Source organism: Tauraco erythrolophus, chromosome 2, assembly GCF_009769465.1.
Source record: "Tauraco erythrolophus isolate bTauEry1 chromosome 2, bTauEry1.pri, whole genome shotgun sequence".
Classification (NCBI taxonomy): Eukaryota; Metazoa; Chordata; class Aves; order Musophagiformes; family Musophagidae; genus Tauraco; species Tauraco erythrolophus.
This window is the reverse complement of record NC_141466.1, coordinates 1,598,665-1,738,660: the sequence shown is the minus strand read 5'-3', so window position 1 is coordinate 1,738,660 and position 139,996 is coordinate 1,598,665. Positions and strand designations below refer to the sequence as shown.

The 139,996-nt window shown below is 41.6% G+C and overlaps 1 protein-coding gene and 1 long non-coding RNA gene across 8 annotated transcripts; one reads left to right on the top strand and one right to left on the bottom strand.

Annotated features, from left to right (window-relative positions):
- Positions 1 to 18,742: 18,742 nt before the first annotated feature.
- On the bottom strand, positions 18,743 to 135,574 carry ZDHHC14 (zDHHC palmitoyltransferase 14). 7 transcript variants are annotated; one of them, XM_086631184.1, is made up of 9 exons: positions 134,599 to 135,574; positions 71,023 to 71,195; positions 56,394 to 56,552; positions 43,596 to 43,733; positions 39,544 to 39,592; positions 33,826 to 33,928; positions 32,013 to 32,122; positions 30,343 to 30,445; positions 18,743 to 20,022 (listed from the first exon to the last, which is right to left on the bottom strand). In XM_086631184.1, exons 1-9 carry the CDS (start codon positions 134,847 to 134,849, stop codon positions 19,621 to 19,623), a joined length of 1,488 nt encoding a protein of 495 aa, XP_086487310.1. In that variant the 5' UTR covers positions 134,850 to 135,574; the 3' UTR covers positions 18,743 to 19,620. The 7 variants fall into 7 exon arrangements, with proteins under 7 accessions (XP_086487310.1, XP_086487312.1, XP_086487311.1 ...); XM_086631186.1 differs by having other exon boundaries at positions 18,743 to 19,977; XM_086631185.1 differs by having other exon boundaries at positions 71,035 to 71,195.
- Positions 135,575 to 137,144: 1,570 nt separating this feature from the next.
- Positions 137,145 to 139,517, top strand: LOC147529128 (uncharacterized). Its single transcript, XR_015223039.1, has 3 exons — positions 137,145 to 137,227; positions 138,290 to 138,876; positions 139,035 to 139,517. It is a non-coding gene; the product is annotated as an uncharacterized LOC147529128 (long non-coding RNA).
- The last annotated feature ends 479 nt before the right edge of the window (positions 139,518 to 139,996 follow it).

Genomic DNA, 139,996 nt, shown 5'->3' with positions numbered 1-139,996 from the left:
CAGAACCTGCATGTAAAAGTGAAGCAGACTCCATGTATCCAAACAACTCCAGCACAACAGATCCTAAAGCGCAGAACTGAGTACAAATAATCTCCTTATCTAGACTTAAAAGGGGTATTAGTTAATCGCTGTAGAAATAAATGTTCCTCATTTTCTACCTTCCTCTCCCCTTCTCCTCCCCCATTAGTCTCCAGCAGACCTCCGTTTCTGAATGAGATGAAGACACGACATCCATGGCAGACACGGAATGAGATACACAATGGGTAGTCAGACCATAGAATCATAGAATAGTTATGGTTGGAAGGGACCTCAAAGATGATCTAGTTCCAACCCCCCTGCCATGGACAGGGACACCCTCCACTACACCAGGTTGCCCAAAGCCTCATCCAACCATCACACAAACACCTCACAGAAGCATCCCTTTTCCAGACCACAGGAACTATCAGGACCATACACACGATCCATCCAGCTTTGCAGCTTTTCTGAGAGCACTTTAGCTGAGAGCATCCAACAGAGATGTACCAACGCAATGCCTCTTCTGTCACTACGGAGTGTTGCCTAACATAAGATCATCGCCAACAGACTCTCACCAGCGTCTGGAAAATGAAGTCCTCCACATTAGCTGTCTTTTCATAGCAAAGAATGAGTATCTCTGTTGTACTGAAACTTTATCACAACTGCATGATGAAGACAAGATTTATTTCCGAAGAATCGTGCCAGTTGTCTTATGAATTTTGGATAAGCTGGCATAAACAGACTGTCACAATGCATCCATTCAAACCAAGTTATTTAAAATTTCCATCATCTTCCTTAAGCTTTCAGGTAACACAGTAGGATCTAACCGCTTGTTCAACTTTTCTTCACTTCGATCGCAGTTTAAAAATGCTGGAAATCAAATTCAGTAAGATGTTGTGAATCTTCTGTAAGATGTTTCATTAAAGACCTTTCCAAGCAGAATTAATGACGCCTCGCACGCCCCCCTAAAGAATTCCTTTTTTACAGAACAGTCCCAAGTGTCTCACGGAAACAGCGAAGAACACAGCTCAAGGAAGTAGAGCTCGCTGGGTAGCAGTTCTTCAGCAAAGGATTTAGATTCATAGATTCATAGATTCATAGAGTTCTAGGTTGGAAGAGACCTTAGAGATCATCGAGTCCAACCATCCCTAATCCCCATTAAACCATATCCCCAAGTAGATCATCCACCCTATTCTTAAACACATCCAGGGATGGGGACTCAACCACCTCCCTGGGCAGCCTGTTAGAGCTCAGTTAGAGCCTTACTTTTGGCTTTCCACAGGCCTTGCACCTTAAAGAGTGCTGCCAGCCTGGCGAGAGCTGGGACAAGGGGAATGAGTGTGGCCAGGGGGCTGGAGCCCCACCAGAGCAAACCAGCAGCGTGTCAGCCCAAGGAGGAGAACCCAGTAGCCGGTGTTGAAAAAAGCACTGTCTGCCCAACATACCCCAAAGAGCCACGACGTGGGGTAATGGGAGTGAGATACCTTGCGGGACATTGAATTTAGACACCAAGAAAACGTGTCTAGTGGTGAGGCTAGTGAAGCAACAGAAGGTGTGAGCCTGGAGAAGGTGTGAAGTCTCCCTCATCACCCACAGTATGAGCAAAAACTGTTCAGGTGTTACAGAGACAGGGATTCGGATGTGCCGGGACACAAGGGTGGGTTAGACATTCAGAATCCCTTCCAGCGACACTTCGTAGTGATGATTTCCTGAATTTAACCTGGGGTTTGACACTTTCAACCCGTATCTTTTGCTATCTGTGAAATGCAATCTACTGCAGTGCTAATACCAGTTTAACGACTTTACTGGACCACACACCTCCAGTTTTGTTTTCTCACAGTGAAAATGGGGGTGGGGAACAAAGAACAAAAAAAACCCAACACACCCTTACAAAATATATTTGACTTCCTGGTAGAGCTAAACTTTCTCTTCCCAGAGCCTAAGACATGGGTTAAATTAGAACAAATGGCCTCAATTTTGAGATTGGGAGGCTTCAAGCAGAAAAAAAAACAGAGTTAATTTGCCGAAAGACACAAAAGCGTCTCACTTTCTTGGAAATGATAAAAGATAAATAAAAGTGCAAATCCAGGATTTACTCAGGGAAGCATTAAAGCAGCAAACAAGAGAGGACAGCAAAATGTGATCTGTTTACTAGCTCACACATGCCTCTAACTCTCGTCACCGCAGAGTACTGATTCCAGATTTTAAGAATTGAACTTGGCATCCATGTAAAGCCATTTACTTAATTGCTCTTGTAAAACATTAGCCTGAGGCACCAGTGATTCAAACTTTGGCAGATGCAGCAAGAGAGAGCTCATGTGAAAAGGGATTTTTTTCCCAATTGTTGGTCTTATCTAAGTCCAGTTGATGAAATCACCGGATGAGGAGGTTTTGTACCCTACTATGTGTGCAAACTTCCAGTACCTGTTACACATGGTGGGTAAAACGACCAACTGCTTGGCCAACGTCACAGTGTTACAGGTGGGTGGGAAAACACATTAAGACCACCTTGACTGCAGAGAAAATTTTATCTCTTAGAAGTGGGGTCCTTTTTTTTGCTCACGAGAATGATGACAAAACTCTTTCCTGTTCACTAAATAGCTGCCATACACTACCAGCCCCAAAACCAGTTTGCTAATCATGTGGCGTTTTTTCATGGCTGTTTTTGTTTTTTTTCCTCCAGAACATGAATTCTTCAGTTATTGCAATTTAGTCAAAACATGGTTTTATAGATGTAATGCTTGCCAATACAGGGCACAATAGTTTCCAAAAAGAAAAGAATGCTGCTCCTAGAGGAATTAGTCCTTTTGCAATACCATCCTGTTGTAAAAATGATTCTGAATGGTGGAGGTGAGTTTCCTGCGGTCTCTTAATTCTTCATTTGTCTGAAGTATCTTCTACATAACTGTCTATATCAGATCCTGAAAAGAAGGAATTATTTTCCTTTGATTGAGAAATATTAATTCCCAGTGAAACTCCCATTTCAAGAACAAGGTCTTCACATCATAAAGACATACAGACTACAGTTATGCACAAGTGTCACGTGGGTCCACTTCACAGAAGGTTTTTTCACCAGTTTAACTAAAACTGCAACAGAAACTTCCCATGTTGTTGCAAGTGGGCACAATTATTGCCTGGAAACTTTCCTTTTAAGATTCAGTAAATAAAAATTTACTTAAAGAAATGGAAGAGCATGCATCCTAAGATGATCTGATAAAGAACACACAGGTTTACAGCACAGATATCTGCTGCAGATACCGATTTTCACAAGAAAAGAACCATTACATTTTCTGTAGGTCTGAACTAGCACATCGTTGAACCCAACTGGACTACAATAAGCAGTTATGCTGAAAGAAAAAACAACAAACCACATTTGTTTTTATAATCCAGGACATATTAAATGCTTCAGTGTAACAGTACAATTAAACAGAGTTGTTACTGTTCCTGCTGCCTTCTAGGCCTGGCTGGATAATCCTATATCCCTGACATTATTGACCACAGAATGATGAACATTGAACAATGATGAAAGAAAAAAAAATTACAAGCAACAGATTTGCTCTAATACTGGGTGAACCATATTTCTTTTTGTATGTGCCTGTTCACTCAAGTGTTAAGTATTTTCTGAATTATAGAACACATGACCTAGTTTCATTCCTTCTGGAAAGACAGGTACTAAATCATTTATAGGTTGAGTCGTCCACCAAGCCACTTACACGAAGTAATCTGCTATCTGGAAGCTTTCAGGAGACTTTCAAATGAGCTCAAGGAATTACTTTAGGCAAAACTCAGAAGCACTGAGGAGCTGCAGAAGTACATGGAAGGAAGCTCTTTTCTAAGGCATATTGTCTTCAAACAGGAAAACAAAGTTAGATTTTAGTCAGCAGTAGATGTACGTGGCTGAAAGTCCATGCTATAGTGGACTTATATGTAAAGAAAACCAAAGTATAAAGCAAAATTGTACAGATTCACAGAATCCCAGAATGTCAGGGATTGGAAGGGACCTCAAAGGATCATCCAGTCCGATCCCCCTGCCGGAGCAGGACCACCTGGATCAGATCACACAAGAACGCGTCCAGGAGGGTTTGGAACATCTCCAGAGAAGGAGACTCTTTAAGAAGGAGATGGTTTAGAAGGGTTTTCTCAGGAAACATTAACTTGGGCAATCGTCCTTGAGCTTGTATGTACGCACATGAGCATGCATCTTCCTAACAACCTCGAAGCCACCAGGAACGATGACAATAGACTGTTGTGGCAGGGCGGAGGTGGGGGTTCCATCCGTGTGCCGAGGGCAAGGCTGCCATTCAGAGGGCCCGAGGCAGGCTGGAGGACTCACAGCATCTTTCTGGAGTCCAGCGAGAACAACGCAGAGCCCGGCAGCTGGAGTGGCATCCCAAGGCTGTGTGTCACGCTGTGGTGGCAAAGAATCACAGAAAATACAAGTCTTGGGCAGGAAATTGAGAGCCTGGGGCCTCAAGGTGAAGTTCATGCATCACTGGGAAAAGTTAAATTTTATCTGCTCACTTGATCATAAATACGATTGCATCTTGGTTATACTTGTGAATTCCTGTGTTCACTAAGGAAACTAAGACAGACCTACACGAACCGAGGGGAAAAAAAGAAAAGCACCTTCAAAGTCCTGTCCCAAACAGAAGACATGACATTTGAGGCCCAAATGAAGGCTGCAGACCTCATAATCTCCAACTTCAGAACTGAACATCTGAAACTCTACTTACAATTGATTTCCCTTCCAGAGAGGTGCAATCAGAAATCAAAGAGGACCGTTGCTAAATGGCCCTTAGAAGAAACTTTCTAGTAGAACATCCTCCTGACAATGAAAGCAGAAAAACAAAGCAAGGCCAGAGCAACATCCAGAATCAGTCATTGCCAACTGCCAGAAGAAACTGCAGGACAAATTTTGGAGGCAAGTGTTTATGCAACTCAAACCACAGAGAAGAAATATGAGAAAACATGACCTGCTCCTTGCTTGGGGCAGAACTGCAACTGATCGTTGTCCATTAGAAAAAGATTTACCAGCGAAAATAATGAAGCAAAACGCTGCCAAGATGGGTGAGAACAGACAGAAAAAGGACCTCAGATCTACACCATGACACCGTCTGTGGACAGCAGCTGGCTCTGCGAAGTCAGCACAGCACCCTGGTGAGACATTGCTGTGGTTTCACCCCAGAGAGCAACTTCACACCACGCAGCCGCTCGCTCGCTCCCTCCTGCCCCCCACCTCCCCGCGACGGAGAGGAGAACATCGAGCAAAAGGCTTGAGAGCCGAGATAAGAACAGGGAAGGAGCACCCACCAACCACGGCCCCAGGCAAAAAAACTCGACTTGGGGACAAATCAATTGAATTCATTACCAGTCACGTTCAGAGAGGATGAAGAGAAACAAAGCCAGATCTTAAAAGCACCTTCCTCCCCACCCCTCCCTTCCTCCCGGCTCTACCTCCTCCCCCAGCAGCGCAGGGTGATGGACTTTTTGGCAAAGTCATGGAACAGGTTATCTTGAGTGCTACTAATGAGCACATACAGGTTAACCGGGTGATCAGGCCCAGTCAACATGGGTTTATGAAAGGCAGGTCTTGCCAATCAAACCTGATCACCTTCTGTGATGGGGTGACCCACCTGGTTGACAAGGGAAGGGCTGTGGATGTAGTTTTCCTTGACCTTAGGCTGCCCAGGGAGGTGGTTGAGTCCCCATCCCTGAATGTGTTTAAGAAAAGGGTGGATGATCTACTTAGGGATATGGTTTAATGGGGATTAGGGATGGTTGGACTGGATGATCTCTAAGGTCTCTTCCAACCTAGAAATCTATGAAATCTATGAATCTATGAATGGGGGTTGGGGGTCGGTCCATCACATGTTTCTGCCGCTCCTTCCTCCCCAGGGAGAGGACTCCTCACACTCTCTCCCTGCTCCAGTGCAGAGTTCCTTCCCATGGGAGACAGTTCTCCACGAACTTCTCCAACATAAGGTCTTCCCACGGAATCCAGTCCTTACCCATCAGATTGCTCCAGCACAGGCTCTTCTCACCGAGTTACAGCTTCTTCAGGTGCAGCCACCGCTCTGGCATGGAGCCCTCTATGGACTGCAGGTGTATCTCTGCCTCACTGTTAATCTCCAGCAGCATGGGGTCCTTTCCCACTGGAAACAGTCCTCTACAAACTCCTTTGGGCACAGACACCCGCTCCAGCGTGGAGTTCTCCACAGGCTGCAGGTGGATCTCTGCCCCACCGTTTCCCTCATGGCATCGGGGGGCGGGGGTGGGGGGGGGGTTGCTGCCATCTCGCCACAGGCTGCAGGGGACTCTCAGCTCCAGCACACCTCCTCCCGCTCCATCTTCGCTGACCTGGTGTCTGCACGGCCGTTTCTCTCAGATCTCAGTCTCTCCCTGCTGCGGCCACATCAGGCCCAAGTGGACCGACGGGCCTTGGCACTCCTGGCAGGGCAAGCTCCGCGGAGCAGGCGCCCTGGGAGCGGGGCGCTTCGGAGCACTTTGAGCCGTGCCACCGCGGCCATCTCCAGCCGAGAGGCGGTGGCCCAGTGCGGGCAGCCACCTGGGTGGGAGACGGGAACCAGGTCCCCCACCTCCCCTCTCTCTTGGCTGCAGGTCCTGCATGGCGCACGTTTCTTTGTCCTCTTCTTAAATACGTTTGTTCACAGAGGCACTGATGGCTCAGCCCTGGCCGGAGGTGGGTCCAACTTGGAGCTGCGGAAGCTTCCGGCAGCTCCTTACAGGGGCTATCTCTGCAGCCCCTCCCCAGCTACCAAAACCCCACCACGCAAACCCAGCACAGACATCAAACCTGACATATTTGTTTTATTGTTGATTCGGGTTATATATTATCTGGTACAATAGACACGGAGTGTTGAAAAGCTGTGTTTAAAAAAAATGATAAAACCAAACAGACTTTCTACACTCAAGAATAGTACCCTGTTCTTGTCATCTCTTACCTTATTCAGAAAACATGGCTCATTTAATTACAAGTCTACATACGTCAAGAATAATGTTACACCAACACAGTGTTTGCCATTTAAGTACCCCTGAAATGGTAAAAACAAAATAAATACAAATCTTCTAATTAAGGGGGGGCTGCCTGAGTCTGGGTCAGAGATTTTTTCCTCTGAGATGTACTTTTCTGTTGGAAATTCCATGACTTATCTAAACTTACCAGCAGGCTAAAGACAAACATCCAAAATTCTGATTTCACACACGGGACGCACATCTGGTTATATTTCTAAACTACTTGCAAATTGTAAAATTAATCTTAATCATAGAATCACAGAATGGTTTGGGTTGGAAGGGACCTCAAAGATCATCCAGTTCCAACCCCCCTGCCATGGGCAGCGACACCCTCCACTACACCAGGTTGCCCAAAGCCTCATCCAGCCTGGCCTTGAACACTGCTAGGGATGGGGTCTTAATAATCTTAATAACTAATAATTAATAACTAAACATTTTACACTGCATGTTCTTTACTGTATGTTAGCACTCACAAGCATTTTAGTGATATAAAATTGCCTAATTATGATCCTGAAGAACGATTTGAAGAGCTCTTTCTCTTTTTTTGAGTGCCACTATCCTTTACACCACATGAATTCTGCAGAAGGAAACAGGTCAGCAAGCGAGAAGCAGTGTCTGGCTCATACACTCCAGTCCAGTTCAGGGCAAGAGTCAGACCTGGGTACCAGTCAGCACGAACTGGGTGGATGAGCAGCACGCAGAGGTGCAGCTGGGAACGGATAACCTGCGGGTCACTGCGGAGCGGGCTCACGAGTCCTGCAGGCTGCCACCCCACACAGCAGGGAAACAAAAGGCTCAGGGATGGTTGTGTCTCTGGGTGGGGAAAGGGAGAAAATAGCTTTTGGTACCAAAGATAAGATCTTTTTTTTTTTTTTTTTCCCTATGACAAATAAGCAGAAGACAGCTTCAAAAAAAGCAAAAGGGAAATTTCTGTGTGTTTTGAGACTGATTACTTACAGTGTGTTTCATTGCAGAATTCTAAGTATGAATTAGAACTCATTCTAAGTATGAACACGTTTATAACACAGATGTTCAAGCACTGATAATATGAATAGCACGCCGGGTCAACAGCTGATATCTAGAATAAGATAAAGCACTAACAAGTTGTACTTTTGGGGACTGCACGCATGCTTAGTCGTGAATCACGTAACAGGCTCCACGCAGCATCCCCACTCTTATTTTCCTCCTGGTGTATCTGCATCTGTCACTGTGCTGGTGCTATTAACAACTTGTTGCTGTGTATCTCAGCGAAAAGACACTAAATTAAAGACTTTGAGGCTACCCCTTTAAACTTACATTGCTTTACATTCCCACCAACACCAGTGACCACAGACAAGTATCGGTTTGTACGAACGTGATGCTGCTCACGTGAGACTGGATGGAACCCAACACACTGCGCCACGTTTCTATTTTATCTGATGTTTGTTCCTTACAGGCAGTGAAAGAAATGCACATCTTTAGGACATTTTATGTATGCATTCTAATCAGCGCCGTGCTCCTTAATTACAGATTGAAACATATGTTGGAAAATCCTGCAGGATGCTATCGTCATCACAACTAGTGGAAACATGTAGGAGGAAGAATTGCAATCATCAGGCTCAAAACACGAATCCGTTCCTCAGGCACCAGGATTACTAACTATTATCTCAAGAATGTAAGATCAGAGCAACTGACTATCGAGCAGATATGGCAGGACAGGAGAGGAACAAAACTTGTCATAGTTCAGAAACAACATAAATAGTTAAAATAATACAAACTTTAATCTCTTCGAGTAGATTTGCATAAATTAAAACAAAGCCTTATCAGCAGAAACCAGCTTTCTATAACAAATCACATTAAGGCTCATGAACTAATCAAACTGATGTGCACAAGAAATCAGGCCCTAAGATTTGCAGAGGACACGGCGTCAGAGCGAGTGGGAGCTTCTGGAGGTACATGATGCTACTGCACATCTCTGAATTGCATGTGTAAGTCTTGCATCTTCTGGGTACATCGTTAATGACTTCCTCACTTAAGAATATTTTAGCTATATTTTAAAGAAATACATCCTGTAAACTCACAAAAGCTAATTTTAACTAAGTATTTTCATACTTTTAAGTAAGGAAGAGCACAACATCAGCAAAACGAACAACAGGAACAACACGAGATCGTTATGAAATCTATCCATGGTCATGTCTATGTTCACAATAGACAATCACAACATGCGTAGATTTCTGTAAAAATCATCTGGTGCTGATGACCTGATGTCCACTCTGTATGTGTTTTAGAGATAGAAACTCTGGACTAGTTCCAGTCTGGTCCTGTTAGCGTTTGGATCTCATCAGATATGCTGCTGCAACCTATCTTTGGTTTATTTTTGATTTAAAAGAAATCTAGTTCATATTACAAGACTGCTTCATAACATGAGCCAAAGCTCTAAACAGAGATAACAGGAAAATTTATGTCAAGTGTGCATCGAAACACTAACGTGGATACATGCAGAACCAAAGGCCAGAAGAAATTAATCTAGTAAAAAAGTTCTCATTCCCTCCTCACCCATATATACCTTTCCCATATTTTAGCCTATCAATGCAAATTTTTAATAATTCTTTCAGCCTGGTTTCCTTTGCAAGTATATGGCCAGGGTACGTCTGTCTCCATGCCCCTAAATAAGAATGTATTTCAATCAAATTATATAAAAGGGCAGGAGTCTCGAAAACACAAAAATCTTGTGCGTTTTAGAAAACAAGTAACTGAGCAACTCCTGCTGCTCCTGTGTGCCTCCCGTGCCCTCCGAGGAGAGCTTCCTGATGAGCTCAATGATAGTATTAGTTCACAGAATCACGGAATCCCAGAATGTCAGGGATTGGAAGGGACCTCAAAGGAGCATCTAGTCCAATCCCCCTGCCGGAGCAGGACCACCTAGATCAGATCACACAAGAACGCGTCCAGGAGGGTTTGGAACATCTCCAGAGAAGGAGACTCCACAAACTCTCTGGGCAGCCTGTTCCAGTGTTCTGTTCCCCTTACTGGGAAGAAGTTCTTCCTCATGTTTAAGGGGAACCTCCTGTGTTCCAGCTTATATCCATTTCCCCTTGTCCTATCATTGGATGCCACTGAGAAGAGCCTGGCTCCATCCTCATGACAGTCACCCTTTCCATATTTATAAACATGAATGAGGTCTCCCCTCAGTCTCCTCTTCTCCAAGCTCAAGAGACCCAGCTCCCTCAGCCTTTCCTCAGAAGGGAGATGCTCCACTCCCTTCATCATCTTTGTGGCCCTGCGCTGGACTCTCTCCAGCAGTTCCTTGTCCTTCTTGAACTGAGGGACCCAGAACTGGACACAATATTCCAGATTCTAGTTTCAAGAGCATCCCCACAGGAAAGAGCAGAAGGAAGTCAGGCTTGCTTTCTCGCAGAGCGAGGGTTTCCCAGGCGCCCCAGAAGCACGGGGAGCTGCGCACCAGGGTGCTGGGTAAGCACAGAGGGGGCTGGGGTGACTACAGGGGTGAAGACCGAGTCAGATGCATCTGCCTGTGAAACTGGTGGATCCTGAGCTCATTTGCCCCAGGATTTTCTGAGGAGGTGGGCAAACAGGACGATGGAAGGGAAAAGATACCCTAAAACAGAAGACATGAATTTTCTATGCCTCTCTTTGATGTCAGAACCTGGAATCTGGAGCAAGTCATCTCATATCAACTGCACTAATTCTATTACTATTGTGCAGTAAAGTCTTGTGACACTAGTACTAAAAAAATAGTGTGGGTTTTTTTTTTTTTTCAATTTAATTGTGTAAACTGTTTTTAGTGTTCTGGACTTATCCTATCACAACTTTGATTATTAACTAATTAAAAAAACAAGGTACCATGTGTCACAGAATATTGATTTAGGGATGGAAGAGGATTTTAATCTTTGCTGTGAGAGAAACCATATTCAAGAGTAAGACAGCAATATTGGAGACAGCTGCTACTCATGTAATTATGGAAGAAAGTGTTTAACTTTGTTTTCTTCTTCAAATGTAACAATGATAAAAGACTGACATTGTGAATATGCAAACGACAGTAGGAGTTTGAGGTGCTATTTTAATAATAACATAAAAAGATAAAAGATAAAAAAGATAAAGATGAAAAGTCATACAGGCAATAAATTAAATACTACTAATAAATTAAATACTAAATACCTAAACCTACTATTTATTTATTAAAGATTAAACATCACTTGTGTTCCAAATCGTTTTTCAGTCGAAGTTTTCAGAGTCTGTAGAAACTTTTAAGAACCTTGTTTTTCCTTTCGATTTAGTAAGAAAAGAAAGTCCACAAAAATATTTTCGGCACGCTAGGCAGTGAGATGCTTAGTCAGCACTACTGAGCATGCTTTTAACTTTCCTAACTAGACGGAAACTTAACACTTTGTTAAAAAAAGAAAAGAAAAGAAAGCTTGCCAAGCTGTGGTTGCTGCCAGGAACTCCTCCCTTTCCTATTCCAGCCAGATGATCAGCTGCTGCACTACGACAGCACCAGGCACGTAGCAGGGCAGAAAAATGAGAAATCCTGGAACCAATTTTCTCTTCATTGCAACCAAGTTGTGGTTCACCTGCAAACTCATGCAATAACTGCACATGCATTAAGTTCACACTCTCATCTACGAGTAGCTTTTTTAAAAAAAAAAAAAAAAAATCATAGAAATGAACTTTGCTGGTGCCAAACTGTGCGAACCCGTTGCGCACCAGTGCTCTTTCCTGACATGGGGGGAGACTTGGGAAATGGGTCACAGGACTTGACCAGCTTTGCTGTCGAACCCCTCGTGCTCTGCAAACACACACGCCGCAGGAATCGCTCACACCCTTCACACCGACCCTGCTCTAGCTACAGTGCCACCACTTGGAACTTCCCACCATCCTGTGGAGCTGGGTGCCTAACAAGTACAGCACCTAAGTTCTGCACCTTGTCTTCCACCTCACAGCTGGCAGTTGTGACTGATTTGAGATTTAAATCACAGTGGAGAGAAACTTAGTTTTGTTTTTCCAAGTTTCCAGAAGAGGCAACGTAGCTGAAGTTGGGAAGGGCATAAAGTACATCAAGGTGACACTGGCATTATTGTTTTGTTGCAAGTGGAGCTGACTTAAGTCTATACTGCAAAGCACATGTCTCTGTGGGACAGATTTTTTGGTTTGTAAACCACCAAGTTGTCCAGAGGAGGCCACGAAGATGATCAGAGGGCTGGAGCACCTTTCCTATGAGGACAGGCTGAAAGAGTTGGGGCTGTTCAGCCTGGAGAAGAGGAGGCTCCGGGGTGACCTTATAGCGGTCTTCCAGTACCTCAAGGGGGCCTACAAGAAAGATGGGGAGAGGCTGTTCAGGAGGGCCAGTTGTGATAGGACAAGGGATAATGGTTTTAAAATAGAGGGAGGTAGATTCAGATTGGATATTAGGAAAAAATTTTTTACCATGAGAGTTGTAGAACACTGGAACAGGTTGCCCAGAGAGGTGGTGGATGCTCCATCCCTGGAGACGTTCAAGGCCAGGTTGGACGAGGCCCTGAGCAACCTGATCTAGTTGGAGATATCCCTGTTCCTTGCAGGGGGGTTGGACTAGATGACCTTTGAAGGTCCCTTCCAGCCCTAACCATTCTATGATTCTATGATTCTAAGTTTATCTAGCCTGTAGTCTTAATTCCTATTTGCACACTAGTTACAGAAACTCTGACCGAATTCCAGGTTTCATGTCCAATTGGAAAGCCCATTACTTGGGAAAACACTTTTACTTAAAGGTGAGCAAATTTAAAGAAGGCATCGCCAAGAAACCATGCTACCCCATTCATTTTCCCACTGCGATGGCACTTCTGGTGTGGAAATACGGAATGCTGAAACAATTATCAGTATGGAAATCAAAAGTATGGAAAGCAATTACCATTTTCAGCATGGTCAATGTCTTAAGCTTCCCATCAACTTCAAAGGGACCACAGTTTCACCTGGTTTTATATCTATAGATGTATTTTCAAAACAGAAGTAGGAAAAGGTATTAGGGGAGAGGAGCTTGAGGGTAGATCAACTCCTCGCATTTTTCTCATAATCTTCCCATAGTTCTTTGTCTCAAAAGTCTGACCTTATCTCTCTTTTTTTTTCCAGAATGATTTTAAGAAATTTCTCACAAAAAAAAACCCCCACAAACCACCGGTGAGTAATTATCTTGATATTTTAAAAACTTCTGTTGGATTAATGTTGACAGCTGTCCTCTTTTTTCCCCATGTGGGATTTTTGTTTATTCTCCCTCCTTTTCCTTCCACAGCTTACAGGTCATTCCCCTTTTCCTCCCTGTCACCTGCTGATCTTCTCTGTTCTACTTTCACTCAGCCTTCTCCCTTTCATCTTCTGATTCTTGTCCTCCCTGACCTACCTCAGAAACAAACCCCTATTTCATCTGCTCACGACATCCAAAAGTTGTTCTTTTCTCCACTCTGCATTGTTTGTGGGGAACGTTCAAATTCTCTAGTTGCCTTCTGCAACTTCAGATGGAACTGAATTGCTGCATGAACTCGGAATTAATGAAGAGTTGCCCAGCTTTAAATAGCTCACTTCATCCCACCAGGCTTTCGGAAGCCCAGACAGTGCACTCAGCCAGATGCCAAACTGCAACGTCTTTGCAGGCAGATGATCGAAACCAGGAAGCCCTGACCCAGATGGATCCCAAAAACTAGGGCAGTTCTAGTTTAAAGGAACTAAATCTAAATGCAACTGTCTAAAACACACTCCATTCATATGTTGAGCCTATGAATATTTGAAAGTGTGTTGAAGTATTATGCGACCTCATTTCACTTCAGCCCTTAAAACAAAATCCCTTGGGCAGCAATTGATTTTTAAAACAGAGCCAGGCTGGTCTGAGGCCCAACACATCGTGCCCATCTTCAGGGGACCGCTGCTGATAAAAAGAGGAAGGGAAAAAATAATCAACAAATACATTATAACAATTCCTACATAAAATTTAAACCAGAAGAGAACTAAAGTAAGGGTTAGACCCCTCTAACATTGATGAGTTGTTCTTCAAGCTGTATTGAATTTGGGAGCTAAAAGGCAAACAGAAGCTCAATTTTGTTAGTTTTGCAGAGATGCTCCTTCATTTAGTGTTTTGAACATCAGGCAATAATTTACTTACCATGACCTATTATACTCACTGTATAGATTTAAAAAAAAATACAAAACCAGCTGTATGCCAAGTTGGTCATCTCCCTTGTAACACATGCTGCTCAACCATAGGTCTTTGGGTTTATGAGATCAGTTTGCTTCTTCTAGGATCGTTCACTGGCATCAACTGCAAAAGAGCTCATCTTCCATCTATAAGATTATTTTTAATGAATCCATCAACCACTTTGTGCAGAAATATATCTACTGGTATAATCAGTCAACATGAACAGATGAGAAGTTGATAAAGGATGCAATGTTATACAAAACCACAATAATATTTTGACATTACATTACTGCTTAACTAATATGAATATAAAACTCCCTTTTAAAACAGTAATGTCTTTGAGAAATCACAAGAATAAAGAGCCTTTAAAAACATTTTATGAAGCACTGTATTTCATGCTACATAGAATATTCTATAGACACCTAGAAGGAAAAAACGTTATTTGAAGTAACAAAGTAGGATAAATATTTTTTATCAGATAAACTAACCAGTTTTTATACAAAGATTTTAGAGTTCTTAAGAAAAAATAAACATTTACTTTCCTGAAAATATCAACTTTCACTTCAGTTCTACATTTATAAATCAAACACGGAAAGAACTATTTCATATTAGTATGATAATTATCAAAGAAAAAACATAGGAAAAAGCCCTGTGCAGTATTGGCTAGGATTATCAGTTTGAATCCCTGGTGTGCATACTCTGTAATTATAGTTTTTTTTACAAAAAAATAAATTAAAAAAAAATATTTTTTAAATAAAAAATATAAAGTTAATATCTGTAGAGTAGGTGATGAATGTTACTTTGCTGACTCACTCCAGAGGTACACACAAGTCCCAATGCAGGGAGTGCCCATGATTGAAGACAGCTGTGATGGAGCTGAGGAGAAGAGACCAAAAACCCTTTTAGAGGCATCTCTTCGAACAACCTGCTGCCACAGGACAACTGGGCAACCAGGCCCAGTCAGCATGGGTTTATAAAAGGTAGGTCCTGCTTGACTAACCTCATCTCCTGTGAAAACATGACCTGCTTAGTGGATGAGGGATAGGCTGTGGATATTGTCTACCTAGACTTTAGTAAAGCCTTTGACGTCATTTCCTACACCATTCTCCTGGAGCAACTGGCTGCTTATGGCTTGGACAGGTCCACGCTTTGCTGGGTAAAAAACTGTCTGGATGGCCAGGCCCAAAGAGTTGTGGTGGATGGAGTTCAATCCAGATGGCAGCAGGTCACAAGTGGTGTTCATCAGCGTTCAGTTCTGGGGCCAGTTCTGTTTAGTATCTTTACCAACAACCTGGACAAAGGCATTGAGTCCACCCTCAGTAAGTTTGCAGACAACACCAAGTTGGGTGGAGTGTTCATCTGCTTAAGGGTAGGAAGGCTCTAGAGAGATCTGGATGGGCTGGATCGATGGGCCAAGGCCAGCTGTATGAGGTTGAACAAGGCTAAGTGCCAGGTCCTGCACTTGGGTCACAACAATCCATGCAAACGTGGCTGGAAAGCTGCCCAGCAGAAAAAGGACTTGGGAGTATTGCTCAACAGCTGGCTGAATATGAGCCAGCAGTGTGCCCAGGTGGCCAAGAAGGCCAGTAGAATCTCGGCTTGTATCAGAAATAGTGTGGCCAGCAGGACTAGGGAAGTGACTGTCCTGAGGCCACAACACAAATACTGTGTGTGGTTTTGGACCCCCACTACAAGACAGACATTGAGGGGCTGGAGCGTGTCCAAAGAAAGACAGTGAACCTGGTGAAGGGTCTAGAGCACAAGTGTTATAAGGAGCAGCTGAGGGAAATGTGGTTGTTCAGCCTGGAGAAAAGGAGGCTGAGGGGAGACCTTGTCGCTCTTTATGACCACCCAAAAGGAGATTGTAGCGCGTTGGGTGTCGGTCTCTTCTCCCAAGTAACACGCGATAGGACAAGAGGAAATGGCCTCACGTTTCACCAGGGGAGGTTTAGGTTGGATATTAGGAAAAATATCTTCACTGAAAGGGTTGTCAAACATTGGAACTGGTTGCCCAGGGAAGTGGTTCGGTCACCATCCTTGGAGGTAATTTAGAAGACCTGTAGATAGAATCATAGAATCGTTAGGGCTGGAAGGGACCTTCAAAGGTCATCTAGTCCAACCCCCCTGCAAGGAACAGGGATATCTCCAACTAGATCAGGTTGCTCAGGGCCTCGTCCAACCTGGCCTTGAACGTCTCCAGGGATGGAGCATCCACCACCTCTCTGGGCAACCTGTTCCAGTGTTCTACAACTCTCATGGTAAAAAATTTTTTCCTAATATCCAACCTGAATCTACCTCCCTCTATTTTAAAACCATTACCCCTTGTCCTATCACAACTGGCCCTCCTGAATAGCCTCTCCCCATCTTTCCTGTAGGCCCCCTTGAGGTACTGGAAGACCGCTATAAGGTCACCCCGGAGCCTCCTCTTCTCCAGGCTGAACAGCCCCAACTCTTTCAGCCCGTCCTCATAGGAAAGGTGCTCCAGCCCTCTTATCATCTTCGTGGCCCTCCTCTGTACCCTCTCCAATGTGGTGCTAACAGACATGGTTTAGTGGTGGACTGGGCAGTGTTGGGTTAACGGTGGGACTTGATGATCTTCAAGGTCCTTTCCAACCTAAATAATTCTATGATTCTATAAATCATTGCCTGCTGTCAACCAAAGACTGCAAGTACTGCACCATATGCATTAACAGACTCAGTTCTGAGATCTCCCAGCAGATGTCCTCACAAGGCAGTTAAGTTGGGGAGGTTAGAGACGTCATCGCTTAAAAAAGACTGCAATGGGAAGGAAAACAGACTTATAATAAGGGTGATATAAATATCTAGACAGACAAATTAAAAGTATTTAATTTATTCTCAAGTGCCAAACTTAAAACCATAAAAAACGTGTTCGAAAATAAGGCTGTGATCTTCAAACCTTAAAAAACCCCAAACCCTAAAAAAAGCACATCTGTTTTAAGTAGCACATCTGTTTTGATTTTGTTAGGCAATTCTTCTATCTCAGTTATAAAAAGACCAGAAGGCTAAAAAAATGATGGTGAAAAGCATGAGCACAATTTTCACATGGAAAACAGCATAAAGAGTCTATTCCTGTCCTCCCTTTCATTTCATGTTAAAATTGACAGTGATTTTATCACCTGCACAGAGCTGATGTGCAGCTTTTTTCACTACTCCCTAGTGGCAACGACATTCAAACGTTGTCACGAGGTTGGTATTCTTGGAAGCACGAAATCCGTTGGGTAATTCAGGAAGACTTAAAAAGAACAATTTCCTTAAAATAGCAGTCCTCACCATTACTGCTACAAGTGGGAAGTTTTGATACCACATTAAAAATATTTGACTCGTCCTTTTACGAAGTGAGTAACGCACCCGCAGAACTACCCACAGACACCTCTGAGACAACGATTCAGTCAAGTACTGGTCTACAAACTCAAAGCTGAGATTCTTTACCCAGGCCTAGGAGACCAGTATCTCCAGCCCTCAGTCTGTTACCTGCTTTAAAGCAGGTGTTCATGGCTTCATACTGAGAAGCCACACCAGGGAAAGACAAAATGAAGATGATGAGCATCACTGAAGAGTGGACACAGAAGTAAGTGCCAATACTTGGGGCTTCCTGATAGACCCGCCAACTGGGACATGTCAGTCACTACAGTTTGGCTGGTGTCAAAACTCAAAACTGTCCCAGCTTCAGGAAAATGCTGGGAGGGTGGCTCCAATAGCTGGGACAAACCTCTCTGCCAGAGGTTCTTTCGTGGACATGTTACAGCACTACAGACAGAAAGTGTTGCTATGTTCTTCTCCATACTGAGTTGGGTCAAAGCTAGCATCATCAATTATAGAAACAGGTCGCTTCTGAAATCTTAGAGAAGTAGGATATTTGCCAGTATCTTGTCTGAAGCTTCCAGAGCATGGGTGATTGATTTTCTGCAGGCTGACTGTCTTCAATTTCCACAATGAAAGTAAAAACAAAAAGATTTTTAGCTTGATGTCAGTGAATGACCAAGGTGAACAACACAAACTGTTACATTTCTTAACTAGTGAATGCTTTCATGCCATAGAAGCATCAGATAAAGCACATTCTGCACTTAGCTCGTCCTGAAAAAAGAATAATTCATGTTCCACATCCTTAACAACCTTAACAACAGAACAACCCTCTGAAATCCAGATTTCAATTTAAAATATTAAAGCACAAATACAAATGAAGGATGGTGGCTGGGCGCAGCTACAGTCTACTGTTACCCATTTAAGATTACTTCACTGTCTGTCTTGAATCTTAAGCCCCCGACTCTTCAGCCATATGATAAGGTATGTAGAATTACAGCCCAAGCAGAGGCTAATCCTACTGTTTCCAAATAAGAACTTCTCATGGGAACAAATACACATCTCAAAAAAAGCCATAAAAGATGCTGAAGCAATCCTAACTGTAACCACCTCTTCCTCCATCGCTCTGGTTTCATTATGTAAACATCTTCCAGTCAAATCTTTACAAACTATGTCAACAAATCATCATTTCCCCCTCTTTCCCCAGGAAAACCGTGCAAGGATAACTGTACACATGTCCAAGAGGATGTCATTTTATTGGAGGTCCACAGGTCATTGTATCACATTAGGGAGTGGAAGAATCTCGTGGTATGGCACAACACAATACCTCACTCTAAACACTTAAACAGAAGGTTAAATGATATGCAACATGATCAAATCAGTAATTCTCCATCTTCTAGGCACCACTGATTAATTTAAAATAAACTTTAATAAATTGAAAAAATAATATAGTCCATAAATTTGTGTGTTGCACTGTCTTTAAATGAAACAGCACTTTGAAAGTCACAAATAAAAAAGCAGCACTTTCTCTTAATACCAACACCACTGTAACACATACTGTAGCGTGGCATGCAAATCCATATCTGCAGTCTTTTTTTTTTTTTTTTGTATTAACAAACGGAATGGTAATTTTCTATCTCAAATATTAGTAGCATAACACGTAAGTGCAGATCATTCTGGCCACAAGTGTGGTAAGCCTTAGCAAGTGTGTATTACAAGAGCATAGAACACAGAGCATGACACTTACATCCAAGAACCTCTCTCTTTTGCACTGTACACGGTGTTTGTTACAGGCTGCCTTCCAACTTGCTGGACTCAAGCTTCAGGAAACTAGATTATGGACCATTTCTGGTTTTGCTTAGAAATAAAACGCAGTCACCATCAAAGCACAACCATTAACAACCTGGTCAAAAAAAACCATGCCGTAGCTCCATCGAAAAAATAGCTTGTCTGTTTAGTAGACTCCATTACGCGATAAAGTTTCCATTATAGGCATGTTACGAAGTCTTACAGTGGTACTGCAGCGTCATTCCTGTTGAGTAGAGATGTGTGTAGACACCGAGAAAGGGTGCAATGTTCCAAAAAGCTGTTCAAACCGAGCTAAGCTTCACAAGACCACGCACTGAGTCTTCATGCAATGAATCCTGGCTGGCTAGACTCAGGACGTGCATTGTATGGCTGTGTGTAATAGGACTTCCGCTCGGCAGCATCCCAGGGGGTGATGGAGCTTCTTCAGGAGTGAGAAACTGATGACCTTCGTGTTCCTCTTTTAACGGTATCATGTCTGTCAAACCTGTATCTGATGTGAGATTTGGCATAGAAGATGGTGGTGTCGGTTGCCCTAGGGTTAGACTTGCACAAGGCCCACTGATAGTAGTCTTTCCTGGTAAAGGTAGCTCTTCACTAGTTATGCTTGGCTCACTCTGTAGTAGGGGGGTGGCAGCAGCCTGCAAAACGAATTTAGTGCTCTGAATGCACTGATCTTGGTCACACTGCAAAATGGAAGGGTGTCAAAATCATATAAGGCAAACAAAATAGAGGAAAAAAAAAAAAAAGGGAGAATATGGACAAAAAGATATGGAAAAGAATGGGATGTGAAGAGAAAAAAGAAAATCATTAGTGTCATTCCATGGTTAGCCACCCAAAAATCCCATTGCATGCTGCCCGGGGGGGAGGAAAAAAAAAAAAAAAAAGCATGCATGACTGGGCCAGTGCTTCGGATTACCATCAAAGTAAATATGATTTTCAGCGTCACTTAAGGGCTTTGGTAACCTCTAAAATAGTCTTTTGTGAGTCCTGTAACTCCAACGCTTTGCTTATTCTTGCCCAAAGCCATTTGGAAAGCCGAGCTGCACGCTGCGTGTGCAACTAACTGCACCGGCACCCCAAAACCTCCCCGATTCCAGGTGAGGTGGATCGCTTCCACACTACTCGTTTTACCCGAGAGTAGCCAAAAAAGTCCAGAGAGAGGCCCAAAGGCATGATCCACGCACCCTTCCAAGTTCAAAACCACTAGGCAAGCGTCTGTCTTAAATTGGTTTTCGCGCGTTGAAATTAAGGGGCTAAAGAATTTTTCCAGAAGAAGAATTCCATCACCTTCAGGTGGTTTTGTAAACATCTAGCTGGAAATACAGCCTCTACGAGCAAAAATTCCCCCCCTGCCACTTGATTACATTATAGATACACTCTAGAGAACATACTACACTGTTCTCAATACTCTACAGGATGTGCAGAAATCAGGCAGCGCTGCAGATGCATTAACTTGGTATCAACTTCCATGAAGTTGTGGCTGCCCCATCCCTGGCAGTGTTCAAGGCCAGGTTGGATGAGGCTTTGGGCAACCTGGTGTAGTGGAGGGTGTCCCTGCCCATGGCAGGGGGGTTGGAACTGGATGATCTTTGAGGTCCCTTCCAACCTGAACCATTCTATGATTCTATGATTTTTAGGCTGTTTCTTGATTAATTCGATCTCGACAACGTGAAGAATCAAGGTACAAACCACAAATTTTCTGGCAAGCGCTTTCAAAACAACAAGCCCAAGTCAGCATTATATAAACCCAATCGGGCTCAGTGAGTACTACCAGGAACGCTTTCGGCTCTACATCATTCCTAGGAACTCTTTATACAAAATTTACATTCATTCCTTGAGATGACAAGGCAGGTAAGTGTTTCAATAACGTCCAGCTAGCTAAGTGGGTAGTAGGCTACTGCCAAATTAAGTTTCTTTAACACAAACTGGCATGATTTTTGAGTTTCCGAGGACAATATTTAATTCAGCACCTGATCAGTTACAACATCTGCAGATTTTCAAAATCCTGTTAGATACATTTGCTGTTCTGCTGTGCAAGAGAAACACTACAGTCAATGAATAGAACTATAACTCCCATATAGCAAAGAAAACTTGGGAGCAAGCAAAGAGAGTAAAAAAATATATCCATATATCACTGTTCTTATTTCAGAGTTTCTGTGAAAGCAGTTTCTGTTTCACCACTTACTTCTTTGATCTATATCAAATTACTGAAAGCCATTACAAATCCAACATCTGTTCAAGATATTCTTAATCATACCCGTTGCTGCTAACATCACAGCAATTCCCTAAAACGCCCATTCGAGTTTAACAAGCCTCCATAATAAACTCCATACGAACTCATGGAAAGACTTTTGCTTCCTTTACTGTGTAATGAAAACCACAACTATGAATGCTTCCTCTGATATTTTCAGGTTCCCCCAGTCCACCAGTGAATAGCTTAATGGTGGATGCACACACACTACACTCCAAGCGTGCGAGCTGACTACTTGGTCACAGCGGACGGGCAGTATTTTACGTGCGTCTAAGTGGTTTAGGAATCCCAGACCAACTCCTTTGTGACAGGCAGAAGTCCAGTCCTTACTCAGATACGTATTTTCCAAGACTTATGCTTTCAGAAAGATAAATGCACTCACCTCCTGTTACATAAATTGAGTACATATATATCGCAGGCAATTCCCCCCCCAAAATGATGAACAGCCCCAGCCAAACAACTGAAGTGGTTCCATACAATTTCAGAGGGATTACTCACAGCTTAAAGTCAAAACCTTGCACAAGCATTTACCTTTCAGTTAGTAATTCAGTGTGAATAACTCATTTTTGATCAATATACTGTTATTCACGCCAGCTTATTTCAATTAAACTATAACCCTTCAACCAACCTTACTGTGCAGACCTTAAAGATCTGTTAACTGAATTTTCAAACTCCAAAAAGACCAACAGAATCCATCTTCTCTGAAAAGCAGTAGTCAAAAAGCACGTTAAATAACAAAGGAATGCCTATAACCACTGGGGTACATTGAAAACAAATAATGTTAGCAGCTGATTCACTGCTTTAGTGAAGCTTCAGCACCAATCTTCAAAAGGAAATCATTAATATGTTCCAGGCAATACAAGTATACAGTTTTAAATTAGCTGAAAGTAATTTACTAGAACTCATTGTATAGTCTGAATTAATTTTCTTCTTACCCAACTCTAGTGCATTTCAGCTGAATCAGTATCGGAAAGATAAATGAGCCTCATAAAGCTCCACGAAACAGAGTGTTATAAAACTTTTTAATGTGCTGTATATCTCTTCTTCATCTTCCATGCACTTGTCACTTCCCTGAAGCCTCTCCTCTTACTCAGATACATTTCAGATTTTCATTTTTTGGTTCTATTTAACAGTGATCAATGTGAAATTTCTCACGAAACAGCTTTCTGAAGTGGCCAGGGTGGGGTTTTTACTAGAAAAGGCGGATGTGTTCCATGAAGCTCTCAAAAACAACTGATAAAAACAACACGTACTATACAGGTAGACTATTCTTGAGCCTAAAGAGCCAATACAAAACTGAATAAGGAAATCAGATTTGTTTATAGTGTTGGCATGGTGGTTTTTCCTTGATTCTGTATTTCATAGATTTCATAGATTTCTAGGTTGGAAAAGACCTTAGAGATCATCCAGTCCAACCGTCCCTAATCCCCATTAAACCATATCCCTAAGTAGATCATCCACCCTATTCTTAAACACATCCAGGGATGGGGACTCAACCACCTCCCTGGGCAGCCTATTCCAGTGGCTGACAACCCTTTCAGAGAAGAAATACTTCCTAACATCCAACCTGAATCTGCCCTGACTAAGCTTATACCCATTTCCTCTTGTTCTATCACCCAACACTAATGTAAATTTCACTCTTAACTAAATGAAATTTAGGGCCAAAAGTCTTAATAGCTATTAATCACATGAATTATTCAATGCCAGCATTTCAAATAGAATAATAATAATAAAAAAAAGCCTATGATTGTAACGAAAAGGAAGCCAGGCACTGAAATATAAATTGCTAAAAATCTACTGTAGAAATTATTACACCAGTACCTTCTTACATCAGATCTACTGATTTTATTTTCCACTTACAATTTCCACTGTTTCAGAGGAACAGCAGATTCTGAAGGTAAAACAACTTTAACAAGTTCTACGAGTACAGAAGTTCAATTATATAAATGCATAGAATTTTTTAGCCATCTCTGTATTTGCTTTCACATCAAAAGGCATAAATAAAAGCAAACTAGACAAAACCTAAAATTCCGCATTTATTTCACAAATAATAAATACAAACAACTAAGGAAACAATATTTTTGATTTTTTTTCTTCTGAGGAAAATCTGTTTTTTTTCTAGTCTACGCAAAACATACATGTTAACATAGTTGTTGTACATGGCAATATATTTCTCACATTTCTAATGCCAAAGCCAGAGATTACTTTGAATTTAAAATTAACTTTGTTAAAATTTTTCTAAACGCTGGCAACATGAAAGAATTGTTACAGTTCTCAGAAGATGGCAAAAAGAAGGTTGAATTAGCTCAGCATCTCTGAGTAAAGTACAAACAAGAACAAGTTTGGAGGAGACTGATAGCACTGAATGACAGCCCTATGAAGAAACAGAAAGGATGCTGGAATGCCATACTAGAGGGATGGAATAGATGGGTAAAGATAGAGGGATGGAGCTGTATAACTGCTCCCAACAGCTGGAGGATTTCACACTCAAAATCACGTTACTGCAGGTACTGAGCCACAAACCCCACCCAGTCAATGCCTCCAGTACCTGTAGTGCAGTGCACCAGGAGATGGACGAGAAGAAACGCTTCTGAAGCTGAAAGATAAACTATGCCTGTTCCAGTGATTTTACTTCACACTAGCAACTGTTTATTCCTACAGCCTGAATGTCCATGAGTGGTTAGAGCATGTTGGGGGCATCCTGGGAGCACATCTTCTGGGAGGAATCTGGTTCATGTGCTCTCTACTGCTCTGCAATGTCAACGAAAACGCAGCGGATCTGCGCAATCGGAAGAATTGCTTCTAAAACACACCTCAGTCCCAAGCAAAACGCTGCAGGTGATTTACTGCATGTGTCCTTAACTCATTTGAACTGGGAAGTAAAACGCTTGAATGAAAATCCTCTGTCATAGAATCCTCTGCCAACCTTGTCTGCAGAAACGTTGACTCGAGAAGAGCCTCAAGTTCCACTTGGGCAACGATAAATCGTATTTTGACGTACGACAGTTGATAGACAAGGAAACACACTCGTACAACTCCCAGCAAACGGGGCTCCTACCCTCGCTGATCTTTGTACTTGCCAGCAGAAATAATTACTCCTAATAACGAGAACATGGAAAGCAAAGGAGAAGGTCTGCTAGGATGGTCAGAGTTCGAGTTCCTTGGATCAGCAGGATTCTCGTTTCCAGGTCAGTGCTAGGAATGCTGATGTGAACGTTCAGGAGAGGACTTTACTGCACGTCTCACTGGTAACGAGCGTTGCACATGCGTTGTTACGGTTCCCATAATTTTCAGTGGTACGAATCAGTAAGAAAATAAACACTAACTAAAGAATTTGCATACAGGAAAGGAAAGGGAGAACTGGAAATACGGGAATTTGGCACACAAGGAACAAGTTAAGCACTGGAAAAGAGGTGAAGTACAATCTATCACTTTATAAGGCATTAGAGAATTCCCAGAGACATCATAGTGAAAATAAAAGAAACTAATTCCTCTAGAAAAGTGCTTAGAGTGAGATGAATTCTGTGCTTCTTCATAACGGATTACTAAAGAATAAAATATCCTGTATCAAAACCCAAGAATCAACTTGGGCTTTTAAGAGAAAGCTAAATACTGCAGAACAGTAGCTAACGGGTTTATGGTGAAATAAGAACTTTTTTTCAGAATAAAATGGAAATAAACCTTAGAATGAAAGAGAAAGAAAGAATACAATGCAGAGAAAATTACGATTTCATAATATGTGAAATACTGTGTTTCATGCAAAAAAAAAATCTCAAGAAGAGAGACATTTGGACAATCAAACTAATGAAGAGCTTGTAGAAATAATCAACGATAAAATGCAATAGAGAAATAGTTTGGAAATATCAGATCTACAGATCATTAGTTCCAAGTGACCATGCTTGTCACTTGGATAAGGATATTAAGAAGCTGGATAACGAATTTACCAGATTAATTTCAAGTTATATTGGAAAAGAGATTAAAAACACTGGGAATGTACCAGGAAAAAAATAATTATGTGCTTCCAGCCTTTAAATAAAACTTCATCTCTCAGTAAAATAAGGGAGATACTAAGAAGACACTAAGGAGAGAACAGGAGGAAAAGCTTTTTTTGTCAAGATCTAGAAAAAAATAATCATAGTATGGGTCGATGAAGCACTGATTATAGCAAAAAATCTGACTTTCTGAGATTGTGACAAACTGACTAACGAGCACGGGTAGCTCCTATATGAACTATTTAAAGTCTCAAAGGCAAAGTTACCACAAAAGCTGCTAAATAAAAAAATCGTACCCCACAGATGGTATCCTGAATAAGACACAATGTATTGCACTGAAAACAAGTGTCTGGCAAGTTTAAAATTAGCCTGATATTTATTTTGAGGTTAAGTGCAAAAATGATGCTATACTAAAAGATGTAGCAAAATAAGTGAAAGCAGAACGTGACACTAAGCAACCCAGAGAGACTGAAAGAACGACCAAAGGCTAGTTGGGTGAGGCACAAGAATTCTATTTAGAAAGACACAACTCACTGAGCAAAAGATATGAGAGAAGGGAAGAGAAGGAAAGGCAAAAAGGGAAGGAATAAGAGAAGACAAGTGTGACGGAAGATGTTCACTAAAATCTTAGAATCATAGAATCACAGAATGGTTTGGGTTGGAAGGGACCTCAAAGATCATCCAGTTCCAACCCCCCTGCCATGGGCAGGGAAACTCTCCACTACACCAGGTTGCCCAAAGCCTCATCCAACCTGGCCTTGAACACTTCCAGGGATGGGGCAGCCACAGCTTCTCTGGGCAACCTGTGCCAGTGCCTCACCACCCTCACAGTGAAAAATTTCTTCCTTCTATCCAATCTAAATCTCCCCTCTTTCAGTTTAAAGCCATTGCCCCTTGTCCTGTCACTACACACCCTTGTAAAAAGCCCCTCTCCAGCTTTCCTGTAGCCCCCTTTAGGTACTGGAAGGCTGCAATAAGATCCCCCCGGAGCCTTCTCTTCTCCAGGCTGAACAGCCCCAACTCTCTCAGCCTGGCTCCATAGCAGAGGTGCTCCAGCCCTCAGATCATCTTCGTGGCCTCCTCTGGACCCGCTCCAGCAGCTCCATGTCCTTCTTGTGCTGGGGACCCCAGAGCTGAACACAGTATTCCAGGTGGGGTCTCACGAGAGCTGAATACAGGGGCATATCTTCCTTTCATATCAACGGGCAGGAGAGACATTTTAGCACTCTACATGGATTAAGCAGTATAACACCTAGACATCAAGATTCAAGGTAGAGTTAAGAAGATGTAATGCATTCTGGAATAAAATTCAGGGAGACACACCATAAAGGCGTACTGGAACACATTTCAGATTTCTAATAACTTATTTCCTGTACTCAAAAGAGTTAAACTTGTTAACATAGTGTAATTACCTCTGATGATAATTACCTCTGCTATGAAGACAGGCTGAGAGAGTTGGGGCTGTTCAGCCTGGAGAAGAGAAGGCTCCGGGGGGATCTTATTGCAGCCTCCCAGTGCCTAAAGGGGCTACAGGAAAGCTGGAGAGGGGCTTTTTACAAGGGTGTGTAGTGACAGGACAAGGGGCAATGGCTTTAAACTGAAAGAGGGCAGATTTAGGTTAGATATAAGAAAGAAATTTTTTACATTGAGGGTGGTGAGGTACTGGAACAGGTTGCCCAGAGAAGCTGTGGCTGCCCCATCCCTGGAAGTGTTCAATGCCAGGTTGGATGAGGCTTTGGGCAACCTGGTGTAGTGGAGGGTGTCCCTGCCCATGGCAGGGGGGTTGGAACTAGATGATCTTTGAGGTCCCTTCCAACCCTAACCATTCTATGATTCTATGATGTATAATTTCTAAACCTTTACCATTTAAAAAGTATTTATGGACTACGACCATGACCTACCCATGCTCTTAAGTCAAGAAATTTCACTTTGCCTGTCCTTATCTGAAACCGTAATGATGCAAGCTGCAGTACCAGATACATCTCCTTCAAACTGGCCAGTCCTTTGCGGCCCACCTGCCTCAGCTCCAAGAAAGCATTTTTCATTTTATGCCTCTGCCTTTTTTTTCCCAAGAGGTATGCAACCTTCCAGAAGGGAAGACTAAGTCATATTCCATCTTTTGCCTAACCTTTTCAGTGAGAACATGAAGTAAAAAGGAAACCTTTTCTTCCACAAAGACATTCCCTCTACTGTTTTGTTTCCACTAGAGCCTTGGGCTTGAGCCAGTCTACTGTTTAAACCAAAGGAAATGTTGATGTTTGCATCTGAACTTCCAGGAAGAGGGATTCTAGAGAGTCTTGCAGAGATTCCTCCTCTAAGAAACCCCACCAGAAACACCCCAAAAAAACCCAACAGGATGTCACACGTCCTGTTATGCTCTGCCATAATGTGTACTCCACTGCCTTTCGCTCCAGAAGCTTCAGCAGTCTTTTTCAGGGGAGAACAGGAGAATGGTTGGTGTTCCCAGCGCTCCTGTTCCCAAACTTCTTCAGAAGAATCTGAGATGGTGCACTGGGAAGAAAGCTGAGAGAAAGACACTGTAAAGCGTGGAAAAGTACTAGGGGTCTCTTACTGGGAAAAAGGTTTAAATAGAACAATGAGGTTTTACTTGCTTACTTCTGTCAAAATTCAAATTAGAACAGGAAATCTGGTAACTGAACAGAATGGCTGAAAACAACTGAGCTGGCAGTAAGATGAATTAATTTTGGTAGGAAAAAAGAAAGTCTGTTATGTGGATGACGTTGAGATCTGAACTGCGAAACAGGGAAAGCAGTTTTGCTGTTTGCTGCTTTATGAGATGGGAGAGAGGGGAACCTGGAATTAGGTACGGAGTCTACTGAGAAGTGCAAAACCGCTGGCCTTAGAACACAGAAAAAGGAAAACATGAACAAACTGAATGCAAAGTTATGTCCCACTGCATTGTTGCCAGCAGGATATGAATTTATAATTTCTTATTGCTTCAAACAACTCAGGAAAGAATGGAAGATTTTAAATAGGGAAGAGGAAATAGTGCTAGAGAGACCCGGAAACTAAGCAGGTCTTTAACAGTTTGCAACAAAACTCAAGGGAGAAATTTTCATGTTGACAGCCAGCTGCCACTAGAAGCCAACTGGTCTCAGATAAAGACCATGAATAATACCCTGAGAAAAATGTCATCACAGTCTTAAAGATATTCCTTCCTGCCAAACACAACCTATCACATTTTTCAAGCTTTCGCTGAGAGATCGTTTTCAGGAATGAAAGATGCACATTTCCAAGTGACTCCGACACGCCAAGCCTTTCCCAGCTTGAGGAGTGTGATGGTCTAGGATCTAAGAAGTTCAAATCCTTGAAGAATTTGTGTATTTACAGGGATTACACTCTAAAATCATAAGAGCTACTTGTTTGACTTAAAGAGATACCATAACAGAGTCCTCTGTTTCTAGAGACAAATTTAGTCAAATTTCTATCAAACTGGCACAAGATTTTCTCATTAATAACTAGTAATAACGATAGTGTCTTCTTACAAAGCAAGTATAACTCTTATATGTTAAGATAATTTAATGCCAGGGGCTTATTGTGGTTTAATGATCCTCACAAATAAGAAGTCTTGACAGAGTCAGAAAGTTTTGGTAATCCCTGAAAGACCTCAGGCTATTTCTATTTGCTTTCTCTTTTTCTTTTTTTAACCTCCTTTTATCTTTTCAGAGGTACTTTTTTTTTTTTTTGAGTAAAATTTGCATGGAGCATTACCTTGTTCTGCACAATTGCACCTCTTAGAAGATTCAGAGTTAATACTGTGTCTTTAATATATTTGCTCATTAAGGAGACTAATAAATCTTCTATTTAATCCTCAAAATAAGTAAAACCAGCTTAGGAGCTACAGCAAAATTTTTATACCAGTTTATCAGTGACACTAAAACTAATCTGTCTGAGAATAGTTTGTTCAAAAGAAAGGCTGAATTTTGTCAGGAAGCCTTATGGCCTCTTTTTTGGCAGAGGGAGGGTGTCCATAACTCATGGCTTCTTTGACAAAGTCTTAAAACCCACATAATATTAAGATATGTGGATAACAATTCAGAAATAGGCACATAGGTAAGATGCTTGCCTTTGGAAAAAGATCTCTTTCCAGTTATTCTGTTCTTCTTGGCACTGGAAATCCTATCTTCCATTATGATAGCCAACGCTACCAGCAAAAAACAAAAATAAAAACTATTGGCACAGTTTCAAAGATGTTTTAAAAGCTTTTGTTGTAACAATCCAGTTGCCGTTTTTTGTTCATTGGGAGTTCAGTGTCCTCCTGCTCTTTCTTCAACACACTTCTCCCCTAGAAACTCCTCTTTGTTCATCTTTGCTTTTTAAAACACATTAGTCTAAGCAAAAACGCAGCAAAGAAGGAAATAAGAGTACGAAGAAAGTGCCATACAAAATAACAATTAGCTGGAAAATGATGAACTAGAGCAAGTCCGTGATAACTTGAATATTCCATTCAAAACACAGCAGGTGTCAACAGCACAAGTCAAAATGCCAGTATATTCAGCAAATCAACAGTGTAGGAAAGCCTCTCTGTTTTTTTAGAATCCATGAGCAATATCTATCACACTGTATGAAGCACACATCAAAAAGAGCTTTGGGTTCCTTTCTTTCCTGTTAATCAACAAGTCATTCCACCCAGAGTGTCAGCTGTATCCGTTAGTTATTACTTGATTAGTTCACATGAAAGTGGAGAAGGAAAACATTCACAGGAATCTTGATGAACAACACTATGGGATGATTCCTACCATGTTGCTCTGAGATTGTGTGGCCCCGTACATAGTGATGCCATTTGATGGTCCTGCTAATTGCGGTGTATCTGGTTGTATAAATCCTCTTCTGTCGATCAAGCTATGGAATAATCAACATAAAGAAAAAGTGTTAGAGATATTTCTGACCAGTAACCACCTCCTCTCGACAAAAAGAAAAATTTTCTATCATAAAACAGCCCTTACTACCTCGTCGATACTTTCAAATGTCCCCTTTTATTCAAATGAAGTACAAGACTTCATTTCTACTCATCAGCAAGGTAATTGTTTTCTTGTCATACTACCTGTCACATAGTCATACATACTGCCACTTTTCTGGATTTTTATCCTGGACAAAAGATATAGAAGGTTACCAGCAGATACCACAAAAATCAAGAATTTTGAACCACAGGCGTAAAAACAAATTACAAAACTCACCAGTGCAATTTGAGTCAGTATCTATTTTGAAGCTTTTGTTACCACTTTCCACATCTCTAAATAAAATGGAGCTGTTGACCACAACTCTTTGAGTGCGACCATCCAGCCAATTCCTTATCTACCGAGTGGTCCATCCATCAAGACCACGTCTTTCCGGTTTAGAGACAAGGATGTCGTGTGGGACAGTATCAAATGCTTTGGATAAGTCCAGGTAGACAATGTCAGTTGCTCTTCCCCTATCCATCAATGCTGTAACCTCCTCATAGAAGGCCACCAAATTAGCCAGGCAGGATTTGACCTTAGTGAAGCCATGTTGGCTGTCACCCATCACCTCCCTGTTTTCTATGTGCCTTAGCACAGTCGCCAGGAGGATCTGCTCCATGATCTTGCCGGGCACAGAGGTGAGACTGACTGGCCTGTAGTTCCCTGGGTCCTCCTCTCTCCCTTTTTAAAAATGGGGGTTAAGTTTCCCCTTTTCCAGTCAGTGGGAACTTCACCGGACTGCCACGGCTTCTCAAATATGACAGACAGTGGCTTAGCAACTTCATCTGCCAGTTCCCTAGTCTCAGCTCTGTATAATATTTTGTTCAAGCTGAAAAAACATCTGCAACCTTGAATATGCAAGTATTCTGGATTTCAATAGTGAAAATGTATACAGCAAAAATTAATTCACTAAGCTTTTTCTGGAATTGCTTCAGTGTAGGATGACCAAAGTCAACTTAATGAATATACATTAACAGTAGTATCAATGAAGATAAAATACTGTCCATTTAAATAAAGCAGTTCAGAGTGAAAAGACAGAAATGAAAAATTATCAAGCCAGTTTCAGAACTAAGGTTCCTAAACTCTGACAAACTCATGTCACATTTATTAGATATGTGAGAGTTTAATAAACTTTCAAATCACCCACCATGCCACAGCTAACTACTAGAAATCTTTTACTGCTGGACGTTAACTGCAGTGGCAAAAGTTCAAACAACAGATGAACAAGTTTATTTTCATTTCAGATGTCAACCTTAAATATATTTTACAAGATCTGTTCACTAACTTAGTTTTACCACAATTTACCAACTTGTCTCTTTACTACTGCAGAAAAACTTGATCAAAGCTTCTAACGGACAACAAACCAAAACTTCATCTTCTTGAGTAAACTCAAGCAATCAGAAAGAATATTTTTTTCATCAATTATCATGTGACCTCATTTGTACTGACAATACTTTTGCTACTCTTACCTTGGAGAGAGGGGCCCACAGAGTGCAGCACAGCAATTAGTAAAGATGTTCCCATAACTGTAGGGATTATAGTTTTCTTTACCTCTTTTATTTGACCACGATCCTTTAATCTGAAGAGATATGAACAAGATGCACCTCACACAATACAATACAGAAAACAGCTGAAAAATTACAAAAGGAGCAACCAGCTACCTCCATCAGAGGCAGAGCAGAGAGAACCCATGATCACACTTTCCAAACAGCTTAGAGCTTTGGGCTGGAAGGCTGGACCCTAAAGCCTTGCAAGCAAGCACACGCTTTATCTCCATAGATTTAGACAATCCAAAATCTCAAAGGATCAGTACACTCGCAGCAGGAATTTCAGCATCTAAACATAATGGTCTGAGCTTAATTTTACCAACAGGATGGCATGTTCTACAGAAGAGGTTCAACTGCAACACACCATTAAAGCCAGCAATAGAGCACTTCTTGTCAACACTCTTGGGTGATTTCTCAAGCTGCGCAATGCCACACGACATTATCTCCCCTAAAGTTCACAAATAGCTCTAAAATATTACGAAGCAACTGCAGTCACTACTACTTTTTCTCACATGCTACGTTTTCTTTCAGCTAGTCTTGCTTTTCTGTTGGAGCTACTCAAGAGCCTGAGTAAAACGTCTTACTGTATTCAACTGGAAATGTATGCTTTAAATGAAATTTCTGACCAGTTTACTTGAAATTCAGACACGTTACACTGCTGCAGCTCCCTGCCATCTGACTTTCAACAATCCAAAAGAGACATTTATTTGAGGGAAGGAGGGATAGTAGAAGCACGCTGGGTCCATCATCTGTCTTATTAATGAAGTATGTTTCTTCAAAGTCAGGATACTTGCTCAGATTCTTGATGCTGAGGCACAATTAATTTTGAGCCTGCTTAGTAAGTTTTTTCTGGTTGATTGGTAGTTATTGTAAAATTTATAATTGTAACTGTGACCTTAAACTGTAACAAAACATGTGTTTGACAGTCCAAAAGATGCTACTTTTATATTTGCCAGATACCTATGAAAAAAGGTACAACAGAAAATTACCATAAAATAATTTCAAGCTTGCAGTAATTTGTTAGAATACTTGCTAAATTCTAACAAGATTTCTACACCCTTAGCTACCTAGCTATTTTTGTTTTCTCCTGTCATTCATTTTGTATTTCTCATTTTAGTTAGGGAAGGACACATGAAGCCTCCACAAACAGTTAAACATAATTTCACACCAAAATGATGGAAACCTCTGTGCAAAATGGGACAACTGTAGAAATGAGAAAGTTGACCTTTAAATTAATGATATACTCCTTGCCAGAGGCTTGAGGCCTCGGACTGGGAAAGAAATTTCAAAGGAAAAATAAAACAAAGGATGAAATTTTTGTTTTGAGATTTCAACGCACTTTGCAATTTTTACAGTAAGCAATTTTTGAGTCAAAAAATATTTAGGACTCTCAGTGAACAAGGGATACTGAAAATTATTTATTAATTTGCTACTGCGTAAAATATACTTGTTCCTTTGTTTCCTCTCTTCTGTATTTTTTTATTTCAAGATACAGGTCCTGTGAGTGCAAATCATAACGGACACACTATGTAACGAGCACATCTTCCAGCCACAACAAATAAAATCCAAGAGATCTCTTCTGATATTTTGAATTAAGCACGACCAGGTCACTTCCTTCTTTCCTGCTGAGGCATTCACAAAATTATGCAGGCAGGTATGACTTCTCTAAGAATAAAGAGAAAAAAAACTCATTACTATTTAGAAACATGTACGTAGAAACATACTATGAACTTACATCTTCATTCGTCGTTTGATTGGAGCTGATCAAATACGTGTGAAAACCTGAGAGGCCAACAATGGACCATACTGAGAAAAAACACACCACAGCTTCCAGCACAGTAATCGAAAGTCAAGGAAATATATGCAAATGGAAAAAAAATAATTATATCCAATAACAAGTAGTTACAATTACAAAATTCAGGGTAGTCAACTTACAGTCCACAAGTGTCTTGAGATCTTTGTCCTACTTCAAAGGGGTCAGCAAAAATTAAGCTCAGAAAAGCAAGTCTACTGTCAGTAGGCTTTAGCAGATAGGCCACTGGATAGCATCTACACCAGCAAATGTTTAAGAGTCTGCAGACTGAAAAAGGCTAGAAGCTACTCATGGTAGTAAGTAGGTTTGGTAGTAGTTGCCCAGAGAAGTTGTGGCTGCCCCATCCCTGGCAGTGTTCAAGGCCAGGTTGGATGAGGCTTTGGGCAACCTGGTGTAGTGGAGGGTGTCCCTGCCCATGGCAGGGGGGTTGGAACTGGATGATCTTTGAGGTCCCTTCCAACCCAAACCATTCTGTGATTCTATGATTCTACGACTGGTTCTGATCTTAATTGTTGAAATTCCAATTCTCATGTTCAACCTGTAAAAGTCATCGTACTTGTATTCAGACAGGTAAGTTGGTAAGCACCAGCACATGGTGTTCTGATGGGGTGAGAGGAAGATCAAACCCAAGAGAGGTAACCCAAGGCGAGCCGAACAGCAAAGGCTGAGCAGATACGTTTGCACAAATATTTAGTGCACGATGGGAGCCTTGAGCTGGGAGTAAGGGTTCTAGATCCGTGCTCGGACGCAAAGCAGTAACAACAATGGAGTAAATTGCACCTCAGTCATATGTTCTAACTGCTACTCTCCTGCCTTTCTTCTGTTACTGAAGTTAAGACACCGACAGGGATTCTAACACTAGCATCCAAGTGCACCACTCCGAGTAAAATACAAAGTTCACTTGCTCTCTCAAGTCCCTCTAATAATTGGATATATTCTACATTACAAGAGGTAGAATGTGCCTGCATGGCCTGGCCTTGGCAAACAGCCTGGATAACAACTCCTGTGAAGCCTTTGGGTGGAAATAGTTGGGGTGGAGTTGAATACTCAAAGCTCAGCAGCATTTGCCCCAAATTTAACCGTGTTGAAGAGGGGTACTATCAACTACCAACTCACCGTGCTGTTATTGAACAGCAGCTGAGGAATTACAAGACGATGTTTTGAAGGAGGCATCAACCCAAATTGTAAGAAAACGAGAAAAAATGGCAGAAGATGACTTGAAGTGGGAACAGCAACAGTCAAAACTTGTTTTGGTACAGTCCCAAGTCCCTCTGCTGGCATTTGCCTGGCCCACCTAACACCCCCTCCCTATCGAACACTGGTAGTAGTCTGCATGGAGAGAGCAGGCTGCCAGTATGGGTGCAACACAGAGGGACCTGCACTGGAGGCCAACGTAGGTGAGCTCACGGGGTGCCTTCTCACCAGCGTGTTGCAGGAGCAGCACTCAGACATACACAGCAAGAGCACCCACAGCTCCAGGAGGGCGGCGAAGGCGTGCGCGTGCACGCACCACCAGAACTTTCTGAACTCCTTGTGCTTTCATGGCTCACCAGCTGCACAACCCAAATGCCATAAAGCAGTAATGGGGCTTTGGAAGTGAGACTGGGATACTGGGAAAGGCAGTGAGCACTCAGTATTGCATGCATGCTTCAGTCGACGTCATTCCTGCAACTCTATGAGAGTCATCATCTCAGCAACAAGACAATAAAGTTGCTTCTAAACTTTATATAATCAAGCACAAAAAGGCTTCCTGCTGCAGTTTGTTATTTATATATATTTTTATTTACACACAATAGCTATAAACTCAGAATACAATTGCTTTGAGAATGTTACTGTCTATAACACTTCAATAGTATTTTTTTTTTTAAGGGAATATGAATCAAAAGCAGAAAAGACTTTGATTCCTAGAAAAAGAGATACAATAAATCAGTAGGAATAAGACAATGGGAAAAGAATAGGATAAAAATAATCTGCATATTAACCATATGCCAACCTTTAGTGAAGACAGTTTCCAAGACAACATCAACTCAAAACATTCCAGAACAAGGATACAGCCTTAAAACATACAAAAACATCCTTATGGCTGAACCTATCAACAGAAGAGAAATATGACAGGTCCTCACCATTGCACAGAGACACGGACTGGAAAATGCATGGATGGACACAAGTACTTGTGATAAATAATCCTGATATTAGTTAACAGCAAAGAGTTTTGTATTGCAGGTCTGCTCTCACCTAACGAACTGAGAAATACCTGAACTGTCTGTATGACTTCTTCTAGAATTTACTTCGTTCAGAGTGGTTCAGAAGCCAGAAAAGATCCATTTGCATTCTGAGCAAACGTGCTCCGGAAGCAGCAGGATGACCAAAGTGCATTGCTGAGCAGCACGTTCACTACTCTGTCCCTCCCATCTCGTCCTCAAACTATGTGGAGAGTCAAACCAAGACAAGATAGGAACTCCATCTCAGTTGACTGTGCAACAGCCACAGCTAAAGCAAGAAGAATGAGGGAGAACGGATAAGGATAACGACAACGGATTGCTGTTAGCAGAGGGTTCAGAAAGGCTTGAGAGAAGGCAACAGCCCCAAACCATTATGCACAACACAAGTCCACCTGACTGGCTTTGAGAAGGTAGAAATTGTAAGGAAAGGCTGTAGACAAGCACTGTTGGGTGGAATCTACACACCAAGACTAACAGAAAGATGCACCAGGTCAGAAAAGAGGAATCAGAGAAGGAGGACTTTCCTCAAGCTCTTCAGATGACCGAGCACACCACTGGCAGGATGTTCCTCACCATGACTACACTCAAGATGGTCCTGAAACGCAAGTTTCTCCCTCCACATGGTAATTCCTACTGACAAAAAAGAGAATTCCCTTCAGCTCAAGACTTCTTTCAGTTCCCCACTGACAGGGACTTCTTTCAGTTCCTCACACCAAGATCCAAAGACCTCTAGAACAGCAGAGGTGGTTCATGTTAGATTAACACGATTCCATTGATTAAAAAGAAGTCCAGTAATTTAAAATCAAATACAAAAAGCAATATATTCTCAATATAAAGTACACCTTACCAGCATAATATGGTCTAACACTCTCTCGGTATCTCACAGTGTTGTTAGCAAAACAGAAATGGCAATGTTCTCTCTGCTTGAATTGACTGGTTTGCCCCAAAGCAGCATTCCCAACACTATTTGGACAACTTCATTTTTCACTGTTAGGGATTGTAACCAAGCTATTAAAGTGTTCAGCAAATCACTATCAAACAAGGCCATCTCCACAAGATGCGCTACTGAGCCTTTCAGATCAGCACATCTCTGAATCTGAACTATGAATAAGCAGCTCATTGTTCCTGTACAAGGATCCCCAAATGCATAATCAATCACCTTTTGATTCGAGGACAATCGAAAGCTATTCTCAGTTGGAAAATAGTCTGAAAGAATCATCTTTTGTAAGAAGTGAAGGTAATTGTTTCAATTGGAAGCTATTGTTGTGCTATTACGAACAGTTTGTTTGTAAAATCATTTGTATAAAAAAAAAATCTCAACAGTGGCTTTGCTTAAAAAGGGAGTTTACAGCTCAATGACTCTACTTGATGAACAAAAATCATATCTGCAGAATTTGGAGAATTTGATACTTGAAAAAACTACCTGGAAAAACTACCTGGAAAGAGAGGTCTGCCTTTATGCACAACTACAAACGACAGAGCAAGAGGTTTTTCTTCCTACTCTTCTGTGGAAAAGAGCAAACTATGTGAGGCACAATGGACAAGAAGCTCAATATCTGGTGGACGAGAAGCTCAATATGAGCCGGCAATGTGCTCTTGCGGCCCAGAAGGCCAACCGCGTCCTGGGCTGCATCAAGAGGAGCGTGGCCAGCAGGTCGAGGGAGGTGATTCTCCCCCTCTACTCTGCCCTTGTGAGACCTCACTTGGAGTACTGCGTCCAGTTCTGGAGTCCCCAACATAAGAAGGACATGGACCAGTTGGAGAGGGTCCAGAGGAGGGCCACGAAGATGATAAGAGGGCTGGAGCACCTTTCCTATGAGGACAGGCTGAAAGAGTTGGGGCTGTTCAGCCTGGAGAAGAGGAGGCTCCGGGGTGACCTTATAGCGGTCTTCCAGTACCTCAAGGGGGCCTACAGGAAAGATGGGGAGAGGCTGTTCAGGAGGGCCAGTTATGATAGGACAAGGGGTAACGGTTTTAAAATAGAGGGAGGTAGGTTCAGGTTGGATATTAGGAAAAAATTTTTTACCATGAGAGTGGTAGAACACTGGAACAGGTTGCCCAGAGAGGTGGTGGATGCTCCATCCCTGGAGACGTTCAAGGCCAGGTTGGACAAGGCCCTGAGCAACCTGATCTAGTTGGAGATATCCCTGTTCCTTGCAGGGGGGTTGGACTAGATGACCTTTGAAGGTCCCTTCCAGCCCTAACCATTCTATGATTCTATGATTCTATGACAAAAGACTTTTCCTCACCACGAGTATGAGAAAGAATTCTTTTTATAGTAACTTGTGAGAGGAGCAAACTGCTTATTCAGACACAAACTGTTCAAAATACGTACACGAGGAGTGGGAAGCTTACAGCCTGAACAGAAATGTAAGGAAGAAACTAAACGTAAGTTATGTCAGCTTCCCATTCTTCTATTGTGTTAGCTGCTGTAGAAAATTTACTGAAAGATCCCATGAAGTGACAAAAAGAATATGGAGTATTTACAGAACAGAACCATGGAATGGTTTGTGTTGGAAGGGACCTCAAAGATCATCCAGTTCCAATCCCCTGCCATGGGCAGGGACACCCTCCACTACACCAGGTTGCCCAAAGCCCCATCCAACCTGGCCTTGAACACTGCCAGGGATGGGGCATCCACAGCTTCTCTGGGCAACCTGTGCCAGTGCCTCACCACCCTCAGAGGGAAGAATTTCTTCCTTATATCTAATCTAAATCTCCCCTCTTTTGGTTTAAAACCATCTGTCGTGCCACTACAGGCCCTGGTAAATAGTCTTTCTGTCTCTTTAACGAGCCCCCTTTATATATCTAATGACCACGAGGTCTCCCCAGAGTCTTCTCTTCTCTGGGCTGAACAACAGCAGTCCCTGTGTATGCGTGTGCAGACTTTTATGTAACTTAACTGAAGGTGATACCTGAAAATGCCATCTCTAAACCCAATAAAGAAATATAAGAATACTTTCAGAGATTGAACTCCTCAGGGACAGGTTATGGTTTCAGTTGTTCCACAATCGACTTTTTCTATCCTGACAAGAATCAGTCATTTTTGATACTTTTGGTTGTAAAAGCAGAATTACTATTTAATATTTTAAATGAAACCACAGCATGGTTACAGTGTGAGATATACTTATGAATTCCATCACAAAGAAATGGAATATATTTCCAGCACGCATGGAAACTACAGACCTTTGCCACGAGTACTACTTTGCAAAAGATGAGGAATAAAAATCCCCCCAGGCTATAGTCTCTTTCCTACCTCCAACATGTGGCGAGAAATCCAGTTGTGCAGGAAGCGATGAAATCCTGAACTGGTAAAATCCCAAATGCACATATCCAACAATAGCAAGAAAACAAGCAAAACCACATCTCAGATGTTATTTTGCAACAAGATCTACAATTTGTTTCAGTGAAAGGATATCTTGCAGGACTGTCCTTCAGGGCATTGAGGAACCCTGTTTGTTGAGAACCTGTAGAAATAGAACCCAAAATTACCAGCTGAGTAAGAAATTGGACTACAGATTGCTTTCAGCATAGTTAACACAATTAATATTTGAAGATCAACAGAATAATCACAGAATAGATTTACTAATATAAACCTGAGATTATGTTGCTCAGCAGCAACAACATCAGAAAAAAAACCCTGAAGTTATCAGGTCTCACATCTGCAGGATATTTTCTCAGCCATACCAAATTGATGCATGCATACTTTCCCATGAACAAGATTTCTAATTATTCCTGTTCTTTTCAGACCTAATATGGAAACAAAATATTATAACCTCCTTTTTTTTTTTTTTTTTTTTTTTTAGTTTGAATTACTATTTTTCAAAGCAACTTTTTTACTTGGAAAAATTCATCCTATAAATCCAGATTCTCAACTTTCTCTCCTTTTCTCTGGAAGCAAAGTTCTCTGGACTGTAATCCTGCTCCTACTGCACCTGCACAGAAGGTTTTTCTAATAGGTGCTTGTTGCTTCTGGGTGAATAAAAGAATATCTACTAGCTGAAAAGGGCTCAGGAGCAGCATGCTCCAATGCACTAGAGATGCAGAAGCATCCACTTGGGTTCCACAACCGTGAGATATTAATCAAAAAGGGCAATTTGACAATTTTCTGGAGTTAGTCTGTAGAAACGGACTCAACGTCACATAGGTATAAGGCACACAGTTTGCATTTTACTTTGTAATTTAAATGATTTAAATGCGTCAGGTTGAAAGTCTTTCCCTCAGCAAAAAAAAATTCCCCCTCAGCTAAATTCACCTGAAGATTTGTATGAAGAGAGAAGAACTTTGTCTTTAAAACAAAAAAAGGAAAAAAAATATATATGTGTGTGTATATACATGTATATTCTCTAGACCTGCCTGGTCAATTTTACCATCTGCCATTAAAAAGGGAAAGTTACTTACCTTGCGTTTCTGAGTCTTTTCAGACTCTCATAACTGGTTCTTAGCCCCAAGGCACGTGACTAGTGGAACTTTCCCCTACCATCTTACTATTTTTAGGATCCTTAATGGCAATGGCAGTAGGTAGGTGTGATCTCTATTCCCTACTGCTGGTCACACTCTTCCAAGCAGTTCCCAATATACCAGACACGTAAGGTTCCTCACTGCAGGTAGGAGTAACTGGAGATAGGCACTACTACTGAAAAGATGTGAAGCTTGGGGAGATGGAAGGAAATCTTGCAAGACAATAGCTTCCAAGTACCTGATTTGCAAAGTAATTTTATTATTGTCACTAATACTTCGTGGAAAAATTCTTCATCCTAGAAAGGGCAAATTTCCAATGAATGCCTCAAAAGTAAGGCCATAAAACCCCAAAAAGTTAAGATGTATCTCTATCTCGTCACCTCTTACATCCACTAAAAACTATAAAAATGCCAGCTTGTGAGATTTATTAGAAGTGAAATGTTTCAACAGTTTTTCTAAATCAGGATGTATTAAAAAAAAAAAGAAAACAGGTTTCCTATATAATCAACAAGGTCAGAGAAAGAACTTCCCTATTAAGATGATCCATAAAAAATTATTTTTTTTTTAAGGTCAATGCCTATATGTTGCTAGAAATACCCCTCAGTCCCTTCCTAGAAGGATGTTGTCAGAAGGTGTTCAGTCTAACACAGGATACCTGGAACAAAGTGTTGCTGAGGGGAAGGTAATCCTGCTAGAAACATCTTCAGAAGAGGTAAGAACAGGATTTAAGTCAGCAGGACCTCCTCTAAAACCAATAATTTTGCCAGAACTTGTGGAAATACACATGGATGACTTTGAAATACTGCAGGAAGATTATAGTCCCAGGTCTAAAACCCGAGACTTTAATTCAGACTGACACAAGGACTATGTCATTTGCAAAGGTTCAGACTAAGCCCCTGAGAATCCTGCTTAATGGTCAGCATCAGCTGAAGAACTGCAGGGCTGCAAAACAGAATGGAAATGGTTGAGTGATAACATAGCAACCTAAGAGTGGTAACTATTAGAAGTGTAGCTATGAGGACTTCTAGAAGCATGGGGGGCACAGAGAGAGTGGAATGATCAATATTGCAAAAAAAAAAAACCCTTTTATTTGTAAACAACTCTTTTTTTTTGGACGCAGTCAAGATTATAGGAGATAAATCGGAAAGCTGGGCTTGAAGCTCCGACATAGCAAACAAACATGAAGGAACTAATCACAATCCATACCTGCTCCCATTGCCTTTGAGGACCAGTCATCAGAACTAGGGAGGTTTTTCCTGTCTCATCCCTGGTGGATCAACCTCCATCGTGAGGCTTTACAGCTGATATACTTAAACAAGCCAGCGTTTAACATTTACTATCCATTATCTGTAACACCTACGCAGTGCTGAAGTGCTGCTCAACCACACAGAGGCACAATTCCTTGCTCCACTCTTTGTCTAATTCACACTTAGAATTAGATATGGACACTGCAAAGTTAAAATCCACTGGATAAATCCCCTTGACATACAAAATATGAAATATTAGCATAATATTGGTAATTCATACGCTGAAAACTGCGGGGGAAAAAAAAAAAAGCACTGAACTGTTTATGAAATATGGGTAAGCTAGTGCCAAAGGTAGCTCCATACTGTCAGACTGGTGTTTTCAACTGCCAAATTCTAGCAGAGGATGATGACAGAGAAAAACCCCACGCTTCCTTCTTAAACGTAAAAAGCGTGCGTGCATTTACCCGTGTGTGCCCAAATAAGCTGCAAGGATTTGAGTATTAATGGAAAGTGTTCTCTTTCTATAGTCACTTTTCTCTTTTTAAATAACATGGACACCTTTTCTCTGCTCTTTCCACTGATATTAGAAACGCTGTATCTGGCAGAGAGAAAAACTTGGTGATCCAGATCACCCCCAAACTCAAAGTGTCCCTAGCTCCAGATTTCTGAGCTACAGGAGAGCTGCTCAGTGCTCTTATCCTTTTTTTGTGAAGCACAAATAAGGGGAATTGCTCTGCATTGTAATACACAAATTTTCATCCCGTCACAGTGTAATTAATTTAGGAAACTGAGCTCAATCTTGCATGTTTTTCAGTAAAGCATTCTCTAAATATTGCCATTATTGAGTTAGCTTTAGAAACGTGTTATCAACTCAAATGATTACTTCTATCAGGTTTCCATTGCAATATGGAATACAAAGAAATAAAAAGATCATATTTCCAAAATGATTAAAGAAATACTGTGCAAGGCAATATCCTAAATCAGTGAAAAGATAGAAAACTCTTAAGCTTCCTAGTGATAGTGGGTTAAAAAACCTCACAACACAAAAGAAGTCTTTAAAGACAAGTCATATAACCCATCACCAGAAATTAGAACATCATCATCATATAGGAGCCAACAAAATTTGTTACGTATGGGAAAAAGATATGACCCAAAAGAGTCTTGAAAATTCTCTCCTCAAACCCAATCCAGAATAGAAATAAAAATCAAACTCGTGAATATTCATTTTCCTATAGCTTATCTGATTCACTCCATTATAAATTGGTTATTCTCAGAACCTCTATGCAAATGAAAGCAACTTGTGTTAAAAATAGGGTAGAAAAAGATGCAAAAGTAAACAGCAAACAACAGAAAGTGTAAAATAGCTCCAGTCTATTTCCTAGCGATTTACCTGTTTGTTTGGATGGCAAGTGGTGCATGTTTACAGTTAAAAAAGCACACAAAAGTTCTTTAGGAAAATGATAACTATCTATATACTTAGCCATAGAGTACATGTGCTGTTTTTCCAATAAATCGTCCACGAAAGGACAAAAAAAAATTAAGGAAATTAAGATATTAAGCTAAAGGCAGCACTAGGTCAATGACTACCATGACTAGGGTCTACTACAGACCAGAATGGGACTCAGTGCGGATTGTGAAGCTTCAGAGAAAAGGCGAATAAATAAATAAATAAACAAACCCTGAATGATCAAAAGATTAACTTAAAAATAAAAAACTCAAGCAAATGGCTACATACGTAATCCGATTTCACCAGCATACTTACGAAGGATGACGTGGGTGATAACGAATGCAAATATAAAGACTGTCAGAAAGGACAGAGATAAAATAAACATATAAAAAAATCTGTAGTTTCTTTTCCCCACACAGTTGCCTACCCAGGGACAGTGGTGATCAAACCGTTCTGAAATGAGAGGCAGAAGAAAAAAAAAAAAAAAATGGAAATCAATTAATAAAATGCTGTTTATTTGAAAAAAGCTCTCTGAATACTCTATTAAAAACTCATGATTCAACTGGCATTTGCAAATTAGCCACAGAGAAATTCTTATTTAGAAAGGAAAAAATAGAAAAGAAAAAGGGAGTATTTTAATGGAACCTTACAGCTTTTGAAGAAATCAAAGTATGGCTGAGGTGAGCTCCCGTTAAACCAGCAGCGTTACTGGGATAAATGGTGCCATCGTACCAAGCAGCACGTATTTGTCCACTCTCACGTGCAGTGGCACCAACTCAACTGCATTTTCTTCTTTCAGAGTAAGGATTTTTTTCTTCTAGTGACTTTTCTCCTCAAAATCTGAGGGTTTTTTATGTTGTTTCATTTATATCTGTCATGATGACACCTCTGACTTATGTCTACTACCGCCTCATCCATGACAGAACATGAAATATTTATACCCTCCCACTTCCTCTTACTGCTTCACTCAAAACATTCTCCATTCCAAACCACCTATTTTTCCACTGAGAGTTGACAGTGCCACACAAAACCATTCCAAAGAGCAAAACCATTCCCACACGCCATTTTTCCAGTGTTAAGATTCAGACAGTCTTGTAAAATTTACTTACACTTTTTGGGAGGTTGAGGTTGGGTTGTTTTTTTTTGTGTTTTTTTTTTTTTTTAATGATCCATTCAATCTTACAGGAATTTTCTGTAAACCACGTGGTATAAAAATCCGTAGATGTTGTCGGAATGCTCCATTACCCTTCCCACCATAGGCTTCCTCTTCCTCTTCCTAAACCAAACCCTTTCCCTTTCTTTCCCTGAGGGATTAACTCCTTCCTGGGACAGGAAAAGGCCAGGATGGGTCAGAAACTCATGTTCCCAACACAGAGGAACTGCCCCAGCACTGGAAAGGGCAGAGGGACCAGTTCGCTTGGCATCTCCCAGGCATCCTGGAGCCCACCTCCCCGTCCCAGTACGCCGGGTAATGGAAACGGAGCAATTGTCAGGAAACCAAACTGGCATTTCCTAACTTCACACTGACAGAATGGTAGAATTTTCAAGTTTTTAATCAAATCTAAGACGGCAACGTAAGACACGTGCTCTCACACTGACTCTCTCTCACTCTTTGAGCCTTGTCCAAAGCTTGTTTTGTTTTCTGTGACTTTTACACCTCCACTGGTGCACAACATCAAACTATTTGTAATTCCAGAGGAAAGGCAGGCTATAAATTTGAAGTCCTTAAGCCCCACATTAAAAAGGCACATCTGTCCAAGTTGATTTTAGCTATGGCTTTATGTTAAAGACCTACAGTGGAGTTCTTCCTTGAAGGATGTATTTAGCATTACCTTAATTTAAAAAAAAAAAAAGTCAAGCCAACATGCACAACAGATTTCTGAGTTCACCAGACTTTCAGGGTTTTTTTTTAAATGGTTTTGCGTGACAGCTGTTCGGACCACATGTTTCTGCCATAAATCTGTTTCCAATTCCAATGGGGCTATTCAAGGTGAAGTCACTGAACTTTCTTAGGATAAGGCTTCAGAAATACTTTGATTTACTGAGTACTGCTAAGAATACCAAGAACTAAACACTCCAGTATCTAGAAGGGTAGGCAATACTACCTTTATTCAGTGCAATACAGTTGTACTCCCAAAATAAGATGACATTGCATTTGAACACTACTATTTATTTATGTTTTTTTTTTTTTTTTTACATTTGTGCTTCTGAATGAGTCCTTATTTTCTGATAAACACTTTACTTCATTTAATGGGTACCTAATACAATGCATGAGTATATAATAACACAAAGAAAAATACAGTTACAGAGACTTTTAAAGAACATAATCCTAGGGTACTTTTGTATGCTACTGCTTCAGAAAAAAAATGTAAAATCATGACGTGTCTTTGGAAGATGAATTCCGTATATACACATTTGTTCTCTTCTATGCTGACACTGTAGGTATCAACAAATTATATTGACATAAAGCTCAGTTTCTAGCCATGAAACCATATTTAGATACACGTAGACATCTACTTGATAGATTCAGATATATGCAGACAAAAACACACACATGCCTATCTACAAACACACACATTTTTTTTTTTTTCCCACACACTTACTAAAGATTGGCTTGATATTTTTAACCTACTCGTCACTCCTCTCCAATTTCTGTCTTCGAACTTTCTTGGTAAACTGAAAGGCTCTGCTTTCTCAATAAATACCTTACCCATCACTGTGAAGTAATACCTAAGGTGTTTGTAAAGCAGAAACGGGCAGAAAAGGCTAGCTGGATATGAAAAACACTGCTACAGTGTTAAATCTGAATCAACTCTAATGAAAAGGAGAATTATTAAAGGGTTTACAGGAGTATTATGAATTAATAAATTTGGCCTCATTTTTCTCAGGCACAAAATAGAAAGAGATATCACATTTATGCTAAATGCCACAAAACAGTACACTAAAAAGCAAGAGATTATTCTACTCAGGAGAGGACAAATATGTAAATCCAAGTTAAAGATAATAGCCTCAGAGCTGGGAGCTCTTCTGCTTAGTCGACAATGCAAGAGAAAAGAGTCAATCCTGGCAAAATGAATAGACACACACTAAGCAGAAACTTCTAATGCTGTTAAGAAATATAAACTCTCTTAAATCTAGAGCTGCTTCTTATTCCTTACAAGAAGACATGGCTTTAATGAAGAAATAACACAATATCTTTAGGTTCACCTCCAGCACTCTAGACGCCTGCAAACTGAACAACCAATGATCCGGAAAACAAAGCTCTGCCTGACATCTCTACTTGGCTTGGACAATGTTGGCAGCTAAATGAAGATTTACCTTCACTGAGAAATAAGAAACTACTGATGCTGAGAAAAAACAGGGATCCTGGCCTTCATAAACTTAAAATGCAGGGCTAACAAAAATGCAACGGATTGCTACGAAGAATAACAGACTGTTTAGAAGGGATGGCTGCAGTTCTGGTTCAAATGTACAGGATAGAGTTAACATGCTGCTATATTCGATCATACATTTGTGATAGGATTAATGTGAAAATATTTGAGGCAAACGAAGACAATCAAAACATTGGTAATGCAAATTCTTGTTAACAAAAGGCATATTAGAACTCTTAATGAGGGAGGAAGAAAGCTGCAAGGGCTGAAAAGTTTGCCTATGGAAACATCCCATGGATAGAAAAGTTGTGATAGATCATCCTCCCACACTCAATTTTAAGCAAAAGCAGCAAGGATCTGCCTTCACGACGTGGTATGATGATACAGTCACCTCCACCTGAGTGAGAACTCCTGCCAGAACAGATGGGCCAGTTCCTCCCCTTCCAGCCGTCCCGTGAACAGCCTCTTGCCTGCGTGCTTACAGCTCTCAGTCCTTAGGCCGAGTCTGGTGTTCATTTCACCCTGCAGGAGCTGGTTCACAGAGCCAGATAAACCTAAAACTATGGTTAACTTTCCATTGCCTAGCTCCCCAGAGTACCAGACAAACACCAAAACTGGCCCCAGTGAAGCACTGAGAACACGCTGCCGCAGAAGGGATGAAACAACCCTATCGGAGGCAGCCAAGTGTTAATGCAGCTGAGCTGTAACACCAACTGTACTACAGGTTAACACTTACCAGGGCTGCAGCAGAAATTAAGTTTTGATTAATTTTTCAGAGCCTGAGAACAAAAGCTTAAGCAAACAAAAAATAACGAGGAAACGTGTGAACTATTTACAAGGCAAAGTATCAATGAAAAGAGGAGATGAGTAAACGGAGACTAAAAATGCTGCTGTAAAGACCACAGACAACCAAAGAGGTCAGAAACCTCAAAAGCTGTCGCTGAACCTGCAACAGTGACTTTATTTTACTCTTTTCCAATTGATCAGCGACTTCAAATTTGGATAATAACTTCGGAAGACAGCCAGCACCCCCAAACCCAAATCCTACGGATGAGGCTTTACGAGATAACCAAGCTAAGCTAAAAGCTTAGCAGCAGTGAAAGGGACAGCCACGTGCTGCCTGTCCTGCTACTTCATCTCACTTCTTCTTTTACTGTCTAAGCTGCTGATGAGTCAGGTCAGTTCCCTAAACTGGCAGGAAAGAAAAAAAAAACAACCAATTATTTTGTTCATTGCCTAGTGAGAAAAACTGATTTACCAACGGCTACGTGTTACTAAGGGCTGTGAGAACAGGATAGAATCACACATACAAAAAAAAAGGATGAAGTTCAGATGCTGCCCTTTGGCAGCAGCAAGCTGCCAGCATGACTCAGGGGTCTTATTAACACCCACCTAACAATATACGGTAACTGGATGACAGAAGAACATACAAGTTACATCGTAGTTCAGACATAGATTTCTCATAGATTTCTAGGTTGGAAAAGACCTTAGAGATCATCCAGTCCAACCGTCCCTAATCCCCATTAAACCATATCCCTAAGTACATCATCCACCCTTTTCTTAAACACATCCAGAGATGGGGACTCAACCACCTCCCTGGGCAGCCTATTCCAGTGGCTGACAACCCTTTCAGAGAAGAAATACTTCCTAACATCCAACCTGAACCTCCCCTGACTAAGCTTATATCCATTTCCTCTTGTTCTATCACCCAAGACATCTCTCTTGGCTTTTACCTTCTCAAATATTTACATTTGAAAACTTGCTCAAGAAACATTAACTGCTGGATATCTCAAACAAAATGAAAACTGGCAACACTTCCCACTTTAATAAGCAATGGTCTCATAGATGGAGAGTGTTTCCTTCGGAAGCCAGACCGAAGCACGTTCCTTGCTGCTCAGAACCAGTGTCAAACCTTGACTTTTCCACTGCACAGCATGTAGACTCCTTAAATCCTTAAGTGTTCAGCTTCCATTTTTCAATCACTACACTCCAGGACACCACATACAAAATGACCTCAACGCTTTCCTTCCTCTTTCAAAACATTTAATAAAAGCTTTATAATTTACCAGGAACAAAAAAGCACTTTTACACGGAACACTTGTAGGCCAGCTCAGCCCTTCAGTTTGCAGCTTTTCTCGTCTCTTCACACTGTGGTCTGGGAAACATTGATTATTATTTATGACCTGTCTTGCATCCCAAGACTGGGAAGAATAAACAGCCCACTATTCAAATCTTGTGTCATTAAAAAAAAAAAAAAAATCACACTATAACTCAACCAACTGGGTCAGCGTTACTAAAAGTTACTTTTCATAGTAGCAGTGTGATATAAAACTACAAGGTTGATTGTCCTGGATGCACACTGGACAATTATGGAGAGATACCAACACATCTGCACATATTTGTAACGATGACAATGACAGCTTTTTGTAGGACTATGATGTCATGATATGACCACATCTATTCAGGCGTCTGGACTTGATGTTTTGTCTGACAAATGGTACTTTCACAATTTGGTGGCTCTTGAAATGTTTAGGAAAACAAGTGAGGTTTTTGGAAAAGTATTCCTTATATGGACTTTATTACCAAAAGTATTTATTTTCTGCTAGGATACAGTGGTTCAATCCCAACAGCCTGCTGAGAGTCATGTACGTATGCATAAAAGCCAACATAACCATTAAATCCTTTGCAGTTAGTTCAGAATATCTGATAATTTAACATAAATAATTAAAAAATCTTGTTTGTATTGTTCCAGTATTCATAGCATATTCATAAAAACTATCCTTAGCTCAGATGTTCAGTTCCACTGACTAATGTCATCACTCCTAAGCAAATTATTTATTTAATCATATTTGAAAAACCACTGATGGGACTTGCCATCAATTGGCAACAGCAATCAAATATATGGATTAATTTAACTTACACAACATTCACCTGTGACAACCACTCCTCTGACAATGCCTTTGCTGTTGCTTTTGTGGAATGAAATCAGAGTAGAAATTCATATGAAAAAAAGGGGTGAATAACAAAAGTCTACATTTATATGCATGCTGATGTTATTTTAGAACATCTGTTATGGACAATGCACAATGGATCTTTTAAATTACTGAGATTCAGTACTTTTGTGCTCTAATTCCAAACCAAAACACCCCAGAAAAACAAATGGAACAGAACAAGCCTTCTAGCCTCAAGTTTACACTCAGGAAACGCTCACCGAAGGTTTCCTCCGGATTAAATCCTGAACACTGCAGTGATCTCTGCAAGGTGATGTCAACTCAAACAGCAACATAGCGTTGGGGAGGGTGGGCCTCTATTAACGAAATAAATTATTAATGTGCCTGGATATCTACAAGAGAAAGTCAATCAGGAACACAAACACGAGGGCTACTCAACAAATGTTTCACTCTCATGGTCGTCTAAACGCTGTCCCAGATAGCAAAGCTATTTGGGTGGGATTTTTTTTTTCTCTTTTTATTTTTAGAAAATCAGTTGCAGCTTCAATAGTAGCAGACTAATATTATTCACAAAAAGAAGATAAAGATGCTTAATTTTGTTAATAAAACGAGCAATTGATTTATTAGGCAAACATCCAGCCATTGCCCTAGGATAGTTCAGAGTAATTAAACTATATTGTCACATAGCTCACTTCACTGCTACCTCCAGTAATAAACGTTGACTAATTAACAACAAACCTCTTTTACAGCATGCACATTAATGGTGACGTTTTCAAAGGCAGCACAGCAGTTTCTAAACTGGTTTTCTAAACTGGTGCCTGGTTTTTGACAGGTACAAAGAGAGGACAGCAAAGGACCTCACTGCTTAACAATCCCTCCTCACATATGTAAGTCACGCCAGGGGAAATTTAGGTTGGATATCAGGGAAAATTTCTTTCCAGAGAGGGTTGTGAAGTATTGGAACAGGCTGCCCAGGGAGGTGGTGGAGTCCCCATCCCTGGAGGGGTTTAAAACCATGCGGATTTGGTGTTGAGGAAGATGGTTTAGGGACCCTGACAGTGCAGGGGGAATGGTTGGACTTGATGATCTCTTCCAACCAGATGATTCTATGAAATCTGTTCTTATTAATACTTTGGTTCCCAAAGCAGGGCCAGGCACACCCAACCATGAAGAGAGAGTGTCAAAAACCTCACTCATCCCTAGGGGAAGTGTCATATCCTTGCCAGGTATCAGCGTCCACAAAGTTCATGGCTTTGTTCCTCTCTCTCTTCTATGTGAAAGCACTTTTTTTCTTTTTTTAATATACAGTTGCTGCCTTGTATTTGCCTTTGAATTCCTTAGCCATCTTTCATATTATTGCACTTCATGTAAATATTTATTTTCTTAGGTTCCTAATTTTTTTTTTTTTTTTAATATTTTCTTGGTAATTTCTCTCTTTAGTTTTTACTCTGACATCTAAGGTTTATAACAGTTGACAAAGTTGGGTATTACGATCATCTCTGCATTTTTTTTTATATGCAGACCAATCCATAGGCTGCAACCTCTCTCTGAAGTAACCTACAATACTTTAATTTAATATTTTTAAAGAGATTTTTTGCCATATTTCCCAGTGCTTTGGCTTAACACTTAAAAACTCTTTGACACACATGCCCTATTCCCTGAATTTCTAAAGCACATCCAGTATATAGATGGCACAATCATGTCACTTCTGTAAGTGCTGGTGCATATTCCATTTGGCAGCTTCTTAGGTGCCCCAAAAAGGCAGCACAAACAAAAAGAGCCAAAGTCATTTCTCACATCTAAAACCTGAGGGGGGGAAAAAAAATAAAAGGAGAATTAAAAAAAAACCACAACATAGCAGCCAATTTTGTGGTTTTAACTGTTCAGCTAGAGAGTCACCTTCAAGAGACCTGAAGCTGAGGTTGAACATGTTTGAAAATCAGGCCCCAAAATGAAGTGAAAATTGTCCTCTCTTCATCGCAGGGAAGGTACGGAAGGAAGCAGGCAAAGGTCATGAAAAGGAACCGAAAGCAAAAAGGGAGATAAGATCATAGAATCATAGAATGGTTAGGGCTGGAAGGGACCTTCAAAGGTCATCTAGTCCAACCCCCCTGCAAGGAACAGGGATATCTCCAACTAGATCAGGTTGCTCAGGGCCTCGTCCAACCTGACCTTGAACGTCTCCAGGGATGGAGCATCCACCACCTCTCTGGGCAACCTGTTCCAGTGTTCTACCACTCTCATGGTAAAAAATTTTTTCCTCATATCCGATCTGAATCTACCTCCCTCTATTTTAAAACCATTACCCCTTGTCCTATCAAGGATAATGAAGGAAGAATAATCAAGATAATGAAGGAAGTGAAGGAAGTGTGCTCCAGGAGGGAATTAAAACCAAGTACAATAAAGTCCTGACGCCAAGTAAATACACACGGGTTATAAAGGACCACGGAGTCCTGGGAAAACTACTCTCAAAACCCAAACTGTTACAATGCCACCTCTCAGCCTGGTTTTGAAGTCATTTGTGTTCTCCAGGCTGAAAGACGGTGGTACCCGGAGTGACTACAGGGAGCCCTTCTCCCAGAAGACACTGGTACTTCTCACTCTTTGTCTTATGCTGCGTGAGTTATGTGTTACGCGTGTTTTAATAATTCATTTCCCATTTTAAGAAAATAAATTTACAACACTGGTGCCTCATCTGGGGAACAACGTTTAAAAACAATGATTGTATCAAAACTCTGGTACCTAACACATCATATTGTCAAAGCAATAAATTGATGTAGGCTAGCCAAGACCAAACCCAAAAGATGATGCCTACAATTGCCTGGGAGAGCGCTTTACAGAAGCAATGGTTTGACCAGAAAGGGGGTGCCTTATACAGCATATTTCTGTCAAAATTTCTGTCCAAATCTTCACGCGTGGTCTCACATTTAGCATCGACAGTGAAACAGACTTACAAGTGAGAGGAATCCTCTCTCTTACAGAAAAGAGAAACAGCGATAGAAATTCCAACATAGTACGTGTGCCTTTAGCACTGCTGGCATCCTGGTTCCCCATCCCAAAGAGTCCATATTAGAAGGCCAACTAGAAGGCGGCCAACTAGACCCATCAAGACTTATTGAAAAGAAAGGGATAACCTCCCAAGGTTCAAGGTCTATGCTGAAAACTTGTGAGAGCGTGAGAACGTTCAAGCAGGAAGCATCCCCAAATCTTGCCCTCTTCTCCTGTTCTTCCCCTGGGATCCACCTCAGCCATGGCAGAAAACAGGCTGCTGCACGACCCAAAACTTTGTGTATCTTAGCATGGCATTCTCATGCTCATCAGTGATCTCTGAAAAAACAAACTAATTCCTTAGCAATTCTAATGAAAACGTTTCAAAGTTAAGTTGTGACATCCAGTTTCAAAAACCTGAGCTTTCAATCCTCTGTGGAAAAAGAATAAATCATGTGTTGAAAGAAAACCCAGTGGAACTGGAGAATAGAAGCTATCTTCATCCATCAGTCGCACATGAATTTACCATACACAGATTTTGAAACCAATAAAAATGCCATATTCTCTTACATTAATATAAATGGTGGATTTTTTCTTCCACCATACTGGATTTTTGCTTTACTCTAAATCAGTTACAGTGGCTTGATAAGCCCAACTGTGGCATGTGAATGCAAGGAAGGCTTTAGATATTTACATTATCAGACTAAGTTGATTTACTGCTTGTTAAATCATAATTCACTGCTTCTCATTAGTCATTCAGTACTATATTTAAATAAACTGTTTGGAAATAGTCAACTGCTTGTTAAGCTTTTATTACAGAAATCAAATTGAACAAGGCAAAATTTATTTACTAAAACAAAACAAAAAAGGAAATTACACAGTTGACGTTGAAATTACAAAAATAAATAAAAAAAGGTCATTTGATCATTTCAGAAGCAAGCCCAGCCACTGGCTTCTTACTTCTTACGCAGCAGTAACTATCTTGAGCTCAGAATTTATGTCTGCTCTGGTTATTTTTTTTTTAAGTCTTTATTTCTTGTGTTTATGTGTACATTATTTTCAATTCATTTATAATTTTTAAGCAACATAATGACACAGAAAACCCTCGAGAGGCTAACTTTCAACTGCTGTTCACAAAGGCAGCTAAAGGAAGCAAGTCAGGAATACATCCAAGATATTTGCCTCAGGGAACAGGTATTTGAGCAAATTTTTGAAGGCATTACATAAATGCAACAAACTGCATGTGTATGAAAATCCAGATTTTTCTGGACACTACCATGAAAATATGGTAAAGCTAAGGGAATCTGAAGTATTACTATGGGTAGAACTCAAATTAGTTTGCAGGGGTTTTTTTAAAGCCATTTCTTCATATTTTTATCTAAATATTTAGATAAAATACAAAATTTACATTTTGTAAATGTAGCCATTTACAAAAAAACTAGTGATGAAATGAAAATCAGAGGCAAGATCAAGTATGAGATATGCGTACTAGACAACTAGACAGGATTAATTCAAAAGGGAAGAAAAAATCAACAGTGAATAAATTTTTGCATATACTTAAATACTTAAAATGCTGCTAAGGACTCCTTACAGGATGAAAAGTAGGAATAGATGAGACAGAGTGAAAGCAGCTCTCTTTCACACTGCATTCATTTGCTCAGCACCATAAAACACCTGCAGGGAAAAGGAGCAGACTGGTTTTTTTCTGAGCAGTGAGTGCTGGTTTGGGATGCACGTAGAGTAGGAATTAATTTTGCACTGGTTTAGTTACATCAGTAGGAACCAGTGAATGACAGTGGCACAAGAATACTCATTGCCATTATAAGATTTATTCACAAACTAAAATTAAATAAAAGCATCATTGCTTGACAATCCTAACTTAATAGTGGAGGTAAATGGCATAACAGATTCTGATTTCCACAAGTACATGAGCAAGCTGATTTTCCTGACACCTGTTTTTCACAATTAGCTGCACGTACCTGTAGATTTCATTTTTTGCATTCAATACACCTGAATATTTATATGACAAGTACCTGTACCTAATCAGGAAACAAAAAATACTATGCAGTGTATCCTGAAAAAGTCAACGTTTATTTTAATTTCCATTATAAATGCTGAGGAGAAAAAACACAGCAAATTCATTCCAATAAATGAACGGAATTATTTTAAAACAAATAATTCCAAATTAAAAAAATGTGCCAGAGACAATTACAATGATCATACCTATTTTATGAGCAAAGACGACTATTATTTGATACAATTATCACTTAGATGAGTCATTTGCTCAGACTCTTTTCCAATATGCATTCATAATAATTCCCATCTGCTGGTTCATCACAGACATGACCAGCAGACAAAGATTGTTTAAGTTGTTTACCCCTCCATCACTAGCTGTATGGTTCACAGAGTAGGTTTTCCAAATTGAGTATGATTGAGTATCACAATCAGATTACAGAATAATCTGTAGAAAAATCCTTCATATCAGTTTATTAGAAAATCTGAAACGTTATTTTAAAATGAGCTTCAGGACATGTGTGTGGGACTTGCTCTTATTTAAGCACTCTCTTGGTAAAGACAACAGCCTTTAAGTTCTCTTCACTGCACTGGTCAATGACTGCATTTTCAGATTATCAAATCTGCTGCCCAATACAACACTCATGTCCAGGTTACACATTTGATATAATATTTTTCTGGAAATGTGTCAACTGCAATCCCTAAACATCCATACTTGCCAAGTTCAATAGCTTTTACAACACTTAGTATTTTCTAACACATCAGAAAAAGTTATTTACTGAAGGAACCATCTACAGATACCATCGACTGGGTAGGTCCAAAAGGCTAAACTTTTCACTCTGATGGAAGCGTACTCCCTAAATGAGTATCATCTAAACACGAAACTCTAATTCTTCCAATAACTACTTTATATCTAAAAATATCACTGCTGAGTGCTGCAATTACATTTCTCAGCTGGAGACATCTTTCTACATTATTCTCTTGAATGCGTAAGATCCAGGCTCAACAGAGTCTTAATCAGCTGCACTGAACTCTAAATGTGATCTAATTAACTGCAAAACTACTCAGATTTGATTGGTGGGGCTTTTTGGTTTGCTTTTAAACCCAAGTATATCTTCATCACCTGGTCTGCCCTCCAAAGAAAACAGTCACAAAAACCAGAAAAGATGTTCAGAGGGAAAAAAAAAACCAAACCTATCGTTATAAAATATCCTTAGATCCTGCCAACATCTACTGACTCTCAACACAGCATGCTTGCCCAGTAATTTCTTACGGATTCTGACTTGGAAATTTCCAGTCTTAAAACTGTTCAAGGGTAAGACTCACCTACAGCCCCTGTTGTGGCCACAGCACAAGCCCCACACCTCACTGCCAGTTTGACGTGAGCTGCAGAAGCATCTCCTTGCCCTCATTTAGTTTGGTGAAGGAAACAATTCCGAGACTCCCGTAAAGCTCAGTTCTTCCTGTACTGGTAAGTTCACTGCAGCCCTACTCACACTGGGTGTGCTTTGTCTTGAGGAGCAGGTTAGGAAAGATGTATGCATCAGATTTTTTATTTTTCCTTCCTGGATTAGGAACAATTATCTGTTAGGCCAAATCTCCTCTTCTGCCTTCTCTAAAATTCCAAACGTTTGTTAGCAGAGCTTGTAGGGAAAGAAGGATGAACACAGCGAGTGACCTCATGAGTAACCTTGTCCCTAGCTTTGATTCTTCTCTCTCATATCAAAAGTACTTATAACAACATCTAAGCTACTGAGTTGAACGTGTGCCATGTCTTCTTCTCTACTCACCTACGCAGTTATCACAAAGGCTGCAATGTGAGGCACGAGGTGGGCGGAAAATCTTGCAAGTAAAACAATATTTTAGTTTCACTGTCTGTCCATTGATGATCACTTCTTTTGTCCTGGGAGGGGGGCGGTATCCTCCTGAACTGGAGCCATTTGCAATATCTAAACATGGAAATACAATGCATTAAATTTTTCACATGCGTGCACAGAACTGTCCTTGACAGCGATAGCAAGTTTCAAATTGATATTAACACACTTCAAGTTTTCTCTCTTCTCGTTCTTCTAAATTAACATGTAGCAAAAAGATAGTTAATTACAAATATCATCCATAGCCAATCAATTTGAATTAAAGAAATGTCCCAGACCCAGTTCTCAAATGCTGACAGTTTACTTGATGCCCAAACTCTCAACACTCTCGTACCCTCTAGCAGTTCACAGAGAATACATTAAAGACAACTGTGACTACTGCTGCAGGATGACAAAACTTGGACAAGTTATCTGTAGGATTTTCCTGATTTTTTTACAACTCCTGTAAAACCAAAAAGCCTCTCTACAAGTGCAGAAATTCTACAACCTAATACAGAATCTGCATATTTACTTAAGCAACAGCAGCTCTGTCATTAGAGCTTGGCATATGGTAGAATAAGATCAATCATCAGTTTGAGATCTCTTAAATGCTGTGACAAAATGGAGCACATTCAGAAGAGTATTTCACAACTTTTGCTGTTTCAAAGTTGGAAAACCCAACTCCCAGTGTTACTTTTACACGTCTTGAAGTTTGTTTGTTGCATAAAAATAGTTTACAGCTACCTCATTTGATACAAGTGGAAGGGTTTTGGGGTTTGTTTGCTTGCCTTTGTTTTATTTCAGGACATCAGCATTCATTTTTCCAGCAACTAAAGGACTGATTTGGCTAAATCATTAAAGTTTCAATTTTGTCCTTTAAATGCACCCAAGCTGAGCTACATTCTGAAAGCTGAACATGTAAAAATGGTCCCTTTTTCTCAGTTTATCTGTTCTTGTGTAATCACAATCAAATCAAACCATAGGAAAAAAAAAAAACACTAATACTCTTGGACAGGCAGAACAGCAAGAACAATAGGAAAGTAAAATAAAATATTTTCTAATATATGAATGAAACTACATTTGGCAGCAAATCTAGCTTAAGAAGTTCTCACCTGCAACACACTCACTCACTCTGTAAACACGCATCAATGAAAGTTTTTGTGGGACACCACTGTAAACTTGACCACTGAAACAACTGGACTTCAGAAAACTCTCTTAGAGAAGAAGGTGCAAGGAGGGGAGCAATAGAATCATAGAATCACAGAATGGTTTGGGTTGGAAGGGACCTCAAAGATCATCCAGTTCCAACCCCCCTGCCATGGGCAGGGACACCCTCCACTACACCAGGTTGCCCAAAGCCTCATCCAACCTGTCCTGGAACACTTCCAGGGATGGGGCAGCCACAGCTTCTCTGGGAAACCTGTGCCAGTGCCTCAGCACCCTCTGAGTGAAAAATTTCTTCCTTAGATCCAATCTAAATCTGCCCTCTTTCAGTTTAAATCCATTGCCCCTTGTCCTGTCACTACACACCCTTGTAAAAAGCCCCTCTCCAGCTTTCCTGTAGCCCCTTTAGGCACTGGAAGGCTGCAATAAGATCCCCCCGGAGCCTTCTCTTCTCCAGGCTGAACAGCCCCAACTCTCTCAGCCTGGCTCCAGAGCAGAGGTGCTCCAGCCCTCGGATCATCTTCGTGGCCTCCTCTGGACCCGCTCCAGCAGCTCCATGTCCTTCTTGTGCTGGGGACCCCAGAGCTGAACACAGTATTCCAGGGGGGTCTCAGGAGAGCAGAGCAGAGGGGCAGAATCCCCTCCCTCGCCCTGCTGCCCACGCTGCTCTGGATGCAGCCCAGGACACGGGTGGCTCTCTGGGCTGCCAGCGCACGGTGCCGGCTCAATAGCTGAATCAGGGTGTGAAGCTCCTAGGCATCTCTTACGAGAATTAAGTGGTGAACACTGAAGGAGCAGCAGCTTAGAAGCAGCCTTCTAGACCCTGATGAGGTGCAGATGTTTGCTTGTGTTGGATCTAAATCAACCCCTGCAACGTTCCTGTGATGTGATGCTGGGCCAGGTCCTATGATGTGCACATGGAGCACGGATTACTGCACGGCTCCCATAACGATAATACTGATTTTGACCTCAAGGCCAACACTACTTGACACAGTACTTTTGATTAAGTATTGTGTAAGTGAGAGTATTTACATGCAGAAGCATAACTAGACAAAAAAAAATTGTTTCATGTGCAATATGGACATTACCTGAAGTTTTCTTTTTTTGTTTTAACAGTTATATGTTGTTTAAAAGAAACCCATTAATTACATGATTTTGATTTTAAAGCACTTTAGCAGGTACAAGAACTTGATAAGGTCAATAGAAAGAATTTAATTTCTTCAGGTTATAGTAAAAATCCATTTTTGTGTTTGCTTGCATAGCAGTTTATTCATCCTCATAACACATCAGTTTGAGTTAAGTGATCTTTGATTTTTGCATTCTAATTCAGAACTAAGCTGAGAAGATGTTCTTTTGAGGTCACAGCACAACTGTGCTTATACTATTTAAAGCTTTACAGAAATGTGGATGATTACTAAATGCAGGGAAAAATTTCTTACAATTCAGAGACAACATTAAAAAAGCTTCTATACTTAGAATGAAAACTTGTTCCACAGAAAATAAGTTACCATAGGTTGCAAGAAATGCTGAAATAAGTAACTTGTAGTACTAGTACAGATCTGCATAAGAATACTTTTTAGGGAAGAAAAACACCGTAGTTAAGTTTTTGTTAGTAAAAATCCTCTACAGCTGATTTTAGCTATTACCACTGAAAAAGATAAATATTTTAATACACTGTACTTTTGGTGACATCATCCCAGCAGGCTTGTAATATTCTTAGTTCTTCTACAAATCCATGGGCTTTAAAACACAGCATTATGCTCACTTCTGATCATAGTCTGATCACATACATCAGCAAAAATGTAGGTCATTAGCCCTAATGAGCCTTTTATCCAACAAAACATTTAGCATGTGCATGCATAATATCTTCATTAGTAAATCAATGATTTCCATTTGATACTCACTCAAATTTAGGTGCATAATTGTCAAAAATACTAATGAAGCCGGAATTTTATATAGGTTTAGCTTTCTACACTGCTAGAAATGCTGATGCATTGAATTTCCTAAAATAACACTAATATTTCAAATTTTCTTCTTTGATAACATTTTATTATTCCTGAATACGTACCTAACTGTTGAAAGAAAATACTTCAAGCCAGTCAAGGTGAATTGTTTAGAAGAAAAATGTTCTTTTTTTCTAATGAAACATTTATCCATAAAAAAATGCACATTGACTAAACCCAGTATTTCCTCACCTTTCAAGAAGTTCAAAAAGTGCACTGTATTTATTTTATTTTAAAATGGGCTCTGGCAGAATCTCAAAGGCAATTTCCTTCTTCTCTGGTGGAGAAGGGAGACTACTGACCAGCCCATTATAATTTCAACGCTGGTTTTCTACGAGAATTTCCTTCCAAACCTTTGCAGAAAAGTTCAAGTTCACAGGGACAGCAAATCCTAGCTCTCTGAGGAAAATGAATCTCAAAATCCAAGGATGAAAGCTGATGTAATTAATGAAGACAGCCATGTCAACTTTCCATGGAGTCAGGATTTTACCCACAATCCTAAATCGCATAATCAAACCCCAAAGTTCCAGTCTTTCTGTTTCTTCACAATTTTTTTTCTGGAAACAAGCAACAGGGTAAGGTCAAATGTGCTCAGAATTAATCAGATTTATCCAACTTAAATGGGCTAAATATGTGCTGGTGTCCCAGTGATTTTTCCGAGTGTAATTAGCCTTTAATTAGATGGCTCATACCTGGGTTCTGGCACAGTTAGATCATAGAATCATAGAATGGTTAGGGCTGGAAGGGATCTTCAAAGGTCATCTAGTCCAACCCCCCTGCAAGGAACAGGGATATCTCCAACTAGATCAGGTTGCTCAGGGCCTCGTCCAACCTGGCCTTGAACGTCTCCAGGGATGGAGCATCCACCACCTCTCTGGGCAACCTGTTCCAGTGTTCTACATATCTTTTAATATACGCAGTCCCTTTAAGGTGCAATAAGATGAACCTTTATGGAACCACCTTCCCCAAATAAACCTGAGTTTGATCACTACTTTCGACATTTTTCTCTTCCAATTCGTTACTGAGGTAGTAACGCAAGTTATTTTACAAAAATGGTAAAATTTCCCAACTAATGGGATCACCTTCCGTCCTCTCTGCTCTGACACGTTTCATAACTTCCCTAGCAGCGTTAAATGTTCATGTACCAGATGGGGCTCCAGCATTTTTATTACCCTGTTACAAAACCCCCAAACATCCAAACTATATTCTTGCAGGACCAAGGTACCTGACCTGCTGCAGGAAAGTCACTCCAAGTATTCAATGGAAACACAGCATGCTCTAGCAACCTTCTTACGTGACAACAAACTCCACTTAGATCTCTCAAATTATTATGCCATGGGAGGTGCTGTTTAGATGAGACACAGAGGCTGGAATTTTGTATACACATCACCAGGATTCTCCTGCTCAACCAAGTGTTTGCTTTTTTGGTCAATTTTCCTAAGATCCTAAGACAAACAGTCTCTAGAAGGTCTCTCCACATTGTCTCTCCACAAACTTAACAATCATAACATGCAAGGTTTGCTGTCAGCTTGAAAGGGACACAATTCATTAGAATAACTTGAAGCAGTTGTAATGTTTTCTGCTAAGAAAAACAGACAAAGCAATGAAAAAATCTTTATGTATGACCAATATCTGAAGAACAAAACGAAACTGCAAAAATGCAAACCTCTAAGAAATGTCTTCCTCTATGTTTAGCCACTTAAATCTAAGCTACATGCTTAACAATAGTGGGCTACAAGAGGAAAGAGTAATTTATTTTTTTCAGGGAAAAGAACTTAATCAGATAAAATTTTGTTTCCAGACAGTAACCTCAGGGACAAACAATACTGGGAATGTGGCTTAGACCAAAACCAGCAGCTGCTAACTGCGATCCTCACGTAATTCTTCATCTGATAACCAACAAGAGATATTGACCAAATATTGCTCCTGACTTTAGATAAGACTTACTGCCTTGCTTTCGGAAAAAAATGATGTATTATTTTCTTAAGAGTAGAATTGCATCATATTCTTAGAATCACAGAATGGTTGGGGTTGGAAGGGAACTCAAAGATCATCCAGTTCCAATCCCCCTGCCATGGGCAAGGAAAGTCTAAAACTTTATGAGAAAGGTAGTCTTGCTCCCAGAAAGAAATGTGATCTTTAGGGATTTGCTGAGGGAAAGAAGCATAGAGAGTAAGAGCTTGCTAAAAGACTTATCTGCTGCACAAAGTAATTTCACGAAATTTATTTTAAGAATGTTGTTTAAAGCATGCAGTATCAGGTATGACTACAAGTCTACCGAGCTGGTACCTCACCTTTGGAGAGAAAACAAAACATAAGCATGTGGTACCCGCAAGCAGCACGTATTTGTTGGGGCAATTGTCAATTCCATGAAACGCCTTTGCTGTGGCACAGATTTAACTTCACAAGGCTCTAAGGAAATCAATTTTTGCGTTTCGAAACAAATGAAAGACAGACAAGGGATTGTGGAGAAGTCTCAAATGCAGTGTTGAGCATCAATGAAAGTTAGAGAGCCAAGACAAAACCAACTTCCAGAGACGGCGCGCTGGTGTAGCTAATACATTGAGTTCAGGGCTTTTGAAAAAGCAAAAAAAGCAAGTGGGAGCTGCAAACTGGCCCCAGTTGGTTGTACAGAATAAATTCAGAAGATACACATTAAGTTATGACAGTTACCCTGAAATAAGATCCAAAGCGCTTCCTTGCCATAGACGGGCATTTTTAAGGCTGGAAGGATAAATCACCATGATTTTATTTACCTGCAACACTTATCCAATGCAAAAGAGATTGACATTGAGATTGAGAGTGGTGAGGCAGTGGAACAGGTTGCCCAGAGAACTTGTGGCTGCCCCATCCCTGGCAGTGTTCAAGGCCGGGTTGGATGAGGCTTTGGGCAACCTGGTGTAGTGGAGGGTGTCCCTGTCCATGGCAGGGGGGGTTGGAACTGGATGATCTTTGAGGTCCCTTCCAACCCAAACCATTCTGTGATTCTATGATTCTATGATCTTTAAGGTCCCTTCCAACCCAAACCTTTCTATGGTTCTGTGATCACTTACTGTTTGCCACTAGAGTGTCTTTCCAGAAAGTTGCTCCTTGACTTTGTGGTAATTCCACCTAGACCTTATTTCCACAATTTACATACAAAGAATCCTACGCAGGACAGTATCAAGAGCTCTGCTACAGTCAAAATTCAGCACATCTGCTGCTTCTTTTCCACCAAGACAGTTATTCTTTCAATGAAGGACATCACTTTTGTTACACTTGATTTGTTCTCTAAATACTTTGCTGCCTGTTTTGAGTCTTAAATAGCCATAAAGTCCACCCCTGCCAGCCCCAATTCTTACAATTTGATCATTTAGCAGTTTGCTCCATGTCTTTCCAGACAGAAAATAGTTTCCAGCAATAGAACAAACAGATTTCTATTAGAGGAGAATACTGTACCCATATCTGTCTGTCTAGTAGATTGACAGATTTTTATTTTTAACTACTACTACTTTCCCTCTTCTGACCTGCACTTCTTATCAGCTGGCAAGAAGCGTGCAAGTTCTCTTCTGAGATCTAAGCAGAGTGTTGAATCCTTCAGACTGCCCTCTGTTATTCCTCAATTCCCAATTACACAGCATGCCTTCAGCTTCTCTTTCTTCCTCTGACCTATAACAGAACCTGTCCTGTTGTCTTCTACTGTTCCTCGCTGGTTGTAAGTGACCTTATTGCCCTTTTGCCTTTCTGACACTTTCCCTGTATGCTTGTGGCACCCCCTTGTACTCACCTTTAGAAAGTGTCTCCACTTCTGATACACGTAGCTTTTTGACTGCCACCTTCATAAAGCTACAAACACAGACCGAACGGCCTCGTACTACACTTCCCAACCTTCCAACGCACGAGGATAGCTCGACGATGTGCATTTAATACAAAGAGATTTTTGGAACAAACTGTGGTAACTTGCTTGTGTGTCAAGGCCCTGATACCAAGAGCAGCGTTGTCACAGTGCTGCCTTCTGCCTTACCTGCCGAGGTTTTCATTACTCAAAAAAACAACCTACAGCTCCTTCTGATCTTTTTTTTGTGTCTTTATAACCACTAGATTATGAAAATAATGTATCTGAGTCACCTCCTATGCCAACTAGCAAGCATGCAAAGCACCTCATTCTTCAAATGGAGCCAAGGACACACTCAGTTAATGCTTACAGCCCGTTTACACATAGAATCATAGAACAGAATCACAGAATGGTTCGGGTTGGAAGGGACCTCAAAGATCATCCAGTTCCAACCCCCCTGCCATGGACAGGGACACCCTCCACTACACCAGGTTGCACAAAGCCTCATCCAACCTGGCCAGGAACACTGCCCGGCAGCCACAACTTCTCTGGCAACCTGTTCCAGTGCCTCACCACCCTCAGAGTGGAAAATTTCTTCCTTATACCCAATCTAAATCTCCCCTCTTTCAGTTTAAGTCCATTGCCCCTTGTCCTGTCACTACACACCCTTGTAAAAAGCCCCTCTCCAGCTTTCCTGTAGCCCCCTTTAGGCACTGGAAGGCTGCTATAAGATCACCCCGGAGCCTTCTCTTCTCCAGGCTGAACAGCCCTGAACATCTGCCATTCCATAAGAATAGAGAATTTAACTGCCCATCATAAAAACTTTCAAGTGGCTATTACACCACGTCCATTTCAAAACTATAGATGCAATTAAATACTGCATATACGGGTACTGGATTTCAAAACTGGGGAATTAATTTGCTGTGGTTAAATTGGTGAAAATCCTTTAATAAAAGCATATTCAAAACATGATTTACAGAACACTCAAGATTTCACCAAGCTGAATATAAGGGTGAAAATAACTAAGTCCTAATAGCTACTCTTCAACGACTCACTTGCAATCTCATTTAGCAGACCATCATCATTATCATCTTTATACGTAATTACTGAAAAAGTAAATTCCTATTAGAAAGCCCATCTGTTTTACATAAAAAGAAGAGGTTTTACAAGTTTTTCTTCTGAAAAAATTTTCCCCAACTGCACTGTCATTATTACTGGTAGATAATCAGCAAGTAAATTTCAGTAGCAGCTTCATTAATGGATTTTAATTTCAATTTCTGCCTAAGGGACTCAAGAAATTCAAAGAAACAGACGCAGAAATGGAAAAGTACCTACAGAGATGACAAGGAACACAGGACAGTATCTAGATGGATACTACTCTTCTCTTCAGCATCTTACTCTCCTCTCTGCTCCTTTCTCAAATGCAAGTTCGAAAGCCTCCCACTGTTCAGGAAGATTTTTTCATTAATTTTCAAACAGTTTAAGGAATTAGGACTGTGATTTTTCTATAGCTGACCCATTAGCCACCAGTGGCACAATTAAAACCACCATGTCTGTCTTTCTCTTCTAAACTGAGGACCATCTGTTTTCACTCAGCAAGCTTCTCAGTAAGGGAAGCAACACCAAATATATCCTTACTTTGACCAGAGTTAAGCTAACTTCCCTCAAATATATCTTCCTTCATATGCAGTTAGGCTGCAGCTTTTCCTTACGATGCTCTCACATTATAGCAAGAATAAATTATTCTCTCAATCATCAAGACTTGTCTCATTACAGAGGAAAAGAAACAGAACATCAGCAGTACGCCCAACGATTTGTCTGCGAATCTTGACTCTAACCAACTTTGAAATCCTATCCTTAGCCAAAAATGGGTTTCAAGAAACCCATTAATCATAGAATCATTTGGTTGGAAGAGACCCTCAAGATCATGGAGTCCAATCATTCACCCTGCATTGTCAGGGTCTCTAAACCATGTTCCTCAACATGGAATAATAATATATGGAGTGAAAGAAAGATGGTTGGTCAACAGGCTCAGACACAAATGTCTTCCCTCCTCCTAGTTCTGGTTTAAATATCCTTCATGAGTGCAGACTTCCATATAGTGTCCTCCTATGGTGGTCCAGCCTTTTCCTAAGAACCACCTCTCCTGATTAGCTACAGCAGTGTCCCACACAGTGTTGCTTTTCTGGGAAACGAAAAGGTCAACCCAACACAAATGGCTTGGTTGATGACGTGTGTTGTTCAGTAGGAATGGTTGATAATTTCAAAACAAGTCTGGTATTCATCTAAATGTTAAGCTTTCACTTTTAATCTACCTTTAAATGCCGAATGTGACAAAGGTGAAATTTAACTACAACGTACAACTTTTTTTTCTTAATTTAAACTTTTAAAAGTATCATTCATGTTTTATTTTATTTAGAAAGCAGCACTACTTTCTTTATTAAACGTCTTAAGTAACTCATATCAGGAACTAGATGATCTTTGAGGTCCCTTCCAACCCTAACCATTCTATGATAAACGTCTACTTTTATTCTTTGGAAACGGCTAGATTGTTAAATTTATCATTAGGACAACAGAGACCAGGATGATGACTGGCAAATTAACACTACTCGTGCTTCACCACCAGAAGAGAAAAAAAAAATAGAATCTCTGGGATTTGGGAGCGAAACAACTAGGAGAGGTCATGGTGGCAGAATTCAGAAGTGGAAGAGTTTAACAGAAGTCTAAGTTCTTCAAGTCTTATGAAGGTTATTCAATTAGAAAAATATTCTTCTGATTTCAAATATCTTATAAATATATTTACCTCCTAATTATAAGACATTTTACTGGAACTGAAAGCAAAGAATGTCCACTGATCCAGAAATGCTGCATTAATAAGACTGAATAAAAACTCCATTTTATAGAACACTCACGAGTCGGCACAGTAACCGCAGCAGTAACAAAACAGTTACATGGGAAGCTCTGTTTCAAAATGGCTCTTCCTGGAAAACTCTAAATTTTAAACAATTTTTTATCTACAAATTAGTACACGATTTTATGATATAAAGGGGCATTGCTTTTTGGCAACATTAAGGAATATACCTGCCTGAATTCCATCCTCCTATCACATTATTCCTAAAGAGAGAATAACTTTTTTTGAGAAGAGGTAGGGGCAAAAACAGGAAAGGAGGGGGAAATTATAGCTTTTTTTCCCCACTCTCCATCCTTTCCTTCCCAGCCATAAAAATAATTCCATAACCCATTATAGCAACTTACACACTTCTGTGCAGCACATTACACACTTAGTATTCAATTCTGAAAAATATTTGCAGTGACAGCACTGGTAAAAGCTAAAAAATAAGCTCTAAAATCCATCTTCCTGAGAAATCTGTTAGCATTCCCAACAACATAAATTTGAACTTTGGCATCTGTTTTCCACATATCTGGATTCTGTGAATTTTAGGAATTCTTCCATTACACAAGCAAGGACTGAAGCTATTGTGTTTCACAGAATTCCAGTTCCTCAGTATAAACACATTCCATATCCATTCTTAATGTGGTGGGTTTTGTTTGGTTGGTTGTTTGTTTTTTCATTTTTGGTTTGGTTCAGTTTTGTGGTTGTTTTTTATTTTTTTTAGAGTGCAGTGAGTCTATGGCTTCTCAATGCTCCTCTATTTCTGATTAAATTTATTGTAAATTAAATAAATGTCATTTCTTTTACTACCCTTGCATGCAAGGGCAGGTCAACTGAAGATTTTCTTTTTAAACAATCCAGAGTGCCATATCCAAAAGTAAGCAAAGAGAATAAATTTATATGAGTTTAAATTCTTCCATCTGGGACGGAGCTATCTGGGTCATCTAGAATCTAACAGTTTTCTTTTTTCTTTTCCCTGTATCGTATGTACAGTATGGTCCTTGCCCCAAAGCCAAGTCCTGCCTGGTTACATGGAACCTCCTTGCTGTCATGGCAATGACAGTTGGCTCCCAGCTCTGCACAATTAGTCCAAACAACGTTCAAAAGTAACGTAGGTTTTCTTCCTGGAATGGGAACGCCAGCAGAATACACCGTTCTTGGAAAGCTATACCAGGTCTGTAAAATTTGCTGAACCACATATCTCAGATTTCACACATCCATAAGAAAAGATTTCCTTCCCACAAAGTTCAACGACCGTGTTACATGATGACACAGTTCCAAAAGCTTCAAACCTACACAAAGAGCAAACAGAGTGAGTGCAATCAGCACGCTGCAAATGTGTGGGTTCCACTTCAGAACTCAAATCCAAACACTCGGAAACACACAAAATGCTGTTTATTGCACAGACACCTTTTTATCTTAACACGCAGCAGTGTAATAGCTGTGGTCAGGACCTTCCAAATCTGGTGAAAAAAAGTGATTCATCACTATATTTTGAAATCCTGCTTCTTAAAATAATCCATACCAAAGACAGCGTGTGTGTTTCCAGGAAATAAAACCGTTCTTCCTCCTCTGACAGCAGTTTTCTGAAACTGAGCCCTTGGAACCAGATTTTGCTAAACCCCAATAAAACCATTAGGTTCAAACCACCACTAAAGTATGTACATGTTTCAAACCAAACTTGTTACCTTTCCTCTGCTAAAGACTCACAAAGGCCTAAAATAGTGAATACAAGTCATTATTTTTTCATTTTACCCTAACAATCATAGAATCATAGAATGGTTAGGGCTGGAAGGGACCTTCAAAGGTCATCTAGTCCAACCCCCCTGCAAGGAACAGGGATATCTCCAACTAGATCAGGTTGCTCAGGGCCTCGTCCAACCTGGCCTTGAACGTCTCCAGGGATGGAGCATCCACCACCTCTCTGGGCAACCTGTTCCAGTGTTCTACAACTCTCATGGTAAAAAATTTTTTCCTAATATCCAACCTGAATCTACCTCCCTCTATTTTAAAACCGTTACCCCTTGTCCTATCACAACAGGCCCTCCTGAACAGCCTCTCCCCATCTTTCTTGTAGGCCCCCTTGAGGTACTGGAAGACCGCTATAAGGTCACCCCGGAGCCTCCTCTTCTCCAGGCTGAGCAGCCCCAACTCTTTCAGCCTGTCCTCATAGGAAAGGTGCTCCAGCCCTCTTATCATCTTCGTGGCCTCCTCTGGACCCTCTCCAACTGGTCCATGTCCTTCTTATGTTGGGGGCTCCAGAACTGGACGCAATACTCCAGGTGAGGTCTCAGGAGGGCAGAGTAGAGGGGGAGAATCACCTCCCTCGGCCTGCTATCAATCTTTCTTTATCCAGCAGATCTCTTAAGTGGAAGACACAGCTGCACCATGTGCTTACCGCCTCTTAGCAGCTGAGTAGTAAGAGGAAACTAGTGTCACATAGTTGTTAACATTTTGCCATTTTGACATCAATTCTCCTAGCGCTCCCACGTACACAGGCACGGTTCACAGTGTGATTTTGGGGTGTACAAACCACATCCGCTTTCTGAGAAAACTGAACCAGAACTTTTGCTCCATGTGTGCACCAAACGAACTCTATCCTATACCACAGTGTCAAACCAACGACTTTGCCCCGCAGGCGTTTTCACCAATGTTTTGTGGTGGACATAGAGTCTAGAGAACCAGAAAAAAATTAGTCTGAAGTGAACCCCACAAATTCACACTCTATAGACACAGCAGCATCTGCAACAATAGCTTAAGTGTATTCGTTTGCTTCTATTGCATTAAATTAGACCAGTGACGAGTGGTGTTACTCAGGGGTTGGTACTGGGACCAGCGCTGTTTAACATCTTTGTTGGTGACATGGACAGTGGGATCGAGTGCACCCTCAGCAAGTTTGCAGATGACACCAAGTTGTGTGGTGTTGTGGACACACTGGAGGGAAGGGATGCCATCCAGAGGGACCTTGACAGGCTGGAGAGGTGGGCCTGTGAGAACCTCATGAAGTTCAACAAGGCCAAGTGCAAGGTCCTGCACGTGGGTCGGGGCAATCCCAAGCACAAGTACAGGCTGGGCGGAGAATGGATTGAGAGCAGCCCTGAGGAAAAGGACTGGGGAGTGCTGGTGGGTGAGAAGCTCAACATGAGCCGGCACCGTGCGCTGGCAGCCCAGAAAGCCAACCGTGTCCTGGGCTGCATCCAGAGCAGCGTGGGCAGCAGGGCGAGGGAGGGGATTCTGCCCCTCTGCTCTGCTCTCCTGAGACCCCACCTGGAATACTGTGTTCAGCTCTGGGGTCCCCAGCACAAGAAGGACATGGAGCTGCTGGAGTGGGGCCGGAGGAGGCCACGGAGATGATCCGAGGGCTGGCGCAGCTCTGCTATGGAGACAGGCTGAGAGAGTTGGGGCTGTTCAGCCTGGAGAAGAGAAGGCTCCGGGGGGATCTCATAGCAGCCTTCCAGTACCTAAAGGGGGCCTACAAGAAAGCTGGAGAGGGACTTTTTCCAAGGGCATGTAGTGACAGGACAAGGGGCAATGGATTTAAACTGAAAGAGGGGAGATTTAGATTGTATATAAGGAAGAAATTTTTCACTCTGAGGGTGGTGAGGCACTGGCACAGGTTGCCCAGAGAAGCTGTGGCTGCCCCATCCCTGGAAGTGTTCAAGGCCAGGTTGGATGAGGCTTTGGGCAACCTGGTGTAGTGGAGGGTGTCCCTGCCCATGGCAGGGGGAGTTGGAACTGGATGATCTTTGAGGTCCCTTCCAACCCAAACCATTCTGTGATTCTATGATTATTTGTCACAGCAAACACAGCCTAAGACTGCACTCTAGTACTAAACACCAAGGTATTTCCCCCGTGCTTGCATAAACCTGTTATCTGTCTTTTCCATTACATGAGTGAGGGTTCCTCTGAAATTGCTTCAGGAACTGGGATTTCCATTGACTGCCATATCGAAGCCAATATAGCAGCCTTCAGCAAGCTTTAGTATCTTACTAAAAAATAAGCAAACAAAACCACTGTTTATGAAGCAGCTCTGCAAACTCTGTATTCTTATTTTCATGGCACATTTTAGCTATTGAGCATGTTTGCAGCTGCAGAAATTCCACAATTTTAACAACTCTCTTGATAAATGAGGTTGATTAAAATCTAGTTCACTCTCCTTTAATTGTCCTGGCTTTACACAGATAAATAGTAACATTTTATTACTGTTATTGAAGAAAAATCTTCCCAAGACTGCATCAGCTTACAAGACTGTATATTAGCACCGAGACTCATCTGACTCTTCCACAACATAAATAATAAGAGAATTAAATTAAGTTAAACTCTGAGGGTACGCTATTTTAAAAGAAGCTTTAAAAGCTGATTAGTCTAGAAGAACCTTGGCAATAGCAGCTTTCTTGCCAAGAACACTTCAGAAAATATTCTCTCATACACCACAGAGACTTCTATCAGACTTGCTGAAAAGTATTTACAGTAATAACGATCGCTCTCCAAGGCCAAGATTTTGTTTACTGTTTTTCTTGGTGAAGAACTGATCAACCATCCTTCCACAGGAATCCCTGCAGTTTCATCAGACATGGAAACTCCAGAACAACTACTGTGGCAAGATAGGAGTAACTCCTCCCATGAGCAGAGCAGCACACTGCCTGCACACAGCACATGCACCCCTGGGAGGAAAACAAAGAGACAACAGACCTTCGGTGTTACCTATTTGTCTCTCTAGATCTGCTGCTTCATCTGGTGTTGCGCGTGGGAGGACACCAGGATCACTGAAACTAGTACGCAGCAGGGTCCCCATCACGAAAAAGAAAAGAATCCCACCGATTGCAGGTATAGCAGGTGTAATCTTCTCTGACAAATATGGACAACTGGAAAAAGAAAAGAGATTAAACATAATCAATAACACATCGTGCAACTTGCTCTCAAAAACTATTTGCCATTATAAAAGCATAGAAGGAAGTGAAATGGAGAAGCTGTGGCTGGCCCATCTCTGGAAGTGTCCAAGGCCAGGTTGGATGAGGCTTTGGGCAACCTGGTGTAGTGGAGGGTGTCCCTGCCCATGGCAGGGGGGTTGGAACTGGATGATCTTTGAGGTCCCTTCCAACCCAAACCATCCTATGATTCTGTGATAAATCTTTATATTGATAAATTACTTGTCTTGGAACATTTATTGAAGCTGAAATTTCCATTTGTGTGCTTATGACACTTCTGAAATGTCTCATAATCTGTTTAATAAAGGCCCAAATAGCATAATAATGATCTCATTAATAACCAATACTCATTTACACATGAAAAATATTTCTGTCACAGGATATTATTAACTCATATATTGGTTCATCTACTGCACAATTATATAAAGCAAATCATAGAATCATCTGGTTGGAAGAAATCCTCAAGATTGAGTCCAACCCTTCACCCTGCACTGTCAGGGTCCCTAAACTGGAAGAAGGTAGAGGGAACGAGAAACAACCTGAAGATATTCAGCAAGAAAAAACAAAGCACGTAACATGATGAAACAAGCCACACTAAAAAATGTAATTAAGTCTATAAAATCAATTTATTGCCCATCACAAAGATGGTGCTCAAGAATTTCCACCTGTGACACATTCCTTTAGTAATCTTGGCATACATCAATATTATAACACCACTACTGATTCTCCTTCTTAATCCATTTCTTGTAACTCGGTAAAGACAAGTGCAAATGCCAGTGCAACACACTTGGAAAGGAATAAGCCAGGAGTGCCGAGGGCAACACGCACAGCCCTCTAACGGCACAAAAAAAGGCTCTACGGGTACCAGACTTACAATACACATGCAGGGCTTAAGATTGGATCAGTTTTAGCATCAGTCTGTCCATTTTGAGTTTATTACATGTGAAGCACAGGAATCTAAACAACACGTAACACAAAGCATCTCTTTACAGCTGTGCAAAAAGAAGAGACATGAACACTCAGACATTATACTGTACACCACTCCTGTTAATCGAAGTCATACAACAAGCCCTGCAGGATCATCTTAGGAAACACAGGCTGAAGACTCTCTTCATAGCTCTTACACTAAATAGAAGTGGGCAGAACATAGAGACGGCTTCATGCCTTTCTGACATCTGTGTGAGCAGTCGTAAAATAAGCCCCAAACCAACATAAGCCGAAAACCAACAAGTTCCAGGCCTTAGGGCTTCATCTAAAGCTTCCAGGTATCAATCAAGTTTAATTACCATCATCTTCCCTGTTTCTGCTGACTGCCTTAAATGATGATTCAGACGCATGAGCTTTGCACTGCGAGTCAGTTAGCCTCACCGGAACGTTAACTCCGAGCAAGCGATGCCAACGTCAGCTTCACTGCCCATCAACTTCTGCCAACGGGGTGGGGAGAGAATGGAGACGCTTTTCACACCAGCTAGCACGTACCAAGCCTTTATCTTGTCCCCTGCATCCCCCTGTCAGAAGTACTCGGCTGTTTCATCCAACGCCGTGGGTTTCAGCCGTGCCGTGAGTCCAGACGCATTCCACGGTGCACCACCCCGTGACTGGGAGTGGAGTTCACGTTTCACCCCACATCAATGTAATACTCCAGGTGCACCAAGTCACGAAAGATTAAAAAGACAACTGTGTACAAAAAAAAGGCGAGGAGCAAGAGATACTTTCAAAAAACCTGCGTCAAAGACCCAGCTTTATGAAATCAGTGCTAACTGAAGGAGGCTGCCTTGCTCCCTTCACGTTAGAGAAGGCAGGCAGAACCAACAACTACAGAGAAGCTTTCATACAACACACCCATCTTACTGCTCAATTTATTTCTTCCCACAAAGGATTACTGAAACCAGAACTACTGCAATATGCTCAGACAAGAGTACAAATAGGCTGCAAGAAGGTATTTTTAAAAGGATTAGAGGGAACATGTACATTAACGAACACTAAATATAGCACGGTGCTATTATTCTTCTATTACATTATTCATTGCACGCACCAAAGAAATGTGATGGAGCCAGTTGCCCAAACAAGAGCTGTATGTGTCTGAAAGGTGCCACGAGATCATCTCAGGGCAGCGCAGCAGGCGCAACGCGATTTAGGCAGGGGCCGATGCAAAACCAGTAGGAGTGTCTACCTGCACAACTTCAATCTCACATTCTCTGCAATACTCAGAATGGGAGCTGAAGGGCCATCATGACAGTGGCATGTTTGCTTTTGACAATAATTCCACAGGGAACTGGGAGAAAGAATCATAGAATGGTTTGGGTTGGAAGGGACCTCAAAGATCATCCAGTTCCAAACCCCCTGCCGTGGGCAGGGACACCCTCCACTACACCAGGTTGCCCAAGGCCTCATCCAACCTGGCCTTGAACACTGCCAGGGATGGGACAGTGAATGAATTCCTGTGCTGAATTCCCACTGATGGGGCAGTGAATGAACTCCTGAATGAATTCCTGTGCTGAAACATCAAGCAAGCTTTGCATTGCCAAAAAGCCATCACTTCATTATAGTAAAAAAGTATGAAAATGTCTCTCTTCCTTGCTGAACCAAGTCCACCTGCAGTGAAAAAAAAAAAAAAAAAAAAAGACAAAAAACCACCTCAAAGTCCTGCACACTCTTCACCACAGGCAAGTGTAAGGAAATCTGCTTCACCTAAAGGTGTTTTCAGGGTGTAATACCCTGTATTTTAACAACTTTGACTTTGAATTACTTCTGTAATAACACAGAAAAGACCAAAGATGTAATCTTTGGCAATAATAACCAACTAGCGCTCCACCAGTTCAGAAGTGATTTCAAACTGAGAAACCAGTCCTTACAGAGATTCAGACAGCAAGCCAAGGCAGGACCATTCCATCTAGTCTGCCTTATGCACCAACAGACCAGATAATATTACATGGGCCTGCAGAGAGCTCAGCAATATCTATCCTTTAGAAAGGCCCAAGTCATTTTTCAAATTCCTGTCAATTAAATTAAAAAAAGAAAAAAAAACAAAAAAACAACCAGATACTGTATAGACCATTTTTTCCCTTTGTGTCTGTATAAAAAAAAAGGAAAAAAAATTAGTATCTCCTGGGTTATTAAAAAAATTCACTGAAAGTGCCTTCAAATTAAAAACGTGGATTTTAGCTCGAAATTGTCAATACATCTGTAGAAATACACTTTGATTTTATACAATTTATATTTGCATGCTTATATAACAAATGTATTTGTACTGCTACATTGTCAGCATTATTCTCAACAATTTGTATTAGTGCTACTACTTTTGGAATTGTCAAATACTTTACACAGAAAACGAGTACTTGTAAAATTTGCTCAAATTCCTTAATTAATTTGCTTCAATTGTGTTTGCATCCTGTCAAGCATAAACTTTCCTCAGATATTATAAGAAATATCTTTTCCTGATAGCATATTCGGTGAGTTTTTAAAGTCAATACTAGCAGGTATTTCCTGACAGCAAATTTTGGAACTTTCACGCAGAGGGACTCCCCACGGTCCGTCTGCATCACCGCTTACGCTAAAGCAGCACAGAGCTCCAGAACAAATCTCCATCCCACTGCAGAGCAAGGAGTGACAAATCTTTTAATCAGCACCTGGTAACTGCTACACGTGAACTGACATCCTCAGTTTACATCTTAGACACAGTAGAATCATAGAATGGTTAGGGCTGGAAGGGACCTTCAAAGGTCATCTAGTCCAACCCCCCTGCAAGGAACAGGGATATCTCCAACTACATCAGGTTGCTCAGGGCCTCCTCCAACCTGGCCTTGAACGTCTCCAGGGATGGAGCATCCACCACCTCTCTGGGCAACCTGTTCCAGTGTTCTACAACTCTCATGGTAAAAAATTTTTTCCTAATATCCAACCTGAATCTACCTGCCTCTATTTTAAAACCATTACCCCTTGTCCTATCACAACTGGCCCTCCTGAACAGCCTCTCCCCATCTTTCCTGTCGGCCCCCTTGAGGTACTGGAAGACCACTATAAGGTCACCCCGGAGCCTCCTCTTCTCCAGGCTGAACAGCCCCAACTCTTTCAGCCTGTCCTCATAGGAAAGGTGCTCCAGCCCTCTTATCATCTTCGTGGCCCTCCTCTGGACCCTCTCCAACTGGTCCATGTCCTTCTTATGTTGGGGACTCCAGAACTGGACGCAATACTCCAGGTGAGGTCTCACAAGGGCAGAGTAGAGGGGAAGAATCACCTCCCTTGACCTGCTGGCCACGCTCCTCTTGATGCAGCCCAGGATGCAGTTGGCCTTCTGGGCCGCAAGAGCACATTGCCGGCTCATGTTGAGCTTCTGTAGTAAAATAATTGTTCTTAATCAGCATCTGTAATGACAGCAAGCACTGACTAGGTCCCTCCCAGAAAACACATTTTTAGGAAGTATTACTTGACCATAAACCTCACTAGAAATTGTTATTGTGGAAAGAACTTCAGAGAACAATGTTTGGATTTGCACGTAGCAACGAGTAACACAACCTGAAGTTTTGATTTAATTAATAGAGGGGCTTTATACAAATCAGCCTTGCTTTTTGCTTGGCTTCTCAGTTGCTTTTTTGAAGTACCATGTGAAAGTTTCCATGAGTGTAGGAGGGAAATAAAATCTGCTGGAAGACTAGTCTGCCACAGCTAGATAAAAATGAAAGCACGCTGATATTTAAGAGATAATTACCAAGTACCACCATGTGAAGGAAGGATGCAGGAGAACAACAACTGTAATTCTTCCCACCCAGCAGCCCTCTTAACTGTGTAACCGTGCTCCCTGTGGCTACCAAGAACAACAGAAAAATACACATGGAAAGTGTATTAAAGAGCACACACAGTGAGAGTCCTACAACTTCCAAGCTTTTTTCATTAGGAAAGGGGAGGGGAAAAATACGAAGCCTTCTTAAGGCCTTTCCTGTAAAGATGAAGGTTTTCCTGAACAGTTCACTGACAGCTGTTGTTATTCACTGATGGGGAAATACAATGACAAATCTATCCAGCAGGGATAATGAAGATTTGGAGAGAGTCTAACCCTCAGTAATTAAAAAAACTCTTAGTCACTAAAAAAACGTAATAACAAATACAGGCACTTACTAACGAGCACAAAAAAGGCAGGGTTCTACACCTGTGAGAAACTGGAGATCTCGCTTAATATTTCCTAAGCTGGCAGGCAGAAGGGAATAAAAGTACAGCTTTTATGCAAAGATGTAGTAGCCACCACACTTAATTATACTAATTAATAAAAAAAAGAGACTCCTACACTTTGCTGGCAAGACTGATAATAGGATACCGTGTGACAAGCTTTTCACCAACATAAAACTCTATGCAGCAGGTCCCAAACTTCTGACCTTATGCCAACACGAATCTTCACCAGGTTCTCTTGTGAGCCAAGTTCTTTTACTAAAATGTACAAAAACGACACCATTTTGTCGACTTCTCTTTCTGCCTCTTTAACAAAGCCAACATGCAGTTGGAAAGGAGCATGGATATTGGCACAGGGCAAGAGAGGCAGAAGCACGCACGAAAACCAGGGGACAGAGGGAGGAGATTTCCATTTCAGCAGCTGTCAGTAAGGTCTCCATTCACACCACCACCCCCTGTGAAACCATGTTCTAACCTTGACCTCTCTGATTTAGAAATGGAAACAGAATACCCATATAGACAGATTAAAGGCAAATCGAGACTCTGGAATGGGAGAACAAAAACGGTTTATGATTTACTCCTCTAACGACGAGTTACCAGTTTAAATAAAACAGCCAAGAATGTGCAAGTTGACCACATCACAGACAGTGGAAGACACAAGGACAGGCGAAAGATGAGTTACAGCAAGAGGTTGAAGGCTACTGCCGGATAAAGACTGCAGGAAGATCAACGGGACACAGGGAATGATCTGAGTGAAATAATTTCAACTGTTGTACCGTTTTGCAGGTCGCCTCTTTTTATTTGTTTTCCAGCAGATTCTCAACTAGAGAACACTACATTCCACACTGCTATTAGGAAAAGCATTGGCAAAGTATGAAGAGAATCTATGATATCAAATTCTATGATATCAAAGAACATTCGAATGATCTGTTCTTCAGTCAGTGCTTTTTGGGATGCTTTTACATTTCCACCTCCACTCCCAAATCCTAGCATCATATAATCACAGAATGGTTGGGTTGGAAGGGACCTCAAAGATCATCCAGTTCCAGCCCCCCTGCCATGGGCAGGGACACCCTCCACTACACCAGGTTGCCCAAAGCCTCATCCAACCTGGCCTTGAACACTTCCAGGGATGGGGCAGCCACAGCTTCTCTGGGCAACCTGTGCCAGTGCCTCACCACCCTCACAGTGAAAAATTTCTTCCTTCTACCCAATCTAAATCTCCCCTCTTTCAGTTTAAAGCCATTGCCCCTTGTCCTGTCACTACACGCCCTTGTAAAAAGCCCCTCTCCAGCTTTCCTGTAGCCCCTTTAGGTACTGGGAGGCTGCAATAAGATCCCCCCGGAGCCTTCTCTTCTCCAGGCTGAACAGCCCCAACTCTCTCAGCCTGGCTCCAGAGCAGAGGTGCTCCAGCCCTCGCATCATCTTCGTGGCCTCCTCTGGACCCGCTCCAGCAGCTCCATGTCCTTCTTGTGCTGGGGACTCCAGAGCTGAACGCAGTATTCCAGGTGGGGTCTCGCTCATCCTCCAGCCACCTCTTTGAAAGGACCTTATTTTAAAGCTAAGGTGAACAAACTCTTAAGAAAGGTCTGACAAGAAAAAAGTTACAGCAGTCATCACTGTGCATCAACCAGCTAATGGTTAATTCTTCACAAGCATGCTGGTGGCACACGGAAAACGTGGTTTAATTTCAGTATGCATTAATCCAAGAAACGTTACATGAAATGCCTAACAAGATTAGCTAGGGAAGTTCTGCATTAGTTTCCTACAACCGTCTGATTCTTTTGTATAGCCTTTAAAATTCCTATTAGGATTTTCAAGAGATATTAAGGAAATCACAGACTCATTTCAATGGGATTTGAAATTTGTTTTAAAAACACGGATTATTCTTTTTTGCGTTTTGACCTATTTTTTAACATCATACACTCCCTCATTTCGGAATGGTCAATCAGTTTCAAAAACTTATTTGATAAAACACAAGACAAAAATCACACTTCTGATACTCGCTTCATCTCAAATCCAGGAAATCTGAAATGCTGCAAACATGTGAAGACTACGAAAAACACAACAGCTAACAAACAAAAGGCAGAATGACAGCAGAAAGGTAAGAAACAGGCAGAATATTACCTCCTCCTTAGTTTAATAATCACAAAAATTATACCTTAATCATAAATGCAGATTTATTGAATGGTTTCAGATGAGAAGCATTTAACCTCCCTTAAATACTTTACTAGTTTATTCTATATTTTATGGTACTGGATACGCCTTACTTTTTTTGTACGTGTTATACTGCTTGGGGGTAACTCCACTTAATTTTAATTCTAATTAAAAATAATTTTAAAGTGGAAACATATACAGAATAAGAGTAATTATATTGTGTTCCAGCCTCTACCAGCATCTAGAAATTACTACTTAAAACGAAGAAGATTACTATGTTGAAATAACACAGATTACAGAACAGTATGATCCTTAAACCTAATAAATTAAGTACTTTAGAAGTTCTCTCATACCCAGCACAAAATAAAATTAGCTTAATGTTACCCTGAACAGCAAAAGCTCAACAACTGGTCTTCAACGCCTCATGGGCGAAGCTGACACAGTTTGGTGTCTAAAGCTGATGCCAAAACACGTGAGCAATTACCAAGAATGACAGACTGCAGGGACCTCTCCCCTGTCCTTGCAGCACTGACTCCATAATATTGTAGTGCACGACCACTGAAATCAGGTTTATGTTATCTGGATTTGGATGTAGGAGTCTAGATGAAGCTAAGCAAGCAGTGTTGATTGTGACATTGTGTAAGATAACCACAAACTCCCTCCTACGAGTAAACATCTTAAGGGTTTAATGCAGCAGATATAGAATCATAGAATCATAGAATCGTTAGGGCTGGAAGGGACCTTCAAAGGTCATCTAGTCCAACCCCCCTGCAAGGAACAGGGATATCTCCAACTAGATCAGGTTGCTCAGGGCCTCGTCCAACCTGGCCTTGAAGGTCTCCAGGGATGGAGCATCCACCACCTCTCTGGGCAACCTGTTCCAGTGTTCTACAACTCTCATGGTAAAAAATTTTTTCCTAATATCCAACCTGAATCTACCTCCCTCTATTTTAAAACCATTACCCCTTGTCCTATCACAACAGGCCCTCCTGAACAGCCTCTCCCCTTCTTGTAGGCCCCCTTGAGGTACTGGAAGACCGCTGCGTGGCCTCCCAATTTTTATTGCCACATGAATTAATTTCAATGATCCGCTGTCAAACTTCAAAGCTGGGATAGGTACAATGCACAACGCAAAAAGAACCTGTCTGCAAAATGGATGTGGTCATTGAGGCTCCTACAAGGGCAACCAAAGTTAGAAAGAACTTTGTTTTACAAAACACGATTTCTAAAATTTTGATTGCGTCAACTGTTGGCCAGAAATTTCCAAGCAAGGTAGTAAGAAAACGGGGAATATCTAACCAATTACACATTTAGAGCCTGAGTCTTGCCAAACAATCAGTTTCTTTATGAAAGGCCCGTGCAAGTATGGCACATCCTCAGAAGACAAGCTCAGAAAAGGCACGGCTTCCAAGCACACACAAACCAAAGCCCTGCTTTATTGCAGTGCCTGTTCACTAAGTTACTTACTCGAAAAGCTAAAATATATTTGTACTTTAATTCTCCATTTTGCATACAGCACAAGGTCTGGTTTCCACAGTAAACTACTACTGATTAATGAATTCCACTGGATGCACAAATCCACCATTTCTTACAAACAGCTCATATAGAAGGCTTTCTTTCCTGTTATGTTTCCTATTACTTCCTTATTATTTCTTATTATTTCCTGCCATGTAATTTTATAACTAAACCATCAGGTTAATCCCAAGTACTTATGAACACAAATGAGAACTGGGACAAAACAAGCGGAAACGCCTTATGCCACAAACAGGTCCCTGAAGGAGTATGAGCTTCTAGGTGATTTTCCACAGGATTTTCTGGAAATTGAAGCACACACAAGTAAGTTGCTGCCAGATAGTGGGCCCGAGCAGTATTTCGTGTTCGCCCTGCACCATTTAGGAGGTCCAAAGGCTGGATGTAAAGCGTGGTCCTTGCCAGTCAGTGCAACCCCTACTGCTGGCCACGCTGCACTGTCGCTTCCCTTGTACAAGCACAAGCACAAGCAAGCTGGCTAACACGGAGTTAAAGGAGGAATTGCTCCCAAACTGTTCCTTTCTCAGAAAAAAAACCCATTCATTTTCTGTTAGATCAGATTCCTGAACAACATCACTCACCACGTCATGGAATGATTGCCAGTGAACAGGTAGGACCACACCGAGGGCAGGAGGATGAGGTTGAACTGTCATTTCCAGGGGTGTTCAACTGCTATGTGGACTTAGTCATAAAATGAAATCCCACCCATTGTCATAAGAGCTTAGGAAGAGTAGATCCAGGATTTAATTTTTTTTTTTTTTTTTACCGTGTCTTTTCCCTCTTCAATTCTTCATCTTGCAAGTCTTCCGTATAAAACACATAAATTAACTTATATCTAAAATACAGAGAGAAAAAAAATCTAAACCCTTAACTTCTCAGTGGAACCCACTCCAATCCAAGCCCTTGCTCTTTCACTGGAAAACAGCTCAGCTTCCCAGACACAGTACTTCCCGGAGCTCCTTTACTTACAAAAAAGTGGAGAACTGTCCATCCCACCCACTCTACATATGGAAAGTGTACATCACACGGTTACAAATAAAGCAACTGGGAGCATCAAACAAGGAGAAGCATAAACCCAAGAGTTAAACCTCCTCTTCCCCAAAAGAAGGAGGGTCAAGCAGTAGCAATCCAGCGATTTGACCATCCCCAAAGACCCGAGAGGCCTGTTGGTATCGACTTCACAGGCGTGGGTGTCCACAGGCATTGGGAGAGTTTTGCCCGAAATGGTATCCTTTGTTTTTTCCTACTGCCTCCTCACAGCATCACGGGAATCATCTTATCCCAGACTCATCATTCACTGGGCAAACAGACTGGCATACTGCAGGCTACTTCAGATTAAAAAAGACTCTGGCACACAGTTCAGATTAAAAAACCACTTTTTCAGATTAATTAAACACTTCAGATTAAAAAAACCCCAACTAATTGGCACACAGCATGCCAAAGCAGTGCCAGCTCTCCTTATCTATAAATGTGTCGGGTTAAACAGAAACAAGTTGGAAGACCAGCTTGAGGCAAATCTTTTATTGAATGGAAATAAAATAAAGCACGCTTTAGTGCTTCAACTACACAGAACGTATTATCACTGCAAATATTTTGGTCAGCAATGTAATTTAAAAAACTAATGGTTTTAAACTGGAAGAGGGGAGATTTAGGTTGGATCTAAGGAAGAAATTCTTCACTCTGAGGGTGGTGAGGCACTGGCACAGGTTGCCCAGAGAAGCTGTGGCTGCCCCATCCCTGGAAGTGTTCAAGGCCAGGCTGGATGAGGCTTTGGGCAACCTGGTGTAGTGGAGGGTGTCCCTGCCCATGGCAGGGGGGTTGGAACTGGATGATCCTTGAGGTCCCTTCCAACCCAAACCAGTCTGTGATTCTAACCAGACTATGAATAGACTTTTACTGTTTTGCAGTAGAATAGAGATATAATTCCAAGTCATGGAAGTCCAGGCATTAAAAGTTTAAGAAATACCCTACATTGAAAGATTGCTTCTGAACCACCAGAGTCAGCAATGTCATAGCATTTAATTATCTTCAGGGATGGGTGCAGAAAAGATTCGCTGTTTGAATATTGAAATAGTTTTGTCTGATTTTTTTTTTTTTCCACGAAGATGTCTAAAATCCTCTGTATACACTTTTACGTTAAATACTTATCAAACCTAGATAAACACGTTCAAATTGAAAATGAGTGGCTTTTCTCTGTAGTTCCAACAAATACATCATGCACAAGCACTTTCCTCTTGAGAAAGGTCACTGACCGAAATCATTCATTCCATATTCCCTTCCTGGACACTTGTATAATTCACTAGAATTATTTCTACCATACATCAATTCTATGATTTAAATAACCTGTTCAAATAAGGGAAACATATTCCAGCGTATTTTCTCCTAAGCCAGGCACATCAAGAAGTATGTATGACTGAAAAAAATGCACTTCAAGGAAGTTATAACAGATATGTTATTTAGGAAATTAGAAAATGAGGAAAAGAATCATCCATATTAACGGCTAGAAGTTGAGAGTATCACAGAAGGTTCTGCAGCAAGCTCAATAGCAAAAAAAAAAAATCACATTTAAGAGAATGATGTTCTTCACACAAATGCCAGTCACTTAAGAACCACGGTTACTTTGCAGCTAGCTGCTGGTCAGTAACTAAATATTTTGACAGCTAATGCATAAACAAGACCTCAAAGGTAGATGAACAAAGAAGAAATGCCTAGCTTTTACATTGTTTCTTAAAATCAATTTATTTAAAATTCCCATTCAGTTTTAAACGTTTTTCATATGCAAATTTCATTTTCCTCTATTTCATTAAAATTTTCAAGCCTTTCCCCAATCGAGTTGCAATTCTGTTCAGTAATTACCACAATTCCCAAATTTTCATGTAAATTGAACGAGGATTTCAGGTAGGAGGGAATAACAAACACAGGGTATTACTGCTGCCCTTCTTCAAAAGCATAATTTACGTCTTCAATTTAGCATCTCTCTATTTTTGTCAGAGTGCCAATTTTTTTTTTTTAAAAGCATCACGAGAACGTGAAGCAAAACAAGGAAGGTCTTTATTACATGCATCGCAACTGTAAATTTCAAACTTTTCTCTTCTGACATTTTAATTATGCAACCTGTTAGCACCCGTAGGATACGATCCCAAGCCCCACTGAGTGAGCATTTCTTTGGCCACTATTTATATCAACAACCAGTAGACGATATTGCAAGTGGAATAACGTGATCCCCTCTCCCTAAGGCAAGCCAGCCTTGGAAACCAGAGCAAAGCTCAGTTACTTCATTGTTCCCAGAATATACTCTAAGGAATTGCAACACAAGATTCGTTCTCCATCTTTCCATTGTCAAACGTGTTCTGCTGTTCTCCTCCCACTTTCAGATCCTGACATGTAAACAATTCTCCCAGACACACTCGACCGTTTGCTCCATTCGGCACTTTTGCGCAAACAGGAAGCTAGCAGGGCACAAAGCTTAATAGACATGGAAAAACTTCTGAATACATAAAACAACTGCACAGAAGCTAAAATAAAAGCAGGATTGCAGCAACAAACCAGGCTCTGCTGTAAGACCATTACCCTACCAAAAAAAAAAAAAAAGCAACTGGCTGTAAAAACCAGTAGTGCACCACCTCTAAATGGAAATTAGTGATGGGTAACCTGTGTCATTGAGTCCTTCAAGCACTGATATCACAAGCCCCACCTTTTGCCCTGGTGTTTTGTCTTTAACCAGGTTTGCTGCTGCCTTTGGCCAACCCATCCCAAGCTCCTCAGGCTCTCTCCTTGGAGAGGGACTTTTTCCAAGGGTGTGCAGTGATAGGACAAGGGGAAATGGCTTTAAACTGCAAGAGGGCAGATTTAGATTGGATCTAAGGAAGAAATTTTTCCCTCTGAGGGTGGTGAGGCACTGGAACAAGTTGCCCAAAGGAGTTGTAGATGCCCCATCCTTGGAAGTGTTCAAGGCCAGGTTGGATAAGGCTTTGGGCAACCTGGTATAGTGGAGCGTGTCCCTGCCCATGGCAGGGGGGTTGGACTTGGGAGGTCCCTTCCAACCCAACCATTCTATGATTCTTCCGCCTGGACCATGTTCACGAGGGAATGGAGCTGGCAGAAGGGCCAAAGCAGCCTCTGAACACACATGCTCCATGTGCCACCATACCAGAGGGGAGCTGCAGCCTTTACAACGTCTCACCAGCATCCCAATTTATGTAAGGATGTTGGCAACTGAACTTGGAGAAGCTGGTACCCTGAATTAATCTATGTCTTTGCACACAGCAACAGGAACAGACCCTAACCAGGAGGAAGATCCAGAGTTTGGTTATTTTCTGCAGCCTTTACTCTTTTCTTCCAGCCTGTCCTCTGATTAAGTTCACTCCCCATGGAACAGCTTGCCTTTTCAGTGTGCAGAGTATATTACATTCAAAGAGACGCATTACACGTAACTATAAGCAGCGTGCTGGTTCTGTTCCTTCCAATAGTTGCACTAAACAAAAGGATAAATGCCCAACACATTCCTCCTTCCTTTTTCTTCTGTGCCCTTACAAACATGACAACAAAGTTCAGACATCAGGTATGTCCTTCACTTCTCAACAGCTTTCCTACGTAAAGATTTAATGTAATGGAGCTTTATAGCCTTTTTCTGTCTCCATGTGTTCAGATAGGAGATGTGTCTGCAGGTGTTCGGAAAGGAATTTGTTATACCAATACTCTGCTTTGTCTGAAGGCAAAAGAGAAAAAAGCAAAGAAGAATGGACAGTAATGCAAACAATCTTCAATCAAAATACAACTGCAAATCTAATTTCAGCTCCATTGAACTTTACATTACAAGCTTAAATAACATTATGTGCACTTATTCCTCCAAAAGCAATTATTTTGCCCTTTTATGCTCTAAAACAAAACTTCATTTTTCACATCCATTAAACAATAACATATTATCTAGTGTTTCATTAGCCCGAAGATCAGACCTTCAAAGGTTCACTGGCATGAAGAACACCAGGTAATTCATCATATCACTGTGAATGAGTTTACAAATTGAAGCCTAGAAGCACAGCCAAGCAACTGAACTTCTTGATGAACTGAGTACTCAACTCATGCTTGTTTATTTCTTAAAGCCCTTCTGAAAGTAAACAAACCAAATTATTCTCACTACTGGACCACTTCCATTCTTTTCCCATATTTGACACTGTCAGATAAATTTTCTTTCTGTCCTTAAAGTCAAAACTTCTTACTAGCAGACAGAAGATTCTAGTAAGATTTTGCCAAAAGGAAGAAAAAAAGAACTGAAGATTACACAGCTTATAAATAACAGACAGGATCCTAACCCACGCTTTGTAATCTAGAGAGAAATTCATGTTTCAAATGTATGTTAATTAAAATTCTAAACATTGCATTTTGTCCCGGATTGCAAAACAACATTAATATCCTCCATGTCCCAAATACATACTAACTGCCTACTACCTTGTTTGAAGCATGCAGAAAATACTGGGGCTGGAGGGGAATGGCAGAGAGTGCAGTTTTTCTGTTCAGAAAAGCTACAAACTGCATTCGTTTCCCAGAAAGATTTTTAATGTAACTCTCTTGGAATGAGAATTCAGAGCCACGAATGAGCCCAGTTACTGGCGTCCAACTCCTCACAGACATTGAGGAACGCTAAGCCATGAGCTCTCTGCAATTTTTCAGTCTGTTAGAACACTGAACAGCTACTAAAACACAACAGCCCAGATCTGCCAACCACAAGTTCCAGGCTTGTGCTTCAGACTCCTGCACTGTGCAGAGGATATAGAATCATAGACTGGTTTGGGTTGGAAGGGACCTCAAAGATCATCCAGTTCCAACCCCCCTGCCATGGGCAGGGACACCCTCCACTACACCAGGTTGCCCAAAGCCTCATCCAACCTGGCCTGGAACACTGCCAGGGATGGGGCAGCCACAGCTTCTCTGGGCAACCTGTGCCAGTGCCTCACCACCCTCACAGTGAAAAATTTCTTCCTTATATCCAACTAAATCTCCCCTCTTTCAGTTTAAAGCCATTGCCCCTTGTCCTGTCACTACATGCCCTTGTAAAAAGCCCCTCTCCAGCTTTCCTGTAGCCCCTTTAGGTACTGGAAGGCTGCAATAAGATCCCCCCGGAGCCTTCTCTTCTCCAGGCTGAACAGCCCCAACTCTCTCAGCCTGTCTCCATAGCAGAGGTGCTCCAGCCCTCGGATCATCTCCGTGGCCTCCTCTGGACCCGCTCCAGCAGCTCCGTGTCCTTCTGATGTGATCAACTCACTGTGAGCATTCTCCAGACAGCACCCATCTCCTTCCAACATCACCACACTCTCAACAGCTGTTTCTCAACAGCAGAGAGAATTATTCACAGCACCTTAAGCTGCATTTTGATCTGTAACCTAAAAAAAAATGGAAATGCTTGTTCTGCAAGCCTGTCCTGCACCAGGATAATGTCCCAGAACAAAACAGCATTTAAGAACATGATTAGCACTGATTGTAATAGAACTCAAGTGCCAATATAAATGTCATCTTTGAGATTTTTTTTTTAATTCATACTCCATTAACCCCTTATCTCCCTTTTCTGGAAACACACATACATGCACATAACAAATAATTAAACGCCCGGAGGAATAAGTCTACAATTTGGTGTTCCAAAACTTAAAATGTCTAGCTAGATATTAAGATAAACAAAAGGGTCTATAAACTGAATGATCTATGTTCTTCCTGTTGGCTTTTAAGCAGGAGTTTCCTTGACCACTCCCCATTGTCACAGTCAAGAGCATCAGTGCTTAAAGAACAATATTCACAGAAAAGCATGTTCATGACAGCTAAATTAAAAACTACAATAGAGCAATAAATTTTAAAATAGAAGAGACTCAAAAGTGACAAAAACCACACTTGTTGAGGTTTTTAATAAGGAAAGTTGAACAGCAGCAAATCCTCTATGATTTTATTTTATGATTTCTTCACTGACTACTCGATGTCCAAAGCAAAGCACTTAAGTTCTTGCCTTTGTTTTTCCTTACTGTTCTCCTTGAAAAGCTGGCACACTGTTCTGCCAAAAATCTCTCAAGGTGCTTCACATATGGTACTAAAGAGTTAAATTAAACTTTAAATGTATAAACACAATTTAAAAATTTGTGATTTGAAGGAGTATTTCTCCTTCACTAAAGACTAAAGTAAAAAAAAAAAAAGAAATTTCTGAGCTAAGGAAGACAACAAGAGAAAGTGAAATGTAAAGAAAGGGCCCCTGCAGCATTACTGGCCAGAAGTGGGCTATTACAGTCAAACAGGTACAAGAAACTGTCTAAAATACAAAAAAAAAGTATTGAAAATATTTTGAAGATACATGGTGTAATACTCCCAGTTGTTAATGCGCTACATTGCAACCGTGCACTGCAGTCATCTCTATCCTGTATGTGACATTACAATACTCGTGCTAAAATTAGCTAAAACTATCTACTCCTACAAAACAACAAAGAAAGTTTCCTGATTTTTTGACCTACCCTGCACTCAGATGCTTGTAGCCTAGCCAGCCCTCTGCAGCTGCCTCGACACCATTCCAATTCCTCCAGTTCCTCAGCCTTTCCATGCTTAGGAAAATCTCTGGAGACCCAGGAGCACTGCACAAACAATACCGTGTCCTCCAACTGTTGCTAAATACAAACCCCATCTTCGCTTCTTTTGTCTCTCCTGAAGGACAGTGGATGTGTGCTTCGGGCTTCAGTTTTGGTTGATGAAATAATATTTTATTTTCTCTCAAAAAGAGGATGGAGTATTACATTAACAATTAATTAATGCCCATTACAACAGAGGTCAGAAACAGTTCTGTGGATGGGAACGGGAGACCAGGAATTGGTAAAGTTGTCTTCCTGCATCAGTCAGGAATCTGCTGCATGACCTTGTGCAGAGGCAATTCACCTATTGTCCCTCTGCTTTTTCGGAGCGTACACCTATCCAGGACACAATCAAGACAGAATAATTATGTGCCAAACTCTGTACGACTATAAAAGTCCCCCTCCAGTTATTTATCTCTATTGTTTTTTTTCTGCCAATGATGATGGTCTTGGACTAGACTGTACAAAAATACTGTCTAAGCAGCAAGCAAATCAGCTGGAATCTCTAGGCAATACTGAAATGCAAATAATTACTAACAGGATACACAGCTTGGCTTACACAATACAATAGGAAAAAAAAAAAAGGAGAAGGACTTAAAATAGTAACTCCATCTGTTACTGTGCTGATTATTAGTTGTCTCATTAAAAAAATACCGTGGTTACAAAAAATAAAGAAAATATACAGAACTAGAAGTATTTCAGCCTCTCCTACAGAGCCAGAGTGTTTGTCCTTTATAAATTTAAATCTTGTTTTATAAAGTGATACCATTCAGGTTTCAACAGGAACTGAACTGGTTTTCAAAAACATTTAATAGGAACCTGATGTTAGGAACACATATGTTGGCAATAGTTTCTTTCCAAATATAGTCAGTGCATGTCTGTCAAACTCCTCTGAGGAAATTACTTCAAAGTTCTGGGGGGAAAAAAAGCTTCTTGAGATATCTGAATTCTTCCTTTTTCTATAAAGGGAACAACACTGAGAAACGTGCATGTTCCAAGAAGTATCTTCATTTAGGAAAAGCCCTAGACGTTCTGAATTACAGCAGCTGAGCCTTGAGGCAACCAGATATTAACTATTTGCCACTGTGAGGAGTAACAGTAGCCCATACAGACCACAGTAATTTCCTCCATCGACATGCTCAGAGCGAGTAACATTTTGTTGACTGTGCCAGCTGAAGCTCCTCTTCCTCTCAGCCAGCCCAGTCATTTCCACCCTGCCTCGTGCCAACACAAATGTTCCTGCAGGCCCCCAGGGGAATAAGGAATCAGACCAAGCTGATGCACCTCCCCAGGAAAAAATGAAAAGCAGAAAACGTGCTAGAGCAAGAATCATAGAATGGTTAGGGCTGGAAGGGACCTTCAAAGGTCATCTAGTCCAACCCCCCTGCAAGGAACAGGGATATCTCCAACTAGATCAGGTTGCTCAGGGCCTCGTCCAACCTGGCCTTGAACGTCTCCAGGGATGGAGCATCCACCACAACCACCAAATCAGACACTTCCATTTAATTCGAGGCACATCATAGGACTGACTCCAGCCTGACAATATGAGTACTCTGCAGTAACATTAGTTACATCTATAAACCCTGGAGTATTCCACATAAATACTGAACCTGCAAAAAAAATCAAATCATCTAATAAAAAACTTTAAAGGAAAACAACAGGTATTTACAGTCCACATGAATAGGCATTATTAAGCAATACTTGCTGTACACTGTAATTGAGATAATGCTTAAAGAAACAATCCAAAGCACATAAAAATACTGAGTCCTTTGAACACTTTCCTCGAATTCCATAGAATTTTACAGACAAAACCTTTTCAAATACAAACCCCACTTCCACTCAGTCTCTTCAAAACATTATTAATGAAGTTAAAATAAGTTAGGTCGTCTGCAGAGATGCAAACTACATTTACAAAGCAAATCTTACTGTTACCATCTAACAACAAAGGAAGTCTCACTTTGCTCCTTACTTTTTGTCATTCATTTTGTTATGTAACGGTCCTCTCATTCCTAGATAGTGAAAAAACGTTGGTGTTAAATGGAAGTTGTTGCTGCTTAATATAAAACTTGTTTACTCTGCAATTTTCTCCCATGTCAAGCAAAAATATTTTCTGCAAGATGGGTTTGCTTAGTAGAACTGAAATCTTCTTGGGACAGAATGAGCGCTAAATTGTTGGAATTCATACATATTCTCCATATTGCAGATATTATCATCGCCAATACTTTGATAACTAGATGATTTCCAGGTCTAAGGAAATTACAAAATTATCCTACAATTCCATGGGTAAAAAAATCCCTACATTGTCAAATGAAAAGTACCTCTCCAAGTCAGTCTCTCTGGCGTTTACCATTAGCAATCCTCACTTCAGAAACTGGACCAATCTGTATTTGTTCCCAAGGCCTGTATCAGTTGATTACATCAACTCCAGCAAACACAGAATGAATCGCTTGATCCTAATCCGAAACCCGAACGCTCAGTGCCGTCTTTAAGATGGCACCAACACCTCTGAAGTGGAAAAGGATTAACACTGCAGCACTAGAGGGGGAATTCAAGTGGAGTAAGTCGTGAAGCTGAGGTGATCATCTGAGCTGGCAAGAAATAAAATGCCTTCCCCCAAAACCAACTGTTGGATACTAGCTTTCCTTGGGGCAATGGCTTTAAACTGAAAGAGGACAGATTTAGATTGGATATAAGAAAAAAATTTTTCGCTCTGAGGGTGGTGAGGCACTGGAACAGGTTGCCCAGAGAAGCTGTGGCTGCCCCATCCCTGGAAGTGTTCAAGGCCAGGTTGGATGAGGCTTTGGGCAACCTGGTGTAGTGGAGGGTGTCCCTGCCCATGGCAGGGGGGTTGGAACTGGATGATCTTTGAGGTCCCTTCCAACCCAAACCATTCTATGACTCCTTAGCTCTCAGCCTTTTCCTGTAAACAGATCAATCCCCATCACCGGTATTCCAGAGCCTTGAGTGTTGCCCTTCTACCCTCCATGCGGATCAGCCAGGAGACACGGGCAGCAGCCATAACAACGCTGCGGTGCCTTCACAGTAACATGCATCTTTTGGAATAATACAGCTGTCCAGGGAAGCATCCTGATAATCGATTCTTACAAATAAAAACGTAAACAACTTTTTTGTTCTTCCTAGTTAGGCAACAAGCCCACCTCAGCACTTGACAAATGCTTCAGTGCTCCGACACTGCAGACCCAGCCAGGGGACCATTCCCTCTGCTCAACAGAGAAACAACGACAGAGCCTACCAGGGCTGAGAGGCTCTTTACAAAGGAGGATGTCGTAACCCAGCAGTTTTAATGATCTCAGTCTGGCAGGAAAGAACCATATCCCACAGTGTTATAAACCTATAATGACGAGAAAAATCATTTTTTGGGGAAGGCATTTTCAATGCCGCACTGAATGCTTCGTTTTTGTTCCTTTCAGCACTGCTGCTTTCTCCAACAAAGGCAAATTCTGAGCGACAGAAAAGTACATTTCCCTCTCTGCCCTGCAGCTCACACTGTGACTGTGCAATCAATGGCAAAGTCTGAAACGGGAAGGGCGGGGGGGAGGAAGATGAATGATGAATGCCATACAAAAATATATGTCCTTGTATGGCCTCAAGCTTCAAAGCAAGGAAAGTAAGATCCCTGCAGAAAGACCAATGTTTGAGAGACACAATCTTTTGTTACCAACATTCTTTTTTTCTTTTAATACCACTGCTACCATTTTATGGACATGATATTGAGTAAATTGGGGCAACACAATGAAAATGACCAGCAAGTGTACAAAAATACACTTCATAAAAATGCATATTCAGATTATGACTTTTATATGTTATACAGGGGACTAGCTTTATAAATTACTTCAACCTCAGTAACAAATCCTTCTGGCACTCTTTTTTGGCTTAGTCTAACAACACAGAACAGAAAGACACTGTCAACTGCACTCTGGATTTTACTCAGGTCTCATCTGCACTCAGAGTTGCATTATCTTAATTAAAGGTGGGATTTTAAGCAAGTTGAAGCAGCTTTAGACCCCACAGGTAAATCACCCAATCCATTTCAGGCTGATTGATGTGTAATTCTGCAGACCAAAGCAAAAATGCCTAAGAGAGCCATAAGGTAGAAAATATGGAAGCTCCCTGTGTGTCAAGCTTAAACTTAAACCTGTTTTCGCATGAAGTCAGTACCCTAGAAGACGTTGGATGCTTGGATTCCAAGAGTCATAGCAGAGCTTTGGTTTCCACATGCAAGCAAAGCTGGGGATACACAGACACAGCAGAGGATTAAGGAATTCTCCAGGCACAAGGACAGCAGAGAAGAGGGTCCGATACAGGTGGGAACTGTAGTCACTGCAGGAGTTCATGAAAGAACTGAACCTGAATCAGCTCTTCCAGGAAAGGTTAGAGAGCAACAACAGACATTTGAAACTTGAAGAGATGAAGCCTGGAAGACACAGTGTGAAAAATTAGAAATACTGGTTTGGGACATTAAATTCAGCACATTAAAGAGACTACAGGAAAAGATAGTGGAATACCCATGTCAAAGCCAAAGGGTAGACAGTATTCAAGAAAGTAAAACAAAAGTAAAGCCAGTTAGATACTGAAGTGCATTAGTAGTGTCTTACCCATTAGAAATACAGATTCCTTGGATAAAGCAGAATTAGCTTTGGTCAGAGTCATAGAATCATAGAATGGTTTGGGTTGGAAGGGACCTCAAAGATCATCCAGTTCCAACCCCCCTGCCATGGGCAGGGACACCCTCCACTACACCAGGTTGACCAAAGCCTCATCCAACCTGGCCTTGAACACTGCCAGGGATGGGGCATCTACAACTTCTCTGGGCAACCTGTGCCAGTGCCTCACCACCCTCAGAGGGAAAAATTTCTTCCTTATATCCAATCTAAATCTCCCCTCTTTCAGTTTAAATCCATTGCCCCTTGTCCTATCACTACACGCCCTTGTAAAAAGCCCCTCTCCAGCTTTCCTGTAGCCCCTTTAGGTACTGGAAGGCTGCTATAAGATCACCCCGGAGCCTTCTCTTCTCCAGGCTGAACAGCCCCAACTCTCTCAGCCTGTCTCCATAGCAGAGGTGCTCCAGCCCTCGGATCATCTCTGTGGCCTCCTCTGGACCCGTTCCAGCAGCTCCATGTCTTTCTTGTGCTGGGGACGCCAGAGCTGAACGCAGTCATTTAGGGAAATGATAGTTTAAAAAGTTATATTTACAGTACTACTAAGGGTTTACAATAATTTGGCGGGGAGATGAACAGAGGTTAATGGAAAAAAAAAAAACTTCATCATCTTGGAAAGACTATCTTCACAACTACACTAAAAAACCCACAACAGCAGCATTCCTGATAGACAAAGACTTCTTCCGTCAAAAAGCACTGCTCTAAGAAGAGAGCAATGTCAATGAAAATCTAGTTTTGGATAGTAAGAAGGACTTTATAGAGGAACAGGTCATAGAAAATAAAGTGATATTAATGTGAATCAGCATTTTAAATACTGAAGTCAGATGAAAGGATAAAACAGTCAGTAATTAGGTCTTCCCGTGCCCCTTCTCCCCCCGCCACCAACTCAGAAGGACAAAGATAGTAGAACTGGAGAACACAAGAACCTGGATCTGAAGAAGGCTTTGTTGTTTCCTAAGTCAAGAAGCACAGATGGCAGCACAGAGAGAATCAGGTGCCCAAAATTAACTCTACAAAAAAACACCTCCAGAAAGTTACCAGGACTGAACAGAAGGTCAACTGAAATGCTGAGGGAAGACATACTGATATAAGACATTGACATGCTGGAAGTCAACAACTGTTTGCTTAAAAAAAGAACTACTTGAAGAAACATTTGAATTAGGAAACTGGAACAAACAGTACAATTTTGTCACACTTTTTTCCTTGGAAAAAGAACCCCAAACCACCAAACAGGAAAAGAAGCATGCATTCATATCACATAGAAATCAAAGATAACAAGGTAGGCATCCAAACAGATGTTTTGCCTCTGTTCCAAGAAACAACAGATCAGCAAAAACAGAGGCATGGAGAGAAGGCTCACAAGACTGAGTGAAGAGAAACGCAAATGCCAACATCTTATACGAAAGAAACCCAGGGAGCATGCCATGATCTACTGAGGGGATGATAATCCCAAAAACTGAAAAAAGCAGCATATGAAAGTGGGAGTTAAGGAGGAAGATCTTTTCAACAAGACTATGAAATTAGCTATATGTTACCATATGACTAGCAAGCAGCAAATAACTGTATTTATGAAAACAATTCGAACAAATACAGAACTCTGAATTTGCCTTAAGCACCATAAAAAAGCTTTAGAATGAATTTTAAAAGAAAGAAGAAATAGAAAGTAAACAAAGACAAACTATCAAGTTTTACTCAATATCAGCCTTTGACAAACTGAAAAAAAGTGAAGCAAATGGTCTAGCTGGATTTCAGTAAAAAGGTTGAAAATGGTACTTCAGCTTCTCGGAATCTTTTACTTTTCATATTAAATGTTTTCTTTAACACAAATTTATAATAAAGATTTCACATAGCTGGAAGAGATTTGCACTAGACAGAGTCTGAGTATTAATTAAACCTCAGAATGGCATTTGTATGGTTCCGAAACCAGAAAAAAAAAGCTAACTTGACAGTTGATCTCAACCTACCTGATTGAGAAATCCTGTCGTATTATTTCAGCCACGGACTCACCAAATTTTAGTACCTGAAAAGTCTTATATTTAGCTTCTAAAAAGTGAATCTTTTGCCTCTGGAGACAAAATATCTTTTCAAAAACTAAGTCCATTTCCCAAAATCTGGAGAAAGAAGATTCTGAAGGTGTAACTTGGGTTATGACAAACACCAATTCTAACAGACCTAGAACTAAAAAGTCAATATAACACCTACAAAAGCACGTGCTGCAGTTACTTTTGGTACATTTCAGTGTCTTGTGTTTGCGTTCAGGTGTCTATGTTTGTCAGTGTATGGAATTGTTAATATATCCGAGTAAGAGAGCTAGCCTAACACCATGGTCATAGCTGCAAAGAACTATTGTCTTATTGTCATTCCTTACTTACAAGAAAATGCTCTTCACGTTTTTTTTAAATTGCTGAGAGTTCATAAAGTTGAACATGAACACAACACAAGAAGGACATGGAGCTGCTGGAGCGGGTCCAGAGAAGGCCACGAAGATGATCCGAGGGCTGGAGCACCTCTGCTATGGAGACAGGCTGAGAGAGTTGGGGCTGTTCAGCCTGGAGAAGAGAAGGCTCCGGGGTGATCTTATTGCAGCCTTCCAGTGCCTAAAGGGGCTACAGGAAAGCTGGAGAGGGACTTTTTCCAAGGGTGTGTAGTGATAGGACAAGGGGCAATGGCTTTAAACTGAAAGAGGGGAGATTTACATTGGATATAAGGAAGAAGTTTTTCACTGTGAGGGTGGTGAGGCACTGGCACAGGTTGCCCAGAGAAGCTGTGGCTGCCCCATCCCTGGCAGTGTTCAAGGCCAGGTTGGATGAGGCTTTGGGCAACCTGGTGTAGTGGAGGGTGTCCCTGCCCATGGCAGGGGGGTTGGAACTGGATGATCTTTGAGGTCCCTTCCAACCCAAACCATTCTATGATTCTAAGTTCAGCTACAGATCCAGAGATATCAAAACGTAAATCACGTATTTGAGGAAGTCGGAAGAAGGAGTACATCCCCCTTATTTGAGGTAACCTTATCAATAGAGAGAGTGTTTTCCTTCCTTCTTTGCTGAGAGATGGTCAGACAATTCAGCTGACAACTAACAAAAGAGAAGCTACTCATCTTTGAAAGAACCTTTCAGTTAAGAACTTCATAAACATTGAGGATAAACAGACAGCAACAATATCATTAGAGTAACCATTGGTTTTAATGTTCCTTCATGGAATACAACGAGGCCTATAGACTGCAGAAGTTCAAAATGCAAGGCTACAAGCCAAGAGGGTCTTGTTTTTATTTCTATCCACCCGATTTTAAACATTCAGATGCTCAGGAACATAGCAGTGGATACAGAGCCAGGACTTGGAGCTGAACAAAGACTGCTGATTACTCAAAATGGCACCAGGGAGCGTGTAACGTGCCCGTGACAGCAATGGGACAAGGAGAGTCTCATCTCCCATCACTGTTCTTTCCACATTTACTCATCAGCTTAGGTGAACTAATGATAATTAAGTGAATGTCTGAAACCAATTACACTGAAGTAACCAACATATTAACTTGGATTCCCTCACCATAAAAACCACCAAAGAAATTCCTGCTCCTTGCCCTACCCAGATTCACAGTTCACACTGCCTGTTCAAGATCTCACACTCTTTGCAAAGACCTGCACAGTATCCCAAAACCTTATCCTGGTCAGGCTTGCCAAAAATCTACCTCACCTAAATCCTAACAGGAGCTCACGATAGCAGAATAACCCATTAAAATTAAATGACGGAGTTTACCTGTTGGAGCAGAATAGAACGAGAGTGAAAAATTTCTGAAGAGCATAATCCATTACTTTCACCAGCACAATCACATTTTGACCACAGTTGCTTCTGCAATTTAAATTTTCCATGCATAAGTCAAAAAGCCAATGTAAAGTGCTGACCCTCGATTTGACAGTCCGCTTCAATGATTTTGTCTCAAATCAGTACACTTCTCAAAAGCAGATTACTGACCCTAGATTACTGTGACACTAAAGAACCCTAATTTATGGAAAGGACTGTTATGAAGCGAAGTTGATTTAAATAGATATATAAATTAGCATCACTGGAACAGCTGTTTAAATCTAATTTTACACAGAAGAAAAAAGTAGACAGAAAGATAAAAATATTTTCTCAACTATTACTTATTCATAACACATGTGCACAATGTAAACCAGGCCATACACAATATAAACCAAGACACAATAGTAAACCAAGCTACAGACTACAGAAAGTGAGGGATTTTGTAAATTACCTTAAAACCAACCATTATAAAAGTCAGTATCTCTGATGCGTAGTAAACAAAGGGAGGTGGGAAAATTCTAGACTTGATTACACCTATTTAGATTTACACTTTTTTTGCTAAGAGATGAAAAATATACTCTTGATGAAGTCCTGAAAATCTGGGAAAAAAAACCCTTAAATTAAATAGTAATCTTCTTAATAACAAAAAACTTGTACGAAAATAGTAAAATTTTGTCTGTACGAAAATTCAAATAATAATGTTAAAGCTGCACATTGATAGACTTTTATGCAAAAGAACTATGCTCATCTGAATTGTTTAATTTATAGGAAACCAATGCTAATCCGTAGACTAATAGAGGCACATGATTGAAGATAAAGATCAACCAGGAGCTGTGGTAGAAAATTACATTAACATTTTGTGCTGAAAGCTTCACGAGAAAGGATTTCTGCAGCTTATTAGAAACTCATTTCAGTGGATTTAGAAGTTACAGTAAGCGCAGTGAGAAGGTATTATGCAAAATACGAAGGTGAAGAAGTCCGACTCCAGTAAGAAGAATTTTAAGTCACTGAAACGTGCAAGTGGGAAGATACATGTTTTAAAGGTGATGTCTAAAACCTGCAAGTCCAAAAAAAAAAAAGTCTGTGAGGCCAGAGGTCAAGGAGAGATGTGCCTGATGTCTTGCAAAGCAGTTTTGGTAGGACAGACCAGCAATATGGTTTTGAAACGGGCAAAATTAGACCTGGAATGTAGGATGTATTTGGAAAATGACTGCTCTGTAGTACGAAAAAGCACGGAGATTACAGACAAAAGTGCTTTTTCTAGTACTGCATTTGCTTGGTGCTGCCTCACTCCTATTTGAAGAAATCCTACTATAAGAGCAGCCACTATCTTAAAGCAGTAAGCCATTAAGTAATCGTTTCTCCTCAATATTCCATTTTGCTTCCACAAAATCACTTCAAAATGTTATTTTTACTCACAGTATTGCTAGATGCAACTACTAAGAGCTTAGGAAAAAAGTTAATTATAAATAATTTCACTCCCAACACTGCATTACATCATGCTGCAACCAAAATGATCAGAACAGCTGGCAATCACCTATCAGATACGGTAACAGCGTACACCAAACACAGCACCACACCGTCTGTGACCCTAAATATCATCCAGCCTTGAAGAACTTCTTAGCTGCAGAAGCATTAAGATTCATCTCCTATTAAAGCTTTCAAAGCTGATGGCCAAGATTGGCTGGATGGTCGCACTCAAAGAGTTGTGATCAACAGTTAAATGTCCAAGTGGAGGCCAGTGACGAGTGCTGTTCCTCAGGGGTCGGTACTGGGGCCAGTGCTGTTTAACATCTTTGTTGGTGACGTGGACAGTGGGATCGAGTGCACCCTCAGCAAGTTTGCAGATGACACCAAGCTGTGTGGTGTTGTGGACATGCTGGAGGGAAGGGATGGCATCCAGAGGGACCTGGACAGGCTGGAGAGGTGGGCCTGTGAGAACCTCATGAAGTTCAACAAGGCCAAGTGCAAGATCCTGCACGTGGATCGGGGCAATCCCAAGCACAAGTACAGGCTGGGCGGGGAATGGATTGAGAGCAGCCCTGAGGAAAAGGACTTGGGAGTGCTGGTGGGTGAGAAGCTCAACATGAGCCGGCACCGTGCGCTGGCAGCCCAGAAAGCCAACCGTGTCCTGGGCTGCATCCAGAGCAGCGTGGGCAGCAGGGCGAGGGAGGGGATTCTGCCCCTCTGCTCTGCTCTCCTGAGACCCCACCTGGAATACTGTGTTCAGCTCTGGAGTCCCCAGCACAAGAAGGACATGGAGCTGCTGGAGCGGGTCCAGAGGAGGCCACGAAGATGATCTGAGGGCTGGAGCACCTCTGCTATGGAGACAGGCTGAGAGAGTTGGGGCTGTTCAGCCTGGAGAAGAGAAGGCTCCGGGGTGATCTTATTGCAGCCTTCCAGTACCTAAAGGGGGCTACAGGAAAGCTGGAGAGGGACTTTTTACAAGGGTGTGTAGTGATAAGACAAGGGGCAATGGCTTTAAACTGAAAGAGGGGAGATTTAGATTGGATATAAGGAAGAAGTTTTTCACTTAGAGGATGGTGAGGCACTGGCACAGGTTGCCCAGAGAAGCTGTGGCTGCCCCATCCCTGGCAGTGTTCAAGGCCAGGTTGGATGAGGCTTTGGGCAACCTGGTGTAGTGGAGGGTGTCCCTGCCCATGGCAGGGGGGTTGGAACTGGATGATCTTTGAGGTCCCTTCCAACCCAAACCATTCTGTGATTCTAGGATTACAGGACTTTCAACTGTGAAAAGACTTCTTTATGCCTTCATGTCTCGTACAAAATTGTTATTTTTCAGAATCAAATATCATACACGTGTGTATAGATGTGTATGTAAATATGCACAATTATTCATATGCATACATGTTTACATACATGATTGTGCACACACATGCATACATAAACACACACGTGTATTCTGATCCTCATGATCCCAGGAAAAGTTTGTTTCCAAGGTAACTATCTAAATATGAAGCAATCCAAAAGCTAATTCAAAGTTTCACCTTTGAGGTGAAAGACAGATGGCATAGGCATTAGCTATTGCAGCAGAATTTGTGAAATTTAAGGAAGAAAAAAAAGAATCAAAGCAAAGATTTGGTTCTAGCAGTGCCACAGTCAAGCTTTTTTTTTTTTTAAGCCAACTATACAAAGCTGACCTAACTCTCTGTAAGAGGGAATATGACAAAAAATGTACTAAACCACATAATACATGAAAAGTACATATAAAAAACCCTTGCAATTCTAATATTTGTTAGTGGTAAGTCTGAACAGTAGGAGTCCTTTGTGACAAAGAGTTGGACAGTCTTAATGTCATACTATGGTCCTACTGATAGGCATTCTAGGGATTAAAAAAAATATATTTTGCCAGAGCATAGCAAAGCTGGAATTCTCTTCTCTCCAGAACATCTGATAAAGCAAGTTCATTAGAAACATTTCTGAAATCGTTTTCTCTCACGAGAACAAACTATTCCAAATCTGCAGATGATTTAAAACCAGCAAGGATGTTGCATAGTGTCACTGATAAAAGTAAGACAGTACCTTCACACGTCGTAAGTCCTACTAGTCTTTGGCCTGAAAGAACCCATTAAAAAGAAAACATTCTACCATAATATAAAGTAAACCCATCTTGAAAAAAGAATAAAGTGAAATTTAGAATTGAATTTCTAAAAAGATCAAATATATGAAAATAAATTCTGACTAGTGAATTTAAACACATTTTTACTTTCGAATAGGAGTGATGCATTCCAGAACAAACCTTTTGATTTCTGTCATAGTTTTTCAAAACACCACCAGGTTGTGAAGTAATTTTTTGTTGTTGTTGTTGCTAAAAATAAATGTGCTGTGAATCATCAAGAAAACCCTTATGCAGCACTTCCTGGGCTCTGCTAATTTCTTTCAGCCAAAGAACTGCAGTTTCCATCCTTTCTGGAGCCACTTTCAGTAGAGTCAAGGTGCTTCAAAACATCATAACAATAAAAGCTGCCCTCTATGTATGCTTACACAGCATTAATATATGACACGAAATTCATAGAATCACAGAATGGTTTGGGTTGGAAGGGACCTCAAAGATCATCCAGTTCCAACCCCCTGCCATGGGCAGGGACACCCTCCACTACACCAGGTTGCCCAAAGCCTCATCCAACCTGGCCTGGAACACTTCCAGGGATGGGGCATCCCTGGAACATTCCCCCAACATCCTTTGGGCATTCACAATTCCTCTATTAAGACCTTGTCCAGATAAGGCTTTGCTAAATGTGTGCAAATCTTTTATGATGAAGTAGCTGATACCAGAAACAAAGCACTATACAGGAAGAACAAAGTTGTCAGGCTGCACTCTAGATCATGAAAACAGGAAGGGAAATATGGCACAGAGCATCACATAGAAGAGGAAACTGGATGCGGACAGATTAAGCGGTTGCCAAAACAGGCATCATTTAAATCATTAATGCAACACTAGGTATTACCAAAGAACAAACAAACCCCACATTTTAACTCATATAGAAAAAGGAAATTTTTCTTCGTTGTGATCCTTATTCTCAAAATGCTTGAAACTAAAATCTCAACTCTTAAAACGACAGTCTTTTCAGAAAGCTTCACAGTTGTTTGCATGAACTATATTAACAGCCTCCAATCATGAACACGAGAATATTTTAAAAACCTTGTTACATGCTGGTTCTTCTCCAACAGTGAAAACAGTAAGGAAAAACCCAAAGATGTTCCTGAATTGCCTCCACTCTCTCCCTACCTTGTTACATCAGTAATCGACAAGGTCTTATTCAAAAAGCCAATTAAAAAAAAACTTCCTTCTTCTCAGGAAGGGACCTACATAGTGCTGATCTGGAATTTGTTAAGAGGATTTATTTATGGTAGTATGGCCTATTGCAACAAATACTTCCCTAAACGATTTATACTGGTCTACCAGTTACGTAGCAAGTGTTCCTTTATCTGACACTGCACACATATTACTCCATGGACGTGTATACAACAGAGACATAAAAATAAGGAAGGGGGAAAAAGTACAGGGAATTTTGGCAAGCAGCTTTTTTTCTGTAAAGCGAATCTTGTCCACAAACACTTCAACTTGAAATCAGTTTGCTCCAATTATGCCATACCTTTTTTTCTATATTTAAACATTGCATTGCAGATCTTATGGCAGCCTTCCAGTACTTAAAGGGGGCTACAGGAAAGCTGGAGAAGGACTTTTTCCAAGGGCATGTAGTGACAGGACAAGGGGCAATGGCTTTAAACTGAAAGAGGGGAGATTTAGATTGGATAGAAGGAAGAAATTTTTCACTGCGAGGGTGGTGAGGCACTGGCACAGGTTGCCCAGAGAAGCTGTGGCTGCCCCATCCCTGGCAGTGTTCAAGGCCAGGTTGGATGAGGCTTTGGGCAACCTGGTGTAGTGGAAGGTGTCCCTGCCCATGGCAGGGGGGTTGGAACTGGATGATCTTTGAGGTCCCTTCCAACCCAAACCATTCTGTGATTCTATGGTTTTGTTTTTAAAGAAAAAAAACTAGTTATTCCTGTTACTATTGTTTCAGAAAGAACATTTACATTCTTTGCTATTACCTTAATTAATACTGATCACACAGATTAGCTAAATTCTTGGGGGAGCAAAGTCTGAGCAAAAAGGGAATAATATTGATTCCTCATGCTAATCTCCTTCAAAGGAGAATTTTCCAAGGGCAGTTCACAGACGTCTACAACGAGCAACTGAATATTCTGAATATTTTGCATCTTGACATACTTAATGCAGAGGGGGAAAAAAAAAAAAATAAATCTTTGAAATCTACTTCCTTTTCTTACCTGCAATCTTGGGTTGTTAACAGTTTAAGAGTCAAAACTTGAAAAAAGATACCAGGAAACTCATTTAGACACAGAACGTATGTTTAGAAATAAGGACAATTAGCAGCCATGAGAAAACTGAACAGAGGTAGGAAATATTTGGAGCTACAGAAAGGCATTATTTTATGATGATATGTCTGCCTACTGAATGGAAAAAGTCTTAACGAAGAGGCTGATGAGGACCTTGCTCTTCTGACACTTCAGATGTGCAGAGCCTTCGCAGAGAGCACAGCGTGTCACAGCAGAAGCCTCTGCATGAGCGCTCCATTTTAAATCCTCCCAACTCAAAAACCCCCTGCTGGGAAAAATTCATCTGAAGAACTTAATTAACTCTAAGTTTAATATAGGGTCTCTAAAGCATACTGCCAGTTTTCATCCAGAGCAGCAAAGGAAATGCACTCACTTGTCACACACAAAATATCCACTTACTGCCTCCCCCCTTCTTCCCACGGCGGGGGGGAGCGGGGTCTGGAAAACACACGGCTCTGCGGAACAGAGCATCCATCACACCGAGCTGCAGGATGGCATCCCATACACCACGGGCTTCTTTCCTAAACACTCAGCTTGCTTTTTGGATGCCAAAGAGGTTATTTCTGGAATTAAAAAAATTTTACAAATCTCTTCCCATGACCTTCCTGACATTCGACCTTTGATGAATAGCTCCCACACTAGATTGCTCGTTCTGAGAAGGAAATTTCATGTTCCTTTTCCTTAGTGGCAGATAAATTACGGATTGTCCACAGCAATGATTAAAGACAGTTTACAAATGCACTGGCATATCAGCCATTTGTTCTTCAAAAATGCCTGACCTTTTTTCTGGCACGACCCTTCTCTTTTCAACCCAACAATGGACCTTGTCAAAATAAACTTTTCCAAGTTGTTCTGTAACCCACCTCGCTCACGTCCCAGGTTCTGCAGGCTATTCCTACAGTTCCACAGTTACGGGCAGAAGCTGGGCCCAGAGAAAATTCCAAGCCAGCAAGTGTCAGACACATTGTCAGGAAACAACTGGCAAGATGCCCAAGCACCTTAATTTGCCCTTGCCCTGGATGCGTGCATTAAGGTTGTCTAGTTATAGGAACACATCCTACCTCCCCTCACAAGGTTGCTCCCTGATCCAGTTAAAAAGAATCTACACACATTTACTAAGCAACTACTCAATATTTTGCTTTCTTCTCAGCAGTCGAGGTCTTCTCTACTGAGCACTTCTCAAGTATTTGTAGGAAGGTGGGCTCTTCAGTTCCCTGGTGTGGTATTCCATAAGGGTCATTATTGTGCCAACTGAGTGTCTCACAAAACACAGTCAAGATACACCCCTCAAGTCTATAAACCTAAGATTTGAGATTGAAAATTGCAGGCACAGAAAAGCAGAAAATGTTTTAAGATTTGTAGATGCCATACTGAAACACCTAGCAGCATACTAAAACACCTAGTAGCCTCGCGTAGATATTTTTATTATATATAAAAGTCGGGGTTTATATTTACTTAACACAAAATTACCATGAATTCAATGGCACTTGAGAGCTCATAGTGCTTCTGCAAGTCAAATTCCAGGTTCTTAAGTTGAACTGAAAGAAAAATACAAGTAGCAGCTATCTATAGAAATTCTGATTTTAAGTGAATCATCATAAGAAATGTGGGAAAGGTAGAAACACAGTCCAGTTCCGAACACAACACTCAGCTGTACTCTATAATTAAATTCTAAAATAGAGTCAATGATATGGCTGGTAGTCCCAAGCTTCTCAAATATATCCTTGGACAAAAAATTTAGGTCACCATACTAAAAATAAGAGGATTACATATGAAGGGCTGAAATTTTGTTACAAGGGGGGGGGGAAACACACATGACACAACCAAAACCAAACCACACAATGCAAAACTGAGTTGTGCATACCAAAACATTCATCCTGAAGGCAATTCTGCACCTCAGCACCACAGCATGGGGAACTAACCACATGGAGGAGAGCAGAAAATAATGCCAAATTTGAAGCTCCTTAGTACTATGTGGGGCAGATTCCAATAACCCAAAACCTGATGGAAAAGAACACTCTCACAGGAAGCTGCAAATTGACTTAAGAAATATAAAAATATCACTTTTGTAGAACGCTGTGAAAAACTTAAGCCAAAAGAGTTCTAGATTCAACTAGCACATGCTAAAAGATAAATACCAGTCAAAAGTTACTAAAATCCAATTGCAGATCTGTGCAATCCAGTCCTGTTTAATGGAAGCTCTATGCTGCAAATTGTTTCAGAGGCAAAGGTAATTAACAAAGAACTGAAAGAATCATGTTATTTAATTTTTTACAGAATTTTTAAAATGTTTGTACTAGATAAAACAACAATAAAATATTTTATGTTACATCCAATCAAATTGTGATTTTTGTGCCACATCCACACATCATATGTAAACGCCAAAGGGCATAGCAGAATTTTCCGAAACAAAAATATATTAAATGGAATTAAGACTACGAGTATATATGCATATATCACATGTGTAAACATATTTTTATTATGCAGATACAACTGTAAAACATGTTACCAACCCAGGAATCATCGAATCATGGAATGGTATAGGCTGGAAGGGACCTTAGAGATCACCTAATCCAACCTCCCTGTCATGGCAGGGACGCCTCTCAACTAGACCAGGCTACTCAAGGCTCCGTCCAACCTGGCCTTGAACACCTCCAGGGAGGGGACATCCACAACTTCTCTGGGCAATTTATTCCAAAGTCTTACCACCCTCGTACTGAAGAATTTCTTCCTAAGATCTAATCTAAATCTGTTCTCCTTCAGCTTAAACCCATCACCAGCAACTTTAAATCAATATCATAATGAAGAAATATATTTTTTTTTTCCTTCAAACAAGGAAGTGGAGTAATCATCAGAACAAAACTAGCATAAATAGTGTATTCTCTATCCCTTGATCTGTTTAAAAGAAGGCTGGATATCCTTCTGGCAAATGCACTTTAGCTAAGCACAAACTGCATTTTGGTCAGGTAAGTCTAAAGGTTCATTATCAGCAGAACTGGTTGAAATACAGAGACCTGTAGTATGTAAAAGATGGCAGATTAGATGATTTAATAGTCCATTCTAGCCACAGACACTATCAAGAACTGTCCCAAAGGAAACTACGCAATAAACACATTATTATAATCAATTAAATCATGCCCACACTCACTAACCTAGAAGTCCCTCACTATCCTCTTTGCCAGAGGTAAAGACCACCTTTGGAGGTGTTAGCCACAAGGCAGAACAGCAAAAGGAATCCCCTACACATCCTCCTTCCTCATTCCTTATATTTAAAGACAATTTGCTATGTACTCTTACCCCTTCCTCGCAGTCTCCCTCACACACACTGCTCCTCTTCTTTAAAACAAAAATTAAGTAAAGGATGAGCAGGTTTGGAGGTTTTCTAAATTATTTTCTCAAATAGAATATTTTCTGCTAGCAGGCAGCTTAATCTCATACACAAACCATGCATATTTACCAAAACAGTCACTCTGCCACAGCTCCTAAAGCAAAGTCGAGTTACCCTTAAAGAACAGAACAGCACCTTTGCAGAAAGCAAACTTAATTCAAATTACATAATAATTTTGAAACACATAATGCTGTGTATTGTAGAGAATACTATCAAGAACAAATATCAATAACTCTTGTAAAAGAAACTTACAATTCTAAAGAATAAAGTCATCACTTTAAAGAAAAATTATCCTTAGGCCTGAAAAGCATTTAAAAAGAACTAGTGGCCGGGTTCAGCAATGTATTTAAGGTCTCTCTGACATTCTGCTGATTCCAGCAGGAAGCTAGGTATCTAAATATCTCTGTGGACCAGAGTCTACTTGTACACTAATCCCATATAAATCAATTTTATTATGAGAAAGATATAACAGTTTATTTTTGTTGCTATATAAAAAGCCCAGTAAATAAGAGTAGTACGATTTATCAGATTATTTCTTTCAAATAAAAGTCTCATTAATATATCATAACCAGGAGTTTACCTATCTGAAGTTACCAGAAGGACAGTCAATTACACTAAAAATATGTACGAGCATCCTGTTTAGGCCAAGTGGATGACATGTGTTTGCTGAAAATAAACTCGCCCATTCCTCTGTCCTCTATAGAACCCAACGCCATTAAATCCGAGCAGCAGGGGAAAACAAGAACAAAAACCTATATGATACTGCTTAGCTACTATTTAAATCAAATTTTAACTACATGGTCTGCTTGCAAGTTCCAAGAGCTCCCGCAGTCCCTCCACGCCAACAAGGTGGCAGGTGGGAGGCAGGTGTCTCAGCCACACACACGAAAGCGTACGCTGCTCAGAAAGCGTCGTCTGTCTGCACAGCTCCTGTAATGGGAAAATAAAAAAAAACAGGTAACGATACGAATTCCAAGAAAACACTCCGTGCCAGACAGCTGCAACAGTGACCGTCTCAGGTGGCAGATCCCGTCTTTGCAAACGCCACAGAATTCCCTGGCCAAGCAGGACAGGCAATTACAGAGTTCTCGCATACATTTTCTAATAATTTAGAGTATATACAAAAAAAAAACACCCAAAAGCCTTCATAGAATCATGGAATGGTTTGGGTTGGAAGGGACCTTAAAGATCATCCAGTTCCAACCCCCCTGCCATGGGCAGGGACACCCTCCACTACACCAGGTTGCCCAAAGCCTCATCCAACCTGGCCTTGAACACTGCCAGGGATGGGGCAGCCACAGCTTCTCTGGGCAACCTGTTCCAGTGCCTCACCACCCTCAATGTAAAAAATTTCTTCCTTAGATCCAATCTAAATCTGCCCTCTTTCAATTTAAAGCCATTGCCCCGTGTCCTGTCACTACACGCCCTTGTAAAAAGTCCCTCTCCAGCTTTCCTGTAGCCCCTTTAGGCACTGGAAGGCTGCAATAAGATCCCCCCGGAGCCTTCTCTTCTCCAGGCTGAACAGCCCCAACTCTCTCAGCCTGTCTTCTTCATTCTCCCAGTCCCTGCCTTTGCCTTCTGCAGTGCAACTGGAGCACTTGCCAGTGAAGACTGAGGCAAAGAAATCACTGAGAACCTCAGCCTTCTCCATATCCCGGGTAGCCAGGTCTCCCGTTTCCTTCCAGAGAGGGCCCACGTTTTCCCTACTCCTCCTTTTATCACCGATGTACCTACAGCAGCTTTTCTGGTTGCCCTTGATGCCCCCAGCCAGAGGTCAGTCTGTCACTTTTCCTAACCCGATCCCTGCTGCTCAGCCAATTTCTCTGCGTTTCTCCCAGGCTGCCTGTCCCTGTCCACCCTCTGTAAGCGCTCGGTCTGTTTGAGAAAAAGAGGCAGATAATAACTATTACATATGACCTACTGCTGAGATTTTAATCAGTCGCCTCAAAGTATCTATTTGCTAGTCAAAAACAAAGCCACATGATTTTTGGGAACAAAGACATGATGAAAACCCAAAACCACTGCATTTGGCATATCATTTCCATAAGGAAAAAAAAAAACAACCACATTTATTCAACATAGTATCACTCTTTCACTTGGATCACATTTCTTTCTTTTAGGTCTGCACTTCCAAGATTTCATGCACGTTCTTTTTCTGCTCAGACTGGGACAACAGGTTGAAATTGAGGGAGCATATTTGGGATCCCAGTTTCAAAAATACTTTTAAAAGTTTCAACTCATTATCTGCCTCCATTAAAAGAATTAAAGAGAGAGAAATTAAGAAGAAAGCAGCAAAGATTGTTGCCACACTTAAGCTAGAAGTCAAGAGTACTGTTTACAAAAACACATTAACATTTTTGTTCATTTAGTTCAAGTCAGCCAAAGGGTAGAGTTTATGAAAGAGAGAGGAAAAAATAGATCCTAATTTGTCAAGATGCTTTGTTTTAGTCTCAAAAGGGAAAAATATAATAGTAAAAGCTATCAATTCCTACAAGAAAACCTTCAATTTTAAAATCACTAGCAATATCACCACAACTGCATTTTTCCTCTGGCTGCTGCAAATCTTTCAAGCATTTTTTTGTTATATTCTGCAACTGGCCGTTCTTGTTAACAAAACTGAAAGAATAAGAGTAACTTAGATAATAGCTTACTGTCTGAACCATCGACACAGCTCGAAAATGAGGTTAAACTGGAGCTCCAGGCAGCAGTCGATAAAGAAGGCAGGGCACATAATCCTGCCCCAAAATGGTATGAATATTTAAGTCTGAGTTTAAATCATAAAACACATCATACTTCCTATTGAAATTGCATACTTGCAAATCATTAGAAGGCCACCATTGCATTTGTTTGGATTTAACCATTCTTAGACAGGATCTTAATGAAAAAGGAAAAATTGTTTCCATGTAGGCAAACATCTCCTTGTACAGAAGAATGCATTTCCAGTAGTGGTACTAAACGAACTCTGAAAATTACTATAATCCACGTAGAACATCCCTTAACAAATAAGACCTTGTCTAATCTCTTCTACAAATAATTCCATTAAAAATATAATTAACATCATTCCTTTCAACAGGCCAAAGACAAAAGTTGGCTTAAACTTTTGTCTTTGCTCAAAAACAACCCCACCAACCCAAATCCATCACCCTACCCCCAAAAAATCCCCAGAACAACAAAACAAAACACCAAAAGAAAAACAAAACAAAAGAAAACATCTTCTTGGAAGAAATGCTTCTTCAGAGTATGTGTGTTATGAGCTATGAAAACGCATGTTGACAAGTAAAAAGAGTTCATTAAATACCTAAAGGTAAAATAATTTTCTTTATTGTGAAACTTAGGAAATAAGATTATATTTTCTTCTACATTTGTGTTCAGTCTGATTTAACCTAATTTAACATAATTCCTTGCACTGCAAGAAAGGAAACCGATTTTGATAAAAAGCTAAATTTATGAAACAAAAAACTGTGCCAAAACAGGCCACTCTTCGCTTACTCTGTAGAAATGACCGATACACCCAAAAAATAATTTGCAGTAATTTTTACTTTGACAGGAGTTATTCACATCTCTGCTGACTGTAACAAAGAAAAATACTCGCTTTCCCATGTAAGCAGCTATCGAAGAGCAGATTTTAGTAATTACAGTATTCAGAAGAATGGCACTAAAACTTGCTTTGTTTACAAAAACTGAAAAAAAAATCCAGCTGCTGCACAAAATTGCTTTACCCACTTCTCCATCTTTAACTAGACTTGCTTTACTGTCCCCTTCGGTCTCCTGACTGTGCATCACCGATTGACTCAGGACAGGACTCCAGAACCAGACACCAGGTTCTAGAGACAGCAGCCAAATAAAATAGCCCAAAATTAGTCTAATTTCATGCTCAGAGGCAGGCTTCACACGCTCACAGTCAAACTCTCAGAACCACGGTGTGGTTTTCTAGAAAATTTCTAGAAATATATAGAACATCTTCTATAAAGGTATTTCCTGTACACCTTTCCATGAGTTTACAGAAGGTGTTTTACACACTTTTTCCTCCGTAAATGTCTAAATCCCAGCGGGCTAGTGGCAGGCCACCAAAAGCAAACCAGCGTGCAAGCAGCAGCACGGGTAGGGGCTAGACGTGCAAGGTGCTCAAGCACTGAGTGTTCCTCCCTGCTTACACACAAGCCCAAAGCCTCCTGCTGTCACTGCCATCACACAGGAAAGCTGGAGAAGTGCATTTGTGACACTGGATGTCCAGTGGCCATCACCCAATGCCAGCGAGCCAAAAACCTCTAGGAAGCAGATTTACCGCTGCTACTGATCAAAGAGGAAACGGGGAAAATGAGACAGTGCTTTATTTCCAGGCACAAATACAGACTGGGCGGAGAATGGATAGTGAGCAGCCCTGAGGAGAAGGACTTGGGAGTGCTGGTGGACGAGAAGCTCAACATGAGCCGGCAATGTGCTCTTGCGGCCCAGAAGGCCAACCGCATCCTGGGCTGCATCAAGAGGAGCGTGGCCAGCAGGTCGAGGGAGGTGATTCTCCCCCTCTACTCTGCCCTCGTGAGACCTCACTTGGAGTATTGCGTCCAGTTCTGGAGCCCCCAACATAAGAAGGACATGGACCAGTTGGAGAGGGTCCAGAGGAGGCCACGAAGATGATAAGAGGGCTGGAGCACCTTTCCTATGAGGACAGGCTGAAAGAGTTGGGGCTGTTCAGCCTGGAGAAGAGGAGGCTCCAGGGTGACCTTATAGCAGTCTTCCAGTACCTCAAGGGGGCCTACAAGAAAGATGGGGAGAGGCTGTTCAGGAGGGCCTGTTGTGATAGGACAAGGGGTAATGGTTTTAAAATAGAGGGAGGTAGATTCAGGTTGGATATTAGGAAAAAATTTTTTACCATGAGAGTTGTAGAACACTGGAACAGGTTGCCCAGAGAGGTGGTGGATGCTCCATCCCTGGAGACGTTTAAGGCCAGGTTGGACAAGGCCCTGAGCAACCTGATCTAGTTGGAGATATCCCTGTTCCTTGCAGGGGGGTTGGACTAGATGACCTTTGAAGGTCCCTTCCAGCCCTAACCATTCTATGATTCTATGATTCAGTCATGCCAAGACTGAGTTAACTGTCAGATATTCATTAGAAAATGTCAGAGAAAGAGGCTGAGACATCAGTTTAGGTGCCAGAGATCAAGATTTGCACAGGCAGGTGTATCTGTACTCCCAACACAAAGATGACAGCGAGCTTTATGTTATCCTGTGTCTGCCATGGCTATACCTACTTCTAGTTGTCTCTGGCTCGTTAGCGTACCTCGGTGGTTCTGTCCAGGTTTAGCGAGGAACTGTTCTTGTAATCCTCCTCCCCCTCCACCATCTTTGGGTAATCTCATCCATAAAGAAAAATTGCAAGCAACGTGGATAGCGACATCAAAAGCTGCCGATAAGGTAGACAAAACAGTTCTCAGATTTTTATTTTTTTTTTAGCGGCCTCTTCCTAGTAGCTTTTTAAAAGAGGTCCAGTGGAAATAGAAGAATAATTCCAGGTATGCTGCTTATCTTGTATATTTTTTTTCTTGATGCAAACTATAATCAGAGAAGCCAACCTATTTTTCCATTTGCAAGGAAGTTAAACACTAGGACATTTGCAAAGGAGATTTTACAGCTGATTTAATATGATCATTATCTGCTAGAAAGGAAGACCCAGATCTATTTAAACAACATCCATACAACACAATCTTGCTCAGCTAGCCAAGATCCAAAGGACAAGATCTCCTCAAACCCCAACTACAACATAGACAAGACAACAATCCATACTGCATAGAAGAGAAATCCTTGAATTGAGCCATCTGGCATTTTGCTGCATGAAATCAGCAACAAATTAGTAGACAACAAACCTCAAAGAAAAATCTGGAAGAAGGTTTTACTTTGTACTTGCATTCATTAATTTGGGAAAAGCGGGGAAAGAAAATCCACAGACTCGGCGACAGCATTTTTACTAAGTTAGAAAAATAATCAGAAGTATTTTGATTTGCACTTTTCAGATACTGAGAGAGGACTATATTACAGATGAATATAAAAAAAAAGGTTTGCATCAAAAAAATCTTTTTGGTAACATACAGAAGTGAAGTATAATGCAAAACATTTAAAGTTACAAAAGATCTACATAGGATTTCAAAAGAAGGCAAGAACAGGCAGCATGGGGTGAATTATTGAACTTCCTCATCAAAAAGTCCATGTTTCTGCCTTGAATATGCCAGCAATATGTAAACTCAGTGTAAACTTAACTTAAAAGTTGCAAGAATAAACTATAAAAAACCAACCACCACAAACTGGCAGTTCCATAACCTTCTATATTATATCAAAGGAGTTCGTAGTTCTCTTTCCACAAAATTCTACAATTGTTTAATACTCATGGTAATATTTTATCTTTCCATGGGAATAAAACTGGCTGTTATTCAAGTGATGCTACACTTTCACAGGAATATAGGAACTATAATCACAAGGAATTTTTTTAAAAGCAATGCTTTAGAAAACACAAAACCATCTAGTGCTACTCACTCTCCAGAACCAAACCATGTGCTGTTGGTACGTTTCACCCACAAAATCCAAGTATGCTAAGGGCTGCCAAACCAGGAAGATAAAATAAGTATCCGGGGATGCATTTTTGATCTAAAATAACAAAGACATAATTCTGTCATTATGAAATGACACAGAAGCAGCAGATTTTCCAGTGAATCTGTTGGGGGGGGAATATGTATATTTGAACGTAGGATCTCAGCTAGCCTTTTCCCTACTGGGGCAGAAGCACAACTAGTGCAGAGTGGGAATATGATACCAGGCAGTTATGATCCCTTACTATCCCACAGATTTTTAACATGCAATTAAACAACATTCAGCACTGTGCACTGGCAGCCCAGAAAGCCAACCGTGTCCTGGGCTGCATCCAGAGCAGCGTGGGCAGCAGGGCAAGGGAGGGGATTCTGCCCCTCTGCTCTGCTCTCCTGAGACCCCACCTGGAATACTGCGTTCAGCTCTGGGGTCCCCAGCACAAGAAGGACATGGAGCTGCTGGAGCGGGTCTAGAGGAAGCCACAGAGATGATCCGAGGGCTGGAGCACCTCTGCTATGGAGACAGGCTGAGAGAGTTGGGGCTGTTCAGCCTGGAGAAGAGAAGGCTCCGGGGGGATCTTATTGCAGCTTTCCAGTACCTAAAGGGGCTACAGGAAAGCTGGAGAGGGGCTTTTGACAAGGGCGTGTAGTGATAGGACAAGGGGCAATGGCTTTAAACTGAAAGAGGGGAGATTTAGATTGGATATAAGGAAGAAATTTTTCCCTCAGAGGGTGGTGAGGCACTGGCACAGGTTGCCCAGAGAAGCTGTAGATGCCCCATCCCTGGAAGTGTTGAAGGCCAGGTTGGATGAGGCTTTGGGCAACCTGGTGTAGTGGAGGGTGTCCCTGCCCATGGCAGGGGGGTTGGAACTGGATGATCTTTGAGGTCCCTTCCAACCCAAACCATTCTGTGATTCTATGATTCTAATTATGAAATTTTACACTTTGAAACATCTGTTCCCCACAGTTCCCATAAACTAGCACAATGCTTTCCATAAAGGATTAAAACTGGCAGTCAAGTTTGGTCCACATAGACCAGCTTATTTGCAGTATATTCTGAGGCTAAGCACTGCTTTCTCCTTTGCTAACGAAGGAAGAGATGAAAAGTATGGCTGAGTGGCAGGAGGACAGGATTGCACATGCTGGTAATCAGCCTACAAGTTAACTCTGATCAAACAGAGCAGGTCAGCTGTTTGCTGGTTAATCGCCAAGAGACTATGGACAGGAGTGAGGGAGAACACCTGGCTGCAGCAGACAAATGAGACCTCAGAGATCTGCAACACAACAGGTCCAGAAGTGGTTCTTAACTGCTCAAACTACTTATTAGAACATTCAGATTAAGTCGAGTAATTACAGCCAGCCTTTGAGATCCAAAAGCGTTCTCTCCCTGCCAAATTGCTCCCATACCAATTTAAGAGGTTGTTTCCCATAAAAACTCTGACAACGTGTCCCAAATATACTTTAACAGTTTGAGAGAAGCAAGCTCCCCTCCACTTGCCACTGTGGACCAGTTTATTGCCTTTCCTGGCAATTCAGGACCATTCTGGCCATGTGTTTGCTAATGCTTTCATCACTTGTCTTTGTCTAGCTCAAAGTTATCTTGTTAAATTGAGGTTTTCCTTACTCATGCTGATTCCAAGACTAACACTGGACAGGTAAACCTGCTTAGACATGTTAAAAAAAATCCAAAGTACTAGTTCATTAAAATTCAGATGTTCAGTAATGCAAACAGTAAAAATGGATTCCATGAGAATTTATTTTATGTTGGCCAAAATAAACATTCACTTTTTCACACACTAATAATTTTTAATATATCTCTCAAACGCTACTGAAACTCACTGAAAAGTCATAATATACACTGTAATTCAGAAATTCACATATTTAAAGCTCAATATATCACATGAAACACGTGGTAAGTGCTTTGAAAGTTTTGCAAGTGTCACATCCTACCTTTGATTTTAGTTATACATATTTAAAATGCCAGACTACACCATTTCTAAAAAAGTGACCATATAAGCTTCTCCAGTAGCAGAAGATGGCTGCAGACAATAGCCCTTCCCATGGTATACGCCAAGACAGTTGGTAAGTGTACATACTACAACTCCAGGGATTCCTAGAAACTATACATACACTATCTGAGAAATCAGTAGGCGGAAGCTAAACATCACTCTTGATTAGTTGGTCCAGTCTACCTCTAGCCATCAACACAACTGGGGGCATCAGCAAGCTCTTCCCATCTGCCATTCTTCAAGGGGGCACAAAGTGGCTCAACTCTTCCCTATTACACTGAGACTCACACCATAGGCGACATCATCTTCTGAAAAAAATGATGCCCAGGAGTACAGCACTATTTGTTTCCAAAGAGCCCTCAGGCTTTGCAAGAGATGGACTGATGAATTGCCTTAGCAGGCAATAAGCAAGTTGTACGTTTACTCGTGGATTAGGATTTTTCCTAACGAGAAAAGGCATTTATAACTAGCTGGCTAATATGAACACGGAAAAAGACCACGCTTTATAATAAAATTAGATTTTTGTATGCAGTAGAACTGGAAAACACCATCTGGTCAATTTGGTAACCTACTAAATTTTTCACGTCACACTTCATTCATTACCTTTCCTAAGAGGTCAGTGAATATTTACATTTATTTCTTCCCACATTAATAGTCATCTATGATAACTCTAAACTCTAGATTGTAGGTTCTTTTTAAAACTTTTCTATGTCACCAACAGCCCTCCCCTTTTCAGAAGTTCAAAAGTCCTTTCTCGTATCACCTCTACGTAGTAATAGTTACAACACATTAAGTAACTGACATAATTGCATCATTCTTAATACACAGCATGCTTCTTCCTCTCCCACCCCAAGAAGTGTTGTCTTTATTCATAAAGACAAGAAAACAGCAGTTTCAGCTAATCCCATTCCAGCATTTCACAGATATATTCCTGAATACTGGCAGCAGAACTATCTTTGGAAGTTACTGTTCTCCAAGAAAAGACCAGCTATACATGCATCGCTTCAGGTAAAGCTTTGTCCGGTCTGCGTTGCAAAAAACTTCTAATGATGACAATTCCACAAACTTCCTAGGAAATTTATTTCAGTCCTTACCCACCCTTATGCTTGGAAAGAGTTCTTTTTCCCTACTCTGTACTAACCTCTAACCTGAACACTTCCTGCTGCAACTTTTAAGTTAGAACTTCCTGATACATCCCAAACAATGTGGAGAAGCATTTATTAGTATCCTTCTGCACATCCAAAGGCCATCACCATAACTCCCTCAGCATCATCCTCTCTGGGTAAAAGAAACCCCAATCTTTTCTCACCAACCATCTGGGGTGGTGAGAAGGAAGAAATTCTCATGATGAAGAAACTGCTAGTTTTACTGATAGGTTCTCTGATTCTGAGAGAAATAAAATGGAAAAAGTTCAGCAAAATTAAATAAAAACAAACCAAGATCTTTCTCAATTTAACAACCTAACTTACCTATTGTTAAGAAAGCAATATCCAAGGGGAGATAGCATCTTTCATTACACTGCCCTTGTATGCAAGAAAAAAAAAATTCACTCAGAGGGTGGTAAGGCACTGGAACAGGTTGCCCAGAGAAGTTGTAGATGCCCCATCCCTGGAAGTGTTCAAGGCCAGGTTGGATGAGGCTTTGGGCAACCTGGTGTAGTGGAGGGTGTCCCTGCCCATGGCAGGGGGGTTGGAACTGGATGATCTTTGAGGTCCCTTCCAACCCAAACCATTTTATGATTCTCTATCACGTCAAGCACAATCAGGACTATAAGAAAAGAGACAGTTCTCCAGTAAATGCAACCCAAAAAACCACATGTTCAAGTAATTAAACACATGCCAGCTCTGATCTACAGTAACAACTTACACTGACAACAGCATTTAACAATATTTTTTCTATACATCATAAGCATTGCCTGGGATCTCTTCCAAACACGTTAACATTTCACTTCGTAGAAATAGTCATTCAAGTCTGAAAAGAATAATCTGATCTAATCTGGTCTCTGCATGGATTCTTAATGCCATATTTGCCACAGTTCAGTGCCACGGAAAGAGAAGTCCACTTGACTCCAATAGATTTCTCGTTACAGATTTTTATTTTTATTGTTGTTTTGCACAACACAGAGCACAGGAATTTGTTGAATTGCTATCCTGCATCTACCCAAGTGATGCTGCAAGGAGAAATGTACTGTTCTGAGGAGTTTCATTTGACTAGGTTTGTCCTACTAGTGGAACACAAGCTGAAAACAGAGTTCCTGAAAAATAATTTAAAGCATAAGCATGTAACAAAAGAAGTCTGAAGAAAAAGACTGGGAAGATACCATCTTAAAATACAGTGCATGCCAAAAGATATTTTTGGCTGTAATAAACAAGACTTTAGAGTAGGCCTTCAATTCATAGCATGAACTGTGCTACAAACCACGTTTCTAGAACACAACTACATTTCAGATACCTCTTAGGAAAAGACGTAGTAAGTTTGTCCCCAGCCGAAAAGAAAAACAGAGTAAATGGATTACCAGGGCTGCATCAGTCAACGGCCATTTTCTCCCTTGGGAAGATGCCACCATGTGTCCAAGTTCACCATACAGGTATACCTGTATTAAACTGGTGGCACAGCTGTGTTCACAAACAAAACATGAGATCAAAAGAAACAGATGCGGATGACTGGATTCAAGCTCTCCCAGAAGCCAGCCTCCCATCTCAAAGTCAGTCTCAAATAGCACTAAAATTTAACTGATGTCTTACCATACAAATAAGACAGTCCCTTTAACGCTGTTTTCATCAAATAAAGAAAAAAGTTTGTTTGTGGGTGATTTTTTTCCTTAAAGAAAATTCCAGTGGAACCTGCCAGAGCAAGAGTAGATTGCGTTCAGATACCTTAGGGGGGACCATGATCCTCATTCCTTTCCACAACTGCTGAAATTCCATCGGTAAAGTTGGCTGGACACAGTGACCTTCAGAACAAGGTTTATCTTTTTTCCCAGGCTTTGTGCAAGAAAAATAAATTTGAGATGGCAGGGAGCCTTGACAACTAGCTGAGCAAGCAGCCAGTGCCAATCTTATTGCAAAAAAAAACCTACCCCAAGCCATAGTGTAATAATAAATAATAACAAATGGCAAACCAAAAGTAGTTTTGCTTCTCCGTCCTGCCAGCTTTATAGCGTTAACTAGTTTTTTGTACCCACTGATCAACACAGCTGAGGAAAATCTGCACTGAAGCAAGAATTATCACCCACCGTATCTGCCACACACATGGACAGACCTCAGAGTTGCCTGTGGCCTGATAAACACCTGGCCCTTTTTTAACTGCTATATACAGTTAAACACTACTTTGAGTTATTTATACTTTTTCCACACACACTAGACCAACGCTGTCACTGGAGAACCAAGCTGATCTCCTCAGCTTCCTCCACCAGCAAATGAACCTCGCTCCACTTCAGCCAGCACAGCTATCAGAAGGTGAAGTCATCTTACAAAACCAAAATAAATTTAGAACTATAATGTATGATCAAAGCTGAAGCAGCACTAAGTTTCCTACACCTTCGAAACAAAGAATATTTAATATTTAATGCTAACATATAAAAAGCAAAAATGAAAGCTGACAGTCAGAATCAGAACACAAAAATTAAGTTGGAAGTAATTACAAGAAATAATAATAAAGTAGGTTCTGAAGCTCTACAGGACAAAAAAATAAAAACCAGTCAATATAGGGCTGGTATGTTTAACTACCAGACCTTCTGCAGGACATTACCTTGTGAAGAGCAGTGCCTTAAGCATTAAAAGATCATTCTTTTGAAAACGTAAAGAACGCCCACGTATAAAACGGTCACAAAATGAAAGTTGGCTGCATCAAGTACTATTACACCATGGACTCTGCCAACCTAAATTTGCTGTGACTTCCCATTTCACCAAGACTCAGGCAGTTTCACCGGCCACTTTGCTACTCCACAAATTTGACTATTGACCTGTACTTAAATCAAGCAGCCCACCTTGTGCAACTTGCTTTTCAGTTAAAGTTCTAAGCAACATGAGTATTTAGGGTTACAAAGTGGTTCTTCTTACAGCAATTCCTATATAAGCAACATTCAGACTCACTCAATCAAGCAGTCTGCAGAAGGCAGCATGTTAAAGACAGATTATATATCGAGCCACCTTATAGCAAGGCAGTAGCATCTGCTGTGCAGAGTATTTCCATCAAGGCCTGGGCTGTTCAGTTGTGCTTGTCCTCAGTAGCACTTTGTTGCCTGCAAAGAGCATCTCTGAACCTTCCTGAGTTTCTTCCAGTTATTCATAGAATGGTTTGGGTTGGAAGGGACCTCAAAGATCATCCAGTTCCAACCCCCCTGCCATGGGCGGGGACACCCTCCACTACACCAGGTTGCCCAAAGCCTCATCCAACCTGGCCTTGAACACTGCCAGGGATGGGGCAGCCACAACTTCTCTGGGCAACCTGTGCCAGTGCCTCACCACCCTCAATGTAAAGAGGGTGGTGAGGTACTGGAACAGGTGAAATTGACACCATGAAAGATTAACAGTGGCAAACAAGTGCCACCTGAACAGCCAAATGTCCCCCTCCGTAAAAGCAGTACCTCTTCTTTTCTAGTACTCTCACTATCTATAGTTCTTCCCTCCTCAACTAGAGGGGCACAGAAAAACAAAAGCAACTTTGAGACTTATCTGCAAGACTTGTGGAAATGAGAAGAAAACAGCACAAGACTACACCACCACTACAAAATGAATGAAGTTGCTTGCCTTGACCTCTCCCAGTCCTGCAGGTTGGGAACCTACTGGTCTAATAATTACGCACATTACATACTGGACTTTTGTGAAGACAACACAGCATACATCTTTGAGAGACCATCACGCTTGCAGACTCCTGCCTGTGTCTAACAAAGATCCAGCATAACCCACTGTCTCTTCTATAGGTAACCTGCAAGCCTGTCTCCTGGGTCTTTCCCGCACCATCATGGCACTGAAAGTAAAAAAAAAAAAAATTACTTTGGCCAGAGTTACAGAGCCTCCCTGCCATGAAAGATTAGACAAGAGAAATCAGGAAAAGTAAGAAAAGGGAAAGGTATTTCTGGACTAAAAAAAAAAAAAACAACCCACAAAAAGACTTTGTAATCTTAAAGCCCTACTGGTATTACTGCCCTTAACAGCTCTCTTCTTGGACCTGCTCTTAAAACAAATATATGAATAACCAAACTCCAAAAGGAATCAAATCATGAAGATCCAGGCACCATGCTTTCATTCCCAGAGTTCTGAATTCTGCACTGATGAACTAGGACTGCCAGCGTATCGCCATGAGCCACTTCAACATCTCATACCTATTCACAACTGTTTTTCATATGTTTATTTTCCACTTTCAGCCTCTGAAGTGAGAGACGTTGGTAGGACACAACACGCATAAGCAACTTAGAGTGCAGAGTAACTTGAGTATCTTGCTGCACAGTACATCTCTGTCTACAGCACTGGACACAATGACAACTGAAAAATCCAGCATGTATATCGAAAGTTACTACTACCTTATTTACAGCTGCTAACAAAACAACTGTCCCTCGAGTGACTGAAATTAATTTCCAGGAGCAAATACTAAAGAAGAGAGCACTCCTTAATCTCCCTCTAACTCTTCGGCACACATGGAACAATCTTCTGAAATGGTCAGTCTCTTCATCACCCTGAAACGATGAGTCTCTTCATCACCCTGAAGATGCAGGGAAGCACAGCTGGCCTAGGAATGCACCCATTCTGGATGAAAAACATCACTACGCAACTCTGACCTGTAGGGATCAATTTCCTTGACAAGTTGCATGTTCCCGAAATCTTTGACCTTCACTTTGCAGTCAGAAAGAATACTTGCAATAAGGCTCAAATTAAAAGCTTTTCTCAGTGACAGTGTTATTTCAATAAAAGTGAATTACCTTTGCAACAAACGTCACTTCTTTTGTATCAAACTAAGAAAGGACAAACCTATGTTCTTCTTTCACAAACGCCACTTCTTTGTTGCAATAGCAAGCACTAGTGCCAACAACTGTTTAAAAAAGTTTCAGAACAGAAAATAAACTTATTTTCGCCAAGAATAGCCAACCACTGGGTAATACTGCACCTCCAGCCTATCGTTTAGCAACTTTAACTGTTGGTTAAAGTTTTCTAGGATGCAATAATAGAGTGGTATGTGCATTGGGAAGGGCAGGTTTACCTTTCAGTCGAGCTGGACGTCAGCCCACAATAGTTTCACTTACTGGGATCCAAGTATGTCAGTTGTTTTTCTCATATCAGACTGTTTTGATTTTCACATTCATAGCCAATCGCCTGTTTCCCAAGCTCCTCTTGAGTATGAGCCAAGTAAAAAAGCAAAATTATTTTATCCCACCCAATCTTTACAGGTTTTCCTCTGAAACGTCCTTCTGCCCCCAGCACACTTCTTTTGATATACTCAAGGACTGGAAATGAGATTCTGGCTTCCAGGGACTAGCATTAAAAACAACGCACAGCGCAGCCTGATCCTAAAAGGGTCTGGGATTCATTACAGGGAAAAAAAAAAACAAAAACAAACAACACAAAAAACATAGTTTACTCTGAAGATACACACTCCCATCAGTGACGAGAAGTCTCAGAGCCTCCACAGCTCAAGGTAAAGAGAGGAGAGCCTTGTAAAAGAAGAATGATTATCCTTTCAAAGTGTTATATTGAATTACATTCATCTCTGCCATATTTCAGTCCACAACTTCTTCCCTGTCTTCTGCTCTAGAGACATTTCCTTCTGCTCTGATAAGCTTTAGGTGTCTTATTTAACAAAATCATTTTAAAGGCCAATTCTTTTATGGTGCTGTGAATAGACACATCCACTTCAGCTGCCTCCTGCACGCAGGCTGGTCAATCTTCCATTAACTGCTCTATGATTCCCGTGGCAGAGGGGCTGGAACTAGATGATCTTTGAGGTCCCTTCCAACCCAAACCATTCTGTGATTCTATGATTCTTCCTTCGTCCTTGTAAGCTGAAACTTTTAACATTTACAACACCAAACAAACCAACGAAACAAAAAACCACCCAAGTAGGCAGGTGGATGGGACCCAAGTTCCCTGGGTTGTTTGCTAGGATTGAGAATACTCCTTTGCTGGTTCAGTCTAGCATATTTCGAGCTAACTCAGCTGGTTTTACACAAACTGAGATGAAGCAGCATTCGTGCAGCTTTTCCATAGGCTCTGCTGTCGAATGCAACCCAATACATTGGCTCTGCAGTCTGGATATGGTGAGCAGAGACTACACAGGCAAGGATGCAGGGAGAAGAATTACTTCAGTTACTGCCCCTGTCCTGTTACAGAATTAGGTATAGTGTCTTTGAAAAAAAAATTACAGAAAAAAAAGTAAGACATGAACAACTAAAGAGCACTTAATAATGTGTTATTTGAAAGATACTGCAGTTCAAGTTCTGTCAACTACAACCCAGTTACTTCAGAAATAAAATATGGTTAAGAAGGCAGAACTCTAGATTCTCATTAAGCAACTAATTAGTAACTCAGGTGCTCAAAATAGGTGTAATTCAGTCATTCAAAATAGGTGTTGAGAAGTAATTCAACCTAAAGATGTTCTGTTTCCACTCTCACAGATGCCAAACAAGCCAAGACTATATAACAACAAGTCTCCTCAACTTGGGATTCAGCTTCAAATCACAGCTGAGATGATCCGACAGTCTCCTCCCTCTCGCTTCCTTCCTTGCACTAGTAATAACATTTTTCTGAATTTTCAAGGTTCCAGCTCAGAGATCTAAAGCAGCAGAAAGTTTTTCTTTGTGTGGGCAGAAGGGAAGGATAAGGTTTCTGCAGGAAGGGAACTCCCCGAAGTGGTTCACCACTGGGTGGGGAAAACAGCAGAGCCAGGCAAAGGGAGAAGGGAAGAGGTGGGTCCATCCTTCCCAACAGCCTACGACCATCAGATTCATCTCGCTGCAACTGCGCCTGCTGAACAGAAAAGAAACCAGAATGCTCCTACGAAATACTCTGAAGTTTTGTTTGAATTCATGAGCAATAAGAATCCAACCCCTGTCCTCTCAGAGAAAGCAGGAGGTTCTACAGGCATGAAGTCCATTCTGAAAAACAGTGCTTTGAACATGTGGTATGGAGAAACGCTCCTTGGGCTTCCACCAGCCCCAGAGAAACTCAGCAGTGACAGCTGCTATAGGACACAAACTCAGATCTATTTCATTCAAATAAAACACGCTGTTTCACATTTATGCTTTCTTCTCTCATAATTTTATTTCCAATTTGTAACCTGGAACTGGACACTTGGCTTACTGGAATTATTTACACTTTTTTTAAAGCAAATCAATGCTTAAAGGAGTTTGGATTAATCTGAGATATCTAGGGTGTTTTCCCTTCCCCGAAGATAACAAATCCAGCTTTAGCAGCTTTTCAGACAAACCATTTCATCCTTTATGTCTAGGAGTCCAGAAGCTGGAACGTGCTATCTGTTAAGGCACAAGCTAGTATTGTCAAGTAGCAGGCTCCAAGAAGAAGCTGAACCTGCAGGATCTGAGCAACTTTTTGACCTGGCTCAAACACTAGGAGACAGACTCCGTGATTTTACATGGCTGCACAATAATACAGGCAAATACAACACAGATCATGCGGAAAAAACTGTACTCTCATCCCTTATGACTATGGAAAGGGGAAAAGAGTCTTTCAAATTCACCCTTACTGCCTCCCCACCTCTTCTGCAGCAACAGTGCTCTTAGTCTATTAAGAGTGAACAAGTGGCAGGGAAGATTAGATGGAAGGAAAGAAAAGTTCACAAAAATTACGTGAGACACGGACAAACTGATGAACATATCACACTGCTAGAACAATCTTATTCAGAGACATTCTTCTGGATTAAATTTATTTTATTTCAACTTACTGCTGTTGTTTATATGATAAGAAAAGAAAATACTAACTATAATTCAATAAAAGCCAGATGGATAGTAGAAGGCAAAGCTTGGTCAGGAACAGCAGATAAGTGAAAGAAAGCAGGAAAAGAACCTGCAAGAAGTCTTGGAAAATGTACTTTGAATTGAGAAAGCTATATTCAAAGGTGAGAAAAGAGGAGGGGGCAGAAAGAACAGCTATGGCTATTTCACTTGCAAATTTTTAAGTTTTGTTGGACTGAGACTTTAAGTTTAGATCCTAAGACTAGATAAAACTGAAGTTCTTGTGAAATATGCATGTAATAAATGGGTCACTAAAGCAAGGTCACAATTATCTCACTAGATATATCTTTTGCTGTCTTATGGGAAAAAGTTCTCAGATTTTTACAGATAACACAGAATGGCTGAGGTGGGATGGGACCTCTGGAGATCGAGTCAAGCCTCCCAGCTCAAAACAGGGTCAGCTAGAGGAGACTGCTCAGGTCTGTGTCTGGGTGGTTTTCAGTGTGTTCATAGCCTCTCTGGGCAACCTGTGACAGTGTTTGACCATCCTCACAGCAAAAAAAACCCAAACCAAACAGCCAAACAAAACCAAAAAACCTTTTTTCTTACATTTAAATGGTATTTCGTTTTGTGGCCATCGCATCTTGTCCTGTCATTGGGCACCACTGAGAAGAGTCCAGGGCCCTCTTGTTTTTTTTAAACTCCCTCTCCCCAGTCTGGCACTTACTTTAGTAAGATTCTCCCCTGAGCCTTCTCTTCTCCAGGCTAATTTACTGAGGCAAACCAGAAGCAACCATGGTCTTTACACAGTGCACTCCCATCTTTTATATCACATCATGCAACACATTTCATGTACCAGTCTACTCAGACTAATTAAAGACAAAGTTTGTTTCCACACCTGATGCCTGCCCAGCCCTGGGAAAAGTTCACATCATGTTGAATGCTAAAAATATCTTAAAAGTTGTATTTTTTTCACTTTATATATATAGAAGCATTGTCAGCTCCAGCCCTAAAGAACCACGTTCACAAGAAGCAAGTTTATTATAGAGCTGCAATACTGATGAAAGAGAAGTCACTCCTATTCTAGCTTTTACTTCTCTTGTTGGTGCTTTTAAGTGCTCTACATAGTTCCAAATTAGGAAAAATTAGAACTCTTCCACATTCTAATCATAGAATCATAGAATGGTTAGGGCTGGAAGGGACCTTCAAAGGTCATCTAGTCCAACCCCCCTGCAAGGAACAGGGATATCTCCAACTAGATCAGGTTGCTCAGGGCCTCGTCCAACCTGGCCTTGAATGTCTCCAGGGATGGAGCATCCACCACCTCTCTATTCAACACTAGAAAGCCCTTTTTGACAACAAACCAGTATTTACTAAGGAACATGTATAGATACTTGTGCCATGAAAACCCACACCATGAGCACAATCATGCCTGCAAAATCTATTTATAGGCTGGTCTGACACTTGCTTCTGCCCTGAAACACGGCATTCATGACCAACTGGATATTTAACAAGCGTACTAAACGCGCAAGACCAAGACTGCAATTCCCTGATATCCAGACAGCTCAAAAAGGAGGGTACACAAAATTTATCCCAGTCAGAAACAAGAGTTTTGTATTAGTATTCCTCTTCCTGGGGGGATGGGGGAAGTTTCCAGTCCCTGTCAATGGTGTTTCATCTACATTCATAACTTCTAGTAATATATTGAGTGTTTCTACTAAAATAATAACCAATTCTAGTATATCTGTTCCTCAATCTTAAGAGCTAATAGATATTGATCATACGTATAAGAAACATACTAAACCCCACAAATTTATTTCACACATTCACTCAATGCTGACAGTGCAGCATGTTATCTTGCACTTAAACTATAACATGAAAATCACAAACTGCAGCTTTTATGGACATCTTAACTTCTGGGTTCAGGCTGTCAGTTTTCAGTTGAATTCTCAGCACTCTATTTAAATCCCTGTTTTAATCATAGAATTCTATTTAATTCTATTTAATCTCTGTTTTGAAAAATATTTTTTTCAAAATAAGAGCAAAATTTAGAGAAACAGCTGAACTGACTGCATCTTCACCGCAATAAACACATGCTGCCACTATTTATTGCAGCAAGCAACTTAAGGGGACAGCAGGACTGGGAAAACATAAACCAAAACCAGCTGTGATCTCATTAGCCAAGCTTATTATGTAAGACCTCATTAGCCACCATCCCACAATAACATGAACAAACCCTACAGACACTGCTGAAAAGGGAGTGATCAGGGATAGAGAAGCTGAAAAACCATACAGCACACTGTCAACTGGAATGCAACTGGGCGAGATCCCCACTACTGCACACCGCAGAAAGCCCATGGCTGGGCTTTGCAAACACTAAGCCCCCTTCTCCAGTAACTGCAGGACAAACTGGAGCTCAAACACGAGCAAGTACAACGGGATAATAAGGCACAGGGTGTGTGTTAAACAAAAATTCCAGAATACTTCAGCCTCCTTCCCTAAGTACGTTTTATCTTGGTAACATTTAACACTTCTGCAAAGTGAGAAATATGAACAGCATTTTATTTTTGGCTATTACACATAGACTTCATCTTGATTTCTTTTTTTTTTTAGTCTGTAAAAAGTTTAACTACTTTACAGTTTTTGTATTAAATCCTGGAAAAAATGGACTGCAATTAGATGAAGTTTAACAAACTTTGGCAACGCCAGCTGACTTCAGGGGATTTTTTCCCCTTTTCCATCAGCTTTGACAAATGAAAGACGAGCAGCATTGACATGTACAAAGCTTTTCTGGCAGCCTGGAACTTAAGTGATCACCAGCTACTACAGCCTCACTTAGAAGGATCATCAATCAGGACAACAAAAATTTCCTAGATAAATTTGTCACAACGTTTTAAGCAATTTTTCAAAACATCCCAGTATTTTATGCCAGTACGTTTTTTGACTGGGCTATTTCGAAACAACCAGACAGCTTCGAAAGTTAAAAATATTCTCAGCTTTCTCCTCTTCTGCAGTCATCTTCGCTTTCTCATTAATTAATTCACACTTGAACATTACGACTAACAGTTGAATGCTGCACTAGAATGGAGAGATCCTTTTCATTAGAGAGGAAGTGCAAAAGGCTTTCTTTTGTTGTCGTTTTTAACTACTTAAAATGCCTAACTTAGTTGTTAAAAGAGAATTTGTATTTTTAACGTGCAGTTCAAATTTCAGTATTTCAGTTTCTGCTGAATCTACAACTAAGCCCAGATGTTTTTAACAAAACATTTTTCCACCCCCTTTGCCCCCTCTTCCCCCCCAAAAAACGAATGAACAGAACAGTTTGGTTCCACTTCTGCACAGACTAATATTTTCTCTTTTCATTCTAAAGGAAGATAATTTTTCAGTCATCCAGAGGGTAGCTAATCACTGATTTTTTGTTTTGTATGGAATGCCATTTACCAAATAATAACACAACACAGCTATGACAGAAAAGAAATCATGTAGCAAAGGTATTCTTTGCATGCCTAGCCCAAATTTAAAGGTGAGTAAAAAGAATACTTTACATGAACAGAAACATCTAACATGATTCCTGAGAGACCGGAGAAAATATCTGAGAAAAACTGTATTTCCTTCAAACGAGGTATGAAAATTTCTGCGGGGTGATGTGAGAAGAGTTCCAGAGAAGGTCACGTGGCAATACCAGTCTTCCAAGAACTAATAGAAATTAGTTTTTCCAGTAGCATAAAGCCATTTAACGGGACCCTCCCAGAAAATACATTTTACACTTTTGGCACACATCCATTTGGATAAAGGGGCAACAGTTCCCACTCAGGGAAAGACAAAACAGGCGTGCTATACAGATCATACCAACAATATAAACCTCACACATCTGAGTAAATGTGTAAGGTAGATTTTAAGACAATCAAACAACTGTCACAAAATTACAAGTCTAACTTCACATTTTGGAGGCTGAAGATGCACAGAATTATTACCCATCAGCATTTGGAAATATTTGAAGAGGTTTATATAGCTAAGAATAACTGGATTCTGCAGCTAGGATGGAGCAACACCAGGCATGAGTATAAACTGGGAGAGAATGGCTGGAGAGCAGCCCTGCAGAAAGGGGCTGGGGGTGCTGGTCACCAGCAGCTCATGGGGAGTCAGCAGCGTGTCCTGGCAGCCCGGAGGGCAAACTGCGTCCTGGGGCACATCAAGCACAGCACAGGCAGCTGGTCAGGAGAGGTGATTATCCCACTGCGAGCAGAACTGATGTGGCCTCACCTTGAATACTGTGTGCAGTTCTGGGCCCCACAATTTAAGAAGGATGTGGAGGTCATTGGATGTGTCCAGAGGAGAGCAACAAAACTGGTGAAAGGTCTGGAAGGCATGTCCTATGAGAAGCAGCTAAGGACTTTGGGTTGTCTAGTTTGGAGAAAAGGAGGCTGAGGAGCAACCTCCTTGCTCTCTATGCTGCCTGAGAAGGACAAGTGAAGAGGGAGGTATAGACCTCTTCTCCTTTGGATCCCATGACAGGACACATGGGAATGGTTCAAAGCTGCATCAGGGGAGGTTTAGAGTAGACACTGGGAAGCATTATTTACTGAGAGGGTGGGCAAACACTGGAACAGGCTTCCTAGAGAGGTGGTCAATACCCCAAGCCTGCCAGTGTTTAAGAGGCATTTGGACAACGGTCTAATAACACCCTTCAATTTTTGGTCAGCCCTGAATTGGTCAGGCAGTTGGACTAGATGGTTGTAGGTCCCTTCCAACTGAAAGAGTCAATTCCAGTCAACCAAGCTTCTGAAATTACCTTTTTTCTCCCCACTCTGGAAGGGATATCAAATATCCCAGGTGAGAATTTACATCTATCTACAACAATAATGCTGAGCGATGATGAATGCAGAAAATCACCCCCTAGCAGGCCATGACAGAATTTCCCCTCCTTCTCCAAGGGGAAGGGGTGACATCAGGCAAAGGCAATCACAAACATTCACATTTCACTCTGAAGATGCACATCTATCAATGGTCCAAAGCTACACAGTGATTTCCTCAAGGTCCTGAGAGGACATGATATCTGAGAAGCCAACATCACTTCTTACACCATTATACTCCCTATTTCCATATCCCTCCACCTCTGCAAAGAAAAGATAGAAATATAAGTAGAACTAAAGATCAGAAAGTAGCAAATTAAAAGACCAAAAATTACGTTCAAAACTTGTCTTCTCCACGAAAAGGTAAATAAAGGCCATCAACTAAGCTGAATACAAAAAAAAACCCAACACCCAAAACAAACAAACAAAAAAACCCACAACAACCAAATGAAAAAACCCCACCCTTGGAAAAAAGCTGTTTAACATTTCTTTTGGAAAGGGAGTTAGTGTTACAAAACCATAAAAAGCCTCTGCAGTTTCAGAGGAACCAAAACCAAGAGAGGTGGTTCTTCTGTTATCCTCACAGCATTTTACTCTGAAAAAAGGAAGCATTTCACCATTATACATTTCAACACAAACAGATCTAGCCTTGAAAAGCAGAGGTGCAAGACCTAATATCAAATGCTATCAGTACGTTTCTGGGTAAAAGGATTTCAATGTATCACTGGGAAACTTAGAAGAGATTTAATTAGGTAAACTTTTTTGTGACCAAGGAAAGTCCCTTGTCAAGGAAAAATATCTAAGATATACCTTGCACCTGAAATACATTTGATTCTGACAGTTAACATTTTCAGAGTGATTTAAGTGCAAAGACTAAACATCTGGTTGGAATGCATACCATCCCGTAGGAATTTGCCCTATCATTCGGTGCAGCTATATAAACTCAGTACAAAAAGTATACCCAAAAGATTAGATTTACTGTTTTCCATGTGTTTTTCACTAAGTTATCAGAGTTGCGTAATATGGCAAAACAAGAAACAGAAATACTGTTCTGGTTTAATTTTAATGACAGATTTTTAAAAAAAACAAAGAAAACTGGGCGGAAAATATCTACTCATCACTGCATTTGCCTACGCTACTATGCACTATTAGGCAGGCACAGCCTTCCGTGTAGAAAAGGATGCAGTTCTCTGTTGAACAATCATTTTATTTTCTATGCCATGATTTTTGCTTTAAAATCCATTGTGACATCTGCAGCAGTAAATGCTCTACAAGTTAACAGCAGCCTTTAACAGCTGAAGTCAGATGGATAGTACTTCCTTCTAAGGAACTCCTAGTTGAAGGACGTGGTCATCAAAAGACTCAAGTAACCTACTCATCGTAAGAGCAAAGGCAGAAAGATAAAGGAGGTTACTAGATGAAGAACATTCCACCTACTGGGAATACGACCTCGCACTAAGAATCCACCTCGAGCAAGGGCAGAAAACATTTGCCACCAGATGAAGATGCTTGTCGATACCACAGTGAAAACGCTCAGCGCACCGACGCCAGTGTTTGCACACAGAGGTTTGTCACAGCAAGCTGCACCACTTTGCCATGGCGTGCACTATAGGAGTTCAATATTGAACAACCTACACTGGATCAGAAAGCGTGACTCATGAATGTCCTCCAGTCACACTGGTTTCCAAAGTGGGAGGCACAGAGCAGGTTGCCAGCAGCTGCCAAAGCAGATAGAAAGCAAGGATTTGTACACACATATGCACATGAACAGTTTCAGCTGAAATAATTTTCCAACATCCATCTTTTGAAAGACAGTGCAACTACACAAATGTTCACAAAAATCAAGTTTTTACTGGCTGAAAAGGAAAAAAAAAAAACCCGACCTCCAGTTTGTTGAATCAGTGCAAGTGTCCAACTGCATCAGAAGCGACAGGGCTCTGACTCACGTTTACGGAGAAAAGAGCTGCACAGCGTCAGCCCTTCCGGCATCCCACCATCTGCTCCCACCGTCCTCCAGCGCCACTCACATGCAACTGGGCTGACAGCAGAAAACATGGCTGTGCCGAGTCAATCCAGTTCAGTGGCATCTTCGCTTAAACCCACCTTCTATGGGAAGTTTAATTTTCCTGCCGGGACTGAAGCAGCTCGGATGCAGACACGTTCCCACCTGCTACCTGCACAGCGAGGTGCAAGAAGGAAGGGAGCTGGCAGACAGGGGCAGCATTAACTCAGAGCAGCAAAGCTGCCGAGCCCACCTACCGCTGCCCTGGAACCCAGGAGGCTCGTGCATCCACACAAGACTTGCCATTTAACAACGAGATGTGGGGTGCAGGGCGAGGGAGGGGATTCTGCCCCTCTGCTCTCCTGAGACCCCACCTGGAATACTGTGTTCAGCTCTGGAGTCCCCAGCACAAGAAGGACATGGAGCTGCTGGAGCAGGTCCAGAGGAGGCCATGGAGATGATCTGAGGGCTGGAGCACCTCTGCTCTGGAGACAGGCTGAGAGAGTTGGGGCTGTTCAGCCTGGGGAAGAGAAGGCTCCGGGGGGATCTTATTGCAGCCTTCCAGTACCTAAAGGGGCTACAGGAAAGCTGGAGAGGGACTTTTTACAAGGGCGTGTAGAGATAGGACAAGGGGCAATCGCTTTAAACTGAAAGAGGGGAGATTTAGATTGGATCTAAGGAAGAAATTTTTCACTCCGAGGGTGGTGAGGCACTGGCACAGGTTGCCCAGAGAAGCTGTGGCTGCCCCATCCCTGGAAGTGTTCAAGGCCAGGTTGGATGAGGCTTTGGGCAACCTGGTGTAGTGGAGGGTGTCCCTGCCCATGGCAGGGGGGTTGGAACCAGAAGATCTTTGACGTCCCTTCCAACCCAAACCAGTCTATGGTTCTATTAAATAAGTCATTGTTTTCCTGTAACCTGCAAAACCAGTACCCCCAAGTGACCATGGGTGTAAAGGGTTCTTTTCTCTTCTGAGTACATATATCGAGCTGAATAAAGTCATTAAGTATGAAGAGCCTTAGTTTTCCCTCTCTTTATTGCACCAATAAAGGACTTTACATATATGTAAATGCAGTGGTTGAGCTGGCTAGGTACAGCACTGAGATCTGCCCTTCAGTTACAGATGCTATCTTTGCTCTGGGGAAAGGAATTTGTTTTCCAAGTTTTAATGCAGCTACGTTTATATGAACACTGATAGTTCAAAAAAATATGTATGTCCCTACAAGGGGGCAAGGCAAAAGAAAAAAATGGAAGTTCATCACAAGCCAAATTTGCAGGGAAAAAAGAAAAACAGCTGAATATCACCAGGTTAGAGTTAGGAAACGCATTTCCAAGATAAAATAACATACTCAAATTTTAAAGACAAATTAAGTAAACTGTGGTGCCTCATCTTCAGCATTTTAAAATAGTCATCATTTTTAAGAATACTTCAAGTACAGCATCCCTCTCGGGACTCAAAAGGGCTTGCAATAATTCATGTTATATTTAACAGAAAAGTTACAGAAATAAAACTGCTTGTTATTTGCATTCACTTCCTTTGGAAGGGGAGAGAGGCAGGAATTATAAATATTTCACCTGCTTAAAAGCTTATGGTTTGTTGTTTTTGCTCTAAGCAAATTCTGGCTTAGCTCTTTGCAAATGAAAGAGAACAGTGAAATGATGAAAGGAAGAAGCGGTGACGTACTTGGAGTATATGAGAGATAAAAGTCAACAGAGATAAAGGAAAAAAACAGCCAAAAGTAGGAGCTGGAAAAAGCAGGTAGAAAAAAAGCACAGAAGCACATATATGAAGAAACAAAGATTACGAAGGCACGATTCACTGTCAGAAGCTACACATAGATATATGTCAAAAGATATATGACATATGTTTGCTTTCGGAGAGCTAGCATTTGCTGATTCAGAGAAATGTATTTCTCCCCTGGAGAGGATTCCAAAGCCTGTGAGATACAGCTCTGGATGAATGGGTGTCAAGAGTAAAATAAAAGGGAAGGGGAGGAAAAAAAAAAAAAAAATCACATTAGAGGAACAAAGTCAAAAGGATACAGGACAAGCGTTTACGTTAGCATGATGCTTTCCCAGGAATTAGCTGTCAAAGTTATCTCTTTCCTACACCCTCTCTTCGTGGCCTGCAATCAGGGAATAACTTGGAACATCAGTACCTATTTTCTAGTTTCCAGAACTGAAGGGAACAAAATCATGCATTTCAATTGTAGCAAAAGACTAAACAATTCCAAGAACATCCAGTGTATCGTCCCCTTCAATGACAGTTTGACCTTCCAGCACAGACACACAAGGCACGTGCCCATTTAAAAATCCCTTTGGCCCACACGTACACAAAGGACAAACACATTTCTGTCATCTTCTGTAAACAGCTGGTTAATGAGGAGTGTCGTAAAAATAGCCCAAATAATGGAAACGACACTCTAACAACTCACCATCTTATCAACCTATCAATAAATAGTAACTTCAGACTACTACAGAGAGATGCAATTAAATACTGCTTCAAAGTAACACTTTTTAATCAGAGGCCCCCTTCTTTTCTTTGTAACATTAACAACCTTCTGCAGCTCAAACATCACAAACGTGCTCAACGCCATTCTCATAGTCTTAAGGTCTGTATTTTAATTAACCTTCAGAGGATGAGTATGAATTTTTCAGTGCAAGTGCTTTTTAAAGAGCAAAATCTACCTTGTTATTATTAAAACGAAGTATCATTGTCATCCTCTACTTTGATTTTCCTCAAAAGGAGAGTGCAAGTGACACAGGAACGACTCAAGACCAGCATGTACCCAGAATTTATAGAGTTATATAAAGCCAAGGATTTTTCCCTGCTGCAAGACTTCGGGTTAGAACAAGCACCAATTATATAACAAAATGCTGTAGCTTGACTAAAGACGTTGTCCATCGCATCCAGTTGCACTGCAAATAAGCTTCAAGGCACGACAGAAGTTGTCGGGTTGGACTCTGGCAGAGCACGTAACTCACGGCAGTAACGCCATCGGACGGTGACGAGCGGCTAACAGCTCATCCTGCTTCAGCAGTTCTGAACCAGGCAGCTGCAGAGAATATTTATCTCTTCGGGATCAAGGTGTTGAAACGTAGAAATAAATGGTAAATGGTGGCTTACTACATAAGTTTGATAATCATGATTATAGAAAACCACAGCTTTGATCCTACGTTTACGCTCTGGGATTTGCGGGAAGCCCGGCGCTTGCCTTCAGAGGCTCTGCTGGAGGTGATGAGACTGCACACGGATGGGTCACCCACACAGGAAAGTTTTCCCAAACTGGGCTTAACTGTGGCCCACAGGACAGAGCAGCACCCAGTCCTGACGCAATACCATCAGGTTATACCTTTAGGATCTCTCTAAACCCAGGAAAGCAAACACACTTGCATGGATACCATCATGGGCTGTGTTATTTCAACCACTCAAAGGACGTTCAAGCAGCTTCCCAATGTCTGCAGAAGATTTACAATTAATAAATCCCTCTAAAGTAATCTGGAGCCCACTAAAGACAATTTGTCTGCTGAGCTCACGTATATATTTAGCCACTGGTTACCTGCTGAGCATTTCTACCTGCTTTACTACTGCCAGTGTGGTGAGCTGGTCTACATTTAACTGGTACAATTTAAGGTTTGCTACCGGTGCTACCTTCTTCCTTGAAGACGCCAAGTAATGAGTGACCTTTGTTCAACTGTATCACTTAGCAAAGCGAACAGAATTTCGGGAGGCAGTGCTGAATCTTACTTATAAATAACAGTTCCTGTTCAAGAAAACAGCAAGAGCTACATATGTATTCTGAAGGATTTTTTTCCTGCCACTACAGTAGTTTAAAACAGGTAAAGTAGCATTAACTCTTTTTAAAGGAATTCAGTTATTACTATAGCAAGTGTTTTGGCAGCGTGAGCACCTTTGTACTCAGTGCTTTAAAAAAAAATAAGTAAATAAAAGTCAAACTATATTGTTCATAGCAAGTGCCTAATTCCGTGTTGTCATGCATAGCTGATTTAATCACTCCGACATAAGTGCAAAAATCAGTATATTTGATTTGCTGTCACTGTGTGTTCACTTTACACAGATGAAAAGGACTCCTGAAGATTCAGAGCAACAGCAAAAAAAAAAAAACCCTATGAGGACGCTAGAAGCCTGCTTAAAAGAAAATAAATCCAAAATTCCAAACTAAACATAGCTTAAACTAAGACCAAACTCACATACAAGTTATCGTCACAAACAGAAAGTAATGCTGTTACCTGCTGGTGGAAAGCTAGTTACATGCAAAATCGTACAGCTTCTTTTTTTTTTTAACTCACTTGGAATTCTCATCTACAAGCTATTAAACGACTTCAAGAGGAAAAACAAAACCAAAAGCAGGCCTAATTCATAAATTAATGAGAGAGCCTGCTTTTCCTGCACCCATTTCCGCACCAAAGGGTCAGTAGTTTTGCATGTGCCGGTTTCGATTCTCTGCAGAGTAACTGGCAGACAAGCAGCTACATCATTTCCTGACCATCCCAAACCTGCTGGTGTACACCCCTCTTGCAACATCAGCAGGAGCTGGAAACCCCTGGTATAAAAGCACCGCAGCCTTAATCCTCAAACATCAGTTTTCTACAGTGTGAGATGGCCAAAACAGGATCGTGCGTCCCTCAGCCTCCTATCAGATCATATTCTCAATTATATAAACGAACGTTAGCTCGATTCAGCCACCATTCTGTACGACATCTGGATAAATAAATTTACTCAGCTTTCAGCCAAAAAACAAGTAACTAGAGCAAGAAAAGATATGAAGACTTCAATACCACTTACTCAAATGCAAAGAAGAGTCCACTGGTGACCAAGATGAGAACAAGAGTCAGATAGAAGACTCCAGTCTGTCGAGCCATCATGATCCTCCCATTGCAGAAGAATTTGTTTCTTCCAGGAAAAACCTCCCATTTTCTCTTGGGAGCCGATTTCTTTTTCTTATGGGGAGACTCCATGGGAGACGAAGAGCTGTGTGTGCTGATCTGACTGTATTCACAGTCTTTCATGGGCCCACTACCACCTCCAGGAGTCATCAAGAGAGAGTAAAGTGTGGGGAGAACCCCACCAAAAATATATACAATATATATACGTGTGTGCAAATATTCTTCTGACCAAGATAACCCTCTCCACCAGCCCCAGTTAATAAAAAAAGCAAATAAAAAGATGAAAAGTCTGCTACCAGACTAGCACTAGGTGTATCATGCAAACACCAGTTAACTCTTCCGAAACCAAAGCTGTCATATCAGAAACGCTTCAGAGGGATCCTTCCTTCCTCCACCAGTTACAAAACAACCACGTAGGACAATCCTTTTGAAAACAACTTATCACAAAGGCCAAAAAAAAAAAAAAAAAGTAATTATAAAGCAGTTAGGCTGTCCAAAAAATAATAATAAAAAAAATTTAGTCCTTTTTTTCAAGTTTATTTTCGAATGGGAGGGGTTTTTTCCTCCCTCCCACGCACACCCTGCGAGAAGGGTCAGAAGGCTGGTCACGGCAAGGTTCAGCAAGCGAGCCTATCGTTCATCGCGATATGGTATAATCCTCCTTGGCGCAGCAATTTCGCTGCTAAAAATGACCATTCCCAAAACGTTCCCTCAAGGGACGCGCGGAACAAACCATGAAGGGAGGAAAAAAAAAAAAAAAAACCAGGGAAGAAAGCAAGCAGGCTGCAACTCCAGCTTCCCAGGAACACTCCACGCTCTCTTCTTCCTGGAGCCGCGGTTCCGCGGGACGCGGCCGCCGTTCCGCGCAGGCCTGTCACGACTCCGTCCTCCCCCTGTCACGACTCCGCCGACGGGGATCCGCCCGAGCCCGAAGCGGCCCGGGGCAGGGCCGGTCCCCGACAGACAGCAGCGCCTCGGGAGCCGCTCCTCATCCTCCGTCCCCGCCGAGCCGCTCCCCCGCCGCGCTTAACCCCCGCCTGCCCCTACACAACAGGTCCCCGCCGCCGCCTCATGCTCCCCGGCCCCGCGGGGCGGGCGGCCGTGCGGAAGGGAGGTTGCGGGGGGGACGGGGAGGCTCCGCCGCCGGTGGGAGATCGCTGCCGGGACTCCTCCCCGCCTTCATCGTCCTCGCCGCCGGCCTCAGGGCTGCCGCGGGCGCTCGCACGCCGCCGCGGCGCTGGCTCTCGCCCACGGCCCGCGGCGGTGCCGAGGCCCCCCCCGCATCCCGTCCCCTTCTCTCGGCGCGGAGGAGCGGCTTCCCGCCGGCGTCCCTACTTTCGCTGCGCTTCTGCGCGGAGCGGGGGTGAGAAAAACGCCCGGCTCCCCCTCCGCGAGCCGGAGAGTGGCGACTCGCTCTCCCCTCTCCGCTTTTTGGGTTTTTTTTGGAGCCTCTACCCAGGTTTCTCCCCGGCAGCCAGACCCAGAAGCAGCAGCTGCCACCTCGTCATCTTCGGGGGAGGCGGTAACCGCCGCAGCGGCGGCTGCCCGCGGGCGGAGCGGGGGGGAGGCGGTGCGGGACGGGACCGCACAAGCGCGCACTCCCCGCCGCGGGCGGTCGGTCGGTCAGTCAAGTCGGTTCCCGGCGAGAGGACACGCCGGTTCCCCGCACCGGCCCCGCCAGGGACGCGACGCCGGCCCGGCCCAGCCCACCCCTCGCTCCGGCGCGCCCCAGCGCTAACTGTTCCCCATCGCCGCCCCCGCAGGCGGCCGCCCCCCGAGCGGGCTGGGGGCGCAGGGGAAGCGAGCCGGGCGGCCGGTGCCTGCGCTGCAGCCCCGCTCCCGCCGCCTCCCCCGGCCCACGCAACCGACCGCGCACACAAGCACGAGCCGCGAGCGATGCCTGCCGCCAGCCCCGGGCAGCGGCGGCCCCGTCCCTGCCCCGCTCCAGCTGCCGGGCCCGCGGCGAGCGAGTTGTGCCGGTGCGCGATAAGGGAAGGGAAGCCCCTCCCCGGCGGCCCGACCTAGCGGGAGCGGCCGCCTTGCCCGTGCGGGCTCGCAGACGGACGCTCGGGGCGCGCCCCTCTTCCCGCTGGGAGTTGTAGTTTCGCTGCTGCCGAGAAGCGGCCCCGCAGGAGGGGTGGCGGCGGGAGGGACTACAAGTCCCAGAATGCCTTGCGAGCCGTCCCGGCGGGAGGGGGCGGGAGCGCCGGCAGGGCCCGGTGCGGGGCGAGGGCGGAGCGGGGCGGGGGCGGCCGCCGCTCCGTGCGGGGACGGAGGTGTTTTCGCGGGGGCCGGCTGTGCCAGTAACTCCCGCCCTGCCTGGGGACCCCTTCCCCCACGGCAGCTCTCGCTTCCTCCCCTGCGGGCTGGGCGCGGCCGCGGCCCGTGTTCACGGCCGGGCTCGTGTGTCGGTCCGGCCGCAGGGCTGGCGCCGCGGCCCCCTGCCCCTCCGCCGCCCCCTGGGCACCCAGCAGAACCAGAGGTTGTCCCGATCCCAGCTACGCGAAGGCCTCGACTGCAGCGGTGAGGTGGGCAGCAGGTCCCTGCTTCTGCTCATGGATGCTCCTTGGAGCTGCTGGAGCGGGGCCAGAGGAGGCCACGGAGATGATCCGAGGGCTGGAGCATCTCTGCTATGGAGACAGGCTGGGAGAGTTGGGGCTGTTCAGCCTGGAGAAGAGAAGGCTCCGGGGGGATCTTATTGCAGCCTCCCAGTACCTAAAGGGGCTACAGGAAAGCTGGAGAGGGGCTTTTTACAAGGGTGTGTAGTGACAGGACAAGGGGCAATGGCTTTAAACTGAAAGAGGGGAGATTTAGATTGGATCTAAGGAAGAAATTTTTCACTGTGAGGGTGGTGAGGCACTGGCACAGGTTGCCCAGAGAAGCTGTGGCTGCCCCATCCCTGGAAGTGTTCCAGGCCAGGTTGGATGAGGCTTTGGGCAACCTGGTGTAGTGGAGGGTGTCCCTGCCCATGGCAGGGGGGTTGGAACTAGATGATCTTTGAGGTCCCTTCCAACCCAAACCATTCTATGATTCTATGATTAATGCCATGTGGGAAAAATATGGAGGGGTGTCTCCCTCTGCAAGGTGTAAAGCAATAGTCCTTTGTCAAGTGGGTAGCAGGATGTGAAACCAATCTCTGATACCATCTCTTGTGCAAATGCATTGGCATCCTCTTTCCCCATATGTAATAGATGCTGCTGCATCATTCCTTCCCATCTCCTCCTCCTCCTCTAGTCCTGTTGTCAACAGTTTGCCTGCTAGCTCATAACTTAGATATCACAGTATTTTTTTATTCTTCGAAATGTTCGTTACAAACAGCTAATAACTTTTCTATCTTCATGAACAGAGCATCAATATACGCCGGCAGAAGGCTCCTGACGGGAACTTTGTGGTTCACGGACAAGCATTTTTAGTCTTCATCAGGTTTTTATTAGCATATTGCTGGAGAGCTGTCTCCAGTGCTTTGACAATATTGATGACTGCATGACGTCAAACAGCACTGTTCTCTCCTGGGATTATGGAATATTTTAGACATTTGCAACCAGAGCAAACAGTTTGTGTAAACATGTCATCGTTGGCTTATCTTACAGGTCGCACTCAGGGTGATCTCAGAAACACTCTTCAGAAGCAAAACATCTGTAGGCAATACCAGCACCTCGCTCAAGCTGCCGTCTTGCTCCACAGCATTTCCCTGGGGTGTGAAGACGTTATGGTTGGGAAGTGAACTTCCGTTGAGGAGTGCCTGGAAGAATAATTCTAAAAGTCAAACTCAGAGAACAAACACACTTTTACTTTCAGCAGTGAATCTGCTTTCATTCTACCAGGATCATCCAGTGCCACACATTGTACTTTTCCCATGATAGCCTGTTCCAGTCCCTGATCAGCACCAGTATTGCACTGGAATTTAGAGTATTACTGAAGTCCTTTTGCAAACATTACGAACACACTATCAACACCTCTTCAAAGTTACTTTTAAAACAATTCCAAAACTTCTCTGCTAAAAAGACTTTACACAGCTAATACTTCACACAATTTAACATTATTCTTGAAAACGTTTGTTATCATTTATTCACAACATTGATGAAAATTTAGAAAGGCACTGAATAAATTAAATCTTAAATGCAGTAGATAGGACAAGTATTCTGTCTTCAGAACTTTGTAGGATCAGCTGTTAACGGTATGTACTCTTCTGATTTCTTATTTGTGACTCAGGTTGATCTCGTGCAATAGATGACTGCATTGTAGCATTAGTTTTATAAAAATGTCAGGCTGTCTTTTTGTTAGGAACGTGCTAATGAAAGAGCTGAAAGTTGCTGTCTCTTCCCTCGTCTGCAGTGTGGAGGTGTCACAAGGGCAAGCCATAAACCAGCTGGGAAACTATTTTGCTGAGATGATGCCTCATGAGAGAACCTGCTTGACTATGCTGGAAGCGTTGTCAGACCAAGTATTTCAGTGATTAAATAAACAGAAAATAGCAAACAGTAGCATTCTGGATGTAAGATATCTGTGTTCCACACATCCTACACTGCCAAACCAATTGGTTTTTACTTCCAACCAAAAACAGGGAGATGGAGTGACAGGTATTGAACCAAAAGATCTTCTGATATTCTTACAGATGGAAAGAAAGCGAAGCACTGCCATGGACACGTTTTCTAGGCACGTTTTCCACATCTTTCACAATGAATTTGGAAAAAGAATTTTTTAAAAATTTCAAATTAGTGATAATACCGTTGTCATGCGAGACACTGAAGGTAGCTTTGCAGGTGCAGACTTGCTGAATGCTACAGAAGCACATCATCCATGCCAGTTTACAATATCAACAGCGTTAAGAGTTTTCTACAATATACCTGTTTTCCTACCAAGCATTTTTCTCCTTTTTCTCTGTTTTTCAGAAGTAACCGCTTCCCTGCACCACTGCTTGGACAGTGAGCCAGCATTTTACAGTCTTAACAATACCAACTATTCATTTTCTGAAAGTACTTCATTTCCTTGAAAAAAGTTTTGGGTAGTAAACTAGAAATATTACACGTCATAAAAGCTGGCAGGAAGAGAGAGCGAGAATGCACATCAGAATCACTCTCTAAGGAATCCAAAAAATAAAAAGAGTTTTTCATTACAACAATGTGATCAACTTAAGCAGGTCCAAAAAGCTTAAGTGTCTCTTAAGTCTTGCTTTTGAAAGACTGAGATGGCTAGTCATTTATTTTACAGCCTTCCAAAAAAGTGTAGCATATGCTACTTCTCTGCAGCAGGCAAGAGGAGGTAAGAAAGCTTTTTCATGGCAAGCTCTGGAGACC

What these genes read in the sequence shown, in the direction of transcription:
- ZDHHC14 (XM_086631184.1), bottom strand. Translation starts at nt 134,849, where the DNA reads ATGACTCCTGGAGGTGGTAGTGGGCCCATGAAAGACTGTGAATACAGT. An exon ending in TATCACCCACGTCATCCTTC is followed by an intron (nt 39,593 to 43,595) that starts GTAAGTATGCTG and finishes CTATTTCTACAG; the next exon opens with GTTCTCAACAAACAGGGTTC. An exon ending in CACAATCTCAGAGCAACATG is followed by an intron (nt 20,023 to 30,342) that starts GTAGGAATCATC and finishes TCCATTTTGCAG; the next exon opens with TGTGACCAAGATCAGTGCAT.